Source organism: Beta vulgaris, chromosome 3 (genome assembly GCF_026745355.1).
Source record: "Beta vulgaris subsp. vulgaris cultivar EL10 chromosome 3, EL10.2, whole genome shotgun sequence".
Taxonomy (NCBI): Eukaryota; Viridiplantae; Streptophyta; class Magnoliopsida; order Caryophyllales; family Amaranthaceae; genus Beta; species Beta vulgaris.
The window spans coordinates 33103352-33225923 of NC_079204.1; the positions used below are offsets into that span (position 1 = coordinate 33103352).

The 122572-nt window shown below is 38.9% G+C and overlaps 6 protein-coding genes, 3 long non-coding RNA genes and 1 pseudogene across 12 annotated transcripts; 5 read left to right on the forward strand and 5 right to left on the reverse strand.

Annotated features, from left to right (window-relative positions):
- Positions 1-5058: 5058 nt before the first annotated feature.
- LOC104906708 (uncharacterized) lies at positions 5059-6105 on the reverse strand. Its single transcript, XM_010695501.2, has one exon. The coding sequence runs from the start codon at positions 6103-6105 to the stop codon at positions 5059-5061; it is 1047 nt and encodes a 348-aa protein (XP_010693803.2).
- Positions 6106-12364: 6259 nt separating this feature from the next.
- LOC130590918 (uncharacterized) lies at positions 12365-15064 on the forward strand. The gene is made up of 3 exons (XR_008968798.1): positions 12365-12682; positions 13320-13376; positions 14853-15064. It is a non-coding gene; the product is annotated as an uncharacterized LOC130590918 (long non-coding RNA).
- Positions 15065-21353: 6289 nt separating this feature from the next.
- On the forward strand, positions 21354-23540 carry LOC130590919 (uncharacterized). Its single transcript, XR_008968799.1, has 3 exons — positions 21354-21765; positions 22408-22464; positions 23242-23540. It is a non-coding gene; the product is annotated as an uncharacterized LOC130590919 (long non-coding RNA).
- A 318-nt stretch (positions 23541-23858) lies between these two features.
- LOC130590796 (uncharacterized) lies at positions 23859-26347 on the forward strand (annotated as a pseudogene).
- Positions 26348-33408: 7061 nt separating this feature from the next.
- On the forward strand, positions 33409-35949 carry LOC104906710 (uncharacterized). The gene has a single exon (XM_048640370.1). It carries the CDS (start codon positions 33409-33411, stop codon positions 35947-35949), a length of 2541 nt encoding a protein of 846 aa, XP_048496327.1.
- Positions 35950-36833: 884 nt separating this feature from the next.
- LOC125495604 (uncharacterized) lies at positions 36834-39527 on the reverse strand. The gene is made up of 4 exons (XM_048640371.1): positions 38885-39527; positions 38684-38802; positions 37586-38317; positions 36834-37489 (listed from the first exon to the last, which is right to left on the reverse strand). The coding sequence occupies exons 1-4, from the start codon at positions 39525-39527 to the stop codon at positions 37427-37429; spliced, it is 1557 nt and encodes a 518-aa protein (XP_048496328.1). The 3' UTR covers positions 36834-37426.
- A 2422-nt stretch (positions 39528-41949) lies between these two features.
- On the reverse strand, positions 41950-63959 carry LOC104906681 (uncharacterized). Of its 4 annotated transcripts, XM_010695466.4 has the most exons (18): positions 63488-63956; positions 57939-58175; positions 56254-56317; positions 56043-56172; positions 55800-55944; positions 52935-53180; positions 52771-52855; positions 50909-51011; positions 50504-50629; positions 50245-50358; positions 44075-44193; positions 43890-43977; positions 43697-43789; positions 43520-43609; positions 43245-43364; positions 43070-43161; positions 42421-42478; positions 41950-42344 (listed from the first exon to the last, which is right to left on the reverse strand). In XM_010695466.4, exons 1-18 carry the CDS (start codon positions 63675-63677, stop codon positions 42267-42269), a joined length of 2178 nt encoding a protein of 725 aa, XP_010693768.1. In that variant the 5' UTR covers positions 63678-63956; the 3' UTR covers positions 41950-42266. The 4 variants fall into 4 exon arrangements, with proteins under 4 accessions (XP_010693768.1, XP_048497320.1, XP_048497321.1 ...); XM_048641363.2 differs by lacking the exon at positions 42421-42478 and having other exon boundaries at positions 63488-63957; XM_048641364.2 differs by lacking the exon at positions 57939-58175.
- A 16216-nt stretch (positions 63960-80175) lies between these two features.
- Positions 80176-81931, reverse strand: LOC130590921 (uncharacterized). Its single transcript, XR_008968800.1, has 3 exons — positions 81915-81931; positions 81407-81463; positions 80176-80487 (listed from the first exon to the last, which is right to left on the reverse strand). It is a non-coding gene; the product is annotated as an uncharacterized LOC130590921 (long non-coding RNA).
- Positions 81932-88463: 6532 nt separating this feature from the next.
- Positions 88464-89093, reverse strand: LOC104906113 (uncharacterized). Its single transcript, XM_048640372.1, has one exon. It carries the CDS (start codon positions 89091-89093, stop codon positions 88464-88466), a length of 630 nt encoding a protein of 209 aa, XP_048496329.1.
- Positions 89094-102237: 13144 nt separating this feature from the next.
- Positions 102238-114639, forward strand: LOC104906682 (zinc finger CCCH domain-containing protein 49). The gene is made up of 4 exons (XM_010695468.4): positions 102238-102498; positions 105028-105297; positions 106618-106841; positions 113539-114639. The coding sequence occupies exons 1-4, from the start codon at positions 102394-102396 to the stop codon at positions 114344-114346; spliced, it is 1407 nt and encodes a 468-aa protein (XP_010693770.1). The 5' UTR covers positions 102238-102393; the 3' UTR covers positions 114347-114639.
- Positions 114640-122572: the final 7933 nt, after the last annotated feature.

Consider the following 122572-nt stretch of genomic DNA (forward strand, 5'->3'; position numbering starts at 1 on the left):
TCCCTATCATGATTCTAGGTTCCGATAGAATAAATCACAACCTAATCATGATAGTAGTACTTGCAACTAAACTAGTACGCGTACATATCTTGTAATGGAGAATTTTCGCTATCTTAGCCAAACCTTCCGCTTATGAAATTGCGACCGCTAAACTCGACGGCAACCGAGTTCCGGCGACCGACTTCCGGCAACGGCGCAACCACTCACGCCTACTCACGCAACCACACTTCGCACAAGCGAAGCCCTTGTGCACGACAACAGCGACACAGCACCCTCGCCCCCCACTCGAGCCTCGACCCTTGGGCGACTCACACACCACTCGAGCCTTGACCTCGCCTTCTCGCACACCACTCGAGCCTTGACCTCGCCTTCTCGCACACCACTCGATTATCTCATCACACCCCCTTTGGTTTCACAGTCGCGACTCCGAACACACCCACACTCATCTTCGCATGGCCTGCTCAAACACCGCACAAATCCACGTCGCAACTCGCTCGCATAAACCCACGTGGTAAAGCGCACTCGACCCTACACTCGCTCGCACAGACCTGAGAACTCACGCACAGGCTTCTCACACAAGCCGCAAACAACCTCATCAAGGGCGAAGAGATTTCAAGGAGGCGACGAGGGGGAAGGAGAGAGGATTTGAGAGAAAGGCGACTAAGAGGGAGATAGAGAAGAGATAATCTGGGAGAGAGAGAAGATGGCTGAGGGAGGGGAAAGAGAGAATTAGGGTTTCTTTTTTTCAGTCTTTCTTATTCTTATTCTCTCTTATTTATAGTGTGGCATATCTAGGTCTAGTAGGAATGGTTTAATTTATTAATTTCGAAATTAAAATAAATCGAACAATAATAGAATTACGTTAAAGTTGTAAGTGTACTCAAACTGTATTATTATTTTTTTTTTGTAAATAATACTAAAATACCTTTCAGTTGTATTCTTTATAATTTCTTATTTATAAAGAATTAACTCCAAAAATACGAAGTATTACAATACCCTTCACAAACAATACTCCAAACACCATATTATATTCCACTAGTTCAAAGCTTTGGTTACAACATGTGTTTAGGATTATAAGCTTGTAATGAGGTTTAATCAAAATAAATAGGGTCAAGGATCAAAGGGCTTTTGATAAGTCATTTTTATATATAGTTTTTAGGTGCATTTAGGTTGCACTTTAGAGCTTTTAGTTTCATATTTAGGTTCATTATCGCATTATATTCTTAAGTTATGTTTTTCTATTTCTATTCGGTATGTTTTCTTGTTTTTGATGAATTTCAGGCATTGAAGACGTATTTGGAGTATGTTTAGCTAAACTTGAGGATTAGGAGAACTTGGAAAGGATTTAAAATGCATAAGGATCGTATAGATATGTCATAGTACGAGTTTGAGCAATAACGAAGCAGAAAATCATTGGAAGAAATGTGAAAAAGCGTCACGTCTACTCTTCTGATCATACCATTTGATGTACTTATTTAAATGGACTAATTCCAGCATATTTCAAAACTAGACTTGAAGAGCTTTCAAACGATAGGTGGCACGCCCCGAGGAGACTTCTAGTCAACGAGTTATGCCTTTCGGAAGATTGCACTGTTTCTGCTGGAATCTACCACACGTACGCGCGGATCACTAATCCGCCTATTAATGATTTAATTAAGACTTTTCTTATCTTGTAAATTACTTTTCTGGTCATATTAGGTGAATATTATTTAGTTAGGTTTTCATTCTTTTTCTCCCTCGCCTCCCTTCACGTTATTTTTTGAGGTCTTAGTTTTAGTTTTCTTCTCCTCTCTTCCACTCTAGTTTTTAGTTATAAACCCTAGTTTTTATTCTTCTTCATTAATTCATGAGTTTCACTAGTTTCTTTCCTTGATTTCTTTAATTATGCTTTTATTTGTAGATTTAGATTTCATTATTTATTTCATGATAGAGTAGTTTTTATTTCTAGGGTTTGGGAATCCAACGTTTATATGCTATCATTTGATTGATACTTATTCATGGTTTGATTAGTTATTGATTTCTCTAATTAATTAGTGTTTTTCTTGTTAATTTTGCAATCTGATCAATTTTCTGATTAAATATTGCTAATATCGAGTCATAGATCGAGAGATAGTACTCTTTAGAGGCTTACCTACAATTAGCAAATCTAATTATGTTGAGCGACCGTACTAGCATATGTTGATTTGAGAGCGTTAATACCTGACCAAGGATTAACATGTGCTCTAGATATCTGATGGATTGAACTAGTGATGATATTTTGATAGATTATAGTTATAAACATGGTAAACCATTACCCTAGATCTTTTTACATTGATTTTCTTTATTTATTAGTTAGAACCTTAATTCACACATTTCTGATCTTATTTAGTTTTCCCATAATTTAGAAACTAGATTAAAACGACCATCTCTCTGTGGATTCGACCCTGCTTACCCTACTACATTGTTAGAAGGTTTTGCAGGAATTATCTTTGACGGGTGTGCGACAACCTATCAGCTTTTAAAAGGAATATGATATTTAGGTGGCTTAGGCTTATATGTTTTAGGAAAAATAAATGTCTTTATCATTTTTATGTATGCTCATGTTTCAATATAGTCTAGAAGAAACTAATGCAAATTCAAGGGTCTATACTTCACCAGGAACTAACACACACCCTCATGAAAAAAATCGAGACTAATATATATGTTTTAGTCTATTAAAAGGCTCAAAAGTCTCACAATGACTATAGATATCCATCAAGTAAATCTCAATCAAGTCATAAATAAGCATACTTCCCCTTGCAAAACACTTACACAATGATACTATGCTATTCTCCGAATCAATCAACATAAAAACTCATTGACTTGCAACAAAACTAGAAAAACTTTTTTTTTCAAAAAATTCAATTTGAAAACTGATTTTTTTTTCTTATCAGTAAAATTAAGCTAACGATATTTGCCTTCAAATCAAACATGAAAATTATAAATTTTCTACGCAAATTTTGGCAGCACCTCCCCTAAAATATGACATATACTAATTAGATTTCCTCATTTTCTAAACATGTTCCTCCACATAAATTTTTTTTTTGGTAAACATTTAAGAATTATATTACCAAAAAGAAACCCAAACACAGGGCCACCAATAATTATACAACCTAAAAGAGCTAGTAAAACACACTAGCTCAAACACCAAGCTACAAGGTCATCAATTACATTTTAGCTGTTGTAACCAGCATCTTTCTTCACTAGACCACTTTACATCAACACAAGATTGAACTTTGCTTAAACCTTCATTCTGGATTTCTTTCATCACCAACTCAGGTCTTCTAACTGATTCATTCCACAAAGCTTGATTCTGGCACCTCCATATATGATAAACCAGAGCATCCAAAACAGCATAACTCACTTGTTGTTTCCTCTTTTGTCTAAACTTCCTGCCCTATCTCTTCCAGCTAGTATACAACTGCTCATGAGTATATTTCTTCAGCTCAATCCAGTTCATAATCCCCTGACAAATAATGCTACTAACAGGGCATCTGAAAAACAGATGTGAACATGTTTCAGTTTCTTGCCTACATAGCAAACAGAAGTCATCTGTACATATACCAATCTTATACATTCTATCTTTAGTTTTCAGTTTTCCTAACATAGCCATCCAAGAGATGAATGAATGTTTAGGTTGATTGAAACTGCTCCAGACCCATATGTGCCAGTCCACTTTCAGTTCCCGTCCCTTCAACCATCGATATCCTTCTTTCATAGAGTACTTCTTGGTGCCATCCTTCCACTAATCCCCATTGTAGGCTGCCTTGAATTTCTCCTTCATTTTGTAAATGGTTTTCCATACCCAGCTAGCATTCCTTGGAGCCTCATGTTCCCACAGATTTCCTTCTTTAATATAGAGACAATGTACCCATTTTATCCACAAAACATCCTCTTTCTGAGCCACCTGCCACACATATTTCCCTATTGCAGCTTCATTCCACACTTGACAATCCTGTACACCTAAGCCTCCATACTTCTTTGGTCTACAGATGAGATCCTAAGCAACGGGAGGGATTTTATTCAAAGTGATTTTCCCTTCCCATAAGAATGATCTACATAGTTGAGTGATATTATGAATCACACTCTTAGGAAGCAGAAAAACCTGAGTCCAATAAACATGTAAGCTCATAAGAACATAATTAATGAGAACCACTCTAGCTGCATAAGAGAGGTGTCTTGTGATCCAACACAGGGTTCTCTTTAAGATTTTATCAATCAATACATCACAGTCAGCTCTACTTATCCTTTTGGATGTGATAGGCACACCCAAATATCTGAATGGAAATTCACCCTTGCTTATTTTTGTGATTCGAAATATCCTTCTCTGAATTTCTTCCTTCACATTTCCATAGTAAATTGCAGATTTTTCTAGGCTAGCATTAAGACCAGATGCTTTAGCAAAAGCTTTGAGAGATCTCACAAGCATGACAACAGATTTTACATCACCTTTGCTAAAGAGCATAAGGTCATCAGCAAAGATTAAGTGAGTTAATCTAAGCTGTTTACAATGATAATGAAAAGTAAACATCTCTTTCTTGCACATCCTTTTCATGATTCTAGTGAAATAATCCATGGCTAATACAAATAGCAATGGGGATAAGGGGTCCCCTGTCTTAATCCTCTTTTACCTTCAAAAAAAACCCACAGTTGTAGCCATTTATAGTTAAGGAGAAGGATGGGCTAGAAATACACTCCATGATCCAGTTGACAAATTGTCTAGGGAATTTTAGACCTTCTAACAAGCTCTGAATGAATTCCCAACTAAGAGAATCATAAACTTTCTTCAAATCCACTTTTAAAGTGCATCTTGCAGGTTGATTCTTTCTTTTATACTGCTTAAGCATATCCTGGCACACTAGGATATTGTGCATTATCTTTCTATTTTCAACAAAAGCACTCTGCACCTCATCCACAAGACAAGGCAGAACAGTCTTCAGTCTACTACACAACATTTTTGATATAATCTTATATGACATTAAAACAAGCAATAGGTCTGAATTGAGTGACATTGCTAGGTTGTTATATCTTAGGAATAAGTCACAAATTAGTGGCATTTATAATTTGTTTCAGCAATTTACCAGATTGGAAGAAGTTAAGAATGGCCTGACTTACATCATTTGTAATGCATGGCCAAGCCTTCTTGAAGAACATACTATTGTATCCATATGGCCCAGGGCTCTTATTATCATCAATATCCCATAAAGCATTCTTCACATCATCCATAGTAAATCTGTCACACAGCCCATGAATCTGTCTATCATTCAGAACAGGTCCCTCCTTAATGATAGTCTTGCTGATCTTATCTTCAGGAGTGTAAGCTTTACCCAATAGCTCCTTATAATATTGAATGAATGCCTCTTCAATATTATCTTGCTTCTCTTGCCAAGCCCCATTCATATCCTGAATTCTGCATATCTGATTGTGCACCCTTCTTTTCCTTAGGCAGGCATGGAAGTATCCGCTATTTAGATCTCCACTACTGATCCAGTCCTGCTTAACTTTCTGTTTAAGGAAGCTAAGTCTAGCTTCATGCAACTCCATGTACATCATTCTTGATTCAGATTCTTGCTGCTGTAGTGTAACCTTCATAGGCTCATTATGTAACTGTGATTGTGCTTGCACTAACAAACATCTAGCCTCATCTGCAGCCTGTTCTATGTTTGAAAATCTTGTCTTATTCAGCTTTTTCAAACCTTTTTTCAGATTCTTCAATCTGGAAACCACCCGAAACATAGGTACTCCTTGTATTCTTTGTTGCCATGCTTCCTGAGCAATGTTCTGAAATTCAGGGGCCTTGGCCCACATGTTAAAAAACCTGAATGATTTAGGTTTTTTAACAACATCTTTATCCAACTTAAGAACACAGGGATTATGATCAGAAACAGTTTCCAGCAAAAAACATGCCAATGCATTTCCAAATTCCTTCTCCCATTCTTCATTTGCCAACACTCTATCAATTTTTGAGCAAACTCTACTTTCACCTTTCTCATTGTTTCTCCATGTAAAGAAAGGCTTTGTAGTACAATGATCACTCAGCCTACACTCTCTCATGCAGTCTCTAAACTTCACAACCTCCTCCAACATGACAGCTGATCCTATCTTTCATTGAGATTAAGGACATTATTGAAATCCCCTCCTATAGTCCAAGGACCCTTAATACTCTTATGCACTCTCTTTAACCCTTGCCACAAGCTTTCCCTTTCTTTTGCATCATTGTACCCATAAATCACAGTGATGCTAAACTTCTTCCTAGCAGCAACATGACTTATCTTGCCATGGATAAACTGAGCGTCACATTCAATTATGTTAACATCAAACTTACTAGGACACCATATCAACCGAATTCTACCTCCATTGTGACACTGGTAATTAGTCACAATACTCCAGTTATCACACACCCCTCCATATACTTTAGGGAAATTGTTTCGTCTCACCCTTGTTTCAAGAAGACCACAAAGCCCCACATTATTGTGATTGAGAAACATTCTCACATCACTATGTTTCAGAGGACTATTAAGTCCTCTTACATTCCAGAAGACTAAATAATCCATGTGGAGGAAGGTAATCTCCCTCTTCCTGCATTTCACCTTTTCCTCTATCTGGAACAACTGAATTTGTAGCCTCTGTATCCTCAATTATCCTATCCTGATTCCCCTTGTCCATTGCATCCTGCTCATTTAATTCTTCCTCTATTGTAACCAGGCCAGAACAATGCCTTATATTTGACCCCACACTCTTCTCATTCATCTGCTGCAACTGAGGATCCTCATGCTGATTCTCATTTTGCACCTCATTATGCTGCTGAATTTCAGACACTCCCACATATGTAGCCTGTTTCTTTTTCTTCACCCAAATATGTCTTGGCTTGAGTTTCTTTGCTGCAACCTCAAACCTTTTTTGCCTACATTCTTCCATGTTATGTCCTATCCCTTTGCAATCAGAGAAAAAGATAGGTTTACATTCATAGATAACTTGTTGTGTTATCATATTTCCCTTCTCATTCATAAACACAATTTCCTTTGGAAATTCCTGATCAAGCTTTACCTCAACTAACATTCTTACATATTCTAAAATCTCCTTCGGAGCCGTAGCTCTGTCAGTTCTAATAGGCTTCCCAATTCTGCTAGCTAGCTTCTTCAATGTATGTTGCCCCCAATATTTCAGAGCTAAGTTAGGAAACTTCACCCATGTTAGAACAGCCTGAACATCCTCTTCTATAAGATTCAAGTCAGGGGTCCATTGTTTCATGATAACTGGTTTCCTATCATATAGAATAGGAACAGCTTCCATGGCCTTCAGTTTATCCTCATTTGTTCTGTATCTAACCACAAAAACTCCATTATGCATCATTGATACTTTGTCAATCCCAAATTTACCCCAAACTCGCCTAATAAATCCATCAACAATCCTGAATGGAGGTTTCACTCCCAGAATATAGCATACTATTGAAGACTGCCAATAATCTATTTCAGGTTGTATTTCTTCAGCAGTAATTCTTATCATCTCACTATCATCATGTACATTCTGCTTATCATTCTCTCCAATAGTTAAATCAACACCCTCATCCCTAATATGTTTAAACAATGTTTTACTCCATGTATTATGATTACCTGTATTGCTAACTAGTTGTTGCATAGGATGGGGAGATGGATTCACCAGTCCACTTCCCGTCGGACGCTGAGGTGTTCTAATGGAAGCCACCCAACTCTCCATTCTGTTCTGTCCCACTTCAAAATTTTCCTTATCATAATTCGAAAACCCCATATCCAGGGATGCCTGAGATTCCACCTCCTCTCCATCTTCCTCCCTCCAACTAAGGGCTGAGAGATCCTCAATATCATCAACATTCTTATGTTTTCTGGCATCACCTGATTGTGGCACTCGCTCATTTTGATCTTTCATATTCGTTTTCTTACTAGATTGATGAGTCTTCTTACTACCATTACCTTTCTTCGAACTCTTTGCCATAGCTTCAGCAGTACGTTGAGGTTCAATAGAACAGTAATGAAGTTTTTTTCAAAAAGCTAGAGAGAGGGAAGAATTTCTCTCTCTAACACTCATCTTTCCATTCCTCCTCCACACAAATTAACACGAACAACAAGCATTATTACACCAAATCTAGCAATCCAAGGCTTAAGCCTCTCCCCCACACTTATTATAAACATTATCCTCAATGTTTCCATATACTCAAACTATATGGGAAAGGGGAATTTTAGCAATAAACGTGGCAATATAAAAGACTTAGAGAAAAATAACCTGGGCTGTAAGACGACGTCTCTCGTGCAATATGGTCAGCAGTAGCATAACAAAAAGAACTAGGAGCACCACGACACAAAATACAACATAGCAACACTTCAGTACAGCTCACAGGGGATCAGCTAGAGCTTCTTAGATATGATAAATGCATAATCAACATGCGTGATTACTCTTAACGTCTGACGGGTCTTATTAATAAATCTACTGCAAAATAAAATAATAAAAAAATCTACTATTATTTACTGTAACGGTGCCAAAAACTTGGTTGGTCTTAAAAGTACCTTAAAATATCGCAAGTGTACGGGTCAATTAAAGTAAACATAGAGTAAACAAGATATCGTTTCCCACAAGGAGGTATGATTAACTACCAAATTGAGAAAATCAAATATTATTTAGACGATCCAGAAATAGTGACTGGTGGTGACTACTAAAATAATAACTATACTAATTTTAACGCTAAAATGGTCGGATAATAATAGGTAAGAATCAAATATGAGAAATAGTTTTAGGACTTAGATTTCGCTAATTAACTTCTACAATGAAATTAAACTAATTAGATCTCAATGGTCGAATTCCTAATGTATAGTATCCCCTCTTTCAAGGGGAAAACGTATATTTGAATACTAATCTTATGCCTACTTACGTGGTCATAAAGTTTAGGACAAACTCATTAATAACAATAATTCATATAAAAGACCACCCTAAGTGTATAACTATTCTTAAAGTTATACTACGTCGCATTTAATAATCCCACGCACTAATATTGAACTTTCACTTCCGCTAATAATCCAATACCTTAAACATACAATTGATAGGGTCTTCATCAAAAGTAAGCAACTGAACTCAAGATTATCAAATTGCAATTTAAATTAAACGAACCCAACAATAATTCAATTCATTGACAGAAAATTAAAAGATTGCATATAGTCCTAGAACAAAGGAATATAGCTAGTCATTGAATCTGAAATTAAACAACTAATCAAAAACGAAAATCTCATAATTGACATATAGATGAATCGGACGACCACCCTCTTCTTCGTCTCTGGTTCTGTTCTTGTGCTCTCTAGTGTGCTGTTGTGAGACTTTCGTCCTGTATTCCACTTCCTCGTTGTTGCTTCTGTTCTATCTCTCTTAAATTGTTAACGTGAGACTTAGTCTTTTTCTCTGTTGTGCGTCATCAAAAGGGTTTTATGCCCTTCTTCAATTGTTACATGCTATCTTCCGTATCAGGTAGCATTGGGCTTTCGTTATCCAATTAATTCCCCTCACTCAACTCCCTGCCCCTTGCGGATCCAAGCCCATTCTCTCTCACATCCACGATATAACCCTCCACTATGTGGCCTGCCTGCTATTAGGCCCACACGCCCCTCCTACTCCCCATTCAATGTATACTCGATCGAGATCTAGTACTGTCAAGCCAAATATTAAATTTGACCTAAATACTATTGTCCCCTTTATTCCTCTCCATCCTTCCCCGATTCCTAAATCTCACAAAATAGCTTTGACTTATCCAAATTGGCATGCGACGATGCATGATGAATATAGTGCTTTAATTAATATAGAGATATGGGAATTAATACCTAGGCCTATGGGGGTGAATATTGTAAATTGCATGTGGATTTATACTCACAAAGAAAATGATAAAGGTGACCTTCAAAGGCACAAAGCTCGTTTTGTTTGTGATGGCAGGTCTTTGTACGTTGGTGTCGATTGTGATGAAAATTTTAGTCAAGTTGTTTGTCCTGCTACAATTTGTACAGTCTTGGGGTTAGCAGGCCCGGCTCAATACCGGCCCAACCTGTTCAATGGAACATGGCCCCAAAAATTTGAGGGCCCAATTTTGGTTGGCAAGTGGAAGGGAAAAATAAAATCAGTAAATCTCACAGCAACTCACCCGCAAGACTATCCATCTTCTTCAGTTTCACGCCACAATTCTCTCAGTCTCTCTCCACTTCATAAATCAAAATCCCAAAAAATCATGATATTATTCAACTTTCCATATTAATTTTAATAACCACTCTCCTTATTCAAGGAAATGTATCTCATTTCCAAGCTTAATTTTAGCCTAAAAAACTCAATTTGATTACTCCTTCCATATTTTCAATTATCCTCAAGAACACCAAAGATGGAGATTTCTAACGAGAAATTTTTTATTTTGCTATTTATTTGCGATTCAAATTCAACTCCTCTCAACTCATATCCAAGAATTCGATTTCTTTTATCATCTAAAAGAAAAATCAAACCTTGGAAGAACAAAGTCTTTAATTTTGATTGTCGGAGGTCCGAAGGTGAAAAATCAAGAATTGGTGCGTTGATTTGTTATCAAAGTCTTCAATTTAAAGGTAATTTCACTTTCTTTTATCAATTATTTTAGTATTATATAAACTTTATAATTTGAAATTAAAATTAATAATATGTAATTTTGCCTATTTGATGCCTATTTTTCGATTTCATGCTTTGGTCTGCCGTGAGCAGTCTGTAATCCCGCTTAATTATTTTTCTGGAATTTTATGCATATTGTATGTTTTTTTTTCGGGAAAAATTATTAGCTTCATTGATAATTTATTTGTTATTTGGAAATGTATATATGAACTTTTTAAAGTTTGAACTAGAATAATTGAACAGATCATGATTCATGATGATTAGATCATGATTCATGATGATTAGATCATGATTCATGATGATTTTGTAATTTTTAGATCATGAATATACTGTGATTGTAGTTACAATTTTAAATATGGTCAACTGCGTTATATTGTGTTTGTTAAATATGGGCATGGGCCGCACCCATCACAAGGAGAGAGAGTCCACTTAACAACACAAAGGAGGTTCCACCTTAAAACCATATGGCAATAAGGGGAGTAACCCCTTTGCATTATAAAGTGAACCCATCTCTCTTATTTAATCAATGTGGGACGCTCACATGTGGTGTGCGTTATACATCATAGCTTCAACACTCCCCCTCACATGTGAGGTCCCTTTTTCAATTGGCCCAGAATAAATTAACGACCCCTCTGTGGGCCTGGCTCTGTTACCATGTTAAATCTCGGTGGGCTCAGCACAAGCCCACACAAGGGAAGAGTATGACCACACACAAGCCCAATGGGGTTCCATCCTAAAATCATATGGTGATAAGGGGAGTAACCCCTTTGCATTATAACGTGAACCCATCTCTCTTATTTAATCAATGTGGGACGCTCACATGTGGTGTGCGCTATACATCATAGCTTCAACAGTGTTGTTCACTTGTTCAGTTTTTACTATTAAAATATGTTTATTGTTTGAATAGTTTTCATGGAGAACTTTGCGTTTGTCATTGAGATTAAACTTCATTATTTTATCTATTTAGTCACATTTTGGAATAAAATTGTGTTAGTAGATTTGTTCTTGGTTATAAATAATTAAATATATCCTAATCTTCTTAATCTACTTTGTTTTGTTCTTTTTACAGTTCTTCAGAAAACTTTCACATGAGAATTAATGTATCACTACCATTGATTTAATAATTAGGGAATTCCTAGAGAAAACTTACAGTAAGTGACCCGAATGACAGAATGAGATCATACGAGTTATAATGAGTTGTAGGTGTAATACTCCGTATTTTTAATACTAATTTCGTACTAATTAAGAAAATATAAAAGAATTAATAAAAAGGTATTTTAATTTATTTACAAGTTAATAGGAATAAATTATTAGTAATATGAAATTGTTAGGAATTTCCGGAATTTTAAAAGAGTAACCTAATCGACCTAGGGTTACTACCTTTTGGAAGGGAGTATAAAAAGAAAAGGAGAGGGAATTTCAGAAAACCCTAAACCCTTCTTTCTCCCTCTCCTCAGCCGACATTTTCTTTCTTCTCTCTCTCCTCAGCCGACTTCCTTTGCCTTCTCTCTGTCTCTCGAATTTTTCAGCCTCTCTCCCTCAGATTTTCTTTCTTCCTCTCTCGGATTCCCTCTCAGTCGGTGTTTGAGGGTCGCGCGGGCGTGGTCTCGAGTGGTGCGAACTCGCGCAGCGAGCGACGAGGGTGTGCCGAGGTTGCGAGCGACGAGGGTGTGCCGAGGTTGTGGTTCGAGGTTTTGGTACGAAAGGCGTGCGGGTGTGCCGAGGTTGTTGTTCGAGAGTTTGGTGCGAAGAGTTGTGCGGTGTTCGAGGGTTGTGCGAAAAGTGGGTCGAAGGTTTTGTTGCGAGCAGTGGTGTTGGCTCGTGTGTGTGGTTCGAGTATTGCGACGAAGGTCGCGGTGTTCGAGGGAGTCGTGCGTGTGTTGTTGGCGTAGGTCGAGAGCGAGCGAAGGGTGCGTCGCTGCTGTGCGCGCCAGCGAACCGAAGAAGGCTCGAGTGGGGCTGTGTGGCGAGCGAAGGCCACCGGAGTTCCGTCGCCGGAATTTTGTGCCGGCGAAAGTCAGTGGTATAATTTTGTACTTAACTTAGTATGTCAGTTTATTAACTATTCTTATATTTACTGTTTTCGTAGTTAAGAAAGGTTTGTAAATTATAATTAATAATTAGAGTGTTTAGTAATTTATTAGATTGTTAACTAGTTAAGTTATTGTTCTGTTTTAAGTATAAATTCTGGTTAGGTTTGTAATTGGAATAAGTTGGAAGTAGGAAAATTGTGTCTTATTATTAGTTACAGTTATTACTTGTTTCATGAGTAATCTGTTTCATGAAATCTGACTTTGGACATGGAACTTACCTTTGGACATGGAACTTACCTTTTGGACATGGAATTACTCTTGGACATATGACTTACTTTGGACATATGACTTACCTTGGACATATGACTTGACTTTTGGACATAAGACAGGCTGGACTTATGACATTTTGGATTGGTAAAAGTGGACTAATGTTACTAATAACTTAGTTACTCACTAACTCTGACTTCTAAAAGACGTTAAATTCACTAGATTAGAATTATAACGAAAGTTCTGGAATAAGGTTTTAACTATTGCGTAATTCGAATCGTTGATCGTTATGGTCTTAGTACGTAGTAGTTGTTAGTGTTATCAAGGACGTAACACTAAAGCTTTGTTTTAACGATTTAGGTCCCAATTTCATAAGCGGCTCGTTCTATTAAGTCAGCGAAAATTCTCCGTTACAAGGTACGTACGCGTACCAGTTTACTTTCAAAGCTTAGTATCATGTTTAGGTTGCATTCATGTTATTGGAACCTAGTACCATGATAGGGAACATTTGATTGTGATTGTTTGGTTAGACGTTTATAACGTGAAATCAATATGATGCATTGAAATATGTTGCATTGAAATGCGAAGTTCTATCGTAGTGTAACATCAGCATTATTAATCTGATCTATAGAGTAACAAGAGTGTTACTAGGGATAAGATTGAGTTTGGTAATTAAGAGAGTATGTAAATGACTCCTTAAAGTTATAAAAGAATGATTGGTAATAAAAGAAGATTATGGCGATACTTGTAGTTGGACTCCCTACAAGTATAGAACAATGGGGGGAGTGTAGGACTTGTCCTACACTCCTACGCAGGCCTACTGTGACGACAGTAGTGTCCTTATATTTTGATAACTCAAGTAGGCGGAAGGTTCCGTTCGATCTTGGGGGTATGCATACTAAGGTGATGGGTGTGAGACGGAACAAAACCGTATTTGCATTTCATCTAATAGACCAAGTTGTCTATTAAGGATTCAGTAGCCCGTATGATTCTAGTAAGATGACGGTGCCCGTTCGATGCCAAATAATGAAAGATTAAAGGATGTGAGATAACGTAGGTTCATATAACAGTTGTAATGTATGCATCATTTATGTTCATATAGTTTCAATGGTTCATTACGTACTCAGCATAGCTGACCCTGTGTGTTATTATGTGTTTGTTGTCCTGTGATGAACTATTGATACTTCAATGGGGAGCAGACTAGGTGAGCTGGTGCTGCTGCATGACATCAAGCATATGGGGGTAGACTGTAGTTTGAAGTTAACTTTTGGTTTGATCATTAATGAATTTTATAGAACATTGTTACATGGTTTGAGTTTGAATAAAGAGGGGTCATCTATGATTCCCGAGTTGTAATTACATTTTCTATTCCGCTGCAATTTGGTTTTGAGACAATGAATTTGAGTTACCGTATTTCTAATTATGCCTTGCGTTCCATCGCGGCGGTAACACTCCCAAAGTCGATGCGACGTAGCATTAGACGTGTATGGATTTTGGGGGTGTTACAAAACTGGATTCAGAGCCAGAAGCTCCTATTTTCAAAGACGTTTTCGAAACGATTTCAAAACGGGTAGTATGGGCTAGGAGCATATAGATCATGTCATATGCATTAAGTCATAGGCATGTTATCATTGCACTTTGTTTGTATCTCGAACTTGTATGTGCTCTCTGTGTAATTGAAATGGTGAAAGATTCTTGAAATCTTCAAATGTGACTAGATTAAGAGAGTGTACAAAGATAGGTCTAAATTGATTAGACTCAAAACTTATTTAAGTATAAAAACTATTTTATTGATCGAATGAGCTTGATTTCACTTGTGGATTTCAAAGTTAAAATGAGCATTTACCTCTTTACAAAAACTTAGACTATTCTATTTTGTTTTTACTTTCACAGATGGTTCACGACATAGGCTGTAGGGACTTTTTGATGAAACAAGTAGGGGAAGACTGGGATATGTGGTTCTTTAAAATGAAGTCTGCTATGGATTACAGAATTATGCAAGGGGAACAGTGGTTACGATCTGAGGGCTCTAGGATACACTTCATGCTTCGTTATGTTCCAGATATAGAGCCATATAGATTTGTTCATCGTAGGTATGGGGATATGTGGACTCCAAAGGGTATTTCAATAGGAATAAGCATACCTACGGATACCAGAACCTCCTTCCGAAAAGCACTTCCTCACTGACCTTAAATACTGCGAGAATGAGTGGAGGGTTCGTGAGACCAGGGGTCAAAACCCTTCTACTTCATCTGAAGGGAAAGTTCGAGCAATAGGGCCGTAGATGGGAATTCTGAGAACCCAGGGGTCATACCTGAACCGCCATCAGCACCTGTGGCAAGAGGCCAAGATACCAGCCATTTGAGGATGAGTTATTGCCGATGACTTTCAGAATCTTAGGACAGTCACTTACGTCTCTGATGATGAAAGGAACAATAGGACCTTCATTATAGTGTTGGGTGGGGTCCAGGTTGTACCAGGGTTACATGGGGAGGATGATGATGATGAGCCACCTCCACTAGAGGACTAACCAGTTGAGGGAGAGGACCCTGCTGAGAATGAAGACCCTGTTGAGGATGAGAATCCTGTTCAGGAGAGGATCCCATTGAGGGGAGGATCCCATTGAGGAGGAGGATCCCATTGAGGAGGAGGATCCCATTGAGGAGGAGGATCCCATGAGGAAGAAGACCCGAGGAAGACCAAGGACCCATACTAGAGGATATATTCTTTGAGGACGGCGAGCCTGAGGCAGATGAGATTGACCTTGATGGAGGGATGGAGGATTCTGGATCAGAGGATGAAGCTCACCGTCTTGGCCCATAGTTCTTTTGAACATATATGTAGGATTAGGATTTTTGTTTTATTTTGATCGTTTTTGTTCATTTGTTATGTTAGGGATAATAAGGCTTGCATGCCGATTAGGGAGTAACATTATTTGATTTATATATATATATATATAGTATTTCTTTACAAATATTACATTCCCATTTTCAATAATAGTGCATAGTATTATCTTTTATTGTTAATTTGGCATCTTATTTTGGATGATTGTAATGCAAGTCAGTACAGACTTAAAGGTGTTCGCAATATATGTTTATATGTTAAATGTGTATTCGTTGAATAAGTTAAAACAAAAATTATGTGTAAGTCACTGAAATAGCTACTATGTTAATTTCAGCGCAGAATGGTTCGATCGGGAGGCGCCCCTGACACCTCTCTTAACATCGAGCAATCGATACGTGACCTAGTACAGATTACAGCCAACTTAGCCCAAGGTCACAGCCGGGATGGGACCTATCTGAAAAAGTGGCCCGTAGGAACCCACCTATACTAAATGGAAAAGGGGGACCTGAAGAGTTGGAAAACTGGGTTGGGGAATTTGATAAGCTTTTCTTCACCCTAACCTGTCCTGACGAGAAAACAGTGCCCTTAGCTAGTTACTATCTGCAGGGGGATGCCCATTTCTGGTGGACCCAGGCTAAGGACAACCTTCTCAGCCAACCGGGTTTCGGGTGGGAAACTTTTAAAAAGGCCCTAAGAGACAAGTACTACCCTCCGTATCTTAAGAAACAAAAAGCCCAAGAGTTCATGATGCTGGAACAAGGGACCATGTCGGTAGAGGAATATTACCGAAAATTTATTGAACTGATGAGGTTTGCCCCGAGATTGCCCCTACTGAGGAGGCTAAAGCCTCACGTTTTGAATTGGGACTTACCCTTGACCTGCAGGGTAGACTGGGGGGAGATACATTCACCTCTCTGGACCATGTGTTTGGCAAAGCTGCCCACCTTTATGCTATCAGGAAAAGGGAGGAAGGGGGTAAGCTGGGCGAGAAACGTAAGGATAACCCAAACCCTGAGGGCAAAAGTTTGAGAAAAAGCACAACGGGAACCAGAAAATCAAAACCCTCAGAGAAATTTTGGTAAGGGACCCAACAATAACCCTAATCCCAACAACAACAAACAACCGCAACAATAACACCAATAACCGCAGACCTGAGCGTGTATATCGGTGTAGAAAGTGCCCGAACAACCATCCTGGTAAGGATTGTGAGGGTAACAAGGTTGAATGCCGGGAATGTGGGAAGATGGGGCATAGAGCCTATGAATGCTATTCGAAAAACAAGCTAAACCCCAATGGCCAAAGGAAGGGGAACTATGGGGACAAGCCCCGAAACGGAAATGGTAACGGGAATGGTAACGGGGGAGGTAATTACAATGGGAATTCTAACTATTCCAAGCCCGCTGCCAAACACAGCAACCAAGTCTCTAATGTAACAATGCAACTAGTTCCCAAGATAAGGGCAAAGGGAAGCTGTACATGATGACGGCTAGTGAAGAAGAGGCTCGTAGAGACGTTGTCACGGGTACATTTTCTATCAACTCCACTCCTGTTAAAGTTTTATTTGATTCTGGAGCATCCTTGTCATTTATTGCCCATGCAACTGTTAGAAATTTAACATTGGTCGAGTCTGAGTCGATTTCTATGCCTATAGTCATTCCATCTGGGGAGACTGTTAATTGTTCTAAAAGATTCCTAAAAGTGCCATTAAAGATAGGTGAGGGATACTTTCCCTCTGATCTGATAGAGTTTAACTTATCAAACCTAGATATCATTCTGGGGATGGATTGGCTTGGGAAGTACAGGGCTAAGATAGATTGCGATGCGCAAAAAGTGGAACTAAAGGACCCTTCGGGGAAAAGAGTGTCATATAGGAGGATACCTCGAGAACCAGGAATTAAAGTTATCAATGCGTTACAACTTAAGAACTACGTAGACAAGGGTTGGCCCCTATTTATGTGTTCAGTGAGAAGAGTGGAGGATGATCCGTTAAGGCCTGAAGATGTGCCCATAGTCCAGAATTCCAGGATGTCTTTCCTGAGGAAATACCTGGTATGCCTCCAAGGAGAGATGTAGAGTTCACCGTTGACCTAGTACCTGGGACTGGACCCATTTCGAAAGCCCCGTATCGGATGGCTCCGGCAGAAATGAATGAGTTAAAGAACCAGTTAGAGGAACTTCTAGAAAAGGGTATATTAGACCTAGCATGTCGCCATGGGGAGCACCCGTCCTATTTGTGAAAAAGAAGGATGGTAGCTTGAGGTTATGTATAGACTACCGGGAGTTGAACAATGTCACTGTGAAAAACAAGTATCCATTACCTAGGATTGATGATTTGTTCGACCAACTTCAGGGTGCGGGGATGTTCTCCAAAATGACTTAAGGTCTGGTTACCATCAGTTGAGGATTGTTGATCATGATATACCTAAGACTGCCTTTCGAACCAGATATGGCCACTATGAGTTTACGGTTATGCCTTTTGGGTTAACAATGCACCTGCAGTTTTCATGGACCTTATGAATAGAATTTTCCGACCCTACCTAGACAAATTCGTCGTAGTATTCATAGACGATATCCTGATCTATTCTAAGAACAAGGAGGAACATGAGTCATTTGAGGGTCATTTTGCAGACACTTAGGGACAACCAACTATATGCAAAGTTTTCGAAATGTGAATTTTGGTTGGAAAGAGTGTCATTTTTGGGTCATTTTATCTCTAAGGAGGGTGTATCAGTCGATCCTGCGAAAATCAAAGCCGTGAGTGAATGGCCTACTCCAAAGAATGTCACGGATATACGAAGTTTCTTGGGTTTAGCCGGTTACTATAGGAGATTTGTGAAAGACTTCTCCAAAATAGCAAAACCTATGACAAACCTGATGAAGAAGGATTGTAGGTTTACCTGGAATGAGGACAGTGAGAAGGCCTTCCAAACACTCAAAGAGAGTTAACCTCAGCCCCTGTCCTAACCTTGCCTAATGGGAACGAAGGATATGATGTGTATAGTGATGCATCCAAAAATGGGTTGGGTTGTGTTCTGATGCAAAACGGGAAAGTTATAGCTTATGCGTCCCGACAGTTGAAGCCATATGAAGTCAATTACCCAACACATGACCTAGAATTGGCCGCCATAGTATTTGCACTCAAAATCTGGAGACACTACCTCTATGGGTAACCTGCCGTATCTTCACCGATCACAAAAGCCTTAAATATATCTTCACCCAGAAAGACCTCAACATGAGGCAGCGCAGATGGTTAGAGCTCATCAAGGACTATGACTTAGACATCCAATACCATGAGGGTAAAGCCAACGTTGTTGCTGATGCGTTAAGTCGCAAGTCTAGCCATAGCCTGAATACATTAGTCGTTGCCGACAAACTTTGTGAGGAATTCTCTAGACTTCAGATAGAAGTTGTTCATGAAGGGGAGGTAGAAAGTTGCTGAGTGCCCTAACCATCGAACCAACTTCCTAGAAGAGATAAGGGCGAGTCAACCTGGGGATGTGAAACTTGAGCGAGTCAAGGCAAAGCTTAAGGAGGGCAAAGCAGAGGGGTTTGCGATCCATGAGGATGGAAGCATACGATATAAGGGTAGGTGGTGCGTGCCACAAAAGTGTGAAGAGCTGAAACAAAAGATAATGAGCGAGGGTCATAACACGACGTATTCTGTCCACCCAGGGGGAGATAAGTTGTATAAGGACCTCAAGAAGATGTTTTGGTGGCCTGGTATGAAGAGAGCAGTAGCTGAGTTTGTTTCCAAATGCTTAACATGCCAGAAAGTCAAAAGTGAACACAAGAGACCTCAGGGAAAGATTCAACCCTTAGACATTCCGACGTGGAAATGGGACTCGATATCCATGGACTTCGTTGTCGCCTTACCTAGGAGTCGGGGAGGCAATAATACCATTTGGGTGATAGTGGATAGACTAACCAAGACAGCAAGGTTCATACCTATGAAAGATACGTGGAGTATGGAAGCCTTAGCCAAGGCTTATGTGAAAAATGTCATTCGATTGCATGGAGTACCCACAAGTATAGTATCAGATCGAGACTCTCGATTCCTGTCGAATTTCTGGAAAAAGGTCCAGGAAGCATTTGGTAGTGAGCTATTAATGAGTACAGCCTTTCACCCAGCTACCGATGGTCAAACGGAACGAACTATTCAGACCTTAGAGGACATGTTGCGAGCATGTGCTTTAGAATACCAAGGGTCATGGGAAGACCATTTGGACCTCATAGAATTCTCATACAACAACAGCTACCATGCTAGTATTAAGATGGCACCATTTGAAGCGTTGTACGGGAGAAAGTGTCGTAGCCCTTTGTGTTGGAACGACATCAGTGAGACAGTAGTGTTAGGACCTGATATGATTCAAGAGACGATGGATCAAGTGCGAGTCATTCAAGAAAAGATTAAGACTGCACAGGACAGGCAAAAATCCTATGCGGACCAGAAGCGAAGGGACGAAAATTTCGAAGTTGGGGAAAAAGTGTTGCTTAAGGTGTCCCCAATGAAAGGAGTGATGCGATTCGGGAAAAAGGGGAAGCTAAGCCCTAAGTTCATAGGACCCTATGAGATACTGGCGAGGGTAGGGAAAGTTGCTTATCGCTTGGATTTACCCAACGACCTAGAAAGGGTCCATAACGTGTTTCACGTATCCCAACTCCGGAGGTACGTACCTGATGCGTCACATGTCCTTGAACCTGAAAACGTAGAGATAGACGAAACTTTGTCCTATGAGGAGAAACCTGTCCAGATCCTAGACCGCAAAGTGCGAAGTACGAGGAATAAGGACGTCAGAATTGTCAAGGTGTTGTGGAGAAATCAAACTACCGAGGAAGCCACATGGGAAGCCGAAGATGCAATGCGTCTGAAGTACCCTGAGCTTTTCCAAGAGGTACGTGAGTTACGGGGACGTAACTTTTCTTTTAAGGGGGGAAGAATGCGATAGAATTTCGCGCTTTCACCCTAAAGTATGTTAATTATGTTGATTATGTTAGTTATATGCTAGTTATGTGTGAAAATTGCTTATCTATTGTGTGAACGTTAGAAAACGCTTGTGAAATTTGGGACTTAGAAGTGCAAAAGATCGTCGTTAAGACGGGCTACCTCAAAGTTTCGGGACGAAACTTCTTTTAAGGGGGGAAGCCTGTAATACTCCGTATTTTTAATACTAATTTCGTACTAATTAAGAAAATATAAAAGAATTAATAAAAAGGTATTTTAATTTATTTACAAGTTAATAGGAATAAATTATTAGTAATATGAAATTGTTAGGAATTTCCGGAATTTTAAAAGAGTAACCTAATCGACCTAGGGTTACTACCTTTTGGAAGGGAGTATAAAAAGAAAAGGAGAGGGAATTTCAGAAAACCCTAAACCCTTCTTTCTCCCTCTCCTCAGCCGACATTTTCTTTCTTCTCTCTCTCCTCAGCCGACTTCCTTTGCCTTCTCTCTGTCTCTCGAATTTTTCAGCCTCTCTCCCTCAGATTTCTTTCTTCCTCTCTCGGATTCCCTCTCAGTCGGTGTTTGAGGGTCGCGCGGGCTGGTCTCGAGTGGTGCGAACTCGCGCTGCGAGCGACGAGGGTGTGCCGAGGTTGCGAGCGACGAGGGTGTGCCGAGGTTGTGGTTCGAGGTTTTGGTACGAAAGGCGTGCGGGTGTGCCGAGGTTGTTGTTCGAGAGTTTGGTGCGAAGAGTTGTGCGGTGTTCGAGGGTTGTGCGAAAAGTGGGTCGAAGGTTTTGTTGCGAGCAGTGGTGTTGGCTCGTGTGTGTGGTTCGAGTATTGCGACGAAGGTCGCGGTGTTCGAGGGAGTCGTGCGTGTGTTGTTGGCGTAGGTCGAGAGCGAGCGAAGGGTGCGTCGCTGCTGTGCGCGCCAGCGAACCGAAGAAGGCTCGAGTGGGGCTGTGTGGCGAGCGAAGGCCACCGGAGTTCCGTCGCCGGAATTTTGTGCCGGCGAAAGTCAGTGGTATAATTTTGTACTTAACTTAGTATGTCAGTTTATTAATATTCTTATATTACTGTTTTCAGTAGTTAAGAAAGGTTTGTAAATTATAATTAATAATTAGAGTGTTTAGTAATTTATTAGATTGTTAACTAGTTAAGTTATTGTTCTGTTTTAAGTATAAATTCTGGTTAGGTTTGTAATTGGAATAAGTTGGAAGTAGGAAAATTGTGTCTTATTATTAGTTACAGTTATTACTGTTTCATGAGTAATCTGTTTCATGAAATCTGACTTTGGACATGGAACTTACCTTTGGACATGGAACTTACCTTTTGGACATGGAACTTACTCTTGGACATATGACTTACTTTGGACATATGACTTACCTTGGACATATGACTTGACTTTTGGACATAAGACAGGCTGGACTTATGACATTTTGGATGGGTAAAACAGTGGACTAATGTTACTAATTAACTTAGTTACTCACTAACTCTGACTTCTAAAAGACGTTAAATTCACTAGATTAGAATTATAACGAAAGTTCTGGAATAAGGTTTTAACTATTGCGTAATTCGAATCGATTGGATCGTTATGGTCTTAGTACGTAGTAGTTGTTAGTGTTATCAAGGACGTAACACTAAAAGCTTTGTTTTAACGATTTAGGTCCCAATTTCATAAGCGGCTCGTTCTATTAAGTCAGCGAAAATTCTCCGTTACAAGGTACGTACGCGTACCAGTTTACTTTCAAAGCTTAGTATCATGTTTAGGTTCATTCATGTTATTGGAACCTAGTACCATGATAGGGAACATTTGATTGTGATTGTTTGGTTAGACGTTATAACGTGAAATCAATATGATGCATTGAAATATGTTGCATTGAAATGCGAAGTTCTATCGTAGTGTAACATCAGCATTATTAATCTGATCTATAGAGTAACAAGAGTGTTACTAGGGATAAGATTGAGTTTGGTAATTAAGAGAGTATGTAAATGACTCCTTAAAGTTATAAAAGAATGATTGGTAATAAAAGAAGATTATGGCGATACTTGTAGTTGGACTCCTACAAGTATAGAACAATGGGGGGAGTGTAGGACTTGTCCTACACTCCTACGCAGGCCTACTGTGACGACAGTAGTGTCCTTATATTTTGATAACTCAAGTAGGCGGAAGGTTCCGTTCGATCTTGGGGGATGCATACTAAGGTGATGGGTGTGAGACGGAACAAAACCGTATTTGCATTTCATCTAATAGACCAAGTTGTCTATTAAGGATTCAGTAGCCCGTATGATTCTAGTAAGATGACGGTGCCCGTTCGATGCCAAATAATGAAAGATTAAAGGATGTGAGATAACGTAGGTTCATATAACAGTTGTAATGTATGCATCATTTATGTTCATATAGTTTCAATGGTTCATTACGTACTCAGCATAGCTGACCCTGTGTGTTTTATGTGTTTGTTGTCCTGTGATGAACTATTGATACTTCAATGGGGAGCAGACTAGGTGAGCTGGTGCTGCTGCATGACATCAAGCATATGGGGGCTAGACTGTAGTTTGAAGTTAACTTTTGGTTTGATCATTAATGAATTTTATAGAACATTGTTACATGGTTTGAGTTTGAGTAAAGAGGGGTCATCTGTGATTCCCGAGTTGTAATTACATTTTCTATTCCGCTGCAGTTTGGTTTTGAGACAATGAATTTGAGTTACCGTATTTCTAATTATGCCTTGCGTTCCATCGCGGCGGTAACACTCCCAAAGTCGATGCGACGTAGCATTAGACGTGTATGGATTTTGGGGGTGTTACAGTAGGTGTAAAAGAAAATTGTTGTTTGTCTTTGTAATATTATAATCTTGTAATGTCTTCCATTTTTTCTATTCTTTTGCAATTCTTCCTAATCTGCAATTACATTGCTTTATTTTTCTTGCAAGAATGCAGTCTCAGACAACCTCCGACCAGATTTATTTTTTTCTTTTTTCTAAAGAATGGTATTGCATAAAGGAAATTAAAAATATTGGAGTACAGGTTGTTTCTTTCTTTCTTGTTGTTTTATATCATTAGATTCAGGTTCATTCTATTATACATTGCATAACTTTTTATTCAAATAATTCAACCATGCCTCCCAAAATTAGGAAGTATGATTGTGGCTATGAAAAACGTAAAAAGAAAAAGAGAATTGAAGATCTAATTCAATCACCAAGAGGAGCTCTTGATAAGTTTGTTGTGAAAGAATCAAATGTAGGTACGCATAGTAATAATAATGTGGTTGTGAATGATGAAGTAGTCTTGGATGATAATTGTGTTATTCCTAATGATAATGTGCCTTTAGATAGAGATAATGTTTCTTTTGATGCTAATAATGTGCCAAGTGAGAATGATATTGGTTATAATGAAAAATGATGATTATACAAATGATAATTGTGTGAATGAAGATATGATCCCATTGAAAAAGATAATGTCGCAAATGAAAGTAATGACAATCAATTTGGTCTTGATGTATTCGATCCACGCAATTAGGATACTCTTAATTCTAAAATGATCAAAGTACTAGTAGAAAAGGGACCCAAAAGAGACTTGTCTATTGTAAAAGGTCCTGAAGATAAGTTTTCTAAGCGATTTTCTACAACTTTATATACTAGAATATTGTCAAATAGAGAAAGATGTGATAGAGAATGACTTGTTTATTCGAATGAGCTTGATAAAGTTTTTTGTTTTTGCTGTAAAATTTTTTAAAAAAAGTCATGGAAGAGGTCAATTAATTCATGAAGGTTTTGGTGATTGGTCTCATATTAGTACAAGGCTAAAAGAGCATGAGACAAGTATGGAACATTTTAAGAATATGGCAACTTGGTATGATTTGCGTGTAAGACTTGAAAAAAATGAGACTATTGACAAAGTGACTCAAACACGAATTAAAAAAGAGAAAGAGCATTGGAAAAAAGTGTTAGTAAGAATAATTTCAATTGTAAAATTTCTTGCAAAACATAACTTAGCTTTTCGTGGTTCAAATGAGAAAATATACCAAAAGAGTAATGGTAATTTCTTAGGCTTGATTGAAATGTTGGCAGAATTTGACCTAGTTGTTCATGAACATGTTAGGCGCATTAGCAATGATGAAATACATATTCACTTTCTTGGTCATAACATTCAAAATGAGATAATACATTTGCTTGGTTCTGCAATTAAATGTGAAATTATTAAGAAAATAAAACAAGAAAGGTATTTTTTCCGTAATCCTGGATTGCACTCTTGATATTAGTCACCAAGAACAAATGTCCTTAATATTAAGATATGTCGACTTTGATTTGAGTTCCACTATAATTGGAGAGTCTTTTTTAGGATTTTTGAATGTGAATGATACAAGCGATCAAGGACTTTTTGATGTTTTACAAAATGAGTTGAAAGATCTTAATCTTGATATATATAATGTCCGGGGATAAGGCTATGACAATGGATCTAATATGAAGGGAAAACATCAAGGAGTACAAAAAAGCTTTTAGATATAAATCCCAGAGCCCTCAATACTCCTTGTGGTTGTCATAGTCTTAACTTAGCATTCTGTGATATGGCTAATAAAGTGTTAAAGTCATAGATTTTTTTGGTATCATACAACGTATCTACACAATATTTGCATGTTCTCCAAAAAGATGGCAAAATTTGGAAGACAATGTAAAAGGATTGACTCTTAAGTCCTTGTCATCCACCCGTTGGGAGAGTCGCATCGATAGTGTTAGAGCTATAAGGTTTCAAATGATGGAAATACGAGAAGCTTTACTTCAAGTAGCAGAAAATGATAATGATTCTAAAATAAGAAGTGAAGCTAAATCTCTAGCGACAAATGAGTTGAGTAATTTTGAATTTTTGATGGCAATTATTATCTGATTTGACATATTATATGCTGTTAATTTGGTTAGTAAGCATTTGCAATCAAAGGATATGCTTATAGATGTTGCTATTGGAAAAATAAAAGGGTTGGTATCATTTTTTAAGCAATATAGAGAAAACGGTTTTCATGATGCTTTGGAAATGGCAAAAAAGATTGCAATTGAAATGGAAATTGATCCTACTTTTCGTGAAAAGCATGTCAATAGAAGAAAATGTTTTTTTTTTATGAGAATTCAACTAATATTTCATCTGTTGCTTTCCAATCTCCAGAAGAATCATTCAGAGTTGATTATTTCTTATATATTGTTGATCAAGCTATCATTTCTCTTAATAACAGATTTGAACAATATCAAGAATATGAAAATATGTTTGGTTTCTTGTTTAGTTCTAAAAAGTTGTATTCTTTTAATGATGAGAGTCTAATGTCTTATTGTAGAGGTTTGGAAAAAGCAATGAAAAAAGATGGACAATCTGATATTGATAATTACGAAATGTATTTGGAGTTGCAAATGGTTAAAGAATGCTTGCCTAATGAAGACTTGGGCCCTTTAGATATGTTAAAGTTTTTGAAACATCTTGATTTTTTTTCCTAATTTAGTTATTGCATATAGAATCATGCTGACTATTCCTGTTACCATCGCATCTGCAGAAAGAAGTTTTTCAAAGTAAAAATTGTTGAAGTCTTATATGCGTTCTACAATGTCACAAGAAAGACTTAATGGACTAGCCTTGATAGCGATTGAGAATGATATTCTGGAAAAAGTTGATTATGAAGATTTGGTGGACAATTTTGCTTCAAAGAATGCTAGAAGGATGGCTTTGTTTAAATAAAAGATCCTACTAGATTTTTTTTTTATTTTGGTGTATTTATCAAACTGTAAGGAACGATTTATGACATATAATAATAATAATAAATTATAATTTCTTCTATATAATTATTTTTTAAGGGCCCCATTTTAATGGATAGCACATGGCCTCCATATTTCATGAGACGGCCCTGGGGGTTAGTTATGGCGCGCAACTGGTCTATTCATCAGCTTGATGTCAAAAATGCATTTGTACATGGTGACTTGCAGGAAACAATGTATATGCATCAACCCCCCTATATTTGTTGATAAGATAAAAAGATATTTCCTCATTATGTTTGTCACCTTTGCAAGGCTCTCTATGGCCTCAAACAAGCTCCCCGAGCTAGGTATCTATGTTTTGCGCATTTTCTTCTTCAGATGAGATTTGTTGTTGCTCAGAGTGAAAACTCTTTATTCACTTTTCGTCATGGTAACGATATGGCTTATCTTCTTCTCTATATTGATGATATTATTTTATGCACATCTTCTGATGTTTTGCAGGACTGTATCATTGCTCACTTGAAATCTGAATATCCTATGTTCGATTTGGGGTCACTCAGTTATTTTTTGGGTATTTCAGTTACTTGAACACCTTCCTACATGCTTCTTTAATTCTCAGAAAAAGTATGCACTGGAAATATTGGACCGTGCAGGTATGGGGACATGTAAGCCTGCAGCGACTTCTGTTGACACTAACTCAAAGCTTAGTGCAGATTCGGGTCCTCCTGTGGTGGATCCGACTCATTATCACAGTTTAGCAGGTGCTCTACAGTGCCACACTTTTACTCGTCTTGATATTGCTTATGTTGTTCAGCAAGAATGCCTTTTTATGCATGATCCTCGGGAAACACATTATAATTCATTAAAGCGCACCTCCGTTATATTAAGGGAACATTGGTCATGGATTACATTTATATCCTACTACTCAGTTGTGTTTGGTCACTTATACTGATGTTGATTGGGGCATGTGTCCTGACACTCATCGTGCTACTTCTGCTTATTGTTGATTTCTCGGTGATATCCTGATTTCTAGGCAGTCTAAGCGTCAACCTACTCATTCTAGATCAAGTGCTGAGGCAGAATATCGAGGCGTTGCAAATGTTGTCGTGGAATCTTGTTTGTTACGTAATCTTCTTTTGGAGTTGCATTGTCCTCTCCGACAAGCTACTATTGTTTATTGTGATAATGTCAGTACTATTTATTTATATTACAACCTAGTACAACACGAATGCACCAAACATGATGAGATGGATATTCATTTTGTTTGGGAAAAGGTAGCGTTGGGTCAGGAACGCGTGTTACATGTTCCTACTCGATATAAGTTTGCCGACATTTTCACTTAAGGTCTTTCGCGACATTTATTCTTGGAGTTTAAGTCCAGTATCAGCGTTCGCCCTCCTCCCCCTCCGATTGTGGGGATGTGATAGAATAATAGTATAGTTAGGATATATTTTGTTCCAAGAATTATACTATGGATAGGTTTTCTAATGATAATAGGACTATCCTAGGATGTATAACTATAAATATTGATCAATGATAATCACTTAATATTTGTTGACTAGTAGCACTTCGACCTATAAGTTTAACATTTGTTTGCTTAAGAAGTTGTATTATTGCTTTTGTCTTAAATGATTGTTTAATTTATCACAAGTAAGCATTAGGGGTAGTTAGAAACAATTGCTAAACTTTCATGAGTCCTTAGCTACAAGGTTTTCTAGCAACATGAGGGAGAAAGACAGAGGTTGAGAGAGAACACTAAGGGTGCGTTCTCTTCAACTTATTGGCCCTGAACTAATCTGAACTGAACTTATTAAACCTGAATTTGAACTGATCAGAACTTATTAAACCTAATTGGACTTGATTGAACCTAATTGGAAATTATTGGACCTGATTGAAACTTATCGACCTGATTGAAACTTATTAGACCTTATTGGCCCTGATTGGAACTTATTAGACCTTATTGGACCTGATTGAAACTTACTAGACCTTATTGGACCTGATTGAAACTTATCTGACCTTATTAGACAAAAAAATTGACGAGTAATAACATAAATATTACCCCTAACGTAAATATCACCCCCTCAAAATTTATTATGAAGTAATAATTATTAAAATTCGTCCTTTAAAATTATTATTATTAATTATCTCTTATGATAAATAATTTAACAAAAAAAATTTACTATTTATATATTTGCCTATACATAACTTTCACCACTAATATAGTAGAAAATCAAAAGTTGATTAACATTTATTGCTAACAAGTGAGAAATTGGCACATATGAAAAATTTATGACTAATATAGTAGAACTCATTAATTCTCACTCCACTTTCATTTACTTGAAGGTAGTAGAATGCATTAACTCCTTATCTCTCACTCTATTTTCATCTCACTTTTTACTTGTATTAACTACTCAATTACACATTATAATGATTATTATTGTTAATCTCATTTGACCATGATTATAATATTTTTTAATAATAATATAATCAGCTAATAGTAATATGAATAATCAAATAATAGACAATAATACAAGTACAAAAATATACATTGTGGTACTTTAATAAAAAATTCTAATAATATTGTTGTAGCCTAAAAATCAACGGCTATAATGGTGACACGTGGCTCTATCACAACCTTGCAAGTGGTGTTCGCCTATGCTGGTAAAGTACATGGGTCATAAATTTGCATGGACTGAAGTACACCTTTTTGAAGAAAAGTGTACCAAAACCCTTCTTGTGGCCCAACATTGTACTTAGGCCCAGTCAAGGTAAAAGCATATTTTTGTAAAAAGGATGAGGTGTACTATCCAATCAACACCTGCCACGTGTCACAGCATTATTGCTTAGCCAATCAGATGCTCCCAAATTAGGGTGACATCAAGGTACAACAGTCATTTCAAATAGTATAAATAGTCCTTGAAATCAGGGGAAAGATACGTTTTTTCAGAGCATAGTACTGTTATTCTGCCATAAATTATCTCTCTCTCTCTACTTTCTCTCTTTAAAAGTTCCTTCATACTCCTAATACCTGACTTAAGCTTCGAAGGGAGAAATACCACCCAAACCTCCAGGTGGGTCCCTTTTTGCAGGTTTCAAGATAGAGCTCAGGTCCAGGATTCGAGTTCAGGCGTTGTTGCACAAGTCTCCAAGTGGAGAACCTACTGTTGGGGATTGTAGTATTGGTTTACTGGTTTTGCACTACATAACAAATATCATAATTAGCTAATGGTAATATTAATAATAAAATAATAAATAATAATACAAATATTTAATAAAATAATAGACAATAGTACAAGTATAATACTATATAATCATTGTGGTAGTTTAATTAAAATTCTAATAATAACATAATCAGCTAATGATGATATGAATAATAAACTAGTGGACAATAATACAAATGTTTATTAAACATTGACTATTTGAACCTTATTGGACCTGATTAGACCTAATTGAAACATATTGCACCTGAATAGAACTTATTGGACCTTATTAGACCTAATTGAAACTTATTGCACCTGATTGAAACTTATTTGACCTTATTAGACCTGATTGAAACTTATTGCCCTGATTGCAACTTATTAAACTTATTAGACCTGATTGAAACTTATTTGGTTTACTAGTTCTGCACTATTTAACATTTGGCGCCGTCTGTGGGGAGACGCAACAATGACTGATTGTCACTCATCCAATGCTAGGAACATAAGCTTTGAGATTCAATTGGAAGATACAATGGGTGACAAGAGGCCACCCCGAGGACGACACAGGCCTTCGGCTGCCGTTCGTCTCTCTGGGGGGAGTAGGGGCCCTATCATCCAGGAGAATCTTGACGGTCTAGTGACAGCTGGTCATCTGGGAAATGTTTTGAATGACTTCCAGGCTAGGATGGCCGCTGTCATGGAGGAGCAAATTAAAAGCAATATGCTGTTTTTTCAGCTTAATCCAGGGCAGGATGTTGCGTTGCCGCTTAGGGGGCAGTCTCAAGAAGGTCGTTCAGGGATAAGCTGGCCTCCTCGGCAGGAGAAGACAAAGCCACTGTCTAAGGAAAAGCAGCCAGCCGTCAGTGAACCAAGAAGGAAGATGGACTGGAAGTTAGTAGTCCGTCCAGGAGATAACATTCCTCCAAGTGGTCACAAGATGGAGACGGATGCTCGGGAGTACATGGAAGCCAAGAGGGCAGCTGCTCTCCAGCGCTCGGCCTCAGGGTCTACTCCCTATATGAAGGATCCCCCATTAAGGATTCCATCCAAAATAGAAGGAAGAAGTCAAAGACCTTCGGCTGTTCAGCCAAGGCAAGAAAAAACGGTTATACAACATATATATGGACGATAGGCGTCAGGCCTTATCTAACACCTCCTCAAAGCTAGTGCTGAAGGAATATCGTCGGGAGAACATACCCATTGAGGGACATGTTGGGACACTCAAGATTAACTGGCCGACTCCTTTCCCAGCCAGAATCATGGAGTCACCCCTCATTCCCAAAGGTTAAGCTTCCGACGATAGAGCCTTTCGACGGCACTACAGATCCGGATGATCACTTGTCAGCATACAAATATCAGATGTATGTTCAGGGAGTTGATGATGCTACATGGTGCAAGAACATTCCAGCCACGCTGAAAGGGGTAGCTAAAAATTGGTTTAACAATCTTCCACCTAACTCAGTGAATAATTTTACTAAGCTTAGTATCTTGTTTACCAGCCATTTTGTCGCAAATCGACAAGAGCAGAAGACCAGCATGCATCTAGGAAAGGTCGTCCAAGGACCTAAGGAAGCTCTAAGAAGTTATGTAAAGAGATTTAACCTGGAAGCATTGCAGATCTAGGATCTGAATGCGGGAGTGGATTCGGGGTCTAAGACCTGGAAGTTTTAAGTTCGATTTGGTGAAGAAGAAGATATCCACCTTGACTAAGGCCCTTCAGGAGGCCGAGGCATTTATTCATGCTACGGAAGTTTGTGCGGAAGCAAAGCAGTCAGAGACAAAGAAAACTGAAGAAACCATTCAGCCGAAAAAGAGCATCCCCATGAAAGCTGAAACTTGGGCGGTGACTTCAATGACCAGTTCATCTAGAAGAAGCAAGAGATCTGAACTGGCATCATCAGCTGAGCCTATAGAGTTCAGCAAAGAGCAGTACTCCATCCTCATGAAGATCAAAGATCAATATGAGCTAAAGGCACCGGTAGAAATGAAGATGCCTTACAGAAATAGAGATAAAAGCAAGTACTGTCATTTCCACAAAGATTGTGGTCATGAGACGAACGAATGTAAGCATCTGAAAAGAGCTTGGAGGACTTAGCTTGCCAGGGTAAAATGAACTCCTATTTACCTCAGGCAGGTAGAAAATTCCAGAAAAAGGACAATCGTCAAGGGAGAAGAAAATATGATAAAAGCACTGACGAAGATGTAGTGCTAGTGATTTATGGAGGATTTGCAGCAGAAGGTCCTACAAATCGCGGCCACAAGAATTATTTGCGGGAACTCAGCCAGGTGATGCTTACCAACCAGGGAGAGTCTGATCCTCTCCCCAAAATTATGGTCAACGAGCAGGATCGTGGAAAGATAAGAACACCTCATGATGACCCGCTGGTGGTAGAGATGAAAATAGCAAATCTCAGGGTAAGACGGATCTTGATTGATACAGGAATTTCTACCGATATCATCAGCGCAGATTGTCTATCTAAATTGAAGTTTGACGAAAATAATCTAGTTCCAGTTAATCACCCCATCATTGGGTTCGGCGGAGGAATCATTCATCCGATGGGAACTGTCACTTTACCCGTCAGGATAGAAGACAAAGACGCTTCCAGGATGCTTTTTGTCAAATTTTTGGTGGTACGAGATTTGACAGCTTATAATGTCATTCTTGAACGACCCACCTTAAACCACATCAAAGCGGTGATTGTTACCCATATAATGTTAATCAAGTTTGAGTGCGATGGAGGGAAGATTGGATCTCTATATGGAGACCAGCAAGCAGCAAGGGAATGCTACCTCACCACTCTAAAACCGTCATCATGGAAAGGAGAAAAGTCGGAGCGGCCAAAAGCCATAGAGGAAGAGCCGGCCAAGATAATGAAAGGCCAGATAAGTGAGTTGAAGAATGAAGTAGGGAAAGCTCAGGTGAAGGTTCCTCAAGAGGACAGGCCGTCCATACTCTTGCCGAGCAAGAAGAGGAAATGCCTGGCCATCAAGGATGAGAAAGCTTCCTTGTAAGAAGTGATGGCCATTATGCACATGGGACTAGAACGTCCAGAACCGGTGGAAAGACCAGTAGAGATTTTTCTAAACGAAGAACGTCCAGAAAGGACGCTGAAAATCGGATCAGTTCTGGGTTCTCAGACGAAAGACGAATTGATCGCGCTACTGAAGGAGTTTGAGGATGTTTTCGCGTATACAGTTAAGGAAATGCCGGGGAATGATCCCGAAGTTGCTTACACAAGTTGAACATAGAACCGGGGCAGAAGCCACTCCGGCAGAAAAAGAGGCACTTGGGTCCAGCCAGGAACCAAGCTGTTGATCAGGAGGTCCAAAAGCTATTAAAGTCAAAATTCATCCGGCAAACCTATTATCCGGATTGGATTGCCAATGTAGTCATGGTCCCCAAGCCGAACGGCACTTGGCGGATGTGCGTTAATTATACCGATTTGAACAAGGCGTGTCCAAAGGACAGTTTCCCTCTGCCTAAAATCGATCGGTTTGTTGACTCCACAGCGGGGCATGCGCTACTTAGCTTTATGGATGCCTATTCAGGTTTTCACCAGATTCCTATGTGGCCTAAGGACCAGGACAAAACCTCGTTCATCACTGAGAAAGGTCTTTATGGCTGGCTGAGGATGCCTTTCGGCCTCTGAAATGCACCAGCCACCTTTCAGAGGCTTATAAACACAGTCTTTAAGGCGCAGTTAGGAAGGAATATGGAGGCAGCACATTGACGATATGATCGTTAAATGCCGAAGGGAGATGGATCATCTGGAAGATTTGCGAGAAACATTCATAACTCTCAGAAAATACAAGTTAAAGCTCAATCCGCAAAAATGTGTGTTTGGAGTAGTTGTCGGGAAGTTCTTAGGATTCTTGGTGGATCAACGAGAAATTGAGGCCAATCCTGACAAGATACAATCAATTTTGAATATGACTTCTCCGTCCAAGATTAAAGAAGTCCAGCGTTTGACGGGGTGTCTGGCCGCCCTTGGACGATTTCTATCTAAGTCTGGTGATAAGTGTCATCATTTCTTCGCAACAATAAAGAAGAATGCGAAGTTTGAGTGGATGGAGGAAGCAGAAAAGGCTCTTCAGCAAGTAAAAGAACACCTACGGCAATTGCCCAGGCTAATCAGCCCGGCCGAAGGAGAAAAATTATATGTATGCTTGGTCGTATCTCCATTCACGGTTAGTGTTGTTCTCTTAGCTGAAAGGGAATCAGTACAAATACCCGTCTACTTTGTTAGCCATGTGCTAAAAGATGTTGAGGGCAGGTACTCAATGGTAGAGAAGTTCGGCCTGGCACTGCTTATGGCCAGCCGGAAGCTAAGATCGTATTTCCTTACTCATAGTATCCTCGTCTATACTGATCAGCCTTTGAAGCAAGTTTTGCATAAGATGGATGTCTCTGGACGAATGCTAAAGTGGTTTGTGGAGCTCAATATGTTTGGCTTATCGTTTGAGCTCAGAAAAGCGATTAAAGGGCAGGCCTTAGCAGATTTTATTGTAGAGCTTACTCGGCCTGCAATAGAATACGTCCAAGACCCAGCAAAAGGAAAGCGGCATTGGACCCTTATGGTGGATGGGTCGTCCACTGCCAATGGTTGTGGAGATGGGATCATCTTTCAATCACCTGAGGGAGACAAGTTTGAATACGCCATGAAATTCCAGTTCCAGGCTTCGAACAATGAAGCAAAGTATGAAGCTCTGCTAGCCAACATCAAAATGTGCAAGGCGGCCGGAGCCTTGGAAATTGAAGCAAAGACGGACTCTCTACTGGTAGTCAGTCAAGTCAATGGAGATTTTGAATGCAAAGAAGCATCCATGAGTAAATACATGAATTTGATTAAGGAAGAGATAAAAATATTGAAACGGTTTGTTCTCGACCAAGTCCCAAGGTTGGAGAATCATCAAGCTGACGCTCTCTCAAAATTAGCAAGTGTAGCCGAAGGGGATGAGCCGAGGACTGTGTTTTGGGAGATAAAGCCGGCCAAAAGCATTGATCAGAAGGAGGTTCTGTTCCTCAGCCGAGAAAACGTGTGGATGAGTCCCATCATAGAATACAAGAAAACAGGACAACTGCCCATTGATCCTTTGGAAGCTAAGTATGTAAAGGCCAGGGACAAGTGGTTTGAGCTGTGGGATGGAACTTTCTACAAAATGGCTTTTAACCGGCCACTCCTCAAGTGTATTTCTCGGGAAGACGGCCTAGAAGTCCTAAAAGAGCTGCATGAAGGAGCTTGTGCTTCCCACAATAGGGGAAGGGCATTAGGAGAAAAGGTCTTAAGGACTGGTTACTATTGGCCTACATTAAAGGAGGACGCTTTGTTGTATGCAAAGAAGTGTAATAGTTGCCAAAGGCATGGCAACATTTATCAAAAGCCGTCCAACTATCTGACTCGAGTTCTCTTTCCCCTCCCCTTTGCCAAATGGGGAATGGATATTCTTGGGCCCTTTCATGTAGCAGCCGGCCAGAAAAAATTTGTGATAGTATCAGTAGACTACTTCACAAAATGGGTGGAGGCTGAAGCAATGAGAGGAATCAATAGCAATGATGTGAAAGGATTCGTCTGTAAGAACCTCATCACAAGGTTTGGGATGCCTCAGTCTATCGTTTTCGACAATGGACCACAGTTTGAGACACCCAAGCTCCGTGAATGGCTGGCCGATCAGGGTATTAAAGCTCACTTTGCTGCAGTTGCTCATCCTCAAGCAAATGGACAAGTTGAAGCCTTCAATAAGATCTTATCAGCAGGAATTAAAAAGAAGCTAGACAATGCAAAAGGGTTGTGGGTAAAAGAGTTAGAGTTGGTTCTTTGGTCGATCAGAACAACGGTCAAGAACTCAACTGGAGAAACTCAGTTTATGCTCGTCTATGGCTCAGAGGCCGTCCTCCCCATTGAAATTGAAGAACCAACTCTGCGAGTCATGCCATATTCAGAGGATACCAATTGGGCTGCTCTCCGGACGGCCTTAGATCAGGTGCCTGAAGTAAGGGACAATGCTCTGTTAAGGACGCAACTCTATAAATTAAGAATGGCTCGAGAATTTAACAAGAGAGTGGCAAGGCGGCCACTGAAGAAGGGAGACCTCTTCCTAAGAAAAATGGAAGTAGTCGGCCGAGCCAAGGAAATGGGTAAGCTCACCCCCAATTGGGAAGGACCTTACAAGATTGTCCAAGAAGTTCAGAATGGTACCTTCTGTCTAGAGCAAATGGACGGTCGTTCTGTTCCAAGGACGTGGAACTCTAATACTTTGAAGAAATACTTTGTTTAAGATAGCTGAAAGAAGTGTAATCTTTTGCTAGTACACATTAATGAAAAAGTAGAGATGTATAAATGTATCTTGGCTCCAAGCCAAGCAAAATTCATATAAAACAAATCTAATTCTCTCCTATGACTGTCTCTTTGTTTGATATGTTTGCCTTATTTAGTTGTCCAAAGGTACATACCGTCGGCCAAACCGACATATAGAGCAGAACGGCAAATAAAATTATCTTCTATTAGGAGACCGGCCAACATGTTACAACCTATACAGGATAGCACATGACATATGCCTACAATTAGTTAACTTAAAGAGTTAACATCTCCTAAGCGAAGGCGGTTGGAATTAGGACGCTTTAGTAAAAGTGTCATACTTTCCATTCAAAGGCCATACCCTGAGATAACAACCTTAGTAAAGGATCAAGTTATTTCAAATTTTAAACAAGGATGGACGAGTTACCCTAAGCTTCATAAAGTGTTAAGTTATCTTGCATCAGTGTATTATGGTCACTCTCCTTCTTGAACCAAAGAAAGGTTACTGAGACCTCTTCATCCAAGAAGGGGGGCATATATAGGCAAAACATACAATTGCAGATAACCAAGTCCTTGTACAAAAAAGTTGGCATGACAAGTTCTAATGAACGATACCCAAGTTTCAGGTCGAACAGTTTTTTAACTTGGCATATCTGATAAATAAGTCTTCGACCAATGAACGCTAAGCATTATTGTTCAGAATAATTAGTTTAAATGATAGACGTCATGAGTATGAGATTCTGAGACAAAGATGTAAAAAAGAATCTCTTTTATAGATAATTAAAAGAGGAAATTACAACTTAGTCTAAAATTACAATAAATAAAAAGTCCTACAAGGCTAAGTACAAAACGCCTACAAAGATAAAGTACAAAAGGCCTACGGCCAAGACTAAGGGACGGGAAGACTAAGCCTCTGGAGGATCAGTGTTATCTTCGTCTTGAGCTTCAGGGTCGGCCTCTTCTTCTCCTTCTTCGTCGTCCGAAGACTCCTGAAAGGTTGGAAGTTCCTCCCCGGCCACAGTGGCCTTGTAAAGACTTTCTTGGAAGTCTTGCCGACGGACGAATCCTGGGATATCATCCTCCTCGGCCAGCATCTCAAAGGCCTTCACAGCCCAGGATCTGGAAGTGTCGATCACCTCGCTCAGGGCCCCCTTGGCCGCCTCAAAAGATAACTTAGCCTCTTCTGCCAATGCGTGGTTTTTGCCTCGAAGATAGCGGTTTTCTCTTCGAAGCTCCGCCGCCACCAGCAGAGTTGAGTTTCTCTCGTCCTTAAGAGAGTGCTCTAGAGTAGCCCTCTCGTCTAGAAGCACCGTCAGCCGGAGTAGGTAAGTTTGATTCAAGGCCTCCATTTCGGCCGATCATTTTTCCCAGACCTCCTTGGACTGACGGTGCAGCACTTCCTGCTCGACCATAGAAAACTGAGCCAGGTCTACTGCTAAGGTAACTTCCCGGACGAGCTACTTGTTTTCCTTCATAAGCAGTCTAGCCCAGTCTTCAGTAATCATGCTGCGAGCAAAGAGCTGAAATAGGAAAAACGAAGATATGTTAGGATGAATGCAAAAGTGAGGAAATATATGCAAGTACAGAAATCAGGCGGCAAAAGAATAAGAATATACCTCAACAGCAAGTTGAGACATGTAGCCTACATGCCCTGATGAAACTCCCCTCAAACCTTTGATGTAAGGCTCAGGGAAACATTTGACAAGCTCCTGCTTAAGCTTCTCACGATCGGCCGAAGTCATCCTCGCGAAGGCGGCCGATGATTCATCGTCCGAAAGTGTGGGAGACCCATCAGGAGCTGCTTCAGCTACCCCTTTTCCTTTATCTGATAGAGGAAACTCGTCAATATTCCGGACGGGTATGACTACGGCTTGTTTGTTGGACGAACTCATCGGTCGCCCGCTGACGCGCAAAGTCCTAACTCTGTTAGAATAATTAGACTCACCAAAAAATCGGGAAGCTGATCTATAAGCCGCCGGCATTTGGGACACCAACTTGGCCACTGGCCCAGAGAAGGTCGTCCTATCTAAAGCCGCATCCGGCTGAGTAGAAGACTTCTTCGCCTCCTCGGTCCCGTCCAAAGTGACAACCGCGTCCGGTTGACTTGAAGCGAGGGGGAGAGTTGAATCAACAGGGCCGGCATAGGAAACCAGGGCCCTCTCCTCGGAGGACGGAAGGACTTCCTCTGCTTTGGGAGGAATCTCGACCTTTGGCAAGGCCGGCCGAGATGACTTCTTCTTTTTGGCCGTGAAGCCTTTGGATTTTTTAGGGGGGGCTTCCCCGGTCGTGGCCGGCCTCTTCTTTGAAGCCGCTTTCTCCGCCAACGCCCTGGACGTTGGGGCATTTTTCTAAAAAGAGAAGAAAAATGTTAGTGGCCGGAAAAAGAAGGTAAACGGCCAATAATATTTTAGCTCGTGGACAGAGCTCTGTTAAAAGAGGTGCCCGTCCTACAAAGCTGAAAGCAAGATGAAGAGCATTCTCTGCATAAGGAAGTCGGCCAATAAAAGTTGGACGACTTCCCTTCTAGAAGAATATAGGTTTTGGCCGACTTCCCCTTTGGAGCAGGGTCCGTCTTAGCAACAACACCCGTCCAAAAGGGCAGAATGTTCGCTCTTAGACGAACCTTGTGGGTTAAAGGAAGGCGGCCAAGATACCCCGGGACGATTTGCTCCTTATAGAAAAGATTCGTCCAAACAAATTATTATTATGTATACCAGGGTATCCGTCCTCTTCTTAGAGCCGGTTTTGCTATACTCCTTCCAGAGGGAGTCTGCGAATTTGGACGAACTCATATCTCCTGTCCAAGATTTCTTGAGCTTTGCTCTAGCCGAATCTGTATAAGAAGAAAGAGCATAATTATATTAATGGTTGTCGTTGGATGAGTAACTTTACTTGGAAAAAATTACAAGTTATACCTCTATACTCGGCCCGCCGCAAGCCGGCGGCAACCAGGAAGTTATCACTGTAAAACATCTCTTTGAAGGGGATCCAATTGGACGGACCCTTAAAGGAAGTGTTATTGATGGAATACTCTGATATTCTGAAGTACTCCATTTCTTCAGCTGAGGTACTCTCCAGCTCTAAATAGGATGTTGTTCGTCCAGTATTGGTAGTAGCTCGGCTGAAGTACCGGAGCCATCTAGCAACGACTTCATTAGGCGCCTGGACGAACAAAAATTCGGCCTTCCAGGCGTGCATCTTGGACGTTTTGTCCCAAGACGTCAGGAAGCCCTGACGATTGCACACACTGAACCAGGCTCCGTCCATAGTCCGGGGAACCTTAGAAATGCAGTGTATTTGGGAGAAGGCGGCCAGGGAAGGATCTACACCTTTTAGCTCGCAGACGGCTAGAAAGGTTAGAATATTCTGCCAAGAATTTGGGGAAAGTTGGTTGTGGCCTATGTTATAGTAATGAAGAAGGCGGCTGATGAAAGGATGCAATGGAAATCGCAACCCGGCATCTAAAGCTAGCCGATAAACAGCAAGTTGGCCAGAAGGAGCACTAAGGATAGTGTCCTCCAGGCCAGGAAGAACGAAGCGATACCCCGGCATAGGCATTGTCGAGCAAAAATGCTTGAGGTCGGGGACTACTCGTCCTAGCCAACTATTGTCAGCTAGAATAAATCTAGGGTAAGATAAGGACGGCTCTTCTGAGTCGCTAGCCGGATTCGAGGAGGCCTCCACATCGTTGGTCTCGTCCGTGGTCATATTATGACCGGACGGACTGGGTTCTGGAGACCCTCAAGGAATGCTTTCCACCTTGACGCTTTCAGGGGAAGTGTTTTGATTTGCTGGTCGGGCGCTTTGAACATCACGCTCTCCGTCAGCAGGGACTCGTCCAGTTGACACTCCATTTCTGAGCTAGAGGCCGGAAGGTTTATCCCTCGTCTAATGCGAGTTGTTTGCTTGACGCGCGCCAGATTACCCTGCACAGGTAAAGACTGGGTCATCTAACTTTGCCGTCCATGTCCAAAATAAAAGAATGCATGGCCGGCCGAGATAGGCCCAACTCTAGAATGTGCCGAAGAAGAAAGGCTCTCCGTTCTAGGGTCAAGACCAACCCTTGAGCGGCCGGGAATATTCGAAGAAGAGGACGAGTCCATTTTTCTTAAAAAATGTGAATGCAAAAGAGAAGAAAACAGAGAAAAGGGTTACCTGTTGAAAGTGCTTGGACGAGCAGTATGGACGAGCTAGATAAGACCTTGGACAAACTGATGGCACTTATCAAGAATTCAGACGAAGAAATTTTCTCTCTCTAAAACTCAGTAAAAATGGAGTTGAGTCTCTCTCTCTAGAAAATATCTCAAGGATCTTAAAATGATTCCAGAAGCGACAAAGGAACATATTTATAGAGGGGTGAAAGTGACCCACTCATCCGGTAAAAATAATCGTTGCATCCCAAATGTCTTTGAGGGTTGACCTGATAAGACCGGCTAAATGGCGCCTCCTTTTTGAAAAAGAAGGGCAGTTCTGGTCGGTTAAAAGAGGAAACCAACCGTCTTGGCGTCCAAATGGTAACTGCCTCTTTTAAGGGGCAAATGTTGTAGCCTAAAAATCAATGGCTATAAAGGTGACACGTGGCTCTATCACAACCTTGCAAGTGGTGTTCACCTATGCTGGTAAAGTACATGGGTCATAAATTTGCATGGACTGAAGTACACCTTTTTGAAGAAAAGTGTACCAAAACCCTTCTTGTGGCCCAACATTGTACTTGGGCCCAGTCAAGGTAAAAGCATATTTCTGTAAAAAGGATGAGGTGTACTATCCAATCAACACCTGCCACGTGTCACAGCATTATTGCTTAGCCAATCAGATGCTCCCAAATTAGGGTGACATCAAGGTACAGCAGTCATTTCAAACAGTATAAATAGTCCTTGAAATCAGGGGAAAGATACGTTTTTTCAGAGCATAGTACTGTTATTCTGCCATAAATTATCTCTCTCTCTCTACTTTCTCTCTTTAAAAGTTCCTTCATACTCCTAGTACCTGACTTAAGCTTTGGAGGGAGAAATACCACCCAAACCTCCAGGGTGGGTCCCTTTTTGCAGGTTTCAAAAAGAGCTCAGGTCCAGGATTCGAGTTCAGGCGTTGTTGCACAAGTCTCCAAGTGGAGAACCTACTGTTGGGGATTGTAGTATTGGTTTACTGGTTTTGCACTACGTAACAAATATCATAATTAGCTAATGGTAATATTAATAATAAAATAATAAATAATAATACAAATATTTAATAAAATAATAGACAATAGTACAAGTATAATACTATATAATCATTGTGGTAGTTTAATTAAAATTCTAATAATAACATAATCAGCTAATGATGATATGAATAATAAAATAGTGGACAATAATACAAATGTTTATTAAACATTGACTATTTGAACCTTATTGGACCTGATTAGACCTAATTGAAACATATTGCACCTGAATAGAACTTATTGGACCTTATTAGACCTAATTGAAACTTATTGCACCTGATTGAAACTTATTTGACCTTATTAGACCTGATTGAAATTTATTGCCCTGATTGCAATTTATTAAACTTATTAGACCTGAAACTTAATTTTTTAAGTTGAAGAAAACGCACACTGTAAGGGAAGGAGAGAGAAGAAAGGTAGAAAGTTTACCCAAGTCCAAAACCCAAGCTCCAGCTTATCATTTCTTTTAATTATGCGAAAAGTTTACCTGACATCTCACTGTTAGATTTCAATCCAAACTCCCAGTGTCAACACATGGTTAGTCTTGACAAGGTCACTATAGGATTACTCCTTGTCATGAACACTTTATATTTTAAATAATTGATCTATACTTATAAAATAATTAATGTAAATGTTTAAAAGATGGAGATACCGTAAAAAAAATGTCGATGTAAAAAGAACTAACTATTTTCTGACTTCTACTTACAGAATTATGTTCTAATAAATCACCTGTATCTTCAAAAGCAACAAAAAAAGGAGAAATAAAATGTACAAATATAAAGATGTAAAACAACAACCATGTTCAAAATTTTGAGGTATACGTTCCTCCAGAACCATGCTTGCTGATCATGATCCGCGCTGTGCATGAGATATGATTATTAGATTGAGAAAATAGTTGAACTTTCTAGGGAGAAAGATCTATGATTCTATGAGCATTTACACATTCTATAACAAACGTCACTCACATACACGGTACGATAGAAAAGGCCCTCTACATTACTTCAATATATGGACAGGAAAGAATGACAAATTATCTGATATTTAATCTACTATATATACATATCTCACTTTGAAGTATACAAGACCCTAGTCCACATTTGCTACGGATCAAGCTCAACTTCGTGTCCACTCAACTCTCCAAGTTGATGAGTATGTCTTCCTTCTCCAATATAAGCACTCTGATGCAAGAACATCGCTCCACACATTATTGAATGAAACTCTGAAATCATTCTAAGAAGCACAGTGAAAGCTTACCTCTCTAGGAAGATCAACTGAAAACAATTTTATTTTGTTTGGACTGAATGCAAATCCACTGTACAACACATGGTCGACGGAACGTTAATATCATAATGCATAGTGAGTGCATGCTCGCAATAAATAACAATTTAGTGCCTGAATCATCATCTCGCAGATTAGCAAATTTTCACAATCGACAGGCCTAAGATCATAAAGGCAACAAACTCCCGTGTTATGCAGATAAATCCTAGATTAATTGCTATTATAGATCTCCAAGCACCATAGACTAATATATTTTACATTTCATTTTCCAATGTCTAATAAAGCATCCTTTTAGACAATCTCTTCTTAGTCTGATTTGTTTTAGAAAGAAGTCCTCAACACGTGATACTACCACTCAGCAATGATAACCTCGCCAATGTAAGAGCTGCAAAATTTAGGTATTGGAATCAACGGAAATCAAGTCCCATTCCAGTCAATTCAGGCACAGATATTTATCCAAAATTCAAACAAAAAGAAAAAATAATAAAAGGTCAGCTTCTAGATAATAATCCTTTGCTTTTTACTCTCAAAAGACAAAACTGTTTTTCCTCTCCTTCCCTCTTCTTTCCTAATTCTCCCCAAGGCACCAGTTGAAATAACGTCAGAAGGAAGAAATTGGGAGTACCAGTTAGCTACAGCAAGCTGCCACACATAAGGAATAAAGAACTCTTCAGGTTGACTTTCTTGTTCATATGTAAAACGCAATTGAGTGAACATCTGGTGAAAGAGAATAGGGGTTCAGAGATCATACAAAGACTAAGATACAAGTAAAAAAAATACAAAAAGGTTAGTGACTGGACCTTCATTCCTTCCCCTCTCCAGGATTTGCAGTTGTTGATTATAACCTGGAGCACCTTCTCCACAGACCACTCACCATCTACCTCTTGAGCATCCATTCTACTGTTGAAAAAATCTAAAACCTAATGTTCCAAAAGATAGCATATTTTATCGCCTAGGAAAAAGCATTATAAGAATTCACCTGAACAGATTTCTGGTGCATAAATACAGAAGAACATGGTTTGTGACAGAAGTATACATAGAAGAATCTCATGATTCATGAACATCAAGAACTTACAGTAAAAATGTTTTCAAGCAGTTCATTAAATCTTGGATGATTCCTGAAGGGCTGAAATAACTCCTGTCTGTGCATCACCGCATAGACAACCTGAACAAGTACGTATAAATTGCGAAAATCAGGCAAAAAAATCATAAGCATCGCTCCTTATGGGTTTAAGAAAGCAGGAGATGATACCTCTGGATTCCGCGGCAGAGCATATGTCAATATTGCGTTTATCAATTCCAGAACAATCCGCAAAAAGTCAGTATAGATATGCAACTCCATAGACTGTGACAAACAATATCCTTTTAGCAACTATATATGATAGAGGTGACTGTCACAAGCCATAATGCAGCAGTTACAAAACTGGGTCAATACAACAAATTACCACATCTTCCAGAATGTTGTCTCCTTCCATTGAATTCACTTTATCTATTTGCATCTTGTCATTTTGTAGCTCTGCTAATTTGGTGTACCTGGTTGCAATTTTATGTCAGCAAGGAAACACATTTAATCACTGTAGCCAATTTGCTGACAATCATAGCAAGAGATGGAAGAAGCAAGATCATATACTTGCGAGAGAGCATATGAAAGAGGCTGATTAATCTTTGTGATGCATATGCATCCAAACGGTGAACATGAGGAGCCATATTTGCCAATGTTGCCAAACAGTTTGTGTGGAGATAAACATCCTGCAAGGCAAAGCTTCCAAAGATATTAGAATAAGAAACCATTCAAAGTATCTGCAAACGTGGCACTTCAATATTTTATTCCATTCTTTTCAGAATTAAATATTTTTAATATGGAATATGGAAAACCACAAGAGAGTACATCGAGCGCATAAGCTATCTCCCTCTTAGAAGCATGCAATCAGACAACACATAAGCAAAGACATGACAAAAGCACTGGAGCCAAACTTAAGAAGCTAACACAAGACCGATGTGTAGCATTTCCACTCGAGAAGAATTCCTAGAAAAGCTATAATCTTTAAACACCAATTAAAGGAATTCAATCACCAGTTCACCACCACGAACACACACTACCAAACATGTTCTCCCTTCCACTGCCGGCCAATCAAACTCACCTGCGTATGACCAATCGAAAAAGCAAAAAGCAGGAAAGAGTCTCCATATACCCCCCCCCCCTCGGCCCAAAAAATAAGTATGCCATATCCCACTCTCTCTCAAGGAAGATGAGAGGACCATATTCTGCACCATTATACGACATAACGCAAGTATTAGTAACAACACTCTAGCTGGGTGCTGCACCTACAACATTGTTTATCCTTCCAAAATTGTTGTCCACCAAGAGCCTTTGACCTTCAAAGAAACCTTCGTCTTCGGGTAAGAAACATGACTGGTTGCCGGATTTGGCACAAAAATGTTAACCACAAATGACCTTCACAGGAACCTTTATCTACGATAAAGAAAAATAGAAAATTTGTGGTACTTGAAGCTTTTTGCAGCTTTTGGTAAAAGCATCTTCAAAAAATATAAATAAGATTGTCCGCCGACTAATCAGCAAGCTAGACCCTATATTCAGGATTCCAGACTAGTAAAAAGAAGGATAAAATCCAGGAGCCAAGATAACACTATATTCCCCATTATGCATATTTCTTCTAGAACAGAGGTTTCAAAATAAGCAGAACTTCCCAAACCAACCCGTCATAAATGATCATGCTGCAAGATAGACATGAGATAAAGTCAGTGGAAAAAAGAAAAAGAAAGATTTTCCCCTGCTCACAGATGTTCAAACAACCCCAAACCTAGCTCCATTACTTGCCTGAAACTTGATCAAAGGAAGAACACATCGGTACCCTTTTGACAAAGTTCAACAGAAAGAGAATATCTCAATGCCTCAGGTAAGACCAGACTTTCTCTTAATCACCCTGTGCCAAATAGATTAAGATTCGGAAGGATACCTCCACAACCTTTCCACCAATCATACGATGTTCTCAGCACCATCTTTTCCAATCCTAAACCCACAATCCTTGACCAAAGGAAATCCTTCATAAGCTTAGCCCTTGTTCTTTCACCTCGAGCAAACTGTTTTAGGGCTAATTCATTCAATTTATGGGTTCTAAATTTGGTTCATAGCTATATAATAGTTTAAAAAATGTCACATTAGGGCTAACAGTTTCATGCAAGTTCATTCCAAGGCTAACAAGTTTATACAAGTTCCGTTTAGACATGTCAAAAAGAACATTCGTTAATACGCGAGGCAGTTGGAAAAGCATATAGGTGCCAAGTACCAAGGTGCAAGAGAAAAGAATAAGGCATGTGATTTGCTTGTGCAAGATGCACTTGGTTCTTTTACAGAAGAACTCCTTTTTTCATAAAAAAAAAAACGACTAAGTTAAACATTTGTCAAGAGAAGGATAATCTTAGATCTAAGTTTTATACCGAGGACCTACATGAGATATCAAGGCATTACTAGACTAGTATCGAGAAAAAACGATTTGACCACGAGCTGGTATTCGCAGGCAGGGCTCATGTTTGTCGGTGATTTCTGCTTGTTGCATAAAGATCAAGACAAAGGAGAGAAAAAGGAGGAAGGGGGAAGAGTGAGACGAATGGAGTAGTTACTTTGTCAGTTGGCCTTTGCCAAGCAAAGCTAAAACTCATCAAGCATAACTTGGCACTTCTATATTTATTACAACTCCATTACTTCACTCCTATCCAAAAACTACAAGGTCATATGTCATAAGCCAACTCCCACATTAGACTATTTTGAGATCTAGACATTTCATGCGTCATGTGTTATATACATTCTTCTTGTACCAAATCGTACGCGATTCACTACATAGAATGTTCCACATATTCGTAGTGCACCCTGTATTGAATAGAATCCCGTAACATGTAACATTAATTTCACTTTTCCCCTTCCTAACTCCTACGCCCATGCTTGGAGGTGAAAACTTCAAAGGTAGAAGTAGTGTGTTTGAAAGAGGAAGCACTAATGGGAAATATTACCCTCAATCGGGGGTCATTTATTACCCTAGGTAGGAATGGAAGAATATCTCCATCATTTGGAGGTAACCTATCACCTTTCTCCCTCCTCTTCAGTTCTTCTTGCCATTTCACTAAATACTAACACAACCAACCTTCCATCCATTCACAACCTCTTTTCAAATCCTGGTATCTTCTTAAATGATTTGAACATTCCTAGCATACCATTGAGGTAAAATTTCATCTGTCGTTAATTGAGAAAGATGGGGTCTTCTTAAATTTCACATTCCTAACACAACGAAATTTTAGGACAATAAACTAGACTCACTGTAGTCCATTTAAGGCTCAAGCAACACTAAAAAATTCGCTTTCAATTAGAAGAACGAACCAGAAGAAAATGTACCTTAAAACTGTTGTAATTTGGGTATAATTTTGCTCAACGAAACGTACCATTCTCCAACCTTGCTCTTGTACCGATTGATATGATTCTTGATATGGATGAATCAAGAATATGAGGACTTATATAAAAGAATGGATCTTTAAACTTTTAGGAATAGAGAAAACTATGAAAGAACAGATGTTTCAATGCTAAGTGAACACTCCTGAACTCTTAAACATGAATCTCAAGAACTCTTAGACCACTCTTAGAACTAAGCCTCTTGAACATTAAACAAAATTGGGAAATTTGTCAGAAACCACCTTTTATAATCACTTTTTTGTGAGAAACCACCTTTTAAAAAAATTTGGTTAATTAGCCACCTTTTTTGTTCTTTTTTTTGTTGGAAGCCACCACTTGCCGGAATCCGGCGTTGACCTTGATTTTCCGGCGTTGACCATCAGATTTTCGTCATTTTCCCCCCTTTATCTTTCTCCCCCTCCCCCTCGCATCCCGGCAACCCCCTCCCCCTCGCATCCCCGGCAACCCTCCTCCTCCCTCGCAACCCGCCGGGAAACACCCCCCAAGACCATCCCACCCTCCAGCCCTAAGCCCATCACCTCCCTCGCATCCCCCGACATCTTAGGTGGAAGAAATGGCGAAAAATCTGGAAAAAAATGGCGAAAATCTGATGGTCAAAGCCGGAAAATCAACGTCAACGCCGGATTCCGGCAAGTGGTGGCTTCCAACAAAAAAAAAAGAACAAAAAAGGTCGCTAATTAACCAAATTTTTTTAAAAGATGGTTTCTCACAAAAAAGTGATTATAAAAGGTGGTTTTTGACAAATTTTCCAACAAAATTTGACTAATGGAAGAAACATGTAATTATGCAAGTATGTAAGTGTTCAAACTCAGAAGAAAATTAACGAAATTCAATATGACCCCTTAATTAGGCGTTTATCAAAAATTATAGAAGCAAAGGAAAACTTGCCCTCCAAGCACCTTAAAATAATCATATTTCGGGAATATGGAAATAAGGGAAATTTCCCTAATATCATGCCTAAACACACACTATAGCAGATTTCGAGAAAGAATGAGAATTTTCCTACAATCTTCTATAAATCCATGGCCAAGGCAACCCCATTCCAACTCAAAACAACTAGGCAAAAACTTGGACTTCAACGAATCGGAAAAAAAGACAAGAATTTCGGTCCTTTTACAATTAACACAATGACTAAAAATCACTAACAACCATGTAAAGCCCTAACTTTAAGAGCTAAGTAAAAACCATGGGCTTTTATAACTAAAAAGATATTAAAAATATTCTAAACAAGACTAACCCTCCATCCATAAGACATAAGATAGAAATCCTTGCTAGATGACAACAAGTTAAGGCACATAACATCTAACACCAAAGTAATTGGCTCTTCTTCGACTAGTAGCTTAGGATCCGCATTAGAGGTGTTCGGTGGGAAATGGAATTTGTGAAGTATATCACATGCTTGAGGATCATATTACATTACAATGATAATGAGTATCACATGCTTGAGGATGAGATCACATTACGATTGTGAGCGATTTGCTTTGCAAATTACAGATGCTTTTATCACTGTTCCCAAACTGCACCAAAGGGGTCGTTAGTTCACTAAGAATCAACAAGGTACCTCTAAGACTAACCTCTAAGCAAAGATCACTCCTACTAGATGAATTCAACGTTAACAACTAACCTCCCATATTTGAAACCCATATTTGAAACGTCTTGTATGATATGATGACATGATATTTAGAATCGTATGATCTTTAAAACAAAGAGCCTCCAACAAAACTATAGGACCAACTTACTCTAAGGTCCTAGCAAATAAGATAATAGGTGTCAAAACTTAAGTATCACATGATATTCCACGATTTCATTCCTCATACAGGAGGTTTAAGATCTTATGCTAGTTTTTACAACAAAATAGTTTTCACTCTTCCCATTTTTCCATATATATTTATCACTAAAAAGTGGGAAGTTGGGCTTGTTGCCACTGAGGGGAAATGAAGCAATAGAAGGGATAAAGACAAGCTCGAGTGTCTTGGAAAGATAAAAAATAATGTGACCCACACAATCATCAAAAGTAATCATAAAGCAATGGCTAGTGAACGGTCTTAACATTTTGTAAATATTATTAAATACTTCCTCCGTTTCTTTTTACTTGTAACATATTCCTTTTTGGGAAACATCACAATACCTGCAACTAAACCCAAAATGGAAACTATATAATAACAAAATGCGCCATCTACCCCTGCTTAGTTAACTAGTTCAAAAATTAATCACCCAAATCCAAACCCCCCATCCTTACTTATCACTCTCTCTCCTTGGTTCTTGCCCCCTCAAACCCCTGCCATGGCTGTCAACTCCTAACCCTAACTATAACCACCACCATCACCACCAGTCCACCACTAACAACCTCCACCACCACCCTAGTTTTTTGAAAGCATTTGCGCTCATTTTTCCTGCGTTTCCTTTTCCGACAGCTTCCATCTCCATTTGCTCAGTTTTCAGGTGGAAGGAGTATATCATGAAAATTGCTCAAGCATCTCCACTTGCAGTTTCCTTCATCTTCTTCCACGATCTTCTTCCCTCTCCTTTTTTTTGAATTTGATATATTGAAATATGTAACAAACCAAAAAATGTAATTGGTGCTGATGAGCCAAACCTCAGTTGCCTTGTTCATTCTCTTCAAATTCTTTCCAGATCTAAGCAACCATTCTCTCGTGATGCTGCTTGTCGAAACTGCCATTGCTGTTCTTATGATTATTATAGGGTGGTGTGATTTTTTTCTTCATATGATTTGTCTTAGATCTACAGTTGGGCTAGGCTAGCGACTGCGGTGGTGGTGGTGCGATTAGCTAGGCTGCGATGTGTGGCCAAAATTTTGGTGGTGGTGGTGCGATTGGCTAGGCTGCGACGTGTGGCCAAATTTTGGTTTTGGTGGTGGTGGTGCCTGGGGCTACGGGATGGGCGTAGTGGTTGCGTGGTCAGGTTGGCAGTGGCGGCAATTACGTGGCAGGAAGGAGGAAAGGTGGGGGTGGATTGGGTAATTAGCTTTCTTAATTTCTTGAGGCTGAATTAGTTCATAAGATGGGCTAGATGTCCTTTTCAACACTCTCTCTCTCTTGTTTCTTAAAAGCTGTGTGAGCCACTTGGCTGCAACTAAAAAGAAACGGAGGAAGTATATCTCAACATGTCACTAGATATGGAACCCCAAAACTCATACACAGATTAGCCTTCGTTAAGATTATATACATTAGTGAAGCTTCTGAACATTTTATAGAAGAAACAGTGCCTTACTTCCATTAACAAATATGCTCTTAACACCAAAAAAAAAAATATATATATATATATATGCTCTGAAATTGAATGCTTTGGATATGTACCTGCAACCTACACAGATTGTACTTCAAAGTCCTTATAAGAATTATGACCATCAATGATCCAAGAGATGTATGATTAAGGCGTCGTTCCTTGTACCAAGGTACGCTTGGAAGTATCTGCTCCAATCAATACAGAGGAGGGGAGTAAGAGAGGCAAAAAAGAAAATTAGAACTCATAAAAAAGAAAAACATTAGTCTTGAATATAATATCAAAAGGAACAAACTTAAGAACAACGCCCAAGGCCAAGACAGGGAATCTCACCAGCTTGTGAATACTAGCATTGAAAGTAGAATCCTGACTGAGAATAAGAAGAATAATCAACAGCATGTAGATCTGATTTGATGTCCTCCTTGGAGCATTGTACAATATTTCCAAGATAGGCATTAACTGGTGATTAAAACAACCAAATATTAGGATTTATGAAAGACCTCACAGTGCATATGCGCTTTTATCTGCCACTGACATAGAAGTTGTCAGCAATTAACTACATATAAGAGCTTGCCCATAAGTTACAGATGTGACTTGTATCACATGATCCATCAAGAACTTTAGAGAAAATCCGATGCTAAGACTCTTGCACACAATGAAGTTTTGGGAGAGAATAGCAAAGAAGAGATTATGAGGTTCTACAAATAATCAGAACAACGTTTCAGATGCATATCATACCAAAGTATCGAGATCAGTACGCACTAGCACATATTCCAAAAAATCCGCATTCCCATGCACTAAAGAATAGAGCAACAAGACAGCAGCTTCATCAGCTAAGCACCTGAAATGGGAAGAACAGAAGTTTAACTAATCTCAGCATGAGGACAGCTGGAAACTTTCAGACTTTCATAATAATATAGAAATAAGACAAATGAAGAACAGGAAAGAGTTCTCCAAGAATTTGAAAATTCCTAAGGAGAGAGACAGGAGAAAGTCTTATAAACTATTGACAGGAAAACAAAATAACCATTCATATTTTCAAGTACAATTGTACTACAGGTAGGTAGATCGCTGCATTCCACTTTTAAATCAAGCACAGTAAACCCCTCCCCCTTAATATCAGCAAAGAAGGTCCTCATTACCTTTCTGCGATGTCAAAATAAAAAGTTACTCTTCTTTTGTTAAATTAATAAGAATATCCTTTCTACCTGTATATACATTTTTTATCAATGAAATTATATTTGCTTTCTAATGAATAAAAGCGTACTATATACGTCAACATGCCCCTTCTCCTATTGGTTTGGAATAACAGAAACTCTACATTTGCGCAAATGTGTGTATGAAGGGAGAATGTAATAGTCAAATGGATAATTTCACAATATGCATGCCAAAAGTGAAATGTTTTAAATAATAAACATACAATACAATATAGAAAAAGAAAACATAATAAAATCTCCATCTCCCTTGACAAACTTAGGCTTCAAATTTCAAGAGCAAATAGGCAACGTATATTGGGGAGTCATCTGAAAACGTAATCTTTTACTCGTCTAGATATATCAAGAAAACAAAGGACACAGAACACCAGAACTATTCCATTCTCATTCATGCATAAGAAAGTATATTCAACATAATCTGCAATTTTAAAGGCCAAGCAACGCTAAATTAAGATAAACAAAGTACTCTCTAACTTTTTTGATAATATTGGTGTGAAAGGAAGAAATCACAGTTGAAACATCCATATCATCTGAGTATCTGACCATAACTTCTCCCAGTTCATACTATTTCACTTTAAACATCAACCATTATAAAAAAACAATATGTTACACTAGAAAGTAAGTAAAAGAAATAAGAACTGCAGAATAACACTACTTCAAACCCATGATAACTGCTGAAGGATCAATGGGATGCGAGAATAATTTGGAGAGCAAGTGCGTGGAAGACCAGTTACAAATAAAAATTAATTAGCTTGAGGAACTACGGGTGGGATATTTATTTTCTCTAATTGACAAGTAGCAGGTTGACTCAAAGCAATCTGGTCCCAGGGAGACGAAATAGCCGCCCATTTCAGTGTGTGAGCATGATGCTCCATTTCTTGCTACACAGAAAACTTTTCATCATAGAAAATGGTGCATCTGCTTCTACATATAACAAAAACAATAGCATTGCTGAAATTACCACCATTTAAGACTATCCTGTAAAAGCGTACAACCCAATCACAAACAAGACAATATCATTAACCAAATGTATCAAAAGAGACTCTTACCAAATACAATGCAATGAGGGTTCAGTATCCATAACCTAATCTATTGACAAAAAAATACAAAGCTTAAAAATGTCCTAAGGATCTGAGGTATAATTTTGTCCAATTACAGCATGAACCAATAGTTAGAAAACAGCACATGTTAGAAGAAAAAAAGGGAATTCTTAACCAAAGATCTTTTTATAAGGTACACAGCACAAGAGGAAAGTCAGTTGATTTCTTAATGACCGGAGAAAAGGTTTGGACCTGGGGAAAGAAGATTAATTACAAAAAGATAGATCTCGTTTGAGATGTGTGATCAATAATGTTGTGGATTATTAAATAAAGATAAGCCACTCACATTCCTAGAGTATCATAGAGCGAGGCAAAGGGTATCCTCACAAGCGGGCCACAATGAGCATTCCCCTCAACATCGACCCGATCAACTGCAAAACAAATGACTAATCAGCCAAAAACCACAAAAACATGCCCCTTAGAAGGATGACTATACACTGCAGCACTTACATTCAACATCCCTTGCATTTTCTAAAGCCTTGCAAAATGGATTTTCACAAAAAGAGTTCTCTGTAAGCAAAGCATCTGAAGTAGTGTCGCCATCATTTCTACCACTGATGAGCTCATCCATAACAGCACGTTTACGAAAATGTACAAGAATGAGAAGTATATAAATACTGCTCCGTGCGAGCAGACTTCTTGAACCTTCACTGTTTGAACCAACAATGAAGTTCAGTGGCAACAACACCAGATTAGCTGCAAGAATGCAAAAATGTTAGCAAATCTAAACAGAAAATAAAGAGAAACCAGCAAGAAGATGGGAACAAAAAGAAAAATATTCAGCACAACATTGATCCTTTTGAACATAAAATGAAGTCCAGAGAAGGTTTAGTTTACTGGAAATCTAATCTAGAGAAACATTCCTTTGTTCTATCAAGAAATTGATGAGTGCAACAGAAGCAATATGATGATGCTTAGGCTCATATACGAGTGTATAGAAGCAATATGATGATGATTAGGCTCAGATATGAGTGTCGGACTTGGATATGGATCCAAGAGTCAAGACATGGAAAATTCTAGACTTAAGGCCGTGAAGGGTACGAGGACACATTTAAGAAGTACCCAAAGTTTAATATTGGACTAGGAGACATAATTAAGGTTCTTTAGGTGAATAAAAATGGAAAATGATATACATAGCCCTTAGGGCTATGTATAAGGTAATAATTACCAGCCATTACAGTATCCCTTTTCAAAATGAAAAATTTAGATAATAATTACCAGCCATTATAATAATTACCAGCCATTAAGCATCTTGCTTTAATTCCAGTGATCCTATAACTGAGATCTTCACCACAACTATATACTTAACATATTAACAATCCTGCTTTTTCAAGGCAAACTTGGCTACAACAGCAGCACATATTGGTCAGATACGCCTAGCAGCGCAACCTTTAGGTGGTGTGATGCTCAGCACATCTTATAAGGGGTGGGTGCGAGCCATGCTATAAATGAGTTCTGATGCTAGAGATTCCATCGAAGATGAAGAATCTTATTTTTTTAATTATTTTTTATCCTTTTTAAATCTATTATACATTTTGTTATTCTCTTCCCTTTTCTTCCTCATGTGACCTTTTCTCTCTCACTTTTGTTTCTCCCTTGCTTTTTTTATTCCTTTGAATCACTCTCACTTCACTCTTCATATTCTCAATCAAACATTACTATATCAGTGATCCTTCACCAAATTACTAAGTGAGACATGAAAGGAAGTATACGAAGAAAGAGGTTGAAGATTTGGGTGATGAAGAGCACAAAATTGAAGTCAAGAGAAGTAATTGTAAGTTTTCTGTTTGATTAATGGCTAGTTAAACATGGTCACAACATATTATAGATGCTAGTTTATTTCTTCTTCGAACTTCTTTGAAGTCAGGAGCTCATGATTGCAAGTTTTAGAGTTTCAATTTTCAATGGGGAAAAATTTGGTTTCAATGAACAAGGAGGAAGATGGAGATATAAAGTGACACTTATAAAGATGAGAAGATCATGTGAGGAGTTTAAAAAAATATGGGAGAAGAATTCAAAAAAATTGTAAAATAGTTTCAAAAAGTATAAAAGAATAATAAAAAAGAAGATTTCTCAACTCCGACAGAATCGTAAGCATTGAAATGGCATGGACCGCACACCACCGAAAATTTGTGCCCTGGGTGCAGCTGACTAATAAGTGTTGTTGTTCTGACAAATTAAATTGGCTTACATCTAAACTAAAATTAAACAATTACTGTGTCAACTTTACAAATATTATCGAGTCAAAAAGGGCTTCACGCATAGAAACCACAATACAATCGGCAGAAGAAATACAACCACATTAATGTCATAGTGAAGTAGTAGTGCACATACCATTGAATGGCTCACCAGTCACCACTATCCTAGTTTCAGATTAATTTTACGTAACAGTGTCACTGACACAACCATAAGAGACAGTTTTACAACTGGAAAAAAAATTATCTTTGTCTTGATTTGTATTTATGAACTGCCATAAGATGACATCAGCTTGCAACAGATGTTTTACAATGAAAAAGGATAGATGGTGAACAGTTCGCCAACTGACCGTTTAGTAAATGTCAATTTTGCACCCTTCATTAAATTCATTGAAAATACAATTTTAGAAAAAAAAACTATTTCCCAACCATTGTCAAAGAATATGTTCATCCAAAACTTATGTTTGTACATCCAGAAAGTAACTTTGTACAAATAAAAACTATGTTTACACATCCAAAATTTAATTTTTTGCAAAGTTCGAAAATGCGGTTTTGGTCACGGTCGAGATAAAGATCATGGTGATTTATTTTGTAATTTGGTTGTGTTAACTTTTGATGTACAAAATATATAATAGATTATCGATATGCAAACATAGTAATTGGATGTAAAAACTTGCTTTTTGGATGTGCAAAAGAAAATATGGAGTGTGCAAATACAATATAAATTTTTGATGTGCAGAATACAAAATAAATTTTGGACGTGAGACACGGTTTTTCGATGTAGAAAGATAGTTTTTGGATGTACACATTCTTTGACCGAAAACAAAAATAGAAAGAATCTGTTCACCAGCGAACTGTGCGCCAAATACCTGGACTCTTTTACAATATGCTACTGATACTCAAGCAGCTTTTTTTTAAACAAAAATTGAGTGAGACATGGCATGTGAAAAAATGTTGTGCAGCTTAGCTTAATCAAAGTTGTCTCCAGCTAAGAGAAAAGAAAGCGTCATCATCAATGCGTATCAACATATTCCATAGTTCACTGCTTCGCAGAGGTTTCCATATAGAGGAACTGCATTTCACAGAATTGAAAAAAACAACATGATAAAGGCATCTTTACCAGCTGCAGAGCCAACTTTTTGTAAGGCACCAGGTTGACTCCCCTCTGGTAAGGCAGAGTATGATGCACCATTGAAGGCACTCCGTGGTTGGGATATATAATTTAGCAGCAGCTTATAAACTACCAGCGCAACAAGAGAAGCTTCCTAAAATTTGGACCATAAGTACGCAATCAAATTAGTAAGACAGCTGCGTACTTGGTTGATCACAACGATAATTGAAAAGCAACATATTTTCCCATCACCTGAGACATAACAGCTTCTAGAAATGGATGGAAATCTTTCTTTCCTGGTGATGGCCCAGACAAAAGCTGAGTTGACATGGTGACGATCAAGAAGTTAAGCAGTTCACAATGGAGCAGGTATGTAAGAGGACTTGCATCAGAGAGAAGCAGTATCAGGAGAATGTTAAATATTTCTTTATAAATAAGAACATTTCAATATATACTTTCATACCTAGCCTCAACTGTGCAAATAAAGCTGAGTACACTATGGATGACAATATTTTCAACACTCTGATCTGCATTTCAGAAGTTAAGAGTTTATAAAAGCCAGAATTATTAATTTAATAACATAGATGCCAGTAAAAGAATGGCAGCCACATGTATTGCAAGGTGTGAAGAACTAAAACAATAAAAGGATAACTTTGTTTACTATGGGCCCCATGATGTTCAAGTGGCCCACAGATGGTCTCTAGAGTAAGCAAGCTACCAACTCGAGCACAATAATGTAGGTCAGCAAAAACAAGGGGAAAACTGAAAACCCCTTTTTCCAGCCTACTGAATTGGTAATTGACTCTATATTATCAAAACAGCAAAGGTTAAATAAGAAGAAATCCTAACAAAGTTACAAGAAGGTTATCAGGCTCCTCGAGCTGAAAATTTGAATAACAAGAAGTTTTTTAGTAACAGTGTTGACATTGATATAGAAACTGTAAGCTTCACAAAACTCAGAGATTGCAGCAACTTCATTACAGGATTACTGAAAAGGTATGGTATTTACTGAGCTCATCTGATGTGGTATACTAAAAGCAACCATGAGACACGAAGTAGTTCCTCCGGAATCCAATGAACAACAACGATTACTTAGGCTCAACTTGGGAACAGATCACAAGGTGGTCGTCTCAAACCATTTCAAATGAAGATGCCTCTTTCTATTAATCTCTTTTTCACGTTTTTATACATGAAATAAAGGAAAGCATTAATCTTGAAATTAAGGGTTCTTAATATACGTTTGCATAAATTATATCAAGTTACATAATACTGTAATAGACAGCACGCGAGAAAGAGGTTATTTTATCGCTTCGTTCTATGATGAGGCTTCTGGGAAAGGCAACTGAAAAATCTGTTCTCAGCCACTCTATAACAGAAATATATAATGGTCGAGATTTAGTTCCATGATACCAATGTCATTTAAGTAAATTTCAGTGTTAATATGCAGAAGTGATTAATGTGCCTTATTTTTTCTAATGCAGCGAGCATATCACAGGCTATTCAGTGTAAAAAAAAAATGGGTTAGCTGCAGCGAAAGCCAGTTGTCTAATAACAATACATGAACAGATAGATTCAATCATCTGTAAGATTATTTGTAAGTGTCACTCTTCATGCTCACCTTGCATAAATGGACTAGGCATGAAGCAATATGCCAAACTATGCAAACCATTTGATGACTTATTGGAAGTGAATCTAGAGAAATTCCAAATACCTTTGTGATTTGATCATACAACATGTTAAGGTATAAAAGTTGGTTCAACTTTATACCATATTAGGCCCTCAGCGAAAAAGAAAAAACTAACAAATTTCCATGTCACATGACTAACATCAACAGAAACTTTAATACAAAATATGCCTACACGAAGCAATATCAAACAGCAATATATCTGTTAAGCATCATGCCAGGTAGAACTACACTTTGCCAATTAAACTTCGTTATTATTTGTTACTTTCTTTTTTAAGGGGGAGGAACAAAATGATACTTGCCACACCAGGGAAAGCTGCACAATTTTTGGGGGGGAAAGCTGCACATAATTTTCAGTAAATAAGAAATACAGAATTCAATTCACAACAACACAAACATACCATAAATGGTGTCACAGCCAATCGACGTTATGAATTCCTAATCCCTACGCACTAAATTATTACCTTTTCGAAATCCACTTGGTACCTCATTATCATCCAGAACAAGGTATAATTCCTCAAAGGTTCCGGTCTTGCTATTTTCAATTGTATGTGCTAAACATACAGAAGATAAATATGCAGCATTCAAAGCCTTGGTAAAGGTAATGGATGGAGCACCAGAGCCCAAAATACAATCTTGCAAGCAATATGCTAAGTGAATCAAGAGCTTTTCAAGATGCCTTGTGCAATAGTTGTTCTGCGCTGCATGAGGAAGGGGTCAAACTCAAACAGAAAGATCAAGCCAGTATAACTAACTGCTTCTTTTGAAAGAAAAAAGAGGGAAACAAAGTACCACATTTAAACTGAACAACAGTTTTTTTTTAAACAAAATGCAAAGACAGATTTGCGAAACAACAATTTAATTTTTATATGCTTTTGCACGCATTGCGTGCATATAGAGCTATTTAGTTACTGAAATCAACTTCCACATCTACCTGAGTCAAGAAACATAACAGTTATTGTCACTTGAATCCAACCTTTTTCAAACTGAAAAGTCCAGCTTTCATTTATTTACTCCTTGAAGATGTTTAAAGAGGACTACAGTACTCCCTCATTCCACTACGATCATCATATCAAATCTTTTGTGGTCTCCAAGACGAATTTTTGAACTATAAGTTTCAAAGATATAAAGTGTATTTATTTCATTGGAAATATAGTTCAGAATTCATCCAGCTTATATTTAGCAAAAGAAGATAGCTAATATTTGCTACTTCAACCTAAAAAGGTAACTGTGACAACCACCAACAAATGTGGGTCTTAGTTTTGAAAAGCGGCGTCACGCACACAGAAAGCAACCCAGGCACAGAGATTCCATGAGGGGAAGATAGGCACACACCTAACAAGAAGCCTAGACACCACACGCACCTCTTGTCAGCCATGAAAGAGGGGGAGATCTGAATTGAAAATAATACAAAAGCCCAAAACTTTAAAAATTAAGTCTTCCCACGCTATAAGAATCTCAAGTAGGAATCACTTCAACTTGGAACCTAAATAAATAAATCCCAGATTTGACTAAATCCTTTAATAGCGAACCATGTCTTGAGTGGATATTGGAGAACGCCCGATATATGACAGAGATTGAGGACAAGTCAACGTAGATGGTGAGCAAACAAGGATATACGCAAATCTTTTTGTTGGTCAACATGATTGCAACCACGTTCAACTTGTGCTATTCTATGAATGTTCACATGAATATAAAGGATATTGGGAAATCAGGAGAGAAAAGTACGCAAGTAGAGGTGTTTACTTCTTCGACTAGCTCTTCAAATTTTATACAGAACGATGATGATCCCTTTATTGTGGTGGAGACAATCAGAAAGTTGGGCAAGTACTATCAAAATTAATGGTAGGTAGGCAGTAGGCTCACAGCAGCTAGAATGTTGACCCATGGCCTGGGACATTCACACACTTTTGCTCCACAATGGTGACTTTCTATTGGCGCGATTATGTTGCCCCTGTTATGCATAGGGCTGAATTGTGACCCAAAATAAGCTCTCGAAGTGTGTCTCCTAGTAGTAGTAATATTTTACTCCCTCCATTTCAAGATATATTAACACTTGGTTGAGGCAAACTTATTAAGGAATAAGAGAGACATAGAAAGAAAATGGAGCCTTTGCTTTTTGAATAAGAACAAATACCGAGAGGAATCATGACACAAGAAGCATGTTACTTCTATTTTGAAGCTTTAAAAGATACTTCCTCCATTCTTTAGTAATTGCAACATTTTAGTTTTCAAGCTTGCCAATGAGCAACTTTAACCATTATTATCTTTAATTACCTTTTAGCAAAAATTATAAAGAGTTGATATATTAAATATATATTTTGAGAAGTACGGAGTATCTAGCAAGAACCCACATGACTATATTTCTCCTTACATAAAAATCATGATTGATGATGATAAGGTTGTGTGAATAGTGTAAAAAATCTAATTCCAATAAAATGATAACCCTGCTTCCGCAAAATTCAGCAAGAGAGGGGCAGCAGATTCCTCTCCAAATAGACATAATGTGTAATGCATTGAAGATCAGGGTCATTATCTAACACTTATCTCTCACGCAAATTCCTCTTTATCCCATTTTCACATAACATTAGAGCCTTGTGCATTTTATATGTATTATTTCTAATTTGCATTTTAAATTTTTAATAATTAATAACTACATGTGCTTCTATTTAATGTACACAATTTGACCATTAATATCTTCAATTATTTAATATGTAGAAATTATAAATAAAAAATTGATATTTTGAAAATATATGTTGAGACAAATCAAATAATATCCAACTAATTATGAGTTTATTAATGATAAATCACAAATGATGGTCAGAGTGAAATACTCCCTACGTCCCAAGCCGAACACTTGTTAAGAGACATAGTTTAAGGTGATAAGTTGCAGCGTGATTATTAAATACATAAGAGTTAGTGAGATTTCTTTTGTTGAAGGAGAGAAAAAGTGAGCGTTTCTTTAATTGATAGAGATAGAGTGTGGGGCCAAAGGGATGTAAGAAAACTAATATAATAATAGTGGGACCATGTCAAAAATGAAATTGTTCAAACTAATTCTGGACAAGCAAAAAAAGAAAGTGTTTTTGGTTTGGATTTTTGCTTAATCAAATCTAAAATTAATTCAGTTTGTGAATTTTGAGTCTAAATCCAATCTGAATTTCCACTTCCAATTTAAATTTCCACCAAGTCCAAACCCGATCTAATTCGTATTAGAGCTTCCTAGTATGGATCCAATGCGAAAGTCAAAATATTTGTAATCTTTCCTGAGCCACATAATGGCTAAAGACCATATTCTAATTTAAAAATAACTCTTATCAACCCAAACATTGGTGCACAAGTCTTAATAGAAGTTGTACTTCACATTCTTAAAATATCAAACTTTTAAAAAATCTTAAAGTTAACATTACCATAACACAAGTCTTAAAAACAATTAAAGACCCAAAAATTCACTTAGACCTATTAAGAACGCAAAAACTAACAACGCTAGCAATAACAGTTAACTTGATTACACTAAAGTGGATTATATATTTAGATATAAGTTTTTTATACAATATTTAACATAGAATAAAGTTTTATATGAAATTTTTGTTTATTCGGTTTATTCAGATCGAAACACCTTTAATCATAAATCCAAATTTTAGAAAAAAAACAAAACAAAACAAAAAGAGTCCAAATACAATCCAATTCGGAAAAAAAAAAAATCAATTACTAATTCCGTTTGGATTGGATTAAACTTTGGATTTTATCCAAATAACTTATACTCTATGTCTAATAGAGAAAAGCTGGTGGAGTTCAGAAAAACAGTAAGAGAAAGAATGGTGACATGGGATCACCATTATGGGAAATATATAAGGGGTTAGGAAAAGTGTTGAAGCAAGTTAATTGAAAGTAAGATGGAGAAAGAGGAAGCATGAGTGGGGAATTTAGAGACCCATACCTTGGATCACCACAATGGAGCCTCAATTCTGACAATCAGATTAATCATTGCTCTTTATATGAGTATCCTGATGATAGTATTATCTTAAAGAAACTTGGCTCTCCCATTTTCCAGACACCAATCTGGACTTGCAAGACACTATTCTCTAATGATGATGAATGTGCCCCTACTTATGGGTCAGATCTGGAAGTGAGCTTGAAAGATAACAAGTTTAAGACATTGGAGATGTAGTGATTACTGACATACAATCAGCGTGCCTGACCCAAAAAATTATTTTGATTGGTTATCTAATAGCCTCTCAAAAATGTCATCGCTTTTGATGTAGCTATTAACTTTCCTTTTATATAACCACTAACTATAATTTCTTCTAAATAGAAAAAAAAAACCACAAGGTCTTAGTTATCCAGATTTAGGTCTGTACAACATTTGACATGGTCGGGAAACCTTTGAGCCTATTAGAGTGAAATTCACAAGGAAGCTCCTATATGTTTATGGCCACATCATTCATCCACGTGATGGCATGAACATAAATTCTGCAAAAAGCAGTTTGTACAGAAAAGTCACCCAAAGACAGAAAAAAAAAAAAGCAAAAGACTAATTAGAAAAAAAAATCCCAGAAGGTTTTAGTTATCCAGATTTTGGTCTGTACAATATTTGATATGGTTTGCAAACCTTTGAGCCAATTAAAAATGAAATTCACAAGGAAGCTCCTCTATATTTTGACCACATCATCTCCATGTGACCATAACTTCTGTGCAAAACAATGTGTTTGTACAGAAAAGTCGCCTAAAGACAGAAAACAAAGCAAGTGCGATAACTTGTCCTTGTTACCTCAATCGTCTGTTTTAAACAATTGGAAAAGTTGAATTGAATTCTCATCAATTTATTTGTGCTACACGCATCATGCTTACTCCTGCATAACGGCGAACTTAATTACAAAATTTGTGAATCTTTACTTTATGAGAGAAATAGTTTCTTCCTTAATCTTTATGCACGGCAGCATGCATGGTTATTTGGAGGTCAAACTTCAGGATACTGGTGGTGATCCTAGAGGATACCTTTGATTTACATTGGATGTTTGGTCAAGAGTTAAAGAGCTTTATAAATTTCCACTTATGAGAGAGCTTATTTCTTCTTTTAAAGCTTTACGCATGGTTATCGGTTTTTCAGGACCTTTACACCACTAGCAATTGTTCTAGCAGAGCTTAACCTTAGATTGGTGGCATTTTCCTTAAAAAATAGATGGTGAGCTACCCATATGCACTTTCATCAATAATCATAGATTTGCCAAAGATGGCTTCCTTCCAATCTGCCAAATCGCATATAGCCACACAGTTTCTAACATCTTCGCAACTGCTTCAAACTCCCCTTCCATTCTCCAATTCATGGCTTCTACTCTAGTATTCTAGTGTTGGCTAACTCTAGTTCATTAAAAGCAATTGAAGCTCACAGGATATATACACTAATATCGTTCCTTATACAAACTTACTCGTTCAGAATCAAAAAAATAAAAAATCCAAAATGTCTGTATTAAATCGTGAAAATATATCTCAACCCTCAGTCCATCGCCATAAAATCACACTTCCCTATAGCACCTACCCTCAAAAGGATGGGTGTTGTACCACAATCAGCACACTAAAAGAAGTTCCATATACAAACTTATTACTTCAGAATATAAAAAAAATCCAAAAAGTCTGCATTAAATCGTCAAAATTGAGCCCAGTCCTCAGCCCATCGCCATAAATTACACTTCCTGCAGCTTTTACCCTCAAAATAAGTTGAATAGAACGCCAAAAGAATTCGATACCGCTAAATCAGTACTCCCTCAATCAAAACCGTCTCTAAAACCCTGCTACAAACAACAGGGGTAAAATGAAAAACCCCATGTTAACCCAGAATATTATTCCAACAAAAAAAAATACAAAATCAAATGCAAATCAAAATCAATACACAAGCAAATAATCCGAACATGAAACGAAACAAGTGTTGATAAATTAAATCTACAAATATTGCATAAAAAGGAGAAGAATCTGACAAGTGATTAGTCAAAAAAATAAAATGGAAATGACATACCCAAAGACTCGCACGCTTGACGAACACGATCGGGAGGCCAATGGAAATGGAGAGGTAAGTCAAGTAAGTTATGCCAAAATTCAGAGGTGATAGGAAATGATTTATCGCCGACAAAAGTAGCGATGGCGTATTCAGCCGTGTCGCCGTGCGATAGAGTTGTTTTGCGCGGGGTGGACGGCACAGAACCCATTGATTTGATCACAGCTGAAATGAAAGTGAACTCTGTGGGAATTTCCACAAGAGATAAATTACATTTGGTAGTAGTCTAGTAGAGGAAGAGAGAGGAGTGAAGGTATGAGTTATGAGTTGTGAGGTTGGCAAGATCACACACAAAGGACTAAGGAAGAGAGAGAGAGGGAAGGGGTGAAGAATGTCTCCAAAAAAAAAATATTGGAGGAAGAGTGAGTTGGGACTTGGGAGAGAGAGCTTAGAATTCAAGAGTTGAAGCGTTGAAGACAATCCAAATTCGAAAGTCGCCGGATCAAGATGTCTACAAAAGTACAAATAGAGGTTTGATAAATCTCTAACTAGTACATTTATCTGTGTAACAAATATTATTGTGTAGATGACTAGTAATTATTTGTGTTTCGTGTAATAAATAAATGGAAGATAATACAAGTAATATTTGTATATACACAAATAATATTTGTTATATATAAATAATATTTATTAGAAAAATCATGTTAGATGTATATATTAATTAGATGTTTATCATGCCTTGTCTATTATATGTGTTGTTGAGAGTAAATAGAAATATTTCGTTATAGATATTGAATGTATTTAATTCTCAATCCATTTGAATCTTTGTTGTTGCATATGTTGTATTTTTTTTCATCCACTAATTAACTACATGTATCAATTTTAAGTCAACTATTATATTATTTTACCCAATTATATAGTGATTTATTTGTTATTATTTAAAAATTTCTACTTCCTCCCATCTACTCACTACAAGTTGTTTTAGATTATCATCTTAGTGGAAATAGAAGGGCCTACTTATGCTACACAAATTATTAAAATAGGTGGTCTAATTTTAACATAACATTAGACTAACTTAAACCTACATTCTCCTAACAAGCTCATTTCATCCCACTCTAACCAACACTATGCATCTCACACCAATCTAGTCGTCCCTTCTCTTATCTTTTGTTTTCTTTTCAGTCTCGAAATACAGCAGACAATTACAAAAATTAAACCTGCAATCTTACCGAATGAATTAACCTAGACACTAACTCGAAATACAGCAGACAATTACAAAAATTAACCCTGCAAATCTTACCGAATGAATTAACCTAGACACTAAATGAATTAAGAATGTGATTACTGAATGAATTAAACTGGTTACTAAATAGACTAAACTAGTCACTATATTTAGAAAGCTCGTGTGTTCTCTCCTTAATATTGGGATTGGGTCGTGCCTAACTTTAGGTTAAAAAAAGTAGGCGGTATTTTACAAAACCAACTACTTATATTATCCACCCCATTTTGTTTCTCCCTCCATCAAAATAAACTGTGATATTCCTCCGCTCCACCACCACCACCACTACCTCCCTCCACTAGTAGATTACTGATTGTACTCGCAATACAAATTTATCGCTGAAAACCCCTATTTATTCCACTCTCATACATCTTTATTTTTTAGTTTTTCCTTTAATCGCTCCATTTGTAATACTCCATATTTTTGGAGTTAATTCTTTATAATTAAGAAAATATAAATAATATAATTAAAAGATATTTTAGTATTATTTACAGAATAAGAATAATAATAGGATAATAATATTATGGTTCGGTTTAGTTAATTTCGGAATTTTCAAAGATTAAACCGAGTTTAGCTAGACCTAAATATGCCACACTATAAATAGGAGAAATTAAGAAAAAAAAAGATCAGAAACCCTAATCTTCTCTCTCAGCCGTCACTCCTAATTTCTCTCTCTCTCTCTCTCAATCTCTCCCTCCCTCTCAGCCGTTTCTCTCTAACCCTCTCTTCCCTTTCTTCGTCTCCCTCGCCGTGTTCCTTCTCAGAACCTCGTCGAGGTGTGCGAGTGACGCTGCAGTGTGTGTGAGTGAGAGCAAGGGTCGTGGTTCGAAGATGCGCGTCTTATGCGAGCAAGGAAGTCGAGGGCGAGTTGGTTGAGTCGTGCGAAGTCGCGTTTTGTGCGACAAGGGGACGAGGGTGTGCATGCTGCTGGTGCGAGAGGACGAGTCATGCGTGCGTTGCAGTGTGCGCGGTATGTGTGCGGGTTGTGCGAGAAGCGCTCGAGAGGCTGTGCGAGACGAGCGAGCGACGGACGAGGTGTTGTGCAAAGTGTTGTGCAGTGCTGTGCGACGTGCGAGCGATGAGTGGTACGAGAAGCTCGGAGGTTGTGCGAGCCGTCGACGTGGTCTGGCTATGTGCGGGCCGTGAGGGTGCGGTTCGTCGTGTGTCGCTGCTGGGTGGTGCGAAGTGACGTGCGCGAGGGTTCCAGTGCCGGAGTTTGACGTCCGCGAGTTTAGCGGTATTAAAACCTAATATGTATATGATATTATATTAGTTTAATATTATATTATGCTTTTATAATTAAATTAAATTGTAAGTAATTAATTTGTAATTCGAGTTAATTAGTAACTAATTAAGTTGTATAATTAGTTTAGACTATCAATCTGATTTATGTTGTGAATCTGGTTTTAGGATCGTAATTAAGTAAGGTGGGAAGTAAAGAAATTATATTGTTATTAGTTGGAAATATAACCTTATTATGCGAACCTGATTTTGGACATAAGACTTTGTTGGACATAAAACTTGGTTGGACATATGACTTGATTGGATTTGGTAAAGGTAGTGGACTATTACATTAACTAAAATCAATTTGCTCACTAACGTTGACTCCTAAAAGACGCTAAACCCATTGGAATAGAAAAGGAAAGGAAGTTCATGAACAATGAGTTTAGCTATCGTTTATATTTCGAATTACTAAGTCGTTATAGTTAGTTACGTATTAGTTGATCATATTATCAAGGACGTAGCACTAAAGTATTTACTTAATCGTTTAGGTCCCAATTTCATAAGCGGCACTTTCGGTTAATACAGCGAAAATTCTCCGTTACAAGGTACGTACGCGTACCAGTTTAGTTGCAAGTACTAGTATCATGATTAGGTTGCGTTTTATTCTATTGGAACCTAGAATCATGATAGGGAACATTGACTGTTGAGATTGTTTGGTAACATGTTTATGATTGGAAATTGATATGTTGCATTGGGATGCGTAATTCTATTGTATTATGAACATGAGCATTGTATTCATATTAATCTGATCCATAGTGTAACAAGAGTGTTACAAGAGAAAAGATTTGAGTATTGTAACTAAGAGAACATGTTAAATGATTCTATGTTGTTGTGGTATGCATGTACAATATTTAAAAATGAATTATGGCAATAAGCTTGTAGTTGGACTCCCTACAAGTGATGAACAATGGGGGGAGTGCAGGCCTAATGTAACGATATTAGTATCCTTATAAATTTTGATAACTCAAGTAGGCGGAAGGTTCCGTACGATCTTGGAGGTATGCATACTAAGTTGATGGGTGTGAGACGGAACGAAACCGTATTTGCATTTCATCTAATAGACCAAGTTGTTTATTAAGGATTAAGTAGCCCGTATGATTCTCGTAAGATGATGTTGCCCGTTCGCTGCTAACTAAATAAAGAGTAAAGGATGTAACGTATTGTAGTATCATGCTTAGGATTGTTCATTAAGGCTTTTTCGAGAAGAAGAGGTAGAGTTTTTAAATATTTACACCCCTATTTTTTGTTGGTATTTTTGTCTGACATAAAACAACTAAAAGTTATAATATAATTTTGTCATTTTCTTCGACATTGAAATATTGGTGAGATCTTTTAAATTTATATTGTTTTTGATTGTTTTTCTGTTTTATTTTTTGCTAGTGTTCTACTGATTCAATTTGTGTGTAAACTTTTAGGTGTATAACAATGCTACATTTATAGCTTTTTTTCAAATAATTCTAAACGATGTCTGCAAGTGGAAACATGCTAAAGCATCTGTCTTTTTGCTCAAGTAGTGCTGGCCAATTTTATTTTAAATTTGAGTATTTAATGTGTATACAACTCCTATAAAATATATGTATATTAGGAAAATTTAAAAAAAAAAACACTTGAGAATGAATTTTATTTCTATCAAAATAGATTTTATGGAGATTGATGCCATAGTTTACTTTTCATTATACAATGATATAATAGATTTTGATAAAAAGTTGATTAGCCATTTAGTTACCCTTAGGTATGTTGTCAAATTTTTATGTATAAACAATGTCCTTGTATAGGTTGATGGAGTAAATCCCTGGTTATCAACGACTATTCGTAGTCCTTCCCTCAAAGTTACCCTTAACACTACTAGATATAGGTGGCCATGGGTGCATTCTGGTTCTGGCAGATAGAGGATGACATTACGCAGAGTTTGTCCCTCACTCGTGTTTACAAATCAAATAAAAGCACATGTCATATAAATATGAAACAATTTGTTAGTTTATAAAGGACTGTTAATATTAGTACAGTATGTTGCTACGGTGCCCTTCAAGTCTTAGTAGACCTACACGATCAACAATATTAACCCTCTTTCTAATATGTTGAACATGTCTCATCTTATCCAACATACATGTTTGGAGGAGACGAAGCATGCAACATTTGTTTCTTATCAAAGGAAAAGAAAATATGAGGAGTACATTTATTAGAATTCGTACCTTGGGAAGAACTCAATGTGCAAAGCTGGCCGCTAAAAATCTATAATATGTAATTCACGTAATTAGCTTAAATGAAAATAAAAATACAGGAAAGAAAACTCAATATGGAAAGTCTGACAACCTAATTCTAATTGAATCGTTATTCCAATTGCAGTAGGTTACTTTAATACGTTAGTATAGTCACTACTTCCTTTTATATATTACTTTAATATATAATTCTAAATATAGTATAAATGAATATTATTTTAAAGTACTTTTAAAATATTATCCAATGGTACAAAAATTATAATTTTACTAATTATATATTAAAAGTGATATTCACTTTACTCCAAGTTTTTCATTGTAAACACGACTCTATATTTGTATTTTAATCAATTTAGAACTCTATTTATATTCAGATAAAATATGACGTGACACTTAATGAGCGTGACAAATAGCGTCCAATGAGGATGCCAAATCGTGACCTCGTGAGCTGGCTTTTGTACTTTGCTTTATAAATATTAGTTGCATGAGTTAATTTAATATAAAATTTAAATATATTGTACAAATGGAAGTTGGTTTATAGTTTTTTTAAAAATTCTTTTTAATGGTGCAAAAATTATAATTTTCGAAACTATATGTAAAAGTTATAATCGATTTGTTATACTTAAATTTTTCATTGTGTACAAACTCTATTTGTTCTTATAGTTAAATATATGCATGTATTTTTATTAATTTGGAACTCTATTTGTTTTAGGAAAAGTGACATGTCACTTAATAAGCGTGTCATGTGGCGTTCAATATATACAAATATATTAAGGCTCTGTTTGGGGAAGCATTTCAGGTGACTTAAATGATAAGGTGCTACAATTTTAAGTCACCTTATATGATTAGTGGTGTTTGGTGGAGGAACTTATATAAAATTTAAGTCCAAAATTTGACTGAAATTGAGTTGGAGTAAAATATAGCTTCTGAGATCAGGTGCTGAAATTTTTATTATTATTATTATTTTCTTTTTATCTTTTTAAGCCTAAAAAGATATTTTCTTTTTATGTTTTTAAGTTTAAAAAGATATTTCAGCTACAGCCATAAATAATATTACCAAACAGGTTATGTAAGCAGCTAGCTTAAGAGTTTCAGTACCTTAACAGTTTCAGCTGCTACCTAATCAGTTTCAGCCACCTTATCAGTTTCAGCTCCATTTCAGTCAGTTTTGCCAAACATAGCCTAAAAGGAATTTTTTCCTTGAATAATGCAAAAAAGGGTATTAATTCCAAAAATGTGCCCCCCAAAAAATAAATTTCCTGCGTACCGTCCACGTAGGACGGCACGTGAAAAAGTGTGTTTTTTTTTTTTTGCGCAGGTACACCCCTACTCCAAGTAGCGGTTTCCTTTAAACAAAAACCGCTACTTAGAGTAGCGGTTCATACATATAAATCGTTACTCTGAGTAGCGGTTTACATGTGTGAACCGCTACTCTGAGTAGTGGTTTTGTTACAAAAGTTTTCGGCAAATGTAAACCGCTATTCTGAGTAGCGGTTTACATATAATAACAGACCACATTGCACTGTTTCCCCATAACTGGCCAAATGCCAGAAACACAAAAAATTCCAGCAATTCCAAACAATTCTCCAACCTGCAATTCCAGCACCAAATTCTATCCAACAACACCAACTTCATCCACACATCAATCACCAAACACCAAGTTCATCCACATTCAAATTTATCCAAAAATTTCTTAATTACGAAGTTAGATTAAGAAAATATGTCAATCACAAACAAAGTTCAAAATGAAGATAATGTTAACTAACTATACAAACAATAAATGAAAGTGCTAAGACCCTCTCTTCTTATTTTGTGAAGGTCTAGATGAACTAGGTGTGGTCTTATGAGACTCTGCAATGGCATCAAGAGAAGATGGAGTAGTGTCAGAACGTCTGTTATGGCTGAATTTTCGCAGGATGACGTTGACATAATGACATGATGACATTGACATGGCGACATGATGACATAACAACCGTGACGTAAAGACACGACGGATAAACACGAAGCTAGCTGGGATATAGTAACGGATTTGCTGAAAAAGGAAGGAGCTCAATAAGGCATTAAACCAGCCGTAAAAACCGTTGGAAAGAATGAATTGTGCGAAGGAGTAAAAGGGATTGTGACATTGAAGTATAATGAGAAAGATCTCCTATGATCAAGGAGACGTTATTAATGTAATAATCATAGAATTTATGAATGTATTCGTTGGGAAAAAGTGAGGGGAGAAAAAAGGCATACAAAAGAAAAAGAAGGATCATTAGGAGAGGACTATGGAACATTTCTTGATGTACTAAGCAAAAAGAAAGACATACTTTGTAAAGATTGTCACTCACCTATAGCGACAGTCAACCATAGTAGATTGGTGGATCTTCATCCACCCGCGGATTTTACCCATCTTCATTGGGGTTTTCCGCGTCACCATCTTTGTGTGTTCATCCCCTTTGATCCCCATTGCATTCATTCTTTGCATTCTTAGCATTGTCATATACAAAATCTGGTTAAAATCGTCCTGAACTTTAATTCTGTCATAGTAGACAAATTTTAGCATAAACAATTTGGCGCCCACCGTGGGGAATAACCAGACCAACTACTGTTCAAAATCCATCAAATGGGGGAGACACCGAATCTTGACGAAATGCAGAGGCAATATGAGCAAATGAGAGCAGAATTGCTCGAAATGAAGCAAGCTAATGAGCGGTTAGCCACTGACTTCACAACATCGGAAGAAAGGATTCGAAAATCGCAAGAAGAGTTAGCGTCGTCCAAAGCATTGAAGGTCTGACGTCGCACTAATCTGAATGACATTCTTTACATGAGGGACCTCTCTGAGTCAGACGACGAGGAGCCTGAAAACAACGAAGAACTCGAGGATGAAGAGCCTTTGAATAATGAAGAGAACGACCAAGGCGAAGGAGAAGCGAATCTTATGGCAAAACGCATGGTTCAGATCGAAAAAGCCAGAATAGCGCCTCAAGAAGCTCATGTCCCAACTCCCCGGGGCCCCAACGCCAAGCATTGTGGAGCATCCAGATGGCTATGCAGAGTCACCGTTCGTAGAGAGGATCGCGAGGGTTGTGCTCCCCGAAAAGCTCAACCTGCCTACCCTCGCTACTAATTACGACGGTTCGACTGATCCAGGCGAGCATGTCGCCCACTACAAGCAGCGGATGTGGCAAGCGTCAATCCTTGGCATCTGTAGAAGCTTGTATGTGCAAGTCTTTTGGAGCCAGCTCACGGCCCGCTCTCAAATGGCTCGGATCCCTCAAGCAGGAAGCATGGCAATTTTTCCACCCTAGTCAACAACTTCTATGAGAAGTTTGAAGGCAGTCGTAGCCTGGAAAAGCAGACGAGCGACCTATATGGCGTCGTCCAAGGGCCTAAAGAATCTGTTCGCGATTATTATAATCGCTTTAATAAAGAAATGATTAGCATTAAAGATCTTGATACTAACTATTGAATGTTTCAGGAAAGGACTAATTCTACGATCAAAACTATACAACCGTCTGACGAAGTACCCATGTCAAACGTTCGAGGAAGTCAAGTCCAGAGCGTTGGCCCAAATGAGTCTGAAAGAAGAAGATGCCATCCTCAACACCATATCAACGCGTCGTGCACCAGAAGCTACCAACGACCGGAAGGCTTTCATCCCCAAAAAGAATAATTGGCGAAACCACCCGTATGATCGCTCAAACCAGGTAAACAATGTTGCTGACGTTGTCGAAAATGCAGGTAATGACACGAGGACGGAGTCGCCAACCTTCCCAGATCTAGACTCTTATGGATTCTCCGTCGATGTTGGAGGCGTCGTAAATGCCTTGACCAAAATCGGAGCACCCGTCCGTTGGCCAAAGAAGAGTGACCGACCGGAGGGCAAAAAGATCAGACAAGGTGGTGTCAGTTCCATCATGATCATGGCCATAAGACGGAGGAGTGCATTGCGTTGCGACGTGAGGTCGCGTTCATGCTTAATAAAGGGCATCTCAAGGATCTCTTAAGCGACAAAGGTAAAGCGTCCTTCGAGAAGAATCCTGCGCAGTCCATCCCTCCTGCGTCACCCACGCACGTAAAGGTAATTAATGTTATTTCTGGTGGGTCTGATGTATGTGGACTAACGTACTCCGCAGCCAAAAGGCTAGCAAGAGAGGGCACCCCCTCGTCCGCCGTTTTTAAATCTTGCAGTTCAGCGGAAGAACGCAAGCTGGAAGCGATGGCAATTACCTTTGACGACGACGACGTCTGCGACGTAGAACATCATGATGGACTAGTCATATCCTTGACAGTCAGTAATTGCTTGTTGAAGCGAGTGTTAGTCGATGGGGGCAGCTCAGCCAATATCATATTCAAAAGCGCCCTCGAAGGTATGGGATTGTGTGATAAAGATATTACTAAAAAATCTACTGTTTTGGTTGGATTCAGTGGAGAGGCCCAACACACTGTCGGAGAGGTCACACTACCAACATTAGCCAAAGGCATTAACCTGCCGACCAGATTCAACGTTGTGGATTGCCCGTCTGCATATAACATCATTCTCGGCACCCCATGGATACACAAGATGAAAGCCGTCCCATCAACCTATCATCAGACGCTGAAGTTTCCAACCAAGTGGGGCGTCCAAGAAATAAAGGGCGAGCAGAAATCTGCAAGAGAATGCTACAGCTCGTCGCTCAAGCCCCCAAAGGCAGCCATCTAGCAATTAAAGGATGGGTCAGCGCCCTACGCGCCCAGTGAGCAGGACGTGGATGAAAGTGATGCTCGATCCATCCATCCCCGATCATGTCGTTCGAATCGGAGCGACACTGTCAGAGGAAATACGAGGTCAGTTAATCGATTTTTTAAAGGCTAATCAAGATTGTTTTGCTTGGTCCCATGAGGATATGACAGGAATCAGTCCCGACGTCATAACACATAAACTCAACGTCGACCCCGAGCACAAGCCCGTAAAGCAAAAAAGACGCAAATTCGCGCTGAAAGGAACAAATCATCAATGACGAAGTTCAAAAGCTGATCGACACTGGAAAAATCCGAGGTAAAATATCCAGATTGGCTAGCCAATGTCGTGGTCGTGAGCAAGAAGAACGGAAGTGGAGAGTCTGCATAGACTTCAAGGATTGAACAAGCGTGTCCCAAGATCCGTTCCCTCTCCCCATAGACGCAATGGTCGACGCGACGGCAGGCCACGAGCTCCTGACGTTCATGGACGCATACTCTGGGTACAACCAAATACTGATGCACCCGGACGATCAGGAAAAGACCGCGTTCGTCACTGACAAAGGTATATATTGTTATAAGTTTATGGCTTTTGGTTTGAAAAATGCAGGTGCCACCTATCAACGATTGGTCAACCAAATGTTCAAAGACCAATTGGGCGACACCATGGAAGTATATATAGATGATATGCTCGTCAAATCCAAGCAAGCAGGCGATCACGTCCAACACTTGTCGGAGGCTTTCGACGTCCTGCGAAGGTATGGCATGAAATTAAATCCCACTAAATGTACATTTGGAGTGTCTGCAGGAAAGTTCCTAGGATATGTCGTTACGCAACGAGGGATTGAAGCTAGCCCGGATCAAATAAAAGCTCTTATCAACATCCAATCTCCAAGGAGCGTCAAAGAGGTGAGAAATTGACCGGTCGTGTAGCCGCTGTGAATCGTTTCATATCCAGGTCGTCCGAAAGATGTCATTATTCTATGACGTCCTGAGAAAGAATAAAGGCTTCGACTGGTCGCAACAACATGAAGACGCGCTGCAAGAACTCAAAAGTACTTAGCGTCACCGCCTTGCTGTCAAACCAAGTACGGAGAGACGCTGCAGCTTTATCTTGCAGTGAGTAATGTGTCCGTCAGTGCTGTCCTGACACGAGAAGCAGAAAGTCAGCAACTCCTAATCTACTATGATAGTAAGTCTCTGCTAGACGCAGAGACCAGGTATTCCTCATTGGAAAAACTCATTTTAGCCATAGTTGTTGCTGTTAAAAAGCTTAGGCACTATTTTGAGACACATATTGTTATTGTTATGACTAACTATCCTGTCAAGTCTCTCTTGCGACACCCCGAATTGACAGGACGCATGAGTAAGTGGGCAATAGCACTCAACGCGTATGACATCCAGTTCTGTCCGAGAACAGCCATTAAGTCGCAAGCTTTGGCAGATTTTGTGGCGGACTTTAGCCCAGAATTAGAAAAGCTTGCAAATGATGAAGTCGCAAAGATTAACCAAGTAAATGACGAGTCTTGGGTATTGTTTGTTGATGGATCTTCCAATTTTTGTGGTGCGGGTCTGGGTATTGTGCTAAAGTCGCCACAAGGGGGCAAGGTAGTACGAGCCATTTGTTGTGAATTTAGAGTGACGAACAACGAAGCCGAGTACGAAGCGCTCATAGCAGGAATGACGTTAGCAGAAGACATGGGAGCAAAAGCGTTAAAAGTCTTCAGCGACTCATTGCTGATAGTCAGCCAAGTCAAGGGCGAATTCGCGGCAAAAGACTATAAAATGGCTATGTACTTAGAAATAGCTCAGCGTAAGAGTAAAGTGTTTGACCCGTTTGACATTTTGCAGATACCAAGGGACCAGAATACGCAGGCGGACGCGTTGGCTAATCTCGAATCCTCTTTAAGGGACGTTTCATTTTTACTTCCGTCCCTATAGTTCATCTGGCAAATCCTGCAGTTGCTAGGAGTGTTGGAGACACCGTCGCGGCAACGACTGAACGGCTCCAAGACAACCAAGAGGTTGATGGTAACGTCGGCAACCTCGTGGCCACAAGCGACCTTGAAACTGAGGAGGTAAGTGTCAGTTGGACAAAACCGCTTTATGATTATCTTGCTAACGATGTGCTTCCAGCAGAAAAGGCAGAGGCGGCAGAATTCGTTTAAAGCATCACGGTACGTGCTCATTCAAGGAACTGTTCAAAAAATCTGCCGCGGGCCCCTACTTGCGTTGCTTAGAAAAGGATCAATGGGGGCAAGTCTTAGAAGACATGCATGAAGGAACTTGTGGAAATCATTCGGGAGGACGTAGCTTGTCCAACAGAGCGTTACGCATGGGATACTATTGGCCCACAATGAAGAAAGACGCAATAAGGTATGTTGCCAAGTGCGATAGTTGCCAACGACACGCAGGTATGACGCATAAACCTCGTGAGATTTTGCATCCTACTTTAACACCTTGGCCTTTTATGAAATGTGGCATGGACATAGTTGGCAAATTACCTCCAGCCCCAGGTAAGAAGGTCTTTATGTTGGCACTAACTGATTACTTTTCTAAGTGGATAGAAGCAGGTTCTTTTCAACAGGTACGTGACAAAGAAGTGATTTCTTTTATATATACTAACATTATTTGTAGGTTTGGTGTTCCGTCCGAATATGCGACAATGGGTCGCAATTTATCAGCAACAAGACAAGATGTTTCTGTGACGAATGGAGCAGAACGTTGTTAACGTTAACGCCAAGGTAACCGCAAGCCAAGGGACAGGCTGAGTCTAGTAATAAGACGGTCATTGACACTTTGAAGAAGCGGCTCACAGCCAAAAAGGGTAAATGGGCAGAAGCGTTGCCTTCCATCTTATGGGATAATCGCACAACGCCTCGCACTGCGACACGACAAACACCGTTCGCACTGGTATATAGCTGCGAAGCCGTCCTGCCTTCTGAAGTGAACGTCCCGACTACGAGATGTAGTCTAGCGACGGAGCAGCAGAATTGCGACGAGCTCATAAGCGACCTGGATACCATTGAAGAGTTGCGTGACGCAGCATTGGTACGCATGGCGGCTCAGCAGCAAATAGTTGCAAAAAGTTTCAACAAAAACGCCCAAGCCAAGTCCTTTGTTGAAGGTGATTGGGTCCTAAGAAAAGTATTTCAAAACACACAAGAAGCTAACGCTGGTAAGCTAGGGCCTAAATGGGAAGGACCATACCAAATTAGTAAGGTAGTAGGCAATCGAGCCTACCAATTGGTCTGACGCGACAGAAGTTCCGTGCCACGTAGCTGGAACGCTACACACCTCAAACGATACTTCTTCTAAGTTAAGTGATATACTTTGCTTTCCCATCATTGTGTAAGAAATAGATGATATTACTATTGTGTCTGCGTCGCTAACTGTTAGCGACCTTAGTGTTCTCTCACTGTGTGTTGTTGGCTTTCAGGGAAGTCACTCCCGTCTGTTCTAATAACGTTGCGACGATCTCTATGATGCGACAAGTAAACTCACATCTTACTATATAATAAAACAAGAGGGGCACCACCATTTCAAAGCCACAACTGACTGCGACATTCCACCTAATTTTCTGACAATCGCACGTAAGTATTTATATATTTCCTATGTGTATTCTAAGTTGCTAAGTCCAAACGTTACGTCTGAACGACTAGTGAAGGCTTACTAAGCGCCTGGCTATTCTTGTGAAACATCAGAATAACGACTGAGACACATGCACATCACACAAAGTGAAAACATAAGATTAAATTCGCTAACGAACAAAAGCACAATTGTCAAAGTTATGGCCACCCCCATGGGCAACCCAAAAAGTGCAAACGATAGAAGTTATGGTCACCCCCGTAGGTGACCCAAAAAGTACAAGACAAAGAGTCACTCCCTTGAGTGACCCAAAATAAAGTTTGATTAAACTTTTATGAAAAAGGACATAATATAGAATGATTAAAAAACTAAGCGTCAGAGGCCTTACTAGCTTCTTTCTCCGGCAACGCAACAGCTTAGCGTCTTAAAGTAAGTTGAGTGTCTATACCTGGAATAGGAGCTCTAATCCATCCGACATCATGCGAGGAAGAGTGTGTTCCTTAATCCTTTTCATAGCACTAGGAAAAAGGAACCTGTCAGCCTTAGGCCATATGAACATCTCCAACGACATAAAGTCGTTGGGAACAGTCACAGTGTACGAAGGCCCACTTTTATCTGGAGGGGCCAGAAAGTCGATTTTGCGTGTCTTAGACGCAACATCTTGTTCGTCGTCCAAATGGACGACGATCGTTGTGTCCTTCTTTGTCGACGACGTCGACAGGGACACAGTGTCAGCAGAGGATTCCCTCTTGCGTTTGCGCAGCATTTTAGCCATTGCTTGGCTGTCCAGACTCCCCCTAGGGCGCGATTGTGATGAACCTGTCCAATAGCGTTTAGTTAGTAAAGTGAATTTTTCTGGTAAAAGTTGTACCCTAAGACAGAAAGAATAATAAACTTACCAGATGCCATAGATGAACAACTGTCTTGAGAAGCGAATAGAATTCTTCTGAACTGTTTGTCTTCTTCTGGTACTTGTAAAAATTTGTCGCAAAGACTCTGAGACTCGTCGCGATGCGACAGTAATTTAGGGTTAAGACATGTAGTAAAAACGATGTAAGAGTAGTGTTAACGATGCGACACAAATGAAAAAAGACTGAAAATAAACACACCTTCAGTGTTCCAGCCGCTAATCAGGGACTTCCCAGCTTCCCCTTGAGACGATCTCTTCACAAACACAAACCTGTTCTTCCAACCTCGGTTGTTCGACTGAACTCCCCCAACCAGAGGTTCTAACCTTGCCTTTGCATGTAGGGCTATTCTATTTTTTGCTTTGACCCTAATTTCATAGTATAACAGTAGGTCGTGAAGGGTGAAGGCTTCCTCCCACGACGCCATCACCCTGTCGATGACGCTCAGAATCCGCCAGACTTGGGGCATAATCTACCCAAGGCTGATCTGGTAAATTTGCATCAGGTCTCTTGCTAGGGGGGGTGAAGGGGAGTCTCAGTCCTATTTTAAAGGGGTACTCATAGAGCTCCACCCAGTTGGTGGGACATGTTTCTGGTGGTTCATCAGATTCAGCATTCCTAATAACAGTACTGTCGGGAAAATTCCCTAAGTCTAAAAACCTTAGCATGTGTTCCTCTGACATCGTCGATAGTTCATCCTCATTTTCATTCCTCTGTTCGACGACTTTTTCTTTACCTCTCGATTTTTCTTGGTTTTTTACGAACGTCTTAATACTCTGCCTACTAGGTGCCATAAGTGCAATTGAGGAAGAGAAGAAAACAGTGCGAATCAAAGGAACTGGCGAACGGAAAGTATAAAATTACCTGGTATTAATGATCGTTTTTCCGGCGGAGAAAATGATGAGAGTTATGGAAACTATCTTGCTTAAGGAGTGAGAAAGATTTGGTGAAGTAAAATCCTTAACCGCCCACGATACTTAAGCCTTCAAAAACAATCATGACTTTGGGCCAACGATTAGAATTAAAACGGCTATTTAAATAAAAAAAACTACCTTTTCGTTTTTGAGACCTTTGGGTTGCCTGATTTAAACCGCTCCAAGTGGATTTTCCTTCCTTCCTTATGTTTTTCCGTAGGATATTTTCTGTATTTGTCATATGAGATTTTCTCTATGCTTTTTTACTAAAATATTTTTGATTGCATTGAAGATATCCTGCTTGGTTTATTGATTTTTTAAACAATTGTCTCATGGTTTACTGTATTACCCCGATTCAACAATTGGGGGCAAACTGTTATGGCTGAATTTTCGCAGGATGACGTTGACATAATGACATGATGACATTGACATGGCGACATGATGACATAACAACCGTGACGTAAAGACACGACAGAGAAACACGAAGCTAGCTGAGATATAGTAACGGATTTGCTGAAAAAGGAAGGAGCTCAATAAGGCATTAAATCAGCCGTAAAAACCGTTGGAAAGAATGAATTGTGCGGAGGAGTAAAAGGGATTGTGACGTTGACGTATAATGAGAAAGATCTCCTATGATCAAGGAGACGTTATTAATGTAATAATCATAGAATTTATGAATGTATTCATTGGGAAAAAGTGAGGGGAGAAAAAAGGCATGCAAAAGAAAAAGAAGGATAATTAGGAGAGGACTACGGAACATTTCTTGTACTAAGCAAAAAGAAAGACATACTTTGTAACGATTGTCACTCACCTATAGAGACAGTCAACAATAGTAGATTGGTGGATCTTCATCCACCCGCGGTTTTTACCCATCTTCATTGGGGTTTTCCGCGTCATCATCTTTGTGTGTTCATCCCCTTTGACCCTCATTGCATTCATTCTTTGCGTTCTTAGCATTGTCATATACAAAATCTGGTTAAAATCATCCCGAAATTTAATTCTGTCATAGTAGACAAATTTTAGCATAAACAACGTCGTCGATAGGTTCTCTAACAGATTGGAGGCGAAAGCAAAGCTGTCGTGGTAGATATATGGGCAGCAGACATAGAAGATGTAGAAGTCGATGTATATCCAGCAGAAGTAGGCACGCCCTGTACGATGTGGCCATGTCCAACTCGGCCAACAGCATCAATACACAGTCCCCTCATGGTCTGCAATGTCTGTGCATACAACTGAGGCACCATATCTGGAGGCAATGACTCAGAAGCCTCTAGTACAGTGCCGCACCTATGAGCAACATCAGATAAAGTATGTGCTTGCATAGAAAGAAAAATACATATTATATAATCGTATAAATAAATAAAAGTACAACTACAAATCATTGGATTTACTAGTACTATATCTGCAGACGCAGGCTGATAATGTGTAGAAGGAGGTCGCCTCAATGGATCCGTCATGCGTAACCTCATGATGCGACGATACCATATCATATACTCCTCAATGGCATGAGTACGACCACTAAACGGAGTGCCCTGAACTATGTGTCCCTCGCACTCATCCCACTGTGCAATGTAAGGTCGATGTCTGAGCGGATAATTCTTGTTCTTCGACCTCCGATCTATGCCAAGAAGGATTGTGCTCGTATCACAAGGTGCTGGAATCACCTGCTCGAATCCAAACTGGCGCATAACTCGATCAGGAAAATGGAACTCCACAATGTTGAAACAAATAAGTGGAGCCACTGTGCACTATACATGTCGATCAGCTCGACATATATCAGGTAACAACGCCAGTCTCGCATCAGTATATTGTAACACCCCCAAAATCCACGCGCGCCTACCACTGCTACGTCGCGTCGACCTCGGGGGCGTTACCGCCGCGATGGAACGCAAGGCATAATAAGAGTTAACGATAACTTAAAACATTAACTTGAAAACTAAAATGCAGCAGAATTAAAATATAAATACAACTCGGGAATCATCAATGACCCCTTTCATTCAAACCACAAAACATATATAAGTCTTTAGAAAAACCAATAATACTTATTTAAAAATGCTTTAAATGTAAATACCCAAGCCTAGTCCCCGTATGCTCGAGATTATGCAGCAGCACCAGCACACCTAGTCTGCTCCCCATTGTAGCATCAATGGTTCATCGCAGTTCATCAAACACATAATAACACACAATCAGCTATGCTGAGTACGTAATGAACCATTGAATACATGTAAACATAAATGATGCACACATGAACAATCTTAAGCATGATGCTACACTAGTTACATCCTTTAACCTTTATATCTTTAATCTTTAATTGGCATCGAACGGCACCGTCATCTTACTAGAATCATACGGGCTACTGAATCCTTAACAGACACTAGGTCTGTTAGATGAAATGCAAAACGGTTTTGTTCCGTCTCACACCCATCACCTTAGTAGCATACCCCCAAGATCGAACGGAACCTTCCGCCTACTTAAGTGTCAAAATATAAGGACACTACTGTCGTCACAGTAGGCCTGCGTAGGAGCGTAGGACAGTCCCCACTCCCCCCATTGTTCATCACTTGTAGGGAGTCCAACTACAAGATATTGCCATAATTCATTTTAATATTAACCATTCATTTCATAACACATATAGTCATTTACCTTTTCTCTTAATTACAATGCTCAAACGTATCTCTTGTAACACTCTTGTTACACTATGGATACATAGAATCAATTACTGTTCTCTTCATTAAAATGCTCAAATCGTATCTCTTGTAACAACCTTGTTACACATGGATACATAGAATCATTACCTGTCCTCTTATGCTCGATCATATCTCTTGTAACAACCTTGTTACACTATGGATAGATTAAAAAAATGCTTCTTGTTTATATACGATAGAATTACGCATTCCAATGCAACATATCAATTTCAATTACAAATGTTTAACCAGACAATCTCAATCAATCAACATTCCCTATCATGCTTCTAGTTCCAATAACATAGATTGCAACCTAATCATGATACTAATACTTGGGATTAAACTGGTACGCGTACGTACCTTGTAACGGAGAATTTTCGCTGTCTTAATCGAACGTTCCGCTTATGAAATTGGGACCTAAACCGTTAATAAAAGCTTTAGTGCTACGTCGTTGGTAATATTAACAACTACTACGTAACTAAGACTATACGGTTTAATAATTTGAAGTAAAGATAACTAAAACCCCTTGTTTATGAATTTTCGTTACTTTTCTATTATAAAGAGTTTAACGTCTTTTAAGAGTCAAAGCTAGTGAACATACTAATATTAGTTAGTGTCATTAGTCCACTACTTACCAAACCAGTTAAATTATAAATCCAACCATGTTTTATGTCCAAAATCTTATGTCCAAAAGTCTTAGGTCCGATCCAGTATTATGTCCAAAAGTCAGATTCGCAACTTTAGTCAGAATAATAACATGAACTCATTAACTTGAATTATTAATTAATTAATTATAATTTACATAATTATGAAAACATAAATTTATTAAAAACTTAATATAATATATTCAATATAAAATGTTTTATACCGTTAAGCTCGCCGGCAACTAACTCCGGCGACCAACTCCGGCACACGGCCAAACCCTGACGAAGGCTCGCACGTCGCACAGCAGCACGCACAGCACTCGCTCGCGCACGCCTTCGCGACCCTTCGCTCGTCGCACAACACGAGCCTCGCACCAGCTTCGCTCGCACTACACCTTCGCTCGCACCACGCCTTTGAGCACCTCGTCCACCCTCGTCGCTCGCAGCACACGCGAGCCTCACACCAGCACCGCACTCCTCGCGCAACCTCGTGCGCTCGCCCGTCTCCGCACGCACGACAATCGATCCAGCCCTCCACTCGCACTACACCTTCGCTCGCGCGCTCGTCACTCCGCACCCACAGCAGCGTCACCCGTCACGCACCCTCGACGGTGAAGCGTTTAGGGGAGGCGACAAGAGAGCGAGGGAGAGAAGCTGAGGGACGAGCGAGAGGGGTAGGAGGAACAGCGAGAGAGGAAGGAAGAACAGCGAGAGAGGAAGGAAGAACAGCGAGAGAGAGGAGAGAGAAGAAAGGTAGGGTGACGGCTGAGGAAGGAGAGGAAGAGATTTAGGGTTTCTGAAATTTTCTCCTCTTCCTTTCCTTTTTATAACCTTCTAAAAGTGGTAACTCTAGATCGGGTGAACTCGGTTTAACCTTTATAAATCCGAAATTAACCCAACCGACTCGTATTAATATTATTATATTCTTATTATTCTGTAAATAAGATTAAAATACCTTTTTATTATTTTCTTGGTATTTCTTAATTATTACGAATTAATTCCAAAAATACGGAGTATTACAGGCTTTCCCCCTTAAAAGAAGTTTCGTCCCGAAACTTGGAGGTAGCCAGTCTTAACGACGATCTTTGCACTTCTAAGTCCCAAAATTGCATAAGCGGTTTTCTAACGTTCGCACAACAGATCACAATAATTACAAATAACTATCATAATTAACATACTTTAGGGTGAAAGCGCGAAATTCTATCGCATTCTTCCCCCTTAAAAGAAAAGTTACGTCCCCGTAACTCACGTACCTCTTGAAAAAGCTCAGGGTACTTCAGACGCATTGCATCTTCGGCTTCCCAGGTGGCTTCTTCAGTATTTTGATTTCTCCACAACACTTTGACAATTCTGATGTCCTTATTCCTCGTACTACGCACTTTGCGGTCTAGAATTTGGACAGGTTTCTCCTCATAGGATAAGGTTTCGTCTATTTCGACATTTTCCGGTTCAAGTACATGTGACTCATCCGGTACGTATCTCCGGAGTTGGGATACGTGAAACACATTATGGACCCTTTCTAAGTTATTGGGCAAATCTAGGCGATAAGCGACTTTGCCTACTCTCGCCAGAATCTCATATGGTCCTATGAATTTAGGGCTTAGCTTCCCCTTTTTCCCGAATCGCATCACTCCTTTCATTGGAGACACCTTAAGCAATACTTTTTCCCCGACTTCGTAATTCTCATCTCTTCGCTTCTGATCCGCATAGGATTTCTGCCTGTCCTGTGCAGCCTTAATCTTTTCTTGAATGAATCGCACCTGATCCACTGTCTCCTGAATCATCTCAGGTCCTAACACCACAGTCTCACTAATGTCGTTCCAACACAAAGGGCTACGACACTTTCTCCCATATAGTGCTTCAAATGGTGCCATCTTAATACTAGCATGGTAGCTGTTGTTGTATGAGAATTCTATGAGGTCCAAATGGTCTTCCCATGATCCTTGGTATTCTAAGGCACACGCTCTCAACATGTCCTCTAATGTCTGAATAGTTCTTTCGGTTTGACCATCTGTAGCTGGGTGAAAAGCTATACTCATCAATAGCTCACTACCAAAAGCTTCCTGAACCTTTTTCCAGAAATTCGAAAGGAATCGCGAATCTCTATCTGATACTATACTCGTGGGTACTCCATGCAATCGAATGACATTTTTCACATAGGCCTTGGCTAAGGCTTCCATACTCCACGTATCTTTCATAGGTATGAACCTTGCTGTTTTGGTTAGTCTATCCACTATCACCCATATGGTATTATTGCCTCCCCGACTCCTAGGTAAGGCTACAACGAAATCCATGGATATTGAGTCCCATTTCCATGTCGGAATGTCTAAAGGTTGAATCTTTCCTTGAGGTCTCTTGTGTTCACTTTTGACTTTCTGGCATGTTAGACATTTTGAAACAAATTCAGCTACTGCTCTTTTCATCCCAGGCCACCAAAACATCTTCTTGAGGTCCTTATATAACTTATCTCCCCCTGGGTGGACGGAATAAGTCGTGTTATGACCCTCACTCATTATCTTTTGTTTCAATTCTTCACATTTTTGTGGCACACACCACCTACCCTTATATCTTATGCTTCCATCCTCATGGATCGCAAACCCTTCTGCTTTTCCCTCCTTAAGCTTTGCTTTGACTCGCTCAAGCTTCACATCCCCAGGTTGACTCTCTTTTATTTCGTCTAGAAGTTGGCTCGATGGTTAAGGCACTCAGCAATTTTCTACCTCCCCTTCATGAACAACTTCTATCTGGAGTCTAGCAAACTCCTCACAAAGTTTGTCGGCAACGACTAATGTATTCAGGCTATGGCTAGACTTGCGACTTAACGCATCAGCAACGACGTTGGCTTTACCCTCATGGTACTGAATGTCTAAGTCATAGTCCTTGATGAGCTCTAACCATCTGCGCTGTCGCATATTAAGGTCTTTCTGGGTGAATATGTATTTGAGGCTTTTGTGATCAGTGAAGATTCGACAAGTCACCCCGTAAAGGTAGTGTCTCCAGATTTTTAGGGCAAACACTATTGCGGCCAATTCTAAGTCGTGTGTTGGGTAATTGACTTCATATGGCTTCAACTGCCGAGACGCATAAGCTATGACCTTCCCATTTTGCATAAGAACACAACCCAACCCATTCTTGGACGCATCACTATACACATCATATCCCTCATTCCCATTAGGCAAGGTTAGGACAGGGGCTGATGTTAACCTTTCTTTGAGCGTTTGAAAGGCTTTCTCACTATCTTCATTCCATTAAACCTACAATCCTTCTTCATTAAATGGTCATGGGCTTTGCTATTTTGGAGAAGTCTTTCACAAATCTCCTATAGTAACCGGCTAAACCCAAGAAGCTTCTTATGTCTGTGACATTCTTTGGAGTAGGCCATTCACTCACGGCTTTGATCTTTATAGGATCTACTGACACACCCTCCTTGGAGACAAAGTGACCCAAAAATGACACTCTTTCCAACCAAAATTCACACTTCGAAAACTTCGCATATAGTTGGTTGTCCCTAAGTGTCTGCAAAATGACTCTTAAATGACCCTCATGGTCCTCCTTGCTCCTAGAATAGATCAGTATATCGTCTATGAATACAACGACAAATTTGTCGAGGTAGGGTCGAAAGATCCTATTCATAAGATCCATGAAAACTGCAGGTGCATTAGATAACCCAAAAGGCATGACCGTAAACTCATAGTGGCCATATCTAGTCCTGAAAGCAGTCTTAGGTATATCATGATCAACAATCCTCAATTGATGGTAACCTGACCTTAAATCTATTTTGGAGAACATCCCCGCACCCTGAAGTTGGTCGAACAAGTCATCAATCCTAGGTAATGGGTACTTGTTTTTCACAGTGACATTGTTCAACTCCGATAGTCTATACACAACCTCAAACTACCATCCTTATTTTTCACAAATAAGACGGGTGCTCCCCATGGTGACATGCTAGGTCTAATATACCCTTTGTCGAGTAGTTCCTCCAATTGGTTTTTCAACTCGTTCATTTCTGCTGGAGCCATTCGATATGGGGCTTTCGAAATTGGTCCAGTCCCAGGTACTAGGTCAACGGTGAACTCTACATCTCTCCTTGGTGGCATACCAGGTATATCTTCAGGAAAAACATCCTGAAACTCTCGGACTACGGCACATCCTCAGGCCTCAACGGATCATCCTCAATTCTTCTCACCGAACACATAAAGAGAGGCCATCCCTTGTCTACGTAGTTCTTAAGTTGTAGGCATTGATCACCTTAATCCGGGTTCTCGAGGTATTCTCCTATATGACACTCTTTTTCCCGAAGGATCTCTCAGTTCCACTTTCTGCGCATCGCAGTCTATCTTAGCCATGTACTTTCCAAGCCAATCCATCCCCAAAATAACGTCTAGGTTTGATAAGTTAAACTCTATCAGATCAGAAGGAAAGAAACTCTCTCCTATTTTCAGTGGCACTTTTAGAAATCTTTTAGAGCAGTTAACAGTCTCACCAGACGGAATGACTATAGGCATAGAAATCGACTCAGACTCGATCAATGTTAAAGTTCTAACAGTTGAATGGGCAATAAATGACAATGATGCTCCAGAATCAAACAATACTTTAACAGGAGTGGAGTTGATAGAAAATGTACCCGAGACAACATCCCTTCGAGCCTCTTGTTCTCTAGTCGACATCATATACAGCTTCCCCTTGCCCTTATCTTGGGAATTGGTTGCATTGTTCCCATTAGATGTCTGATTATTGGTGTTGGTTAAGGCTTGGAGTAGTTAGAATTCCCATTGTAAGCACTTCCCCCATTTCCATTCCCGTTTCCATTTCCATTTCGGGGCTTGTCCCCATAATTCCCATTCTTTTGGCCATTGGGGTTTAGTTTGTTCTTCGAGTAGCACTCATATGCCCTATGCCCCAATTTCCCGCATTCTCGACATTCCACCTTGTTACCCTCACAGTCCCTACCAGGATGGTTGTTAGGGCACTTCCTACACCTATACACACGCTCAGATCTGCGGTTATTGGTGTTGTTATTGCGGTTATTGTTGTTGGGATTAAGTTGTTGTTATTGGGTCCCTTACCGAAATTCCTTTGAGGGTCTTGATGGTTTTGGTTCCCATTATGCTTCTTCTCAAACTTCTGGACCTCAGTGTTTGGATTATCTTTTCGTTTCTCACCCTGCTTACCCCCTTCCTCTCTCTTCCTGATGGCATAAAGATGAGCAGCTTTGCCAAACACATGATCTAAAGAGGTGAATGTATCTCCCCCCAGTCTTCCTTGCAGGTCAAGGGTAAGTCCTAGTTCGAAACGTGAGGCTTTAGATTCCTCAGTAGGTGCTATTTCCGGGGCAAATCTCATCAGCTCGATGAATTTCCGGTAGTACTCCTCAACAGACAGAGCTCCTTGTTCCAACATCATAAACTCCTGGGCTTTCTGCTTCTTAAGGTATGGAGGGTAATATTTGTCCCTTAAGGCCTTTTTGAGGTTTCCCACCCAAAACCAGGCTGACTCAGGAGGTTGTCTTAGCTTGGCTCCACCAGAAATGAGCATCTCCCTGAAGGTAGTAGCTCGCTAAGGGCACAGTTTTCTCATCAGGGCAAGATAAGGTGAAGAAAAGTTTATCAAATTCCCCAACCCAGTTCTCTAATTCCTCAGGTCCCCCTTTCCCATTCAGTATTGGTGGGTTCCTACGGGCAACCTTTTCAGATAAATCCCCTTCACGATTGTGACCTTGGGCTAGGTTGGCAGTGATTTGCACCAAGTCACGTATCGATTGCTCGATATTCAGAGAGGTTTCAGGCGTGCCTCCCTCCCGAACCATTCTACGCTGAAAATAACATAATAGCTATCTCAGTGACACACATCATCCTGTCCTTTCTTAACCAATACACATTGCACATATAGCAAGCAGTTGTCACGAACAAATATTAAGTCTTTATTGACTTGCAACACAAACATCTCACATGAGACGTCACAACCATAACAAGGAATATCATAAAGTATCATTAAAGGTTTTCAAACATATATCATATATATGTATATATATGTATTTAAGAGATAAAACGATCGTTTCAATCAAGTAAAGAGTTTTGTCGCAAAAATAAGGTTAATTCAACACTATTTTTGAAACATCCTTGTACATCCTCTTAACCTATTCATATTTGAATATTGCAAGAATCGTTCGCAACTTCAATTGAACAATCAAACAGCACATTCGAGTTCAAGACACGAAACGAAATCACATTTGCAATCATTCCTATGACTTAATGCACATAACATAATATGTTCTATATGCTCCTATCCCATAAAACCCATTTTGAAATCGTTTTTAAAACGTCTTTGAAATTCAGAGCCTTCGGCTCTGATACCAGTTTTGTAACACCCCCAAAATCCACGCGCGCCTACCACTGCTACGTCGCGTCGACCTCGGGGGCGTTACCGCCGCGATGGAACACAAGGCATAATAAGAGTTAACGATAACTTAAAACATTAACTTGAAAACTAAAATGCAGCGGAATTAAAATATAAATACAACTCGGGAATCATCAATGACCCCTTTCATTCAAACCACAAAACATATATAAGTCTTTAGAAAAACCAATAATACTTATTTTTTTTTTTTTTGGAAATTCAAAGTTGTTATTGATAACCAAAAAAAAGAATTACAAACACCAATACACCTAGTATAGAGCAAGAAGTAAACTAACTTTCCCCACCTTCTAGGAAGGGTTGAAAAGCAAGAAACTTCAAGTACACCCTAAACTATCACCAAAGCAACTAATCAGCCTCTATCTAATCAATAACTTCCTCATATTATCATCTACTCTAGCAGCAACATTAAACACAATTACATTAACAATCTGTTCAGTAGTTTTGTGCTGCCCTTCAAAAATTTTCTGGTTGCGCTGCAGCCAAATGTGATAGATAGCTTCAGTGAAAAGCATGCCATACAACTTGTTCTTCTTGTGTCTTCGTCTGCACTGTTCTGATGCAATCATAACCTCCTCCAGAAAGCTTACAGGAGTTCTAGTAATCTTTAGTATTCTCAAACAGTTCCTCCAAACCTCAGCTGAATACTCACACTGGAAAAAGAGATGATGGATATCCTCCTCTCCATTGTTACATAACTCACATGTAGTATCTGCAATTAAATTCCATTGAGCTAATCTGCTTTTTGTACTCAATCTGTTCAGCACCGCCAGCCATGTGATAAAAAGACTTTTAGGAGTAGCTCTATTGTTGCAAACCAACCTTTTCCAGCTAACTTGAAGAGTTGGCTCTCTGATTGCTTGATAGCATTTGTTAATTGAGAATCTCCCATCTGTTTCATACTCATGTATCATGTTGCCATTATCAAATATCTCTCTGCACTTCATAATCTTCTTGAGAACCCATGACATTCCAGATGGGATTGTCATAGTCCATATATTAGCTTGTTTAATATAATATGAATGAATCCACTGGATCCATAATTTATCTTGTTTCAAAGCTATAGCCCAAAAGTGTTTGGCTATAGCAGCTTTGTTCCACAGCCCAAGATGAGTGAAATTGAGCCCACCACATGTTTTAGGATAGCAAGCTTGCTCCCAGGACACCAAAGCTTTCCTTGAATTCTGAGTTCCAGCCCATAAATAACTTCTACACAACCCCTGAATCTCCTTCAAAATCTTTTTTGGCAATATGAATATTTGACACCAAAAGATCTGCATACTCAAGAGGACAGATTTCACTAACTGAGCTCTTCCAGCATATGAAAGAAGCTTTGCTGCCCAGCTTTGAGTCCTAGCAATAATACTTATTTAAAAATGCTTTAAATGTAAATACCTAAGCCTAGTCCCCGTATGCTCGAGATTATGCAGCAGCACCAGCACACCTAGTCTGCTCCCCATTGTAGCATCAATGGTTCATCGTAGTTCATCAAACACATAATAACACACAATCAGCTATGCTGAGTACGTAATGAACCATTGAATACATGTAAACATAAATGATGCACACATGAACAATCTTAAGCATGATGCTACACTATGTTACATCCTTTAACCTTTATATCTTTAATCTTTAATTGGCATCGAACGGGCACCGTCATCTTACTAGAATCATACGGGCTACTGAATCCTTAACAGACACTAGTTCTGTTAGATGAAATGCAAATACGGTTTTGTTCCGTCTCACACCCATCACCTTAGTATGCATACCCCCAAGATCGAACGGAACCTTCCGCCTACTTGAGTGTCAAAATATAAGGACACTACTGTCGTCACAGTAGGCCTGCGTAGGAGCGTAGGACAAGTCCCACACTCCCCCCATTGTTCATCACTTGTAGGGAGTCCAACTACAAGATATTGCCATAATTCATTTTAATATTAACCATTCATTTCATAACCACATATAGTCATTTACCTTTTCTCTTAATTACAATGCTCAAATCGTATCTCTTGTAACACTCTTGTTACACTATGGATACATAGAATCAATTACCTGTTCTCTTCATTAAAATGCTCAAATCGTATCTCTTGTAACAACCTTGTTACACTATGGATACATAGAATCATTTACCTGTCCTCTTATGCTCGAATCATATCTCTTGTAACAACCTTGTTACACTATGGATAGATTAAAAAAATGCTCTTGTTTATATTACGATAGAATTACGCATTCCAATGCAACATATCAATTTCAATTACAAATGTTTAACCAGACAATCTCAATCAATCAAACATTCCCTATCATGCTTCTAGGTTCCAATAACATAGATTGCAACCTAATCATGATACTAATACTTGGGATTAAACTGGTACGCGTACGTACCTTGTAACGGAGAATTTCGCTGTCTTAATCGAACGTTCCGCTTATGAAATTGGGACCTAAACCGTTAAATAAAAGCTTTAGTGCTACGTCGTTGGTAATATTAACAACTACTACGTAACTAAGACTATACGGTTTAATAATTTGAAGTAAACGATAACTAAACCCCTTGTTTATGAATTTTCGTTACTTTTCTATTATAAAGAGTTTAACGTCTTTTAAGAGTCAAAGCTAGTGAACATACTAATATTAGTTAGTGTCATTAGTCCACTATCTTTACCAAACCAGTTAAATTATAAATCCAACCATGTTTTATGTCCAAAAGTCTTAGGTCCGATCCAGTATTATGTCCAAAAGTCAGATTCGCAACTTTAGTCAGAATAATAACATGAACTCATTAACTTGAATTATTAATTAATTAATTATAATTTAACATAATTATGAAAACATAAATTTATTAATAAACTTAATATAATATATTCAATATATAAAATGTTTTATACCGTTAAGCTCGCCGGCAACTAACTCCGGCGACCAACCTCCGGCACACGGCCAAACCCTGACGAAGGCTCGCACGTCGCACAACAGCACGCACAGCACTCGCTCGCGCACCCTTTCGCGACCCTTCGCTCGTCGCACAACACGAGCCTCGCACCAGCTTCGCTCGCACTACACCTTCGCTCGCACCACGCCTTTGAGCACCTCGTCCACCCTCGTCGCTCGCAGCACACGAGAGCCTCACACCAGCACCGCACTCCTCGCGCAACCTCGTGCGCTCGCCCGTCTTCGCACGCACGACAATCGATCCAGCCCTCCACTCGCACTACACCTTCGCTCGCGCGCTCGTCACTCCGCACCCACAGCAGCGTCACCCGTCACGCACCTCGACGGTGAACGTTTAGGGGAGGCGACAAGAGAGCGAGGGAAGAAGCTGAGGGACGAGAGAGGTAGGAGGAACAGCGAGAGAGGAAGGAAGAACAGCGAGAGAGGAAGAAGGGAGAGAGAGAGAGAGAAGTAGGGTGACGGCTGAGGAAGGAGAGGAAGAGATTTAGGGTTTCTGAAATTTTTCCTCTTCCTTTCCTTTTTATAACCTTTTAAAAGTGGTAACTCTAGATTGGGTGAACTCGGTTTAACCTTTATAAATCCGAAATTAACCCAACCGACTCGTATTAATATTACTATATTCTTATTATTCTGTAAATAAGATTAAAATACCTTTTTATTATTTTCTTGGTATTTCTTAATTATTACGAATTAATTCCAAAAATACGGAGTATTACATATATGGCTGCCAAGTCATCTTCAAAGAAAGAATCTTGCAAATATTAGGCATGTGAGAGATGTCTACCAATGTATATAAGTTAGGCATGTAAGACCCTATCTACTTGCTCGTCCGTCTGATGGTCAAGTGCATCCTGTAGTAAGGAAGCCCACTTGCTAAGTGGGACCTAGTGAGGTGTACTCGAAGCCAACTGAAAAGAAATACATATTAATATTGTAATCCCCCACAATTTTAAAGAATTTTCATAAATATATTAAAGTATTTATGTAGTTATAAATCCAAATGAGTTGGAAAATGATTTGACTTTTAAAAAGGGTTGACTATTTTAAAAGTCAACTAAAAATATTTTTCATAGCTTAATAAAATTTGTAATGTTTTAATTAAGCATGTTTTAATAAGAGTTTTAATTACTAAAAGTATATTTGAAAAGGAAGCTTAATGGAATCAAAAGCCCAAAAGTGATAAAAAGGGAAAGAGCTAATTGATGACTAAAGTCCTAAAGAGCCCATCTCATTAGTCATCAAAGTTTCATTAATTAAAATCTCTTTTCCTAAGCCCAAAAGTAAAGCCTCTATATAAATATCCTAATAAACCCAAAATTTACCCTACACACTTTATTTCTCTCTCCTCCTTCCACGTGATTCTCCTCTCTCTCACTCGGCACTTTCTCTCTCTTCTCCTTTGTCCGTCGTTCTTCGTTTTCCCTCAAAAGTTGTTTCTTCTTCTTCAAGTAACGTTTCTTGTTCAACAAGAAACGTCACAAATCTTTGTTTGAGTCAAAAAACTTGCTGCCGCCGGTCCCCTGCTGCTGCTATTGCTGCCGGCGCCTTCCTTCCTCCATTGTTGTGGTTGTTTTTCTTTCTTCCTCTTCAAGATTCCATTAAAGTACTAGTTTTTATATTATTTTATTATTAATTAGCATGTTTACAATCTAAATTATTGTTTTATATGCAATATGAATTTCGGCTATCATACATATAATTATAATAAATTTCAGATTTATTATATTAAGTTATTTTTAGTTTTTACATGAAATTTATAGTTTTTAGGGTTTTTAATTACTAGAAACTGTATATATAAAGTATAAATCATGAGATTTGGTTAGTGTATAATTTTATATGTATTGAATATATTTTCAGAAGATTTATTAAATTTTATAAACTCTGTACATTTAGAAAATAAGTATTTTAAGAGTTTTAAATGATTTTTAATCACTAGAATAGTTGTACTATACTAGGGATTAAAAATAACGTAAGTTTGGTACGTACAAACGATTTTAAAACACGTTTAAGGGGGTTTTGATTGTTTTAAAGTTGCTGTAAATTTTTAGTTCGAGATATTTATTTCATTATTTTATTTTCTAGGCGGAGATTTCGTAGTAGGAGACTTTTAGCGAGTAAAAGTGGCCTACCGATTTGTTTATACAAGGTACGTACATTGTCTACGTGCTATGTGATTTAGAAGCATGCTCTAAGAGTATTTTATTTATTAGTATCATGTATAGGACCCTATTTGTTCATATATATGATTACTGGAATTGTTTTACATGTTATTTGCCTGTGTGCTACATGTAAACTAGAAGTATTTATGATTATAAATGTTTGTATGGAAGTTTGATGCAAGCAGGATAAGTCAAGTTTATTTATTAATTCGTGAGTGAATTAATGTAAGTTAGATTGAATCATGTTTTACATGGATTCTTGAGTATTATTATTATCTTATGAGGACCGTGGACCTTATTTGGTAAGTTACAAGTTCTACCTATATAAAGGTAAAGTTTATTGTTGGCTAGGTTCAACAAGTAAGTTGGTAAGGTTAAAAAGGAAGTAAAGGAGTCTTGGTTGATAAGTTGTGATCACTTGTTAATCCAAAGATAAAAAGGAATTCTATTATGATTGTGTGATTATTAATTATGTGTTATTTGCTTGGTTGTTGTGTTAACACAAGTAATAAAATATATTCAACGTAAAGTGAAATGAGAATAGGTTATAGACTTTAGATTGGTGCACGTCTAGAGTTGGACATAAGGGTTGGGGTTATGGTGAGCGTGCCATAGCTTTTCTAGGACTGGATTGATCACCATCCCTCTTTATTTCAAAGGTTCCTCGATATCGCAGGTCACTCTGAAATGCGGAGTCGCGCCCGCATTTCATCTTAGTAGGCAAGACAACTCATCCTAATAACTATTCCATTTAAGTGATAAAAAGTTGGTTTAAGTTTAGTTCAGTAAAAGTTGTCTGCAGATTGTTATATATATTGATTATATATTATTTTATTCCTGCATGTTATTTTGTAGTATCATGTTTAGGATTATTTATGTCTGATATGTAGTACTCAACTTTGCTGATTACGTGCTTGTTGTGCTTGTGATCATGGCTTTGCCTATTGATCTTGTGGTGATCCTTCGGGGGAGCAGAGTCAAGACAGCATTGACATTACAGGTTCGCAGATGCATCTCATTGGGAATCTGGAATGGAGAGACTCTTGTATTACTGGTATCATTTAAGTTATTTTCGTAGGAACTTATGTTTTCAGACAATAGTTAAGTTGGTGTGTTTTTAGTTCTGACATTGTTATTGGTTTCATAAGTTTTAATAAAGTTGTTTTAGAAGTTGTTTTCCGCTGCAAAATTCTGAGTAAGCCGAAACGTTATCACACGGGCGATAATGCCTGGGTAATTCTCTAAGGTTTATCATAAAAGTATTTTCTAGAAAAAGAGAATTATCGGGGTGTTACAAATATCCTTGAGAAAAATGAAACTAAATAATGTCAACAAATGTGAGACATTGAATATTACCTGACAGCTAAGGGGTCAACCCCCGGAACATGCTTGGAGCCTAAAATAGGAACGACATCGTCAAATTGTGGAGGTGGGTCTCACACCCTCGAAATCCGAGCTCTGCCGATGTGTATGTGCTCCCATGGCCAAATCTGTAACAACAACACAGGACCACCTAACTCCCCCGCACCCCTCTGTGATGCCCGACATAGCTGCCGATACAAGTATGCAAGGGTCACACTACCCCAGCTATATGTCCCTGCTACGTCGAGATCTGCCAAAAGTGGGAGATAAAGAACCTGGACTGCATCTCCACTCTTGTCAGCAAAAAGAATGGACCCCATCAAGACAAGAATATAAGCCCGTGCGAATCGATGTACTGTAACCTCATCAGCATCGTTCGACAACAAGAAAAAATGATGCCGAAGCCATGTCAATCTCAAAGACGAATTCTGGAGAACTTTGGGCTCGTTCTCCAGTGTGGTGCGCCAAATCCCTAACAAATCGAAAACTAGTGCAGCCCAGTTACCCTCGCCTCGACCAGTAACAGGTGGCCCGTGTGCTCTAAGCCCAAGGATAACAACGACATCTTCTAAAGTAATCGCCGCCTCCCCGACAGTCAAATGAAAGGTATGTGTCTCCTGCCTCCATCGCTCCACTAATGCCGTCAAAAGTGGTCGATCAATCTCCAAACCTCCCCCTACCAAACGATATATGTCGACAAAACCAGCACGCTCAACATACCGAAGAACCCTCTCATGAACATCCCAGTCAACAATGAGACTATGATGATGCAACCGACACGATAATACCGTGTCCGCTACTCCCCTCCAGGCATCCTCACTCCGATGCTTGTCCTGGAGGGTGAGAACACTGCGATCAGTGGGGCCGGGAAAGATGGATTGCGCCATCAGACCTAATAAGAAAACAAAAACATATACCTATTAGTAACACAATGACGACTATGAAAATAATATAAATTTATGGAATTTAAAAAATATAAAAACATTTACCCAGATGTTCCTTCACCGTTCTTATTAGGACATCTTTGCTTATTGTGTCCCGAAACCTTACAAATGCTACATCTATATTTGTGAGGCCTATCAGCTGCATCAATTTCATTTTGTATTCGAGTGGACCTTGGACTTCCAGCTCCACTCTTTAGCCTCTCATCAGCTATAATTCTCAGACCATCATATGGAGAACAATTATGCATATCAGGCACAGGCTTGAAAAAGGAGATATAAGTAGATCGATACTCGATAGTCAGAAAAGAAGCGTCCATAAAACCACTATATGACAAGCTCCAGTATCGACATACTGCAAGGACATGAGAACACGACAACTTATATATTATGACTTTCTCACATGTACATGTCTTCTGCATTAAGTTCACCGTGTGTTTCTTTCCACCTTTCCCTGCAATACGTTCCACGTCCAGTAGTGACCTCAAATAGCCCTCTTCATATAAACAAAACAATCACTCATGAGCACCTGCCTTCTCCATTTCTTTTCAATGATGGTAGTACGCCTTCGGGCTATAATCATGGCCTTCCTCAAGTCTTTTTCACACCAATTCTCTCCTTGTAGCAAAATAAGAATTGACACGATAAATGTCATTCTTACCAAAGCAGTGATCGGAAGACATCTTGCCCTTTTAGGACACCATTAAACACTCAGACATGTTGTGGTTTGCACACCATATCTACACCCACCATCATGATGTAGAGACCATAGATGAAGGGGAAATGTCCAACAGATATCTAGCTACCTCGACATTAATGGAGCCAATTCGATCCATATAGTACAAAAACTTCCTTTTTCCTAGCATATGCAGCTTTCCGAATAGATTCTTGATGGCAGCATTCTTATACTCGTATTCATTCAATGTTCGAAGCAAGATGTCGCACACAAAACGGTGATGTATATGGTTCTTCCCATCCACTTTGAGGCTCGTTCATAGCTGCAAGGATACCCTATGACGATCAGAAGATGATCATGACAGTATTCCTATACAACACAAATCCTTTCTATCTGTGACAGATGGTCTAATGCAAGCTAAAAACCAAGACCAGTCCTCCGTGCTTTCTTCCTCCACAACAGCAAAGGCAAGTGGGAATATATGGAAATTAGCATCTATTTCCATAGCAATCAATAATTTGCCTTTATATTTCCCGTACAAGTGAGTACCATCTATAGTGATAAGAGGCCGACAATGACGGAATTCAGTAATGGAGGGTTCAAACCAGAAGACCCTCTTAAAGATGTGCGTAGTAGGATCTTGTGTTGGGATTGTACACCAGTAAACGACAGTGCCTCGATCGGACTCTTTCAAGGCTTGCAAGTACTGGTAACTCTTGATACGACTTATTCCAATCACCAAAAAATTGCTTATTGCCTTTTGTTTGGCTAACCAAGCTCTCTTATATGTTATTGAAAATTGATATTGGTTCTTCACAAAAGTCAAGATGGACTGAACTTCAAATGAAGGATTAGTCCTAATGAAATCCTCGATAAGATCAGCAACGAAATCTGATGAAATGAGAGGATGGTCTCCACATGTTATGTATCCCAAATAATTGCTTGCATGTGGACCAACATATCGTACAATTTTGAATGAGCGACTTAGTCATGATTGAAGCAACCTCCATGGACAGTGACACACTTCCTTTCTGGCACATTCAATGACATACTTTGTGGGCTCTGACTCTAACACCCGAAACATCTGGTTTCTAGAGATCGACCATGCTTTCACAAAATTCTTTAATTGCTGCAATGAGGCAACTCTTTCCTATCTCAAATTAGAAGCCACGTAATGAACCAGTGCAATTCCAAGTCATCCATGAATCTATTAACCTTTAACAACTTCGTCAACTCTAAGCCAATCTTGTGAAGGAACACCAGCCTTTATTGCGCTTGTCAGCTAATTTCCTTGCATCATCATCCTCATCCCTATCAGAATCCACATGCTCCTCCTCTTTCCCAAAAATCAACATCATTTTGATGTAGAAGTGTCAAGATGGAATGTGGATGGTATGTGGGGGACGAACGAGGAGAAATTAAACTATTCATGTGCTGATTACATAATGTGGGTCTGAACAACATGCTAGTAAATGATTCAAATTGCATATTAGGAGCGATGTCGGTACCTCCATGCTATCCCTAAAGTCCATTGAAGGTACATAACCCACATTACTTTGCATTTATCTCCTTGGGAACTTGTTCAATGTACACCTCCATTGCCATGCTGACTTTTGTCACTGAAAGCCACATAGCACTAGTGACTGTCATCCTCTAGTGCAACAGGCAATATTTCCCGGCATCGATATCTCATAAACAATTTCAATTCCACATACGATCACATCCAACAACGTCATATACCCTAGTCAGAATCTCTTGAAACATCATACCGGAATTGATGAACAAATTTTTTTTCCTTCCACCTCTATACACAATATCAATATCATTTTGATATAATTCACCATTCCAATAAAGGTATAGAGGATATTTAGGTTGCTCCATATTCTACATACAAAAAACATAATGTTTAAGTTATTCTTATTCTACACATTCAGCAATATGAACACCATTCTTCACCTACACTAGTAGTATTTACAACTTAAACACAACAATTCATGCAAAATCAAACCATCACAAATGCTCAACACCATTTTTTAACCAACAATATAACAAATAATATCACCTCCAATTCATGCAAAGTCAACCATCACAATATGCTAAATTTTTAACCAACCAATATCAACAACTAAATTATACTAATCAAACTAAACAATTTCCATCTAACAACAGTTACGAACCTAAAATACATAATAAATATGGCATGCTAAGCAAATTAAATTAAAAAAACAAAAATAAAAAACTCACAAAAATCAGTTGGTGGTGGTGGTGCGCCTGGCGTCCGGTGAGCGACGGTGATGGTGATGGTGGTGATGGCTGAGCTCCGGTGGCCGGTCGTCTTCGCCGGTGGTTTTCGCTGCTGTGTCGTAAGAGAGAGAGGGAGAAGAAAATAATTTCGAGTGTCAGAAATTGGGAAATTAGGTCAGATTTGGGGATTTTATTAAACCGCTACTCGAAGTAGCGATTTCTTTTAATGAACCGCTACTCCAAGTAGCGCTTTATTGGGCCGGGTCCAATGACAACTAAACCGCTGCTTCAAGTAGCGGTCAACGAGTATCAACCGCTACTCAAGCTAGCGGTTAATTTTAAATATATAACCGCTACTTAGAGTAGCGGTTTATATGCGTAAACCGCTATTCCAAGTAGCGGTTTAATTGAAGTACAAAAAAAAAATTTCTCGCGTGCCGTCCTACGTGGACGGTACGCAGGGAATTTTTTTTTTGGGGCACATTTTTGGAATTAATACCCTTTTTTGCATTATTCAAGGGAAAAATTCATATTAAAAGGTGTGCATAACAATGTCTATGCGCCACGTAGCAACCTTCTTCTGTCACTAGAATTTTGTCACGTGTCTATTAATCAACAATAAGTCAGATGATCATTATCTAAAAAATACATATGCTACAGCTTGGGCTCAAACCCTTGACCTCAGGTAAGGATTTCTAAAGACTCACCATCTCATCTCATCTAACATCCTTTAGTGATTCATATTTCCACAAAGTTATAGTTATGTGTTGTAATTAGTAATGTGACAATAAATATCTATTTCCAGCCATAAAGTTTATTTTTTTATTTGATTTCTTTTTTCCAGTCATCTCCTTGCTCCATCTCCTCTTTCAAAATTCACCATGAATATGAGAGTCTTATACTTCGTAACTAATAGGGTAGTTTTACAAATTATTGTTGATGCTAATCAAATCTTATTGTTGTTGTTCGAGAATACGAATCAGGAGATGGAGTTTAAAGGTCAGAGGGTAACTCACATAAAGAAGGTCAGTGAAATTGCTTTCCATAACATAAAGGAAAAATTGTCAAAAATAAGTCAACCTTTGCGTTGACCGCTTTTAACAAGTCAACCTTCATTTATTCCAGTAGCAAGTAAAGCTTGTACATGAATTAGCTTTTAACAAGTTTTTTTACTTATGATCTGAACAACCCCTACAATTTTGTTCAGTTTTAACAGGTGTGTATTCTAGAACTCATTAAATTGTTCTCTGGAACATATTTGCACTGCTTGAACTTTATAAAGTTCCGTGAGAAACTTAAAACTGAACAAAATTGTAGGGGTTGTTCAGGTCATAAGTAAAAAAACTCGTTAAAAGCTAATTCATGTACAAGCTTTACTTGCTACTGGAATTAATGAATGTTGGCTTGTCAAAAGCGGTCAACGCAAAGGTTGACTTATTCTTGACAATTTTTCCTAACATAAATTCCTTGATGTGTATATAATTTATTTCAGCTGTGCTTTTATGTACCATGTGGAACCTTTCCTCTTGCACTAGAATTTCATCGCGTGCTCAATGAACCAACAATAGATTGGTCATCATATTTTTTTGGAAAAAATATCATGATATCTTGAATCGACCCCATGACCTATTAATAAGTATTATGATACATTTACCGCTACACTAGTGATATATGGTGTAATTATTTTAAGTTTAAATTATTAATAGATGAAAAATATAAGTACCCGGGGCATAGTCCGGGCCTAAAGACTAGTTAAGACACCAAATATCGCGATCTCGTGAGTTAACTGTTGTACTCGGTTGTATATATTAGCTATATGATATGATATGACGAATAGGAACATGCACCCAAGTGCATGTAGCGCGTGGTTATAGTCGGCAAAATTGACATGTACCCGTTGACCCGACCGGAAACCCGTTTTCACCCGAAAATAACGACTCGAAATAACCTGACCCAAAGCCGGCCTAAATTAAAATAGACCCGAACCCAGATATACGCAAACCCGAATCCATCTGAACCGAAATTGACCCGATAATGACAACCACAACCCAAACCCTACCCGAAAAGTTGTCATATTAGTTACTCTTTAAACAAATTTAAGGAAAATATTGTATTGAAATATTATATATAATTTAGCCACTGTCCATGAATTATTTAATATACTCTCATTAGTTTTATATGTGTTTTATTTATTTGGAAAATTGAAAACCCGATCCGATATGACCCAAAATCTCTTGGACCCGATATTAACCCGTACACGAACAAACCCGAACAAAAAGCTGACCCGATTATGACCCGACCCGTTTGACCCGTTTGCCACCTCTAAGCGTGGTGCACCCTCTTCTAAATTACGTCATTTTATCATTTTTATATTCTATAATTTTAAAAAGTTGTTATTTGTTTTCTTAAATTTTGCAATTACAGATTCATTTTTCAAATTTAAATTTAAAAAATATATTTTATTTTATCTTAAGCATAAATGTTCATATACTATATGTTCTTTCTATTATAACCTATATTGTTTTATAAATATAGATTTATATGTTCTTTTTTTAAGTAGAAAAATTGTTGAAAAAAGTTCATACGATTTGCACCCATGACTTCTTGCTATTATACATGATACAACGCAAAACGCTGCGTTTTGCGTGGTTCTCAGCCAAAAAAAATTTAACTTGCTGACGCTGCAGCTGGCAGCTGACACGCATGTCAGCGCCAGTTGCAGCGTGACATTTGTCACGCACGCTGCCAAGTGTCGTGTTGTTATTGGTTTGTAAAATATAACCGTTGTAAATTTTACAACGGTTATATTTTAAAAAATATAAATCAAAAAAAAAAAAACCAACGGCTCTATTTTTTCGAGATCTATAAATAGAGACCCATTTTGCTATATTTTGGACACACTTAATTTTCTCCCTCTTCACTAATTATATTAAAAATGCTAATTGTGTCTCATATCATTAAAAACGCTAACTGATTACGTATTTAATTACTTAATGAAAACGTTAATTACATATGCTATGTATTAATAAAAGATAGATAACTTAATTATTAAAACGATAATTAAAATTTTAATTTTATTTTTTTAATTAATTAATAATAAAATATCAATTAGTAATTAATATTTCATATCACTAAAAAGTAAATAATAAAAATATTGTATGATGGTAGTTGGGTGATGAGAGGGAAAAGTAGTTGGGTGGGTCAAAAAGTAAGAGAGAGAGGAAAAAGTAGTTGGGATGATTGAAAAATGGTTCATGGTTAAGGAGATGAGTGGGAAAAGATTGTGGGATGTTATTTTTTAGAGAGAGAAAGTTAGAAAGAGAGTGGGATGATCTTTGTTTTCAATCATGAATAATGGTGCTCTTAAGGTGTTTCACAGCCCAACGCAAAACGCAGCGTTTTGCGTGGTTCTCAGCCAAAAAAAATTTAACAATTGATGACCTGGCTGTGGGTCCCAATCCCACGGCTGATCATCAATTCAATCACTCCATGCTATTTTTTTCCCCCACTCACCTTCAATCACTCCTCAATCTTTATTTCACTCATGGTTAAGAGCCATTTTTTTTCACTCACCTCCACAATCTTAAATTCCACTCATGGTTAAGGGTGCTCTTACCATCTCAATCAACTTGTATCATGCTTTAAGTGTCCAAATAATTATATTTGTATCTTTTAGATGTTTGAGCTCTCATTAATATATTTTAATGAAAATGAAAAAAAATGCATATTAAATTCGTAAAATAATATCAATTTAGAACTAACGCTCAGGCTACCTAGTTCTTTTATATCAATAGTGGATTCTTTTTGAGTCAACATTATACACCCTATTGCATAATTAGCTTTGCGCCAGTAAACCCCCCTTCTCTCCCTTGTTCCCCTAACCAAGTTCAGGGGGGTCTTGAAACTTTTTGCACAACTTCCTAATCACATAACCAGACGGTGCTGTATAACGCAAAGATCATAGATGGCGCATCGTCTGCTCCGAGACTTAGAAGCAGATGGCTGGGAGCGCTCCGACTTCCCTATTATATGTGAATCTTGCCTTGGTGACAATCCTTATGTTCGCATGGTAAGCGGTCCAATGCATTCCATATATATCTATTCGTCTTATAAATTCCTGATTTATTTTGCTCTCATTTCGTTGAAACCCTATTTTTTGTTTTCAATTTTGAAATATGCTCAAATTGGTTGTCGTTGTGGCTGTAAGATTTTGGATTAGCGTGGTATTAATTAGCATCAAAACTATGGACCTCCGGATAGCTCACTGTTTTGTGATTTGTGAATTAGTTGTTGTAGGGTGAATACGAGCTGTTGTAAGAACGATTAGTCTGTATTTTTTTTTTTCTGAGGGGACGATAAGTTTGTATTGAGGGACTCTAATAGTAACGATTGGGTTTATGCAACTTGAAATGATTGGGTGAGGGATTATATTTAACAGAAAAGTGCTACTATAGAATGTGAATCAAGATGAATAATGGTAGTGCGGAATTTTTGGAAACTTTACTATACAGTTGGCTTTTATGCTTCTATTGGAGTGATGTTATCTAGTTGTCTTGTACATGAAACTCTGAAAAAATCTAGTAACCATTAAGTAAAGATTTAACTTTGGAGGCTTATTTAAACATTTTAGTGACTCTCTTGTGTAGCTAATCGAGAATCGGTGAGCCTCTTGATGATCTTTGGATAAACTTAGTTAATCTAAGGTTAATCCAACTGAAATAGTGAATTCTTTGGCCAAAGATGGAAATTTTGTTACAATCTTAATCCTAACAACCTCTGAACTGTGTATTAACCTTGCATCCCCGGGATTAAACATGTTTTTACAGCATAAAGCCAGCTCATGCAGGAACAGATGCATCTGCTAGATGAAACTAATCTCTGTTGGCTAGCTAACAGAACACACCACTATTAAATTACGATGTGAAAGCCCAATGACCGCTTTTAAACTTAAAGAAGCGAACTACAAGCTGATAACAAATTAACAAAAGAGTATTTGACTAAGCAATGTTAAGCCGGAGGTGAATTGGTTTTGATCCAGGAACAAGATAAAACAAAGCTAATTGTGCTATCTTAATTCAAGCCAAAACCCAGTCCATCTGACATAATTGCTGTTGGAGCCTAGTTTAATTCCTGCCCATATGCATATTCATGAGATATCTTTATTTTGGTATACTTGCAAACTCTGAGCAGGTGATTTTTATGCCATCACTTGAGGAGGTTGTCTTTGATTGTTTTAATATGTATTTTGAGGAAATTTCACTCTGTTGGAATAGGATAAAGGTTGTGTTACATTATATTGATAAATTGATAACATCTGCCCCACCTTTTGCACATCTTGTTTAAACAAACCCGTCTCTGGATTAACTTCACAGTAGTCTCAATTTCAGGGTTTTTCTTTAAAGGGATCAGCACATTGAAGGGATGACGTGGCTAGTTATGATTGGTTCTTTATTTTTTGTTTAATTTTTATAAAATAATTTGATATCTTCCTCTCTTTTCTCTCGCAGCCTAGAGCCTAATCGAAAACCCAACTCTACCTCCTTCTTCACCACACCTTTGTAACCATCCATAATCCCATATTTTGTTCCCACTTGTCTAACCACCATACTGTAACCACAAAGCCTGCTTCTCTTTCCACCATAACTAGGCTACCAAAATCATAATCACCATTATCAGTGTTTTAACTTTACCTGTCGTGCTCATTCAACCATCCCCAAATTCTCCTTATACCCAATTCACCCACCATTATCGTATTTGAAAAAGGAAAATATATCAGTAAGAAAAGACGAAGGAGATGCAAAGGAGAAAGATGGGAAGGTTTAGTTATGTGGGTATGGTGGTGCAATGGTGCTTGTGTTTGGAAACGGAAAAAAGGCAAAAAATTAATTCCCTTACCAACTGTAATTCCATCCAACAAAGAGCAGTTAGAAAGAGTGAGGCAAGAGATGATGAGCGTCGATTAGAAGTTGGAAGATGAAATATAATGCAACTATTTTAGTCATTTGGTATAAACTATTTTATTCATTTGGTTATAAAATGAAGAAGACAAATTATTATCGTGGTGGGGACTTGAAGGGATGCTGGAGGAAGAAGAAGATGGTGTGAAAAGTGGCAAATATGGGGATGGGGCAGTAGTGAGGAAGGGTGAAATAAACAAAGGTCTAATTGTCAAAGGAGAGAGACATATTCTTTTTTCAAAGAAATATTCCTCGCTTAACCGGTTGCAAGTGATGGAAGACTGTTTTAGAAGAATACCCCCAAAGTTGGGACTCCTATGAGTTATTTCATACCTGGGACTGGTTAAAGAAGATTTGTTGAAGTTGGGACTGTTTTTATCAAATTTTCCTATATTTTATTTGTTGAGCTTCTTGATAATCTGTTTAACTGTCAACACAATGGTGGTAGATTTGGGAACTCACCAACTATTAGCGTAGTAAAACTTCATAGGGTTTTCTTTTCCCTGAGTTTTTGTCATTGTTAAGTGTTATTAATCAGAATTAGGCCACTATTGCTAAGGGTATGAGATATTTTGTTGACTTGCTGTATTACTTGAGTCTTTGATAGATTTCCGCCAACTTTGGATCTTCTTATCTTGCAGACTAAAGCAGAATATGACAAGGAATGTAAGATCTGTACAAGGCCCTTTACAGTTTTCCGCTGGAGACCAGGTCGAGATGCTAGATATAAGAAAACAGAGATTTGCCAGACATGCAGTAAATTGAAAAATGTATGTCAAGTCTGTCTCCTGGATCTTGAGTATGGATTGCCAGTCCAGGTTAGAGACACTGCTCTTAGCATTAGCACCAATGATGCCATCCCCAAAAGTGATGTGAACAGGGAATATTTTGCAGAGGAACATGACCGCAAGGTATGTCTATCTACATTTCATTATAGCTGAATATGTGTGTGTTGTGGGTGTGGCAAGCAACTCTGCCATCTATCTTATCAAAGAGTGAAACCTTGCTATGTATGCATCTGGGATAATGTTTGGGTTACTTACTAGTGAGTGCATTAGTTAGCAGGAATGCATTTGATGGTATCTCCCCCTTTCTTTTAGTTGCTATATTACACCTTTCATGTGTATATTATTATTCAAATATGTTGTTTAGTCGTCATTAAGGTCATGGTAGGCATGGTACCTAGATTGCTTTATATGAACAATGGACACTCTCATCTGTTCACTTGAGTTTTCCAAGAATTTTGACCCTGGAGATATTTAGATGCAGCTGTATGTGGAAGCTAAATAGTTATACGGTGAGAGAGGAGCGTGGTATAAGGGAATCTTACTAGTCGTGTTCTTAATTTGTCTTGGTATTGTTCATTGACCTTTCTAGGTAGTTGTTTTCTACCTTAACCTTGTCATGCACACAACATATTGGCTTCAGATGAAAGACACTGAAAGCCTCTTAATATATTGCAAACTTTTTGACATTTGTGAAGGACGAGGCACGAAGTGTCCCAGAACCCTAGGACGAGCGATGTGAAGTCGCACTCACAATGCATGTGTTGCAATTTTAATATTTTCTTTCTAAATTATTTAGGTTGCTTATTTCCACTTCTCTCCTAGACTTTGGTAAGTTAGCAAGTTCGAGATTTTGCACAAAAGGGCACGTCAGCTGCATGTGTTGCTTTCACTTTATGCCTTGGCTCTGGTGCACTGCTATGTCTCACAGGTTTCAAGTGTATCTTCTTCTTATATGCTGTATATTATGCATAGGACAATACATAGTAGCTGATGCATGGATGTATGGTTCCATTGAAGCTTGACATTGTTTCATTATTAATGTTGTTCATCACTCTCCTTGTCAATGTTAGGCATAGTTTAGTATCTATCACCAAGCTAAAGGATTTAATTTGATTGAAAATTATCGCGTTTCCCCCTTTGTACTTAACATGTCATATTTCCTCATTTTTAGTTATACCATATTGATTTTTGACACTACTTAGATAATACTCTTTGACCATCTTGTATTATTAATATATGTAAGAAAAAACATAGTCAGGTGGTATCTTGTTTGATTAGTCTCAATATATTTTATCATAATGTCAACTTTTCATTATTTTTACTTGCACATGAGTAAAGATATTAATGCTCAAAGTTATGGATTAGCAAATGTGCATGAATAATGGTAGCACTAGTAGTAAATGAAAATTTACATAAAGCTAATTGGAATGTCCTTTTTTATAGGCTAGAGCTGGTTTGGATTATGAATCCTCATACGGTAAGGTGCGGCCTAATGACACTATTTTGAAGCTTCAGAGAACGACGCCATATTATAAAAGAAACAGAGCACATGTTTGCAGTTTCTATATAAGAGGTGAATGCACACGAGGTGCTGAGTGTCCATACAGGCATGAGATGCCTGTCACCGGGGAGCTGTCACAGCAAAATATTAAAGATCGTTATTATGGGTAAGTAAAATTAGTCTGTCTTCTGTTCCTCATATCCTGTTAAATCCCAGCTTTTGTCTGCAAGTTGATGGAATGATTAACTATTGGGAGTACTTGCAGTTCACATATATAAGCAGGAATTGTTTTTATGTGTTGTCTGGTAAATATAATGATGTGATGATTTTATATTGCTCATTTTCGAAAGTCATCTAATATGATCTCGCATTAATCAATGGTCTAATCATTTCAGAGGCTGCCCCCTGAACTATGCATTCTTTTGGTTACTTCTGTTTATATTATGAGAAAGCTCATGTTTTTTGTAATGCAAGCTGGTGTCCAAAGCATACTAGCAGTGTGGAAATCCTGGAAGATAACCCTAGGGGACTTGGTCAAGGGCCTTTTTTATTTTGTCAAATAAGAGAATATATTACCAAAACTGAGAATAAGTACAATCTATGCTAAACTCACAGACTCACCATAACACTAATAAGTGCAAATACTGATGAGTATGAATGGTCTCATACCTTTGAGGAAGGGTGTAGACCAAACACTCTTCACATGCAGCACCTATTAAAAACCTTATCAAACAACCAAACATCAATTAGATGATAACAGCCAATCGTCTTCTTTTCATCTGCAAGCAACTCTAAAATAAAATGTCCCTAATAAGCTGTAATGAACTAACAAGTTCATTAGCAAAAATCTTTTTTTTTTTTTTTTGAAGAGAGATACTATATAAAGTCTCAATTTACACCATGACATACAACCTAGCTTTAGCAGACTTCCTTCTAGCCATTTTAACAGCAAGATCAATCTCCTGACTGAATGTAAGATGCTACTGCCTCATACCCAAAATCCTCATAATCGCCTCCTAGACTGGCAGACTGACAAGAGAACTAGTGAGCAGACTCAACTCCAAGCTATTCCCACATGAACAACAGTAGGGGCTTACACGCCGCTCCCCATTGACTTAATCTGTTGGAAGTAGCCAATCTATTTTGCAAAGTCAACCATAGAATAAACTTGAGCAGTCTCAACTCCAAGCTATTCCTACATAAGCAACAGATCGGCTTTCGTTGTGCTGTTCACCTGGCTTGGCGGATGCGTTTTGGCCCACTCCTCCACTTGCCTAGCGCCAAGGCGTGCCTTGATTGCGCTTTTTAAAATTAAGCACCATCTTACCCATCGCTTATCTGATTTGAATGTAATGGCCCACATGAGACAATTGCTTTGTTCCAATTGCACATGTTAGTAGGCTGCTTTGATTAAGGTCTTTGTATCATATATTGTTAGACATGGAAAAGGTCTTCATTTACTGGGATTGAGATCATCATAAAAATCTTCGGGTCTCGTCTTTGGTGGGATCGAGATCATCCTCGATGATAGATGCACTTGTGGTTAAGAGAGGTCATCCATCCCCTATTTAATGCAACGGACGGACCTGACATCACTTTCGCTTAATAATTCCTTCACTTTAAAACGCTATTTACCAATAAGAATAGGAAAAAGACACTACCTTTTAGAATTGAAGAAGCCGAAGGGGGCGTTAACGAGCCGTAAGAAAGATGTACGGAGATATCTTTTTATCGGCCTTTTAAAGAGTAGGAGAGCGTGGTAAGATAGATAGACGTCCAATCTTGCAGCAGCTAGTTGCTCGGCCTTAGTCTTGGGCTGATCTCACACTTCAATAAACCTCTTCGTACTTCGATCCAATCAATCAATCAATCAATCATACAAGAGCCTCCTATCATTTTTTTATGGGAATGGGAATTGGAAAGCCATACATATTTACTTATTTACTATTAGTTACATTTTATACTATTGTTGATGCCTAGGTTGCATTGATACAGATACGAGTACTAGGAAGGAAAACGGCAAAATCAAAATGTTCAAAACCGAGTACGACTTGGATTCAGCAAACGTGAATAAATAATATATTTAATGAAAAATATTACCTTAAATTTTTAACAGACATAATCTCCATTTCATTTTTGCACTAAATGACATATTTGTAAAAATCTAAACAATAATATAAGTAAAAAGTATGACTACAGGGTTAGGTAAATAACAATGAAAAAGTCCTAAAAAAAGGTCTTGTAATTAAGTTAGTTTTTGTTTTTTTATGGCCAATAAACAATAAGCACTACATCTATTTCTTTTTAAAAAGGTGGTGTACATGTGTACTCCACTATGTCTCTTTCACGTGCTTAATGCTTTATAGCATATGTGCCTTCTAGACTTAGGCTTAGCTCTTGAAAAGAATAATAAAATGAACAAACAAAACACGTAAGTAGCAGCAATATGAGTCACTGCAGACTGGAAGGAGGATCGACCAAAAAGGCTGTCAGCGTTGGTAGGCTCGGTCCCGAGCACTTTAGAGAGTGTTGGGGTGCGCTTCGAAGTAGCTAAGAGTGAGAATTTCAATATTTCGAAGAAAACCCTAGATTTACCCCTTCATATTTCATTTAAAGTAGTTGGGTACGTCTCTCTCTCTCTCTCTCTCTCTCTGAATTCAATTCATCCCCACCACGTACCCAAATTCAGCCCATCCTTATCCAAACCAAACCCACATATTCACCCTACTCGATTAGTTTTGGGGATGAATCCTAGACGTATCCGTCCCGTACCCGATACGGGATCCGGTGTTCGTGGAAATACATCCCATGCAGCCAAAGAAAGATGGAGAGTTGACCGAAATGGGCACTAAATTTTTTTCGGGAGATCTCTTCCAAATTGATGGTATGAAGAGTAGTATGCTGCCATACGAAACACGATTAGTGGAGAAGTCTCAAACGGCGATTGTCGCGGCGGTTGAGACGAAACACAGCTTGCTACTAGTCCAAAACAAATAGCCTAAAAATTTGGGGAGGATTTGGACGTTTTGTCGTTAAGGTTGGGAGGGAGGATTACCCATACCTGGGACAACCACTCTGCGATGATTTCCATTGTGCAAGAAGGGCAGTCGAAGTTCCATCAGGAAATCCAAGTTGCCCTTAAAGTGATTAAAAAGGCAATTTACCCTTCACAAGAAGAGACAACCTTTAATTTTCAAGCCATGGAAGAATCACCCACCTGGACTCCGATGGAGGATTTCAGAGCGGTCCGGGTGGAAACGACAAAGGTGGTGGAGGAAACAACGAAGGAGAAGGTTTGCACATGGGTGTTTAGGCGGTGAAAACTAGAAATATGTTAGTTGGATATGCCACTATTTGAGGGAAGTAACCCTAATGGGTGAGTACATCGAGCAGAGATAGATATATTGAGTTTGAGTTTTACAGCTTGAACGAGGCAAAAAAGCTTGAGGCGGCGGTGGGTATGGACAGTGATACGTTGTTGTGGTACTAGTGGGAGCACTAAAATCCATTTGAAGGTGGGAGGAATGGATGGTCCTCATGCTACGACAACTTCACGCCACCAACGCAGGTTCGTATACGAATAGTGGGTGGCTAGAAAGCAGATAGGCACCGTGGTGGATTATCGGTCCCTCAACCGGGCTAGGTTGCCCGATTCTTGATAAATACACGATTTAATTAATGAGCTTTTGGATGAATTACATGGGTCTTGGGTCTTCATAAAGATGGATTTCAAGTCCAGGTATCACCAAAACCTCATTAAGGAGGATGATGTGTCAAAAACAACTTTCCACACTCACGAAGGCCACAACATATTTGTCGTTATGCTATTTCCAATCATTGATGAACGAGGTATTGAAACTTTACTTACGGAAATTTGTTTTAGTTTTCTTCGATGATATACTTGTGTATAGTTGTGATGAGAACACATTGTGGACTTGTTGGTTTGGTTTTACATACTCGAAATTGTATGGCGAGATGGACAAATGTGAGTTCAACAAGAAACGTGTGGCCTATTTGGGGCACGTAATTTCTGCCCAAGGAGTGGCGATGGGCAATGAAAAGTGCAAGCAATGTTAAAATTGGCCTCCACCACGCAATCTTCGAGAACTTTGGTAGTTCTTGGGGCTCACCGGTTATTACTGTAAGTATGTGGCTAATTGTGCTCGGATCGCCCTCCCAAGTATGTGGAGCCATCACATTAGCCTCGGTTATCGCAATGCCCAGACTTCACCCTTGAGACGGATGCCTCCGGGGTATGGATTGGGGGCTGCTGCTCCAAACACAGCACCTCATGGCCTTTTTTATTCACACTTTGGGAATGCAAGCTCGTTTCAAGTTCATATACGAGAAATAACTCATGGCCATAGTTTTGGCCATCCAAAAGTGGTAGCATTATTTGATGGGAAGGAAGTTCATCATCAGCCCCGATCAACGAAGCCTTTTGTATTTGATGGAACAACTTAGATTGCTGCTGAGTACCCAAAGTGGGTAAGTAAGCTCATGGGATTTGAGTTTGAGATACACTATAGTGCGGGGCCTCTAACAAAGTGGAGCATGCCTTGCTCCGCCCATTGTGACATGGAACGTAGAACGTTTCGGAATGTGGTGCGGAAATGGGAGTGCGGAACGCAACCTATAAAGTAAACCAGATGGACTCGTAGACCATGTACCATGTTCCGGGATGCGTCCCCTAGAACGTGGAACGTGGCCACGTACCACGTACCTGACATCAATGGTACTCCCGCCAATGCTCTACAACCCGGAAAGTGTGGTGTTCCTTGGGACCAAGTGCAAGCTGCCATAGCAGGGGACACATTCATATAGCAACTTATGGGGGGCAGTCACATAGGGGGTTTGAGATAATAGATAGGAAGTTTTTGTACAAGGGGCGCGTTATGGTTCCACCCAACTCCACGATCACTCGTGCACTTATGAAGGAATATCATGATTCTCCAATCGGGGGCCAACCGGGTGAGCTTAAGACTTATCTACATCTGGCATGGTATTGGGCGTGAATGAGAAAGGAAGTGGCACGTCATACGCAGGCTTGCTCAATTTGCCAACAGGAAAAGGCCTCAAATACAAGTCCCGCGGGCTTACCGTAGCCCTTTGTGATTCCACCCCCCTAAGTATCGCATGAAATCTCCATGGATTTCAATAAGGGTTGCCCAAATCCCGATGGCTGAATTCTACTTGTGGTGGTGGATCGTTTGACCAAATACACTCATTTTATTGGGCTCAAGCACCCTTCCCCAGCCCAAACAATACCAGCGCATTTTCTCGAAGAAGTGTGCCTTCATGGGTTTCCAAGTGCAATTGTCTCGTATCGCGACAAAGTATTCCTTAGCATCTTTTGGAGGGAACTCTTCCACCTTCAAGGCACACAACTTAATAGGTCCACACCTTACCATCCCCGATGCGATGGGCAAACGAAGATCGTGAATGAAAGCCTTCAGACTTTGTTTACGTTGCTTTATTAACAGATAGAATGGGCCAAGTGGTTAATGTGGGCACAATTCTCCTACAATACATCCCCCACCTTTCCAAATCTATTTCTCCATTCAAGGCACTGTTTGGGTGCGATCCTCCCCCACTCGTCAAAGTTGGAAAAAAGGCAGACCTCAGTTGATTCAGTGGAAGAGCAGTTGCACTTCGTGGTGCCATGTTAGATGAACTTCGGATGAATCTGCTCAAGGCACAGCAAAGACAGAAAAGTTGGGCAGATTTAAGGCGATTGGAGGAAATTTTCAATGTAGGTGATTGGGTCCTACCACGGTTACAACCATACCACCAGCAATCCTTAGCAAGAAGGCCATTTGAGTAGCTCTCACCCCGCTTCTACGGACCCTATCAGGTGGAAGAAAGGTTGCTACAGGCTTACTCTACCCTCATGCTCGTATTCACCCGATATTCATGTTTCCCAACTTAAACGCATCAAGGCCCCGCTTCCAGTCACAATTCCTCTCCTACCAGAACTCACCCCAGATTTGAAGATCCAAGCTAACTCGAGAGGCTTTGTTGGGAGTCAGGGGAACCACTCCATTAGAGGTCCTCATCAAGTGGCACAACTTACCAAGAGAAGAAGCTACCTGGGAAAATTATGATGTCTTACAGCATCAATTTCCTTCTTTTCACCTTGAGGACAAGATGAGTCTGTGGGCGGCGCATTGTTACATGGAACGCAGAATGTTCCGGAATGTGGTACGTAAACGGGAATGCGGATTGCAGCCTCTAGAGTAAACCAGATGGACTCCTAAGACCACGTACCACGAACCAAGTACCACGTTCCCGGTATCAATGGGGCGGTGGGTAATGTGACAGACCCACATGGCCAAGGCAGACCCCCACTGAGGTTTACCTATGCAAGGTGCCAGAAAAGGGGCAAATCAGGAAGTGAGAGACCACTCCAACCTTGAGGGGATAATGACTAAAATACTGGTAGTGGGAGAATGAGCAGTGAAAAGGTGACAGCACAGAACCTGTAGTGTGGGGTAGCACAAACAATGAGACGGAGAGGAATATTCTAGAAAGAGAAATAGTACTAGCTAGCAATATATATAGCAGTGTATAGAGATTAAGAAAAGCATTCAGAAAATATTGTTCTTACATCATTGTATGGGGAGTCTGGAGCCATTCGAAAGTTTTCCTCTATTCTCAAGTCTATTCTCTCTTATTCTTCTCCATTTCTGTCATTTGTTTTTGTTCTTAGGAATTATTGCAGGTCCTCTACATCATTACTTTTAAGTGTTAATATTACTTGCACCCTTTTATACTCCTTAAACTTGCTGATTCTCGCCTTTTTTTTTGTAATATAAAGGTTCATAGTTTCACTCTGATCAGTAGAATGCTCGCCTTGTCTACAGATTGAATGATCCAGTTGCAATGAAGCTCCTTAACAAGGCTGGTGAAATGCAGACACTTGAACCTCCAGAAGATGAAAGCATCAAGACTCTGTATGTCGGTGGGCTTGATGCCAGGATCACTGAGCAAGATTTGAGGGATAACTTTTATGCCCATGGTGAAATTGAATCCATACGGATGGTTCTCCAGCGAGCATGCGCTTTTGTAACGTACACCACCCGGGAAGCTGCAGAGAAAGCTGCAGAAGAGCTTTCAAACAAACTTGTTATAAAGGGTCTGAGGCTGAAGTTGATGTGGGGTAGACCTCAACAACCCAAGCCTGAGATTGACAGTGCCGAACAAGCAAAGCAGCAGGCTGCAGTGACACACAGTGGGATGCTTCCAAGAGCTGTTATATCTCAGCAACAGGGTCAACTTCATCCTCCTGGTACAAGTCAGGATCAGATACTACCTCCAATGCCTTATTTTAATATTCCAGCACCGTCTCAGCAGGACAGGGCCTTCTACCCGTCAATGGATCCTCAACGAATGGGTGCTCTTGTTCCATCGCAAGATGGATCCTCAAGTGGTCCTTCAGGTTCAGGAGAAATCAGAAGTGGAACTGAGAAGCAGCCTCAAGGCCACCAACCATATGGTTACCAGGGAATGCCACCTCCAGGTCACTATCAACAGCCATTTCATCCACCTTATGGTTATATGCAACCTCCTCCTTCACAGTACCAGCAATACCCTGCTGCTCAATACCACCACCACCAACCTGCAGCGTCTCCGCAACCTCCACCAACATCACAGCAGCAGCAGGAGCAATAGTATCAGCCTGTATCATCAGGGGCTGCTCAAGAGTAAGATGTACTTTTAAAGTATGTGCACAGGAATTTTGCATTCCCTTCTGAAAATTTGTTTATTTGTGGCAATGTATTCTGAATATAGAATCTCTTTTTTCTAAATCTCAATCTTGTCAAAACTGAAACAATCCCTTCTCAACTGCAAATCTGCTAGTCAGTTATTTTAGAGAACAGCTTAAGAATGGTGCCAGCTAAATACATTTGAGATGTAAACAGCTTAACAATGTTATCTTTCTCGGATGGTTTCCGTTGTGGTTACTGGTTAGTCATGTTTTGATCGCATCATATACACAGAGATAAATGCCAACTTGCACTTATTGTTTTTAATATTGTAAATGCATACCACAACTTAATGGCTCCGTAATGATTTTTCAAACGTTTAAAGGGCTGAATTTCATAATATATCTTACCAAATGAAGCTACCTCAAGTTGTGATTGTGGTGATGTTTATAGAATTAAGGTTGACTTTCAGCATGAAGAGCTGATGAAGCCAGCTCATACGTACCACCGCCCCCTCTCCAATTGCGTTGGAGAAGAAATTGTATGAACTATTTATGCACACCCCATTACTCTTGTCTCCTTTTTCCATGCTGCATCAAAGAGGATTATATGTTGATGAGCACCCAAATTAGTTGATCCAAGATGGACCCCAAAAAACCCCGGTGGTGAATCCATGGCCTGTTCCGGTGGATGAAGGAAGCGAAGATTATTAAAACACGGAAAAGTTGCAAGATGATTATCCATTTCTACACAGTCTCGAAAAACATGAGAAATCCGACAAACATCTGGATTTACTTGGCGAAAAAGACGTTCATTACGATGCAACCATATGCTCCAGAGATTTCAAATAAACCACTTTATTTTTGAACCTCTTAAACCATCCTCGCTATAAAAAAGCAGGATATGTGTAGCAACCCAATCTGAGCAAGAATTAGGGTCACTTAGTGAATTTTGAAGTGGAAAAGGAAACACACTCTAGGAACGTTGCGCGAGTGGACAAGCGCGGAAAATGTGGTATGAAGTTTCTCTTTCATGTTGACAGATATCACAAAAAGATGTAACAGGAAATGGGGCGTTGATGACTCATTTTACTAAGAACATCCCCGATTTTGATGAGACCCGCTAGTCCGCTACCAGCCGACCATAGGACCCACCCTCATGGATTATGCATACCTAGATCACCTCCATTGGTTAGAGAGGGATGGGGACACATACCAGTGGCGCATATACGGGTTGCGCTCTATTGAGTTACCCAGTCCTTTAGCAAAAATCCGACCCGGCCAACCACATTTCCACCTTCTCATTGCGGGTACTGATTTTCCCACCCCCGTCCCTGAGATGCCCAACGCACCTTTCACTGCCGCCAAACCCATTTTAATGATATTGCCTCTACATCTGATGCTCCCCCTCCCCCATGTTATGATGTTCCTCCTTTTGATTTTCAGGATATGATGAGCATGCTCCAGCGGATGGAGTTTGCCAATACTGCCTACTCTGCAACCATCCAGAGCATCGGCCAGCGGGTTGATGCCAATTATGCAGCTCTCCAGAGCACTGACCAATGTGTGGATACATTGGCTAATTATCAACATTTGACTACGTATCCCATGGACGACGAATATTGCGGACTTCATCGGATTGCTGAAATCGATGCGCACCTATCTGGGTACACTTGGAATCTGAGTTACAGCCAGCCGAGATCCAGTAGTAGGGGTGGCGGGTAAGGATGATGATGGTGATGACACTTACATGGATGACTGATATCCATGCCGTTCCTTTCCCTTGTTGCAATGCGGCTATCGCCAAGTTCAACTTGGGGGAGGATTTCTGTAAGTACTTTTCTCTCTTTTACTGCTTTTTAGGTTAGTTAAGTTAGTTTAATTACTTTGAAAAATGAAAAAACACAAAAAAATGAAGTATTGCTGAAAAACACCAAAAATACAAGTTGAATATGAATAGATTGATTGCTTCTGTTTGCCCTGAACTTTGCTTTGAAAAATGATTCAACTCATTATACTGGATAGTTGGGCATTTGTGATTGCAATTTTGTGATGTGATCTCTAATTGCCTTGATCTTGAGTGGATTTTAATGATAAAGCACCTACTTTAACTACATGCTTGAATTGCTTTGATTGTGAAGATTCATTCTAGCCTTCGAAATTATACCTATGCCCAGTCTATTCTTGTGTGTTAGTTCCTCGTAGCATTCTTATCTTAAGTTTGGCATTGTACTCATTGACTTTGTGATTACTTTGGACATGTGTTGTGATAGAGGCGTTCATTTTTTTTTTAATTTTTAAGCCTCAGAGTTGTTAGGGAGCGTTTGGTTCACATGATTCTGGTGTTAGGTATGGGTTTAGAACGAGCAAAACCCATACCTAGTGTTTGTTCAATTATTTGATAGATTTAAAACCCATAGCTCAAACCCATAAGGTAAGGGATTTAGAAACCTAATGGGTAGGTGGGTTTGGCTCATACCAATACCTCTAGGTATTAAATAGAAGAAAAAATTTCATTCCCAAATAAAACCAAACACATGGTATTAGGTATCAAGTTCCAAATCTATACCACATTGGTTTCATTCCTGATTCCAAACCCATACTACTACATGAACCAAACACCCCCTTAAATGAAATAATTTTCCCTTCTAGCCCCGCTGACCCTAATGACTTTTTGGATCTAAATTAAGTACATTACACACCTTGAGCCTTTACAATGATTATTGTCCCAAGCCTAGCTTGGGGGAGCATTTGTAAGGTTGTTATTATATTGTGTGGTTGACTCCGTGGGTTGGTTGTAAAATAATGTCATGTTGGTACAAAGTAAAGTGAAAAACAAATGAAAAAAATAATACATGAAAAGTCTCCATAGTCTTCATTCATTATGTTTCTAGAAATTTTGATTCAAGAAAAAATATTGAAAATTATACCGAAGGAGATATTTATTGGTTGGTTCGTGAAATATCAAAGTTGGTTATTATCTTGGTCATGTTGTTGAGGCCATGAGAGTTGTTTCGACCACATCTAGTCTCACTAGTGTTTTTTGCTCCCCTTTTCTTAGCTTTTCCATGACGTTTCTTAAATAATTTCCGTAGCTTTACCCTGAGAAAGACCTTTTAAGCACATGTTTGATTGTTTATTGGAATAATACTAAGTCATTATGCCAAAGTTGAATATTAAGTTTGTTATTTGAGTTGATCTGATTAGGATGAGCGATATTATACCTTTCTAAACACATGAGAGTGTGAAAGGAAGAGGTATTATGGTTGGGTTTATGAGCGATCGTGCACATTTTATTCTCGCCACAAAATTAAGAGGAGTGACACCTCGGTGAGCACCGTTTCAAGATTTGCATGTTATGTAGGGCAGCTGCATTTGATGGTTTGTTTGGGTGATTGATGGTCAGGGCGATCTGAGCAACTGAACTTGAATTTTGCTTGCTTGAAGGATTTTGAAATAAAAAAATTTGAGTTCAAATTTCTTATTTGAGGGGTGAAGCAATTTTGATTCATCTTGATGTTGTGCTTTGCTTGGGGGCAAGCGAGGTTTAGCTTGGGAGAGTTTGATGTTATGGTTTTGTATAGAGTTTTTTCCCCTACTTATAAGCTAAAAGGATGTCAATGGTGCTCTTAGGAGCCATTTTGTACTAACTTTCTCCATCTAGTTGTGGTTTTCTATTTTGTGACGAATTGCAGGTTTTAGGGAATTATTCCCTATTTTGTACTATTATATGACCGCTACACTTGATTGGAGAGGTTTGATGTTGAGTCCCAAGGTCCCGAGGACACTTTCCGGGACCCTTGAGCAAATGACGAGTTGAAGACTTAACACTTGGAGCTAAGAACGAAGAAAAGTGGCTAGGCCCGATCCTATCGGGCGGCCTAGCCCGATCGGGCGCCCATGAGAGACAACAGTCAGTTTGGTTGCGAGCCTGACCGGGTGCTTTAGGCCTGTCATTATTCGTTGTTGAAGCCGGATCGGGCGCGCTTGAGAGTGCTGCAGTGTGTGCTGCTAAGGATAGTTAGGCGGCCTGATGACATCAGGCGGGTCAGCCCGATTGCATTGGGCGCTGGTCATTTTGGGTTGTTTCCCATTTATTGAACCCGATTTCGTCGGGAATGCTTGGTCTGATCGGGCTGTTAACCCGACACGCACATTTAATGATTTTCGGGCTATTTTTATAAGACTTTTCCTAATTGGTTTAGGTGTAGTATAAATAGCCAAATCAAAATATCTTTTATTCATCTTTGGTTTTTAGCCCTTGTTTTTTCATAGTTTTCTCTAGAGAGTAATTCAAGAACCCTAGTTTATTGCTTTTCGCTTCAAATTCAAGATCAAACCTCTGGATTATTCGCAAGTTCAATATAATTCTCCAGTTTGGTAATCTTCTTTTATTTCTTTCTCTATTATTGATTAGATTGATTCTTAGTTAATTGCAATTATTTCCACGTATGAATTTTTATATTGATTTTGTTATTGTTTTCATAATATGAGTGAGTAGTTCTACTTCTAGGATTGTGGGGATCTATGTATGTAATGAGGGATTGTTAGATTAGTCTAATTACCTTGTATTTCAATTGTTTCCTGTGGTTGAATCGTTCATTCTAGATTTATAAATAAGGCCTAATTTGTATTTCTAATATCGTAATACTGAATATGCTTCTAAAGGAGAGATATTGTATAGGATTATAATCATTAGGCAGAGTGATATTTGACCATGCTAGAGCGGCTAGGTTATCTTTGAGGGAGGCAATGTTCGAGAGAAATTACATGTGCCGTGGATAAATTAATCTATTAGGTAGTTTGTTCGTCCCTGGTTTCCTGAATTGTATGCATAGTGATCCATAATCCTAGTTCTTTATTAATCGATTTATTCCTCCATTTTTAATTATGTTATTTGCTTATTTTAGTAACACAACCATTTTCATCTGATTTAGTTAGTATAATATCAGAGTTTAGATACAATAATATAGATATCTCCCTGTGGATTCGATCATGACTTCCTTGACTACTAGTTAGTGGACCTTAGGTTATTTTTGATTAGGTCATACGACTTTAGCCTGTCATGGTCCAAAAGCATCAATCTGATATAGTGACCCTTTTTTTCTTTTATACAATCAACTTTTACAATATGATTTTACATTAATCTATAATTGTATGCGTGTTTTTATTGCCTACGCAGGATGAACTAATAACTTGTACAAGTTATATTGAAAATTGTTTTGTATACGAACAACAACAACAACAACAACGACAACAACAACAACAACAACAACAACAACAGCAGCAGCAACAACAACAACAACAACAACAACAACAACAACAACAACAACAACAATAACAACAACAATAACAACAACAACAACAACAACAACAACAACAACAACAACAACATCAACAACAACAACAACAGTAACAACAACAACAGCAGCAGCAACAACAACAACAACAACAACAAATACAACAATAACGACAACAACAACAACAACAACAACGGTAACAACAACAAGAAATACAACGATAACGACAAAGACAACAACAACAACATCAAACAACATCAACAACAACAACATCAACAACAACAACAACAACAAAAACAACAACAACAGCAACAGTAACAACAACAACAACATCATCAACAACAACAACGGCAACAACAACAGCAATAGCAACAACAATAACAACAAAGACTAAAACAACAACAACAATAGCAACAAAGACGACAACAACAACAACAACAATAACAGCAACAACAACAACGACCACTTAAATCAATCAACTTAAAACCTTTTAACTGTAACTCCCCGACAAATACATAACCTTACTTGTCAGTGGAAGCATAACTTAAGCCTGTGGGTTATGACCCACAAATAAAATAATAGCCTAAAATTGAAAATCAACTATACAATTACTCATTGTAAAATAATACTTATTTATCCATCATACAAAATATCCTAAAACCTCATAGAATCATACATAATCTCCATAACGCAGTATAATAGTGACCCACAACTGTTCTTCCATACCTAAAACATAAAATAAAATGTCATGAACCGAGTCTCAGTAACATACTACCCTAACATTGTAAAAGCATTTCAATTCATTTTGTTAGTAAATAGGGAGAAGAGAAACCGTGAAATCATTTCGTAAACATAACCATCAAATCATAATAATAAAACTTTATCATAATTCATTATCTTGTTCATCATCATATATCTTTTACTTTGGTAACTTGGCTAGTACAATAGAAGGGACGTCTCCCCATAACATACAGAAAGGCGGCCACAACCTAGGTAACACTTTCGGTTCCCACATCGTTGAGATACAGAAGGGCTGTCACAACATAGGTGACACTTGCGGTGCCCACAGAAAGGCGATCACAACATAGATGACACTTTCGGTGCCCAATCATTAACCAGAAGGGTGGCCACAATATAGGTGACACTTGCGGTACCCACGTGATACTGCCAAGAACCTTCTTTTACTTGAAAAAAAGATGCTAACCAGCTTAGTTTCTCTTCCTCTTCAGGGAAGAAGAGGCATCATCAATCTCCATGTCATCAGCTCTCCTCCTAACCGAGCCGACTGGGAAGAGAGAATATATGGGAGAGAGGGGTCCATCCCCTGTTGCTCAATTTTTCTAACAATGGAGTTGTCAGAATGCAAGGAGTGAAAGGATTTCTCAGCTAAAGAGTTAAACTCACCAAGGCTACCAGAGTCACCATTGTCTACCAAATATGTATAGTATCCTCATTCTTACCAGAGCCCATGTCATCCAAGCCGTGATCAACAAAGCCTTGATGCGCTTTTAGCTCAGACTCACTAAGCAGCTCAGAAGGGCAAAAGACTCTCAATGGAGCAGGAGAGAAAAAGGGGGACAAACTCTCACCAGCATGCTCCGACTCTTGTCCAGCAGGCATTGGCAGGTGGAGAGGGACTAGAGGTGCCAGAATAGTGGCATCATCACTAACGGAGTCATCTGAAATAACAGGATTAACAACCAGCAATTTTCCTTTACCCTTCCCATGCATGGGAGGGGGATGGAGCTTACCAACTTCAGATGTAGGGCCACTAGCAGCATGGTCCTTGATCACTATACCTTTCTGTCCAGGAGTAGGGAGAATACCAGCTGAATCAACATTCTTATGAGAGGGGAGAACAAACAATTTAGGATTTGGGAAACTTTTTTTAAAGTGCTTGGACTGAACATGAACCACGTTTGATTGCTCAGCCGTGGATTCATGAATATCTTGACCAGAAGCCTTAGCCATAAAATGAAAGAGGTCTTTCTGTTTAGGGTTCTTTAATAACTTGACAATAATTTCGTTTTTAGGAGAGTTTAAAAGTGGACAAACATCAATTTCATGGGCCACCTCCCCACATAAAGAACAACTTGAAGAGAAATCTTCATACCAAATAACATAACCATGAACTAGATCACCAACTCTACACACTTCAACAAATTCAAGAAGAGGACCTTGGATATTAACTCTAACACATGCTCGTGCAAAACGAATTTTGTTTTTCAGAATTGAACTTTGATCAAGTTTAATAAGATCTCCTATATCATTAGCAGCTAGAAGATTTGCTATTGAATCAAAATTAAGCAATTCAGTAGGAAGACGAGGAATTCTTACCCAAAGGTCCACCCATTTTATCTCTTCGAGATAAGGGTCAAAGAAGGGCTTCCAATGCTGCATAATGAGAAGATCACCTTGAACATGCCAAGGTCTCTCACTCTAGACAAGAGAGACATCATTAGGGTTAGGGAACTTTAATAATAATCAATGATTACCCATTTCAAGGTAATCAACTTCACCATTTAAGAACTTCTAGTCAGCCTTAGTACGGGATCTAATGGTTCTAACGTCCAGTGGAGCAGATATCATTTTAGCAAAAAGACATGTTTTAGATAATTCTTTTATATCAAGTTTGACCTAATGAAGGTCATCTAACACAACAGGCTCAGGGAAGGTGGGAGGGGGTGGGGGATCATGGAGCTGAGAGGGGGACAATTGGAGTAGCAGGCTAATTATCAACAGGAAGTTTTTCATTTGAAATTTCACGAGAATTAGGGTTAGGGTTAGCTAAAATTGCATCCTTGAAAGAATGGGGTTTTGCCATAATAAATATTAACAAGATATTGGAGAATTTAAGACGAGACAAAAAGCATACTAGGAAAGAAGAAAGAA

Coding starts and splice junctions, on each gene's coding strand:
- LOC104906708 (XM_010695501.2), bottom strand. CDS start 6,105: ATGTTGGAGGAGGTTGTGAAGTTTAGAGACTGCATGAGAGAGTGTAGG.
- LOC104906682 (XM_010695468.4), top strand. CDS start 102,394: ATGGCGCATCGTCTGCTCCGAGACTTAGAAGCAGATGGCTGGGAGCGC. Junction 102,499..105,027: donor ACAATCCTTATGTTCGCATG/GTAAGCGGTCCA, acceptor CTTATCTTGCAG/ACTAAAGCAGAATATGACAA. Junction 105,298..106,617: donor CAGAGGAACATGACCGCAAG/GTATGTCTATCT, acceptor CCTTTTTTATAG/GCTAGAGCTGGTTTGGATTA.
- LOC104906113 (XM_048640372.1), bottom strand. CDS start 89,093: ATGACAATCCCATCTGGAATGTCATGGGTTCTCAAGAAGATTATGAAG.
- LOC104906681 (XM_010695466.4), bottom strand. CDS start 63,677: ATGGGTTCTGTGCCGTCCACCCCGCGCAAAACAACTCTATCGCACGGC. Junction 52,856..52,934: donor AAATGCAAGGGATGTTGAAT/GTAAGTGCTGCA, acceptor TTTGTTTTGCAG/TTGATCGGGTCGATGTTGAG. Junction 43,610..43,696: donor CTCTGCCGCGGAATCCAGAG/GTATCATCTCCT, acceptor GTACTTGTTCAG/GTTGTCTATGCGGTGATGCA.
- LOC104906710 (XM_048640370.1), top strand. CDS start 33,409: ATGATCGTTAAATGCCGAAGGGAGATGGATCATCTGGAAGATTTGCGA.
- LOC125495604 (XM_048640371.1), bottom strand. CDS start 39,527: ATGCCTATGCCGGGGTATCGCTTCGTTCTTCCTGGCCTGGAGGACACT. Junction 38,803..38,884: donor GCGGCGGGCCGAGTATAGAG/GTATAACTTGTA, acceptor CTTCTTATACAG/ATTCGGCTAGAGCAAAGCTC. Junction 37,490..37,585: donor TGTCTCAACTTGCTGTTGAG/GTATATTCTTAT, acceptor TTCCTATTTCAG/CTCTTTGCTCGCAGCATGAT.